This window comes from Pteronotus mesoamericanus, unplaced genomic scaffold, assembly GCF_021234165.1.
Source record: "Pteronotus mesoamericanus isolate MK-2021 breed Mesoamerican mustached bat unplaced genomic scaffold, CSHL_Meso_final contig_116, whole genome shotgun sequence".
Classification (NCBI taxonomy): domain Eukaryota; kingdom Metazoa; phylum Chordata; class Mammalia; order Chiroptera; family Mormoopidae; genus Pteronotus; species Pteronotus mesoamericanus.
Genome location: NW_026555027.1, coordinates 10247653 through 10388332, shown reverse-complemented (window position 1 = coordinate 10388332; position 140680 = coordinate 10247653). Strand labels below are relative to the sequence as shown.

At 55.3% G+C, this 140680-nt stretch overlaps 2 protein-coding genes across 6 annotated transcripts; one reads left to right on the top strand and one right to left on the bottom strand.

The window, feature by feature from the left end:
- The first annotated feature begins 4546 nt into the window (after window positions 1-4546).
- SLC19A1 (solute carrier family 19 member 1) lies at window positions 4547-20782 on the top strand. Its single transcript, XM_054576458.1, has 6 exons — window positions 4547-4617; window positions 9900-10161; window positions 12707-13478; window positions 13561-13753; window positions 15863-16004; window positions 19862-20782. The coding sequence occupies exons 2-6, from the start codon at window positions 9949-9951 to the stop codon at window positions 20135-20137; spliced, it is 1596 nt and encodes a 531-aa protein (XP_054432433.1). The 5' UTR covers window positions 4547-4617; window positions 9900-9948; the 3' UTR covers window positions 20138-20782.
- Window positions 20783-23351: 2569 nt separating this feature from the next.
- On the bottom strand, window positions 23352-102301 carry COL18A1 (collagen type XVIII alpha 1 chain). Of its 5 annotated transcripts, none has more exons than XM_054579188.1 (42): window positions 102260-102301; window positions 102039-102136; window positions 60241-60785; window positions 54377-54466; window positions 53383-53442; window positions 51565-51694; window positions 48295-48371; window positions 47822-47941; window positions 47415-47441; window positions 46074-46136; window positions 45882-45968; window positions 45468-45521; window positions 45169-45327; window positions 44370-44432; window positions 43358-43384; window positions 41153-41293; window positions 40454-40552; window positions 39471-39497; window positions 38923-38958; window positions 38323-38394; window positions 37947-37982; window positions 37577-37666; window positions 36991-37020; window positions 36849-36875; window positions 36516-36578; window positions 36093-36167; window positions 35150-35176; window positions 34886-34939; window positions 34454-34525; window positions 33442-33519; window positions 32844-32886; window positions 32538-32600; window positions 29652-29695; window positions 29331-29453; window positions 28500-28653; window positions 28345-28418; window positions 27624-27755; window positions 27078-27110; window positions 25585-25830; window positions 24940-25137; window positions 24512-24627; window positions 23352-23759 (listed from the first exon to the last, which is right to left on the bottom strand). In XM_054579188.1, the coding sequence occupies exons 1-42, from the start codon at window positions 102268-102270 to the stop codon at window positions 23549-23551; spliced, it is 3975 nt and encodes a 1324-aa protein (XP_054435163.1). In that variant the 5' UTR covers window positions 102271-102301; the 3' UTR covers window positions 23352-23548. The 5 variants fall into 5 exon arrangements, with proteins under 5 accessions (XP_054435163.1, XP_054435178.1, XP_054435149.1 ...); XM_054579203.1 differs by having other exon boundaries at window positions 27624-27752; XM_054579174.1 differs by lacking the exons at window positions 102039-102136; window positions 102260-102301 and adding an exon at window positions 70529-71957 and having other exon boundaries at window positions 27624-27752.
- Between the last annotated feature and the right edge of the window lie 38379 nt (window positions 102302-140680).

Below are 140680 nucleotides of genomic sequence, written 5' to 3'. Positions count from 1 at the left end.
CAGAGGCCAGAATGCACTTCATGGTGAAGGGTGAATGAAGACACAGGTGCAGAACGACCGTCAGGCCCCCTCCACCCTGAGGACCAGTGCCAAGGTGAGAGCTGGCGGCCAGACCATCTTCTTGGAGAAGGCTGTTCCGTGGCCAGAAGCCATGAGGATGGTCCTTGGGTACCCTTGGGGGAAACCTTTTCGAGGTGCTTTTGGGGTGCCCGCAGCGTGTGTGTGTGTGTGTGTGTGTGTGTGTGTGTGTGTGTGTGTGTGTGAGCATTTGGTCTCAGCCCTGCTTCTATAGCTGACATATGACAACAGAATCCGAGGCAGTGGGAAAGGCACGGGCTATCCCACCCACTTTCCAGGCCAGAAGCCACTTGGCTGTGCAACAGACAAGGTATGTTAAGTCAGTGCATGACCTTCTGTCCCTGCAGCGCTGAGCACCGGCCCGCATGTCCTATCCCTCCGCCTCCTTCTGTTTCTCCCTCTCTTTTTGTGTCTCTCCCTCTTCCTGTCTCTCTCCCTCCTTCTTCTCTCCACCCCCTGCCCTGACCCCCAGCTTCTGAGTTCGGTCTTATTCAGCAGAAGGCAGAGGTCAGCCTGACTCCTATCCTCAGCAGTTCCACACTGGGCATCTTGTAAAAGAGGACAGTCTGTTCCTCAGCTTCCTGAGATAATCACGTTCTTCCCTGTTCTCTCCTAAGTGCAGCTCAAGGCCATTCTCCCAAACCCCATCCCCTGGTCCCTCCTTTTGGGAGCTGGGGAGTGGGCCGTCTCCCTAGGTTAGAGGCCAGCACTCCTGGCAGCGCCTGAGGGGCCTGGGCAGCAGCTGGCTGCCGGGAGGGGGAGTCCACCTCTGGCTGTGCTGGAGCCTGGGAGAGGTGGGGGCTGGGTGACCTGCAGGAGACTTCCGTTGAGGCTGGGGAGCAAGGACAGCTGTGTTCAAATCGGGCGCAGGTTGTACCTTTCAAGAAGGGGTGAGCCACGTCACCTCTCATGTTTCAGGCTTTGAGAGGTGGGACAGGCTGAGGACAGGCAGGTCCTGTGCCCTCAGATGTCTATGGCTCACCCCCAGAATGCTTGTTTCAAACTGTGCTCAGGCGACTCTGTGCACACCTGGTTGGGGCTGGGCCAGATGCTCCTGCTCTTGCTGCCCCACAGCCAAGCCCCTAACTCCAGTGCCCACTGATACCCAAGGTCAAGGTCCTCTTGAAATCTTGCTGGGAGGAGGGCCTGAGAGAGCCCAGACTGGAGGGTTGACCCCTCGCTGTCTTGACCTGGACTGTCGGTTGTCAGTCACTTCCTCATGTTGGGGAAGGTGAGGGTGTTGGGGGCATGGGGGACATTCTGGGAGGAGTTCCAGGAGGTGGTGAGTTGGGGGCGCCTCTTCAGGGTCGGGGGAAGCAGTGTTGGGTGGTTCAGGGTCGGCTGGGCTGGGCGCTGCTTCACAGTACGACTCAAGAGGCCATCTGAGCTCCTTTGGAGGAAATGGGGTCTCCGTGGGCCTGAAGACAGACCCTACGTACCCTGTGAGCAGTGTGACTGGAGCCCATGGATGAGGAGGCTGGGGGTGGGTAATGCCAGGCCATCCCGACTGTGGATCCACCCAGGGACCAGCTCTTGCTCCCTCTGTGCCCCTTGCAGAAGCTATCCCCACCCTGAAGCCAGTCCTTACATGCCTGGGGAATAGATTATTAAGCACAGAGAAACACTTAAAGCTACAGTGACTAAAACACAGGGTCCATTCTCCAAAGTGACGTTCGCCTCAAAACATTGGTTTCTGTGCATCTCTGTTTGGTGGTTACACTTTCTACCAGCTGCCCCTATGGAGCCTCTTGAGGCCAATGCCCTGGCTCCTGTGGCTGCTTCTGACAGCAGACATCACATCAAAAATTCTGGAAGCTCTTTGTCCCCCCAGGACCATCCACTCTTCCCTTGGAGAGCTGCTTCCAGGGTCTAACTCCCGTGGGGCGCTGTCACTGAGGCTTTGCCATGCCCAGTAGCCCTGGCTGGCTCTTCTGGGAGCAGCGGCAGTCAAGGCCCCTCCACCCGTGGTCCCCCAGGCACACAGCTCCCGTAGGAACCCTGGGCCTTGTGTGGCCAGGAAACTTCTAGAAGCCCTGGCTGGCATGGCAGCTAGTCAGCCGGGGGATTGGAGAAAAGCCTGCTGAAGTCAGCATTTTATTTGGCTCCACATATGCCACAGAAATACCACCAGGGGAGAGACCAGAGGGAGGAAGCCACGGGTCCCCAGGTCCTCATTGCTAGGGGGGTAGGGGGAAGCACGGAAAGACTGTTCTGTGGGCATCTGTGCATGCTTGTGTCTGCTGTGGGCGCCGCCCCTCCAGTCCCCAGGCCAGACTGTCGAGCCCATCACCCTGCTCCTAGGGGCAGGGTTCTTCTCGCCGAGCCCTCATGAGAGTCAGTGACACATGCTGTCCCTTGTGCCAGTTGTCTTGCTTTCCACTCCTCTCTTTCTAGTAGCAGCTCCACCCTGCTCTCGGAAGGGCTGCCCTGCTGGCCTGGCCCATACCCCAGCTGGTCCCCGTGTCAATAGGCAGGGTCCCTCAGGTGGGACCTACACACAGGCATGGAGAGGGAGGGACAGATGCCCCTTTGCTTTGTCTCTTCAGTTTGCTGAGTGGGGCCTGTGGGTGACTGGACTGCACACACCCATGGAGGAGGCCTGTGTGGAAGAGCCAGCATGGACTGAGGGGAACATGGACGGGGGTCTGCCAGGGAGTGTGCACCCTCTTCAGTTCTCCTTACCGCTCAAGAGCCATGTCAGACCCCACTTAGAAGCCCTTTTGAAGGCCTCTCATCAATCCAAGGCTGAAGCAGCCGGTGACCACCCGTTCATGTATATGCAGGGGTGTCACATCTCTTGGTGTCTCTGGGCCACACTGGAAGAATTGTCCAACCTCTTGGCGTCTTGGGCCACACATTAAATACACTGCAACACATAATCACCAAAAAAAAAAAAAAAAAAAAAAAAAAAAAATCTCATAATGTTTTAAGTAAATTTATGATTTTGTGTTGGGCTGCATTCATAGCCATCCCGGGCTGCACGCAGCCCATGGGCCCCAGGTTGGTCACCCCTGAATAGGGTCCATGGCCAAGTTCTTGGGGGTCTTGGACAGGCACCCACACACTAGGAGACCCAGCAGTCTTCACACAGCCCTGGTGGGTCTGGTGAGCAGATGCTCCTACTGTCCTCTGGCCAGAAGATGACCCCAGTTCCTTGTTGTGGCCAGATCGTGGGCAGAAATGACTCTCTGGTACTGGGCACCTGGTGGCCAAATCCCCTTGTGCCTGCGTTTTGGGTAGCATGTGGCCACAGTGGATGCTCCTGAGTTGTGAGACCAGGCTCCTGATCCCTCCCCTCCCAGCAGAGAAAAGGGGAAAGCAGTGGGGGCACTTGAGGGCTCCCCACGATTCCTCAAGCCTGAGCATCACAGCCTGGGTAACTCCCAACCTCCCCATGCCCCAACCTGCAGGCAGCCTAGAGGGCGGAGCTTATTGTCCAGTGACCCAGAGGCCAGTGCCCATCATGTGTTATGGACCTCACTGCACCGCAGACGGGGGCCCAGTCCAGAGGGGTGAGCTGGCTGTGGGAGTAGGAGGGGGCAAGCGGTGAAATCTGCTGTTTCCTTCTGGGGTGGGTGGTGGGGGAATTTTACAGGGGGGCCAACCCAGGTAATATGGCTCCCTTTTGCCTTTGTATCCCTACCCCCATTTGTTTCTGTTCCTCCCCATGGGTGAGGCCTCGGTCCTGTGCAAATTGGCCAGGGTAGAGTGACTACAGTGACCACTTCCTGTGTGCTGTGCAAGGCACTGGAGTTTTGACCTCTAGTGCCTCTTAGAATGGCTGGCGGCCAGCAGGCCTTTCCCGCTATCTTCCTCCCTGCATGTGTCCTGCTGCAGCCCGCTACCTGCTGGGTAGTACAGCCTGGGACCTGCAACTGCTTCTCTCCCACTTAACTCTCCTTGGTGAGGGGGTTGCTGCTGAATAGCCCTGGACCACCCTCACCCCTCCCCTCCCCGCCCTCAACTTCCTGCGGCTCTGCACAGAACCTGACTGGTTCATTCAGTCCTGAGGGGCAGTTGGGGAACTCAGGGGAAGTACCAGCTGGGCCCAGGCACTGGGCATATGCCAAGTGTGTGTGTGTGTGTGTGTGTGTGTGTGTGTGTGGTGGGGGTGGGGGGCGGGGGGGGGGCTGCTGTTTGTCCCCCCAAGATCAGGTGTCCGTGCCTGGTTGTAGTCCGGAGGCAGCCACCAGCCCAAATGTGGGTCAGGGTGAACTGCACAGGCTGCGCTGGGGGAAGGGAGAACTCCGTCAAACCCCAACAGTCCTGTCCTGCCTGGCACAGTGACCAGTGTCTCTGGCTGGAGCTTGTGGGCAAGCCTGGATTGGAACGTTTTTAAAATAAGCCTAAAAGAAAAAGCACATGAACTTCTTGCTCAGGGTGGCAGGCGAGGCAGGGCGGGGCTGCGGGCAGGGGCCAGGGGGCCGGCACTCCTCCAAGGGGCGGTCACAGCTGGGGTAGTGGGGAGAGAGCTCACCTTCAGATCGGTCCGAGACGGCTTCTGGGACGTCCCCAAGCTGTGACCAGGGCGCCGTGTGGGTAGGCTCGAGGGGGCTCCGGAGGGGACTCTGGGAGGGCTGCGCCCCCCGGGGGCGAGGTGGGAGATGGTGGTTCAATGGAGGCTGCGGCCCGGGGAGGGGTTTCCGAGGGGGCCTGTATTAAGGGTTGTCCAGTGGGCGCTCAGGTGCTCTGGGAGGGGTGGCCCTGTGGGGACTACAGCCGGGGGGCGCGGGGCGGGGGCGGGGGCGGGTGACCCAGCGGACGCCGGGATGGGTCTCTGGGAGGGATGGGCCAGTGGGGTCTGTGGCTGGGGGCTGGGGTGTTCCAGTGAGGGGCTCAAGGGCTCTGTAAGGGGAAACCCGGGGGGGACTTAGGGAGGAGGCTCCGGGAGGGTGGTCCAGTGGGGGCTGCAGCCGGGGTCCGAAGGACATACGGGGGTGGGCCGTGCCCAACATTCGGCGCCCAGGCATGCTCCACGAGGGAGCCGCGTGACCTGGGGAGGTGACGGAGGCCGGTCAGGGAACTGTGATCCGAGATGCAAAATGCACGCATGTATGGTCTCGCGAGGTGACAGCTCCGCTCGCAGGCGCGCTCAAGGTGTGCGCAGGGTGCATGAGACCACAGTTCGCGAACTGGATCTCCAGTCGTGAAGGGGTGTGGCTAGCTGTAGGGGCGCCCCCTTATTTCCCGGCAGCGCCCGCGGCCGCGGGTCACTTTGGGCCCTGTAGTTCGCGCTCAGCTTGTGTGGTCAGAATTGGTTAGCCGGCACCACTGTGCACCGCCCAGGTAATATTGCCTTGCGGGGCTCGAGATGTAGGGACGCGGGCGGGAGACTGGCCGGGGCCACGGATTCTGGGTCTCAGAGGTGAATGCAAGGGCCCCAGTTCTGGGCCCTAGGGGTGAATGTAGAAGGATGTGGGCTTGGGGCGCGGGGTAAAGTTGAAGACATGGGTTCCGGTTCTCAGGGGCGAAAGCACAGGGAAGCAGGCTGGGGACGCCACGCTCCTGGTGAGGCGCGGGCCAGGGGCTGGGGGTGATGGGGGACCCTGAAGTAAGTGCGGCGGAGGGTGCGGGCCGGAGTCTCAGAGATGAATGCAGGAGGCGCAGGCTGGGGTCTGCGTGTGGGGCAGCCTAAGCGCACGGTGTCACAAACCCATTCCTGTCCGCTGTGGCCATGTTCCCCACGCGCAGCCCCACCTCTGCCACGGCCCGCGTGTGGACCCCATGCTAGCCCGCCCGACGCATTTCTGCCACTACAGCATTTCTGACAAGTGGTCACGGCGCGCACGCTCTGAACCACCGCGGCGCGGCGGGCTCACCTCCGGTCATCTCCCCAGCGGTCCCGCTGGTTGGTGCTGTAAGCGCCACCCCGACCCTCCTCTGGTCCCGCGGACCCGGGTGCCTTCCCTGGACTGCTGGAACCGCCCTGGCACTGCGCGCGCGCCGCTTTGGCGGGAAAACGCAAGAGGCCGGGGAGCATCGGCTGCCCCTCCCACCAGGAGCGTGGTCCTGGCCCCGAGCTCTGACATCCGGTGCCCGCCCATTCATCGCCTCCTAAGTTGATTAGGAGGCTGTCAGCTCAGTGCTTAGCACTGAGTGCGCTGGAAGTTGTCTCAGAGCCTGGGCAGTGTGTCCGCAGCCCTTTCCTGAGTGGATCTGTCCAACCCGTGAACTAGAGAAGAACTATTCTCAGGGTCGTGGCTACTTCCCCGTCTGAAACGATTGTCCTGGAGAAGCCAGTGAAGTGGTCCAGGTGCAAACTGTGTGGTCAGATCACAGGGTGTCTGCTAGTCTCGGGATGCAGATTAAAATCTGGGCGGGCTCAGCAATCCAGAAGGCATCCGGGTGCCCAACCTGGGGCCGGCCAGCCGCATGCATCTCAGGATGGCTATGAATGCAAGCTAACACAAAATCATAAATTTACTTAAAACGTTATTTTTTGTGTATGATTACGTGTTGCAGTGTATTTAATGTGTGGCCCAAGACAACTCTTCTTCCAGTGTGGCCCAGGGACACCAAAATGTTGGGGTCTTACCTGGGACACTGCCTGCCTGCCACTGTTGGTCATTACTCTCACATGAACTGAGGAAATCGACATAATAAGACGTGAAGCAGGCAAACCCTACCCTGGATGGCGGGGCCCAGCCTCCGTAGCTGAGGGCCCTGGCTTCTGAGCCAGCTCCTTTCTTTGAACCTCAGTCCCCAGTGGCCTTTCCTCCTGAAGATACTGAATAATGGCCAAGCGACCCGCTGTGTCTTGGACCGAGAATCTGCTTTGTAAACATGCTCTGGCCCTGTGGTGCTCCACATTTTTTCCATAGTTAAAATCGGATTTCAGATAAGACCCTGGATTTTTGGCCTCTGCTCCTCCTTATGACCCTGTCCTGCTGAGCTCTCTTTGAAGTTACCCAGTCACACAGCCCTCATTTTTTTCATAAGTTTCTGAAAGTTTGTGTACAACAGTGCAGAGCATAGTGTGGGAAATGCACAGGGAGAGGCACATTCCATAGGTGACACTAGCCTCAGGCCCAGGGCAGGCCTTTAGTTGAAAGAAATGTAATCACTAACTGCCCTAAGCCTGGAGTCCCCAGGGCATCTCTTTAGTTGGTCTTGCCTCAGCCTAAGTGCTGGCACCTGGTACCTAAGTCAGGAGCAGGGTAAAGGGCTGTAGTAGTTATGAGGCCTGGCAGGTTGAGCCTTGCACTGGGCAGTGTCTCCAGATTGCAGGGGTGGAGCCAGAGGGGAGGACTGTGGGGTCGGGTGCTTGGTGGGTCACCCCTGAGGCAGAGCTTGTAAGACACTGAGGAGGCAGCCTCATGTGCCACCAGGAGAGGCCCATGTGAACCCCGTCTCTCCTGCCCTGGACCCTGGGTATCTGCAGACCCTCCCCCACTCTCTGACCCCCATCCATGCTGGGGGCTCCCTGGCCATCACCTGGGTGTCTCCTTGCACGTCCTTTCTGGGGAGTGCAGCTGGTTCACCTGTGTTATGACCCTGGAGAACTGGGTGGTGGAGGATGGGGTTGCCCTGAAGCCTGGATACGTGATGTCCAGGGGGTGAGCTTCTCCAGACCATCCAGGAGTCCTGGCGCAGTGTCTCATGGGCTTGCTCACCCGGTCACCTGTGGGCATTCCCGTGGCACATGCTAAGGTGCAGAGTCCTGGGCCAGGCCCAGACTTTAAGATGGCCCCATGGTGCAGGACCCAGAGCTCATTTTATGATGAGCTCTTCTGTAGTTTAAGAAGCACTGCCTTGGGGTTTCTGAAGCTGTAGGCGTGCAGGATATAGAAACAAAACCACGAGTGCTTGGCGCTGGTATCTGAGACCCCCGTCATTGCCCCAGCATTTGGGTACACCAGCTAGGAAAGTTGCCATTGCTTCTGGAGATGGCAGGAGAGCCAAGTACAGGGCTCCGGGGGACCCTGGGCTTAGTTAAGTTTCTAGCTGTTTGCCCCAATGCCTGCTGCTTAAGTAGGTGACTGTGGTTGCTCTGGTTTCCGGGGAGCAGAGCACTAGGAATGAGAAAGTGAGCTGAGCGGTGTCCTGGAGCCAGAATGGGGCCCCTGGTAGTGTGTGCACCCCAGGTGGGTGGCTCTGCCTGTGGTACACCTCCTGGTCTGGGGCTGCCCCCTCTGCTGAAGGGGCCAAGGCCCTCCCAGCTGTTTGTGTGCAAGCTCCAGAGAGATTGGGAAAGCAGCCTCAGGCCTGTATGACCTGTGTGCTGAGGGAGAGGTGGCCAGCTTCGCGCTCCCTTGCCTGGCTGATTGTTTCGTTTGGCCCCTTGAAATGGTGGGGGGCCGTCCCAGGACCCTGTAACTCTGGGGCCACTGTTAACCCCCATCACCTCTTCCCTTTGAAATTCTCTGGAATTCCTGAAGCTGCCTCTTGCCTCTGCTCTGCCTTTCCTTGTGGCCCCACAAACAAACCCGCCAGACCTGGTTTCTTAAGACATTTCACTACCGTCCCCCCACCTCATTTTTCCTGAGTCACAGAAATATGGGAGCTGAGAAGGTGAAGGAATCTCACTCATCCAACCACAGTTCTCTTTGCTGAGGCCCTAGGTCTGTGCAGCATCATCAGAGGTCTGGCATGAGTCTCTCTCTGCCCTTGGTAACCCCTGGGGGTCTGTGAGCTCACCTGGTTTTCCTGAGCCTCATCCAGGGAGGAACGTGGGAACGTTCCCTTCTTGGATGGTTTCTGAGCAGCACGCTGGATCGAGTGCCCAGAACCTGGTGGCTTTTCCCGAGCACCAGCTCCCACATCTTGGGAATTTTTAGTGTCCACTGCTTGGGAATTGGAGGGAATGTCTCCCCAAATCCAGACCCTCTACAGTCACCCTCCCAGGACAGGCCGTGCAGTAAGGCACACAGAGCTGTCCCAACATCTCTCAGCCTGTCCATCTCTACACCCAGTGTGTCCCCACTCCTTCTGAGCCATGGGGAAGGTGGACCCTTCCTCATTCTCACCGTGCCTGCTTAGCATGGGCAGCCTTCTTCGCCTGACCCAGTTTTCATGGCAGTTTGATTTTTGACCCTCTCACTTAAAAGTGAACTTTGTATCAGTGCCTTAATGGAAAACCAATATCATGTAGCATATACAGAAGTAGTAATAAAAACAGACAGCAGTTAACTTTGTATTTGGTTCACTAGACATGATTACCTGCCCGTCTGTTAGAAAGGGTAATTTGTGGGCGTAGAAATGGTGCCGTCACGCCTGCACCACATGGAGGCGCCTCCCAAAGTGCCCCTGGCTGAGGCCACCCTCCCTCAGCTCAGGTCTGGAGCTCCGTTTGTCCCCTTTACCCGACCACACTACTCTCTGGCTCCTGCGCCTCCCTTTGTCTCCCCTCCTGCTCTGGGTTCTACCTACAAACCCCGTCTGCCCATCCCCCAGTTTTGTGCATGGAGTCCCTCAGGAGGTCAATGGGACAGCAAGAGCAGGCTGTCCCTGAGACTGCTCCTGGGGAAGGATGTGCGCCCAGCCCACCTGTTATGAGCACGCAAAATAAAGTGCTTGGGAAACTGCACTTTAAATTGCATTTAGTTTTAGTTAACACTGAAGCATCCCCACAAGGCTGGTGGTTACCATACGGGACCAGGAAACCCTGGAGACTCCTTGGAGGTGGTTACAGCCCAGTCTGGGTGGACATGGCATCCGGATTGTCACTGACTCCAGGCTGAGAGCATGGGGCTTGGGTCTGTGGGCTCCTCTCCCCAACTCCATGTGGGTGTGGAATGCTGAGTGAGAAAGGGTTCAGCCAGGGAGGAGGGGCGGTGTCTGAGAGCTGCTGATCCGCCCTGACTCTCTGCTCTTCCCTCCAGGGCCAGCGTCACCTTCAGTCTCTCCAGGGCTGCGTGGGACCTGGGCAGCATGGCACCCTCCAGCCAGTCAGTGGAGAAGCCGGTGGCCCTGGAGCCCCAGCCGGAGCCCGGACCAGAGGCCGGGCCAGGCCACGAGCTTCAGTCCTGGCAGTGCCTGGTGTTCTTTCTCTGCTTCTACGGCTTCATGGCCCAGATGCGGCCCGGAGAGAGCTTCATCACCCCCTACCTCCTGGGCCCTGACAAGAACTTCACACGGAAGCAGGCACGTGGGCTCGGGGCGGGTAGGACGGGCCTGTGAACAAGGGGTATGGTGGGCAGGAGCACCCCCCGGGCGGGGAAGCAGCTAGGGCTGTGGAGGTTAGGCGGTCATGTGGTATCCTGGGTCCTGTCCCCAGTCCCGCATGTGGCACTGAGGGGCCTGGCTCTCACTCATTAACCAGGCCAGTTAAAGAGTGACACTGGCCACAGTGGAGGTCCGAGGTGGCTGCCGGTCTCTGAGGGAGGAATGCCAGGGGGTGAGAGTGTGCCCACCTGCCTGGCACCTGCTTCCAGCAGAGACTCAGCAGCCCTTTACCTAAAGACATTACTGAAGGGATTTTTCTTTGCTCAGCAAGGAGGACAAAGGCTCTTATTGAAACCTGACTAGTAAGGTTATACCAGAGGTGAATTGTGGTGGTAGGAGGACCAGGCAGGGCAGGCTCTAGCCCTAGCGCTTTCTTTCAACTTTTGCTATTTCCTTCTCCATAAAATAAAACAGAAACTCAGGCTGTCGTTGATGAAGCGCACAGTCAGGGCCCCTGTCCAAGCTCTGGTCATCACCCTGCTCGCCCACCTGAGGACCCCCAGCACTGCCCCAGAGCTGGTCCCTGTCAGAGCTGGTCCTGGGCTGCTCACCCCCCTCCCCTCAGCCTTCTCTGCCCTTCCAGTGTGGCCACCGGCCTCCCCACCCCCGTCACTGTTGCTGGACTCTCCTGGGTCCCAGTGTGGCCCTCATTTCTTCAGGAAGCTCCTGCTTCTCCCTGGCCTGGAGCTTGGCCCCTACCCCTTGCAGACCATCAAATACTTTGAAGTCAAATAAGGTGGCTGTGCAAATGCAGCCTGTCTTTTCCAAGTAGCCATCTTGGAAAGATAGAAATGGCCACATACTGGCCCACACGAACTCGGAGCCCTGCTTGTCTGTCACTGTGTCTGATCCCATGGCCAGTGCTGGCTGCTGGAGCCAGTCACTTCCCAGGTGAGGCTGGGTCTGGGGCCTGCGGGGTTGTCTCCTGTGCCCCCCATACCCTCTGGGGGCTCCTCTCAGTAACCAGTCCTTCATGTCCCTGGCTCGTTGGTCAGCCGGAGGGCTCTCCTTCCTCAGAATACTAATCTGATCTTCACGAGTTGGGGGAGCGTTGTCTGCTGTGGTGGTTACAGAAATCATGTAAAGCTCTATTAAGATAACAGGAAAAATGTCTATAGCAAAAAAGTTGTAAGTCCCATTCACCTGCCCTCCCAGGTGGCATGTGAACTGATTATATGGTAGATCCTAGAAATGAAGCCATTCCACCAAGCTCGAGTATCATGAGATGGACTAGGCTTCTGTCTGGGAGAGCACATGAGCTGGTGCTGCCAGGACCATGTGGGTCAAAGACTGTCTTACCTAAGTTGCACCCTAGGGGATTAAACCACAGAGTTACCCGGTACCTCTGGTCTCAGTTTGTCACCCTTGAGGGATGATGCTACAGTGTCCTGGACACTGACACCTGCTCCTTCTGCCTGTGGCTGCAGCTTTCAGTTTCCCTCTTGCCCCTCTTGCCCTGTTGACCTTCTGCCCATCTGATAGCTGCTGTTTCCTCGGTTTCTGCCACGGCATGTTTCTTGGCTGTCCCTGTACTACGCCTCCCTCCCTTTCCTTTGGGAATGCCTCTGGGAGACTTGGCTCGGGCCAGTAGTAGGCTGACCTCTTGCCGGTGCTGGGTCTCTTAACAGACACCATCTGCTCCAGGGACTTTGTGGGCTCCCAGACCTGTGGCCCCTTGGTGGGCACTGTCCTCTGCAGGAGGTGGGGAATGGGAGAGGAAACAGGAAAGACCAGCAGGTCCTCTTCTCTGACCCCGCCCCGCCCCTCAGGCTCTAACAGCAGGCTGTTCCCCAGCCTGAGCAAGTCATCTGCCAGTAGGTCTTATCAAGGAGGGACTGTTTGATGTTCCCAGAATTTTTAATGAACAGTTCGGCCTGGGTAGCTGTAACTGAGCCATGGCTGTCAATGACCAAACACAGGTTATTCATCTTCCCCAGGGGACTGACTTGCACCAGGAATATCCCAGGGGAACTTCATTGCTTGGTGTTTTGGGGACCATAGTCCTGAGGGTCAGCCTTGGCTTCCCATGGGCATGTGGGTTCAGGAGGCTGCCAGACAGAAAGCTTCAGTCAGGGTGTCCTGTCAGCCACCCTCTGAGCCCCTAGAGGCTTGTCAGCATGCGTGTCCATTCTGGGGTCCTGAGGACAGACTTGGGTGTGCTGCTCCAGCAGGCTCAGCAGCACATCCAGGTGGACAGATCCAGGGCTGTAGAAACCATGGGTAAACCAGCTGGAGTGAATGGGTCCAACCAGCTTCCAGGTGGGCCACACATGCTGACCGGGGCTCTCCCCTGGCCCTTGGTTTCCATCTGTAAAGTTGACCCTTGGAGCCTGCTGGCCTCCTGTACTGGTGTTAGCAGACAGTCACACTCACTGTGTGGCTCTGGTGGGCGGGGCCTACCAAAGGGCCTCATCGGTGGCTGTAGTGCCAAGCTGCGTGGGGTCACGAGCCTGCCATCCCGCAGGTCACCAACGAGATCACGCCGGTGCTATCCTACTCCTACCTGGCAGTGCTGGTGCCCATGTTCCTGCTGACGGACTACCTGCGCTACAAGCCAGTGCTGCTCCTGCAGAGCCTGAGCTACATTTCTGTGTGGCTGCTGCTGCTCTTCGGCCACTCTGTGCTGCACATGCAGTTCATGGAGTTCTTCTTCAGCCTTACCATGGCTGCCCGCATCGCCTATTCCTCCTACATCTTCTCTCTCGTGCAGCCTGCCCACTATCAGCGTATGGCTGGCTACTCGAGGGCTGCAGTGCTGCTGGGCGTCTTCACCAGCTCCGTGCTGGGCCAGCTGCTCGTCACTGTGGGGAGAGTCTCTTTCACCATGCTCAACTACATCTCACTGGCCTTCCTCACCTTCACCCTCATCCTCACGATTTTCCTGAAGCGCCCCAAGCGCAGCCTCTTTTTCAACAACAGTGAGTCTGTACACAGCGGGGCCTCGCCCTCCGAGCTGGCCCAGATGCACCCAGGACCTGGCTGGCCCGCAGGAAGAAAGCTTGGCCGGACACTGCTGGCAGCCTGGTGGGACTGTACCCTTGTGCGCATGCTTCGGGAGCTGGGGAACAGCCTGCGGCTGCCACAGCTACGTCTCTGGTCCCTCTGGTGGGTCTTTAACTCGGCTGGCTACTACCTAATCGTCTACTATGTGCACATCCTGTGGAATGTTGTTGAGCCCACCACAGACAGCACCAAGGTCTACAATGGTGGGGTGGACGCCGCCTCTACTCTGCTAGGTACGCACAGCTGGCTCCTACCACCTGCCCTACCTGCCCCATCCACCCTGGGAGGATGACAATGACTGTCCTGTCTCCCCAGGTGCCATCACCGCCTTTGCGGCAGGCTTTGTGAAGATCCGCTGGGCCCTGTGGGCAAAGCTAGTCATTGGAGTCTTGACAGCATTCCAGGCTGGGCTGGTCTTCCTCATGCACCGCACGACCAGCATCAGCCTGTGCTACGTGGCCTTTGTGCTCTTCCGCGGCACCTACCAGTTCATGGTACCCATCGCCATGTGAGTTGGGCTGTGTGCGGTGGACAAGCGGCCATTGGCCCAGGCAGCCACTAAAAGGCCAGGGCCCGGGACCTGGTAGACAGAGGGCTGCTGGAGGGCCACATACCATCTGACTTAAGGGCGGGGACTGATGGGCTATCTGTGTGCATTAACAGGCCTCCCTTCTTGAATGTTCTCTGGGGAGTAGAAGGAGTATATGCCCAGCAGTATGAAGCAAGTTTGATGGTGGGAGGAGCAGTGAATCCTGGACAGCTTTAGCCAGGGGCCCAATTGTCCCCTTGTCCGCAGCACATTGGTTCCAGCTGCCTGCCATGACCCTGAGGCTCAGCAAGGAGCCCTCCTATATGACATATTCTCTGCTCCTCCCACTGAGGCCACTTGGTGTCCACAGGGACTGGTCCTCACGAAGGTTTTCCTCCTAGCCTTCCTGCCCTGGTTCCCATGGTGTAGTGGCCTGACTCCTCTGTGCCAGCACCCACACTTCCAGCCTGCACCTGCCCTGGGACCTGAGAGCCTGGACCAAACCCAGTGTCCTTCCCGCCCTTCTCCTCAGGGCCAGGTGCTGGCAGACCCTGACCATACTCCTGCTAGAAGACAACCTTCTCGTTTAGCTGTCCAAAATGCAGGTGTATTTGGTCCTCTTTGTGACAAGTGATATGTCACATGGCTAATAGCCAACTGATGGGGATGCCATCTTAAGCATTTTGCTATGACAGGCAACACTGAGATCCAGTATCCTCTCAACCTGCATTTTTCTTTCCAAATTCTGATAATAGCCTCAGATGTTCCTAGAAAGGGACTGCCTAGGTCAAAAGGCATGTGCTTTAGCAAGGGGGTGTTGGTCAATACTGCAGATGCCTGCCGGGCAGGCCCCGACCCCTGTGACTTGAGGGCCAGCTGGCCTTTTCTTCGTGCAGCAGGGCTGGCTCCTCCCTGGTGTTAGTGGCCACTTCATAGCTGTGGACTCTCTCTGCTGGGATTTCTTTTTTCCTTATTTACCCATAGCACACATATATCTTCCATGTGATAGGAGCCTTTAATCACGTGTGTTATGCTTTGCCTTTAAGCCTGCTTACGGAATTTACAGTGTGAAACTCTTGGTGGATGGTGCGGCATTTGCTGTGCTGGTGGGGCTGGACCCAACTCCGGTTTGCCAGGGATTAATCTGTCCTCTCAGACCTTTGATTGATGAGGTCTCCTCTCAGTTTGTGTGCAGTCTTTGTCATGTGATTGCTCATTCTGGTGTTTCATGTGTTTCTTGCTGCCCAGACCCCAATACAGCAGGAGGCCCTTGGCTTCAGTCATTCCCTTTAAGGACTTCTTGGGTATTTTTGTTTGTTTATTCTTCTGAACTTTAGAATATTTCTTGTTTAGTCATCATTATTATCACCCAAGGACTTTTTTTTTTTTTTCCTTTTAAGAGAAAGATGGCAGGAGAGAGAGAGAGAGAGACATTCATGTGAGAAAGAAACATCGATAGGCTGCCTTCTCATACGTGCCCCCGCTGGGGATCAAACAGCCCTTTTGGTTTATGGGACCACACTGCAACCAAATGAGCCACACCGGCCAGGGCTGGTCGTTATTTTTAAAGGCACTTTTGGGATTTTAATTGGAAGTACATTCAAATATTAATTTCTTTTCAGAGTACCAGGAACTCTGAGCATATTAATCCCTTCTGATTTCCTTATTTATTTACCTGTTCCTTCTCTGATTTATTGAATCATTTAATGACTTTAAGATCATTAAAGACTTTAATTCCAGAATTTTCCTCATGATGCTCTGCCCATTCTCCTGAGGGTGATTTTCTGAGAATGCTGTAGGGAATGTGATTCACTCTGTGTCAGCGTTACTAGGAGACTTCCTAAATGGTTTCCCAAGGTTGCATTTGGCACTGTGTTGTGCTCATTTTGAGTCATTGAAGGAGGATGCGGAGGGTGGCCTGGGTTCTGGGCTGGTCTTGCTGGTCTCCAGTGGCCTTAGTGGGCATGGCCAGTCATCAGACCACATGACTGTTTCTGGCAGCCAATGGCAGCCCAGGGTTCCTCTTTGTATTGCGGGCACTTCTCGATCCTCCCAGATGAGCTGATCTCTGCCTGCTTTCCTATTAAGTTTTCAGATCGCGTCTTCTCTTTCTAAGGAGCTCTGTGCCCTGGTCTTCGGAGTCAACACATTCCTCGCCACCATTCTCAAGACCATCATCACCCTCATCGTTTCTGACAAGCGGGGCCTTGGCCTTCCCGTCCGCTCTCAGGTGAGCCCCCGTTTGGGCATGCTTCCTCAGGGGATGGGGACACTGGGGCAGTGTCTGAGCCAGGGCCTCCTGGCACCCACCCAACCCCCTCCTTAGGACCCATCCCACAGATCCACCGAGGGCAGGGAGCACGCACGGTGTGGGCTGGGCATTCCCAGCTTGATACATTGGGCTTACTGAGTCGGATCAGGGACATGAAGTGAGAGGCCCAGAGCAGGGAGAGAGGGGTCGGAGGACCAGAGCCAGGGAGCCATGATCTGGCAACCGCTGTGCCGGTATGCACTGCTCCCTCCTGGGCCCAGGTTGGGGCTGTAACACTACCCGTGTCTGGGCAGGGCGCGGCCAACTCCAGCTGGAATTGTGGGGCCTGAGTTGGGCCTGGATGCAGGTCCTCTTTGGAGGTTTTCTGGGCCCTGGGCATCCCCTACAATGGCTGATGTCCTGGGAAGGACGAGGGTGTGCTGTGGGCCATTTTCCTGTGCTGTCACAGGTTACCACCCTCATTTAAGGTCTTTGCCTATGATGTCAAGGCCCGTGAGACCCAGTCCCTCATTCACATGACAGCAGTTTGTCTTCTTTACTGAGGACAGATGAAAGTAGAGCCAGTGGGGTCACATTGGTGTCTGCTGGCCCTTCTTCAGTCTCTCTTCGTCTACCCCAGGCCAGGTCTGGGTGCTTCTGGGAAGAACTTGAGAATGCCTGTCCTTTGTGAGGTGGGGGATACTGACATGTGTGACTCTTACGTCTGCTGTGAGGTGGAGAACACTCACATGTGACTCTTGGTTTCCTCAGCCAAGGCAGGACCTCTCTGAGTGAACTGGGCCAGAGGATGGGCCAGCAGGAGGATTAAAACTGAGGTCTTGGGTAGCCGGCCTGCGGGGGCGCAGCCTCCACCTGTTTGGAGCCAGGGCCTCACTGGGTGGGAGGGCTTTCGGGCTTGGTGGGTGCCATGAGATGCCTTGACCCTCTGTCTGAGGGTGCTGGGTCAGCATTGCCTCACTGACCCCGTAGCTGTTTAGGAAAGAGATGCAGGTGAGAAAGACCCTCCTGAGGAAGAGGGCTTTTTGAGTGGCATTTGGAAATGCCCTTTAGGCGAAGAACATCAGAATGTCTCATGCTTCACGTCCACACAGGCAGCTGGGTCTCGGGCCTGCTTCTGCAGGGCCCTCCAGGCACACTGCCCACCTCCCAGTTCCCCCGGGCTGAACATTGCACACTGTCCACCCTGAGCAGGGTTGGCAAAGTGCCGCGTGGCCCAACAGGACTCTGGTCCACAGGTGCGTGTGCCGCTGTGAGTGTTGGGAGGGGCTGTCTGGAGGGCATGAGCCCTGTGCTCAGGGAGGGGTGGGTCGAGAGCCTCCTTCACTGACGCAGTTCCTCACCATCTAGGGGAAGCCTCCCCCCGCAGGGGCAGCGCCCTTGGCCCCAGGCCTTCCCAGGGAGCCTTGCCTGGCAGCTGTCCCGCTGGCCCGGGAGGAGCCCGAGCACCTGGAGGAGCCCCTTGCCCTCCTCGGAGCCCTCAGTTGTCCCTGCTCAGTAGTAGGGCCTCTGAGGGTCCCATGACTGGGTAGGAAGGGCCTGGAGAGTGTTCCCAAAGGCTGGGCCTTCCTCAGTTGTCCTTGTCTCAGCCCCCCACACTTGATGGCTCTCTGTGGAGTCAAATCAAGAGTAATACATCAATTTAACTCAATTCCGGGTTAAAAAGTAACTCTAGAAGTGGGGCAGTTTGTTCAGTTAGAAATGCTGATGGGGTCCAGGAGGTACAGTTCCTTCCAGCTGACCCTCTCTCCTTTTCTGTTCACCGCTCTGTCCCTTTCACTTCATCCTGAGCCATGACAATGGGCAGATGTTCGTGTTCAGAGAAGGCACAGCATGCAGGCCCATGGCCCGGAGCTGGCCTGGGTGTGCTTGTTTTTCCTAAAGTGGACTTCCAGTTTTTGGATAACTGTTCATTCACACGCAGCGTAAGAGGTAATGCAGGGATCCACATACCTCCGTTTCAGTTTCCCCACTGGTCACATCCTGCGGTTCTGAAGAAACAGAAGGTTCCCTTCCCTCGGGATCCCTCGGGGTCCCTCAGGATCCCTCAGGCTGCACTTTCACGGCCCCGCCACCTGACTGCCACCCCTCTCCTCCCCAGCCCCTGGCAACCAAGATCTGTACCCATGATTTTGCTCACTGTGTTCTTTCTTCTTCCTGCTGAATCAAGGTTCTGTCTTCTCCATTCCCTTCCAGTTAAGAAAACCACCTTTAGCCATTGTTTTAGGGTAGGTCTACTTGTGACAAATTCTTTGCTTAGTTTTTTTTTTTTTTTAAATCTGAGAATGTCTTGATTTCCTGAAGAAAGGTATTCCTGAAGATAGAGTCTTCTGGGCTGACAGCTTTTTTTTTTTTACCATGTGAAAAATGCTGAAAAAAGTAGCACATGCCACTTCCTTGTGGTCTTCATAGTTTGTGATGCAAAATTCTGTCATTCTAATTGTTTTTTTCCCTAAGGTGTCATTTTGTTTTTTAAATGGCTACATTCAAGATTTTCTTCTTTGTCTTTAGCTTTCAGAAGGTTGAATACGGGGTGTGGTGTTCTTGCTACTCCTGGCTAGCAGTGAAAGTCCTGAGTCCACATGGGTGAGGCGGGGGCCGTTACCACCCGGTGCGAGTAAAGGTCCACACTTCCTGTTTGGCTTCTGTGGGGTGAACATTGCAGCTCCCCACTGGGCCCCGAGCAGTACCACCCCACGTGGCCGGGGCCTCTTTACAGCCTGGGTAATGAGGGTGGGTCTGCCTGGAGCAGGGCTGTTTGGTCTGTCACTTCCTGTCTTGCTGGGCTATCCCTGTCCTGGTCGCCTGGCAGAGAGAGCAGCTTTGTGGGGTTTTTTTTCTATCTATGTTGCCATTTCTGGGTTGCAGTCTTCTTTGGTTTCAAAACACCTGCAGCAAAAAGGAAACAAAGCCCAGGACCTATTGTATGTCGCCATGCTGTGCCTCAGGCTCTGGGGTCCGTGGCTGGGCTGTCCCTCGTCTTCAGAGTCATTTTCTTATGTGTCTGCTGTGTAGTGTCCAGGGTTGCAGTCATACCGGGGAAAAATATGGGAAACATGAGGCTCCGTCTCCCTGGGAGCAAAGTCTTCCACAGTTCCCTTTCTGGTTTACTTTTGAAATAAGCAGATTTCTTAGAAGCGCTAGGGGTGCTTTTGCCATGAGGGGCTCAGGGAGGGACTTGAGCCTGGTCTGGCCCACAGACACCTCGAGATCACCTGGACCTCCTGTCTCCCTGGTGGTTGTGAGGACCAGGAAGGGCATTTTTGTAGGCTGGGTGTGCATACCTTTGTGTCACTACTGTGCAGCTTTGCCTATCACCAGGGCGGCCACTGGCTCGCTGTGTAGGGGCTGCCCGGGGTTCAGGCTGCCTGTCCTTGACTAGGCTCCACCACATGCACGATGGCCACAAGCCCTCAGCAGTGTGGGAGCTCCGTCCACGCAGCCAAGTGCACTGTGTGTCCCATAAAATGAGCAGAGTGCCTGGGTATAGATCACAGAGGCAGCAAAAGTGCTGCGGTTCTGCGAGAAAGTGGTGGGAGCCGTCCCCCACCCCCCACAGTGCTGTGTGTGCTGTGGTTAGGGGAATTTTCGCATTGGGGAACCTGCTCCTGGGCTGGCCTCTGATCCTTGGGTGCCCATCCCACCATAGCTGTGTCCCCGTGGCCTCTGAGCAGGAGGAGGGAGAGGGAAAAATACACTGGTACATCCACATGTCCCGCCCCCAACTGCCCCCTCCCAGTCTCCCACTACCCGTCCCCCTTCCAAAGCCCCCTCACCTCCCAGGCTGCTCCTCACCCCGCTGCACCTCTCTGTTCCAGTTCCTCGTCTACTTTGTGTACTTCGTGGTGCTGTCCGTTATCTACTTCTTGGGGGCTGCGCTGGAGATCCTGTGGCACTCCCACCAGGACCGCCACCAGCCCCTGCCCCTGGCCCAGGAGCTGAGTAGCCCCTTGAAGGAGAAGGCTGTCCCGGCGTTGGACCAGGAGGATGGGGTCCTCAGCAACGTGCAGCCTGAAGCCACTGCCCTGGCCCCGGAGGACAGTGCGTGGACTGAAGGGCCAGTCTCGAGGGAGCTGCCTGAGGCCAAGGCCTGAGCTGGCCTGCTTTGTCTGCCCAACCCAGTGGGTGGCCAGATTCCTGACATCAGAAGCCACCTGCTCTGCATCCTCCAACATTCTCACTGAGCCTGGAGCCTTGACATCTGAAAGCTGTCACGTCGTGAGCAGGTTGCCCCTCCTCTCTCTTGGAATCAAGAAGATGGGTTTCTGGCGTTGTTTGAATTCCATTGTTCAGATTACGCAACCAATGACCAATGGGGCCCCTGTGTGGTCTACCCTTGTGACACACACCCTGAGGGCCACCTGCCTCAGCCAGAGGAGCCTTTGCTTACCCTGCAGTGTCCCCGGGCCCTGAGCCTCTCAGGCTTCACATTCTGACTGTGCTCCGTAGCCTGCTGGGGACACTGGCAGCTGCAAGACCACTGAGGGTTGGGTTGTGTCTCCTGCCTGCACATGGCTGGTGGTACAGTTCCATGTGCCCACCAGGCTGGCCCACCTTCATCCCCCTTGGGAGGCAGATCCCACTTGTTCCTAGGTACCGGTCAAGTGACCCCCGATGCCAGCCCAGGGGACACCAGCCCCGTGTAGGATGCCATGGGCCTTGTAGGGAGGGGTGGTATCCCAGATTCCCAGGGCCCATGGCTAAGTGACATTTCTAGACGTCCAGGTACCAGAATGTTAAACAACGCTGTGTTTTTGTTTTTTTTAACATAAATGAGAAACCTCATTGGACTTCTGTTTCTGTGGATGAAACTGGGCGGGACAGGCAGACATTTATTTCCTTATTAGGCAGAAGCGTGAGTGCTGGGGTCTTTGGGAGCTGGCTCCTTTGCCCCTAGCCCTTCAACATCTCCCTTCCTGAGGTGGGTTAACACTGGCCTGCTTCATGGGTGACAGAGGGCCACTTGGGCTGCTCACAGACCAGCCTGGCGGACCTGCCACCTGGGGCTCTGGGAACCAGTGGTGCTGCAGGAGATGGGAGACGTGAAACACATTCAACAAACCACGTGACTTGAGTGTGAGGGGTTCCCGATTCCAAGCTGGCCTGGAGGGTTGTGGCACTGGGGTCCACCTGGAGAGCAAGAAAGGGACCCAGCCCCTGCCACCAGACAGGAAGGGATCTAACGAGGTCCCACTGTGTCCTTGATGCTGCCCTTCCCATGACTCTGCCCTCATGTAGGGCGAGGCAGCCGAGCAGTTCCCGAACCATCAGGATCTGGAGGAAAGGCCGCTCCTTGGTGCCAGCTTGGCTCAAAGAGTCAGGAACACGCTCCTGGCTGAAGGGATCACCTCGGATGCCCTGAGAGTGGAGGAGGAGGGTATACATGGGTTGGCCCAAGTTACGGCTGACTGGGTCAGGCTGGTGGGTTGGCCCCCAGGTGTGCCCACACAGGCCGCCCCCGTCCCCGACACTGCTGGGAAGGGGCAGCACTGAGCCCAGGTCCCAGCACCGTTTTGCTTTTATGTTTGGAGGGCAAGCAGGACTTTATGGGTTGGTTGCAGGGTGTGAGGTCTCACCTCTCATCCATGACCCCATGATTCAGGGCTCTGTGCCCTTGCCCTGGGATGCAGGCCCTTCCCCCACAAGAACATCCCCAGCAGCTGGCCCATTGGCTCCCTCTGCAGCCTCTCCACGTGCACTGCAAGGCCTGCAGCTCAGACCCTGCTTCCAGGCTCCCAGAACCACCCTTGCTGGTCCCAAGCCCCATGGCCACGAGAGCAGGGGTGGCATTTGTTCCTGGGGTACAAGGGAGGGCCTGCTCTGTGCAGTGTGCACAGCCCCTCGGCGTCAGACGTGTGGAGCTTGGCCAGCTGCAGCAGCTGTGAGAGAGCACGGTGCTGGGTGTGGGAGCCCAGGGCAGGCCCCCTGACAGGCCTGGGAAGGCTGCTGCCCCAGCAAGACTGGAGAGTGGTCATGTGTACTCGGCACCTCTGTACACTCGGGCTTCCATGCATACCCATGTATAGCTGTGTGTGTCTGCACACCGCACACCTGGGCTCCCTCGGGGTCTGCCTGCTGGCTGTATGGGGACTTAGGCCCCCAAGGACTGGTCTCAGGACAGAGAAGGCTGCTTGCAAACCAGTGTCTGCATACATGGTCATTTGGAGGCTCTTTGGAACTATGTCAATCACCAGCGCCAGCTCCTGTTTTATGGCTGCAGTACATGGACAGCAGACCTCAAGGCAAAGGAGTTGGGCTCTTGCCTGCCACCCCTTCCAGCATGGCCACCAGAGGGACACCCACCAGTTCCCCAATAAAGACCCATGTGCACTCCAAAATATCCCTGAAGTCCTTCCACAAGGACCGACATGAATTCTGAGATGCATTGTTGCGGACAGTGGTGAGCAGGGCAAAACATGCGGCCCACCCCCACGGCTTGTGTGTGGGAAACAATCCAGACCTGTCCTGTCCTGTCCTGCCTCAGCTGTGATCCCTCCAGTCTCCATCCAGTGCTCAGCAGGAGGCATTCGGGCCAGGGAGAGGCAGAGCTGAGCCTGTGTGGGTGTCGGAAGTCTCACTCTGGAAAAGGGGTGCTGGGTGTGGGGTTAGGGTTGGAGCAGGGGATGCTATCATGCCCTAGTTTGTGGGCCCCTCAAAACACCCAGCACAGCCATGGTTGTGTTAAGCTCTGCACTCTTTGTGACCTCACAGGTCACCTGGTGAGCCAGCATGGGACAGAGACTGCAAGGTGCAAAGCTGGCTCCAGTAAAAAAGGGATGCACAGACCACCTGCACATACAACATGGGGGTGGGGTGCTAGGTCTTCCCCAGGAACCAATCAGCAAAGGGACACTGAGTTTGGGAACTGCTCCAGTGGAAGTGGGGCATTGCTGCAAGAGGCCAAGGGGAGGAGGTCACCCCTTGCACCCAAGGCCTGCGTTGTCCTGACTGCTGGCCAGCTGGGAGGGAGGGCCATTCTCTACAGCTGGCACAGCCACTGGGCCAGGCAGAGAAGGGCTGAGGGAGGCCACGGCTGGTCTGCAGGCAGATCTGGGTTTTGCACACAAGAAGGGGTTTCAGGCAGGAAACTAAGTCAGCACCTGCCTAGGGTAATTGAAAAACCCACTGGGAACCCAGGGCACACATACCGCCCCAGGGCAGTGAGTGCCGGAGGTGGCAAGAGAACAGAGTGGAGTGCGCCCCCTGGTCTAATCTGAGGACTGCGCCCTGCATAACCAGACCAAGCCAGCTAGGGCGTGGGAGGGGTTAGGGCAGGAGAAAGAGTTTGCACCAGCCTTTCTGTTTTAAACTTTTTTAAAAATACACTCTTTGGCTTTCTTTTATTTCTGGAGGATTATATGAAATGTGAACCACACAGGAAAGTGTCCCAGCCAGGTCCCCTCTCTGGGGTGCCGGCTGCTGCTCCCTGCCTGGCACCGGGGGCTTCTCCATTCCCCCTGCCGTCTGACCAACTGTCCATCCGTCCACGTGAGCTGGCAGAAGCCCTACTTGGAGGAGGTCATGAAGCTGTTCTCGATGCAGAGGACAATGAAGGCGTTGTGGCAGCTTGCGGCTTTCTGCTCTAATAGCCTGCCTGCCAGCAGCGAGGAGGCCTGGCCCGTGGCTGTTGTGGCCTCAGTCCGCCAGGTCTCACAGTAGCTCTCGGTCAGCCGGCGCCCCTTGGGGTCTGAGCCGTGCCACACACTCTTCTGTGGCCTGCAGGACACATGGGCTGTCAATCTCACTGGACCTGCTACTCCCAGGATGGAGGCCACCCCCAGGCAGAAAAGGGCAGAGGTCGTGGCTGGATGTGGAGGTGGCAGGGAGCCATTCTATCCCCAGTCACTGGACCCTTGGACTGAACCCCGTGCTGCCACTGCTTTTGGGGGCACAGCCTGGGGAGCAGACTCTGTGACCCTGAAGACTGGTCCCTCAGGGCTGGGTGCTTTTCAGTGAGGGCAGGGCATGCCCTTGTCGGACACACTAGCCACGATTTAGGAGCATGTGCTGGGGAAGCAGGTGCCCTCACACTGGGCCAGCACAGGGATGATGGGTGTGAGGGCAAACTGACAGTTTTCACCAGTATTTGAAGTGCATACATCCTCTGAGTGGGAAATTCCACTTTGGGGAATTTACAGAACTCACTCGCTGTGGTATGTACGTGACAGACAGTGGGAGCTGGGTAATCCTGGCAGGCCCCTGGGGCGTTGGCCAGTGGCCAGCCTCCCGGAGAGCAGCAGTGGGGGGCCTGCCCAGGGAGCAGGCTGGCAGTCGTGTTTCGTACTGAGGGTGCTTTGTAGCATTAATGCAGTTATGAATCTTGCGCGTTTTAAATAGTGAGCACATGTTAGGTATGGGATCAGACTGGAGACAGAGGTGCAGAGTCAGGGGTCTGCACGCCAGCCTGGACTCTCTAAGATCCAGAGCCCCTCCACCTCCAGCTGCTGCACTCACAAGAGGGCACCTACCAGGCGGGGTGCTGCAGCACATCTCTGCCGTCGAAGGAGAAGATGCGGGCCCCGGGCTTCAGCTGGCCCTGCGAGCCCGAGAACAAGGCCTCCCAGCTGGGAAACAGCTCCTCGTCCTGTGAAGGGATGTGGGGCCGGTTTACCCATCTCTGGTCACACCCCCGGCCAGGTGCCTTGGCAGACCAGGCACCTTCCCCAGCCTGGACCCCAGGTCTGGGGAGAGCCCACCTGTGGTCCTGAAACGTTGGTGTTCCAGAGCAGCCAAAAAGTACGTGGCAATGGCGAAGAGCCGCAAAATAAAGCCACGTGAAGGACGCTGTGGCCCGGGGCCTCGCTGGGTTCTCAGGGCGTGACCGGCCCAGTGAGCCCTGACCCCCAGGTCCCTCATCCCAGCTCTGGAAGCCCCATGCACAGGGGAGTACGCTCACCCTGAGGTTGACAATGGGCACGGTGGCACGGTCAGCACGACGCACGATGCTGTAGAGGTCCTGTAGGCGTGAGGACAGGAAGGCACGGAAGGTGCCTGCCAGCCCCGCAGCACGCGCCTGCTGGAAGCACTGGAGGTCGGCACCGCGGATGCCGCGTAGGCCACCGGACTGTGGCCCATTGAGTGCAATCAGGTGCAGCTGCGGGAGAGCCGTGGTCAGCAGTCTTGGCCGCACCGCCCCTGCCCCCCCGCCGCTGCGTGCCCTCCTCCTGCTCCAACCTGCATAGGCAACAGTAGTTTGAGCACAGGCTGGACCTGGAGGGCTGTGTACAGCCACCAGGACCCTGGAGAGCCAGCCTGGGGTCCCTCAGCGCCAGGCGGCAGAGACGTTTGGTGTGCTGGGGGCAACCCTCCCCATCTACTTCCTAAGCCAGTCCCTGTCCTCAAGCTTCACCAGCCACCTCTGCAGAAGAGGCTCGCTGGGGGCCTCCATCCCCAGTGCTGTCATATGCACCAGCTCAGCCTCTTTAGGACAAAAGCAAGGCCCGGCTTTGAAGGTGGACACCAGATAGGGCAGTCCCAGGCCCGGACGACTCTCCCTGAGAGCTCAGGGGCTAGTGGGCACTCAACCCCTGGGGTCACTCACCACTGGATAGAAGTCCTGGTGGGTGTGGGCGGGAGCACCCGTGGGGCGGGCTGGCCGGGGGTGCACGTAGGAGCCGTGGTGCGGGACTCCAGGGTAGGGCTGGGAGTCCAGCAGGCGTGGGGGCCTGGCCAGGATGTCATCTGCCCGCCAGGGCCGTGCAGTGGCGGGGGGCAGTTCCCACCGGGGGTGCGGGTTACCCTCATGCAGCTGCACTAGGGGTGGCTGCAAGGCGGCCACTTCGTTGTCCTGCGGACCGAGGGGTGGTCAGTTCGTGGGGTGTGGCTCCCATACCTGTCAGCCCACGGCAAGGCCCTGCAGTGCCCCTCAGGCACTGCTCTCCTGCCTGGGCCCAGGTTCCCAGCTGCCATGCCAGAGCACCCCTGGCAGTCTGCACCCCAGCTTGTGCCCTTGGTTGGGAGGGTGCTGGGCTGGAGTGGGAGCTAGGGCACCCACAGTGTTGGGCAGAAGCCAGGGTTGGGGAGCCAGGCCACCCTGTTTCTGCCCAAATCAGGTTGATGGCCCTCTGCACACTCATGCACCATTAGGCTCCATTATACTCAAGCCACCTGCTTACTGTGGCCTGGGGGCCCCTGGGATGACCACATCCCCTGACCTTGAGGCCGCCCCCTCGCTGCAGCTCAGACACTGGGCGTGACACCAATAGGCCCCTGCTCGCAGCTCTTCAGGCCTTTGCCCCATTCCCACGAGAGAGATGGGGCACCTTCCACATTAAAACCCCAACCTCTGCGCCCCCGCCCGATTCTCAATTCTTTTTCCCCACAGCACCATTTATTACTGTTACCTATACACCTATTACTAGGTACTTATTACCTGTTAGTAATTTATAATTAGAGTTCATCATTAATTTATATATATATTTACATAATATATTTGTGTTTATATAGTTATACGTTTGCTTCATATAATACAATGTACTGACAAACCTATTATCTTTACTGCCCGTCTCCCTCACATAGTGTCCGCTGCAGGGGGCAGGGCTTTGCCTGTTTCACTCCCAGCCATACATCATGCCTACAACAGCGCCTAGCACATGGGAGGGAGCCACGACTATGTCTTGCCAGTTGAGAGGCCATGATTTTTCTAAGAAGCCTTTAGCAGTGGGACTAAACTCAAGTATTTCAGCCCATGCATCCACCCATCTCACTCTTGTTTCCCCTCCATCTACCCTCTGTCCACCCAAAAAGGGTCTGTCCTTGTGCCCTGCACTTTGGATAAGGGATGATAAAGACTCAAATGAACAGTGGCATTCGGTCCCCGGAGCCTGGGGAGGACAACGGGTGTGGACTGAAGGGAGGCCCTCTTGGTATGCGCACCCCATCTCCCCAGCAGAGGTGGCCTCAGACTCCTGAAGCACCAAGTGTTGTTTCAGAAATGGGAGGTAGTGCCCAGGCAACATGTCCTGGCCGTCCATCCATCAGGTTTGAAGAATTGCACCCCTAAACTTATAGCTGGGAAAGAACAGCGTTCCTTACCGTCCCACGGGGGAGTGGCATCCGGGCCTCCAGCTGGAAGAAAACACAGGGGTCACCCTAGTGACCTTACTAAGGAGCATCCACAGCTGGCAACCCTCCTGGGTCCACATGCCCGGCCCAGGCCTCCTTCCCCATGGAGGCTGGCACGGCTGCTTCTGGTGCTTGCCCGGTGCCAGGCACAATACATATTTAATACCTCCATGTATTTTAAAAAATGTGAGGGCCACTTCTCTGTAAAACTCCTCAAAAAAAATTCTACTAATTAAGAAAAAGTGGAGTGAAGCACGCTGGCTGTGACTTGTCTCTGTGGGGTGCCGCCCTGAGGGTGGTCCCGAGGGTCCCGGCCGTGGCCTGGAGAAGGGCTTGTGTGGGTGTCGGCTGCGGCCTGGTCCCTGCGCCCCCTGCCCAGGGCCCTGGGGCTTTCCTCCTCTGTGCAGTGCTCCCCACCTTGCATCTTCTCCTGTGTCCTAACCACCATGAGCGAGGGCAGGAGGTCGCCACCCCTTCTATGTACCATGCAGGGGCAAGGCCATCCAGAGAACTCACCAGGACCTTCCGGAACCCGTTTCGGACGCGGACATACAGCTCCTCCCTCTCAGCCACGAACATGAGCCAGCCCTCTGGCACCTCGGGCACCTTGTCCAGCATGGTCTGGTATGTGGGCCAGATCCGTACCTGCTGGATGCCGACCCAGTGGGGCCCCGCTGAACACAGAGGTGGCATTGGGCTCACAGGGCGAGGGGTGGGGACAGGGACGGCAAGACAGTCCTGATTGGTGGGGCATTTGGCAGACCGCATTTGGACATCTCAGGGTGCTGGGGTGGGGACATGGATGTTCCTGACAAGGCACAGTCCTTAACAGGGAGCCTTCTCTTCAGGCTGGCCCCTGAGAACACCCTGTGAAGGCGGGGTGGCAGCGGCTGCCCTCGGGCAGGAGGGAAAAGGGGGCTTGGCATGAAGGCCCCCAGCTATCCATGATCACTGCGAGTCCCTGGACCCCGAGAGCCTTTCTCTGCGCTGCAGACCTGCCCACTGGGACCTACCCCATGGCTGTCCCCTTCCCATCTCAGTCCTGGCCTCCAGGTGCCCCTTCTGCTTCAGAGACCACACTCAGGGCTTCTGTGTCTGCCCCAGGGTGGAGCCAGCCTCAGCACCAGGTCCCTGTGGGGTCTACCCAGGAGCCCCCTGAGGCAGCCCCACCCCAGGCCTCCAGAGGGAAAAGGTGTTCGGCAGACAACTGGGCAGTGAGGGGCAGAGGGATGCTTACGCCTGAGGAGGTGCCCATAGCTCCGGGGGGGCCTGGGGGCCCAGGCGGGCCTGGGGGTCCAGGAACACTGATAGCTACAAGAGAGAAACCAGAGGTGGAATGTGCCAGCCCTAGCTGAGCGAGGCTGGGGCCAGACCCACTCCCGCCCGACTTACGCTGTCTGTAAGGGCCTGGGAAGGAGGGGGGCCCTGGAGGCCCTGGGGGGCCAGGGGGCCCAGGAGGCCCCTGGCGCCCTTCGTAGCCAATGCCAGGGGGCCCCTGAGGTCCAGGTGGGCCAGGCTGGCCCCTGATGCTCTCTCCTTTGGGACCCTAGGGCAGACAAGACAACATGCAACATTGTCAAGTAGGTCCCTGTGCCAAGGACACTCAAGTTTGAGAGGCCAGGCTGCATCTGCCAAGGGCCATTGCAGGGAGGCCGGCCTCTGATCCGTGTCCCCTCCCTACCCATGCCCTAGGACCTGGGAGAACCCTACCCCCCACCCCGGGTGTCCCTTTTGCTGGGGTTTGATCCCAGCATGTGGACCAGAGTAGCCCCTGAACCAAGATGTGGCCCCCGAGGGCCCTTAACACCCTCTAGCCCCCAGGCAGAAGCTGGGCCCACTACTCCCCGTAATCTTTTAGGACAGATCATCTCCCTGAGGGGGTCCTGAGTGGGAGGAACAGTGCCAGGAGGAGAGCAGGCACGAGGGCAGGGTGAGAGCCCCACCCTGTCCCTCTTCCCTGGCTGGAGTCACCCCTAGATCAGTGTGCCCACCCTGGAGAGGCTGCGACTGTGCACCCACCGGGCCCCCATGAGGGCAGAGTCAGGATGGAAGTGCTCGGGGCTAAGCTTGTGGGGTGCAGCCTGTGGCCCTCAGCAGGACTTCGTGGCCAGGCTGGCCCAGCCCTTGGCCCCTGGCTGCAGGGGCCTCTGGGCAACACAGGCTCTGGAACAGGCCGGAGTCTGGGTGTGGGTGCCTACGAAGTTGCGTGGGGCCCACACTTACCGGAGGCCCAGGGAAGCCTGGCGGGCCGGGGGGTCCAGGCACACTGGAGCCGAAGAACCTGCCACCGCCGGGCTCGCCTTTTTCTCCTTTGTGCCCAGTGTCCCCTCGGTCACCCTTTTCCCCCTGTGGATAGAAATGCTTGTTTGAGACAGGCCAGCTCTCCTTGGTAGCGTCAGGAGGGACGGGTGTTGACCCCCACAAGCCTGGCAGGCTTTTCATGGCACCCGAGTGAGCCCCCGCAAAACCAAGCCAGGGCAGGGGGAAGCGCTGGGCAGGGCAGTGGTCCAGGGAGGCTCCGCGAAGGGATGTGGGGTCACCCACCTTCACTTCAGCCTCCAGCTGGAGGAGGTCGAACGGGAACTGCCCTACAGGAAAGATTGTGGATGGGGCCTCAGAGAGACGTCTGCACAGCATCTTTCATCTACACCCTCCCCACATCTATCTACATCTTATTTCTTTCTGTAAAACTTCTGTATTTCCGTGTAGAGATCCTCTGTCTATTTTGTTACACTTATTCCCAGTTACTTGATTTGGGGGATGTTTTTGTTCATGGCACCATTTTTTTCCTTTCCGTTTTATTGATATAACCAACACACAGCACTGCGTACGTCTAAGGTGTCCAACAGAATGACTTGACTTTCATATACTGTGAACTGATTACCACAGTAAGTTTACCGAACAGCCGTCATCTCATATGGACCCAAAAAAGAAAGGAAAGTGTTTGCCCCCTGTGATGAGAATTTTTGGGATCTAGTCTCTTAGCAACTTTCACACATACCATAGAGCAGTGTTAACCAGTCACCACACTGTACACGACACCCCCAGCCCTTACTTATCTTTGAACTGGAAGTTTGTACATTTTGACCCCCCTTCATCCAATTCTCCCTCCACCCACCCCCTCCTCTGCAATGGCCAAGCTGGCACCTTTCTAAATGGTACCTTTTCAAAATTTCACTTTGTTCAAGACTGGTCATTGCTTTTTTAAACGACCCTCACAACCATGGTACCTTTTACTCATTCATTCTAACAGTTTATCTGCAGCTCCTTTTGGGTTGTGGACGATCAAAAATGTGTTGTTTGGGAAAACGGCAGGTTTATTTCTTCCATTCCAAAAACGTACGCCCAATGCACCCTCCCTGCCTCTCCGCCGGCCAGGCCCTGCACCCACAGCGATGGCCACAGACGTCCTGCCTGGGCTCCGGCTCCGGGGCCCCGCCACCCCACTGAGGATGGCAATGTCGGGTCCCGTGGACACTCCAGCGGCTGGCAGAGTCGCCCCTTTCCCAACATCGTGCTGCACCCCTCTCCTCTGCCATTCGCATGGGGGAGGGTGTTAGCATTATTAATCTTTTCAAAGAACTAACTCGCTGTTTTCACTTTCTTGATACTTCCTGATATACATACATTTTTTTCCATTCACTTCTGATGTTTTACAATTTTTCCCCCATTTATTTGCTTCAAGTTAAATTTGCTATTTTTTTCTAACTTCTTGAGCTGGAAGCTTAGAAATGTGTACAACTTAAACCTGCGATTTTGTAAATAGTTAACAAAACCCCGTCCCCTTCCAGGTGGGGAAGTAGCCTTGGGCTAACCTCCCCCCATGACCTTTCCCTTGGAAACCTGATAAAGCTGGAAGGTAGGATCACTGGGGAGACAGGAGCCCTGTTGTGCACACGACACTGATGCCTGGAAGGGCCGGGGTGACACTCCTGCCTGGTGGGGGTCCCGGCTCCGGGCTCTGCCCAAGGTGGCCCAGCTCACACACTGCCACCACCAGGATTCCTGCCCTGGGTCCTTCTCATCGAGCGGGGGTCCCGCTGATCCAGGGCCATGGCAGGGGGAGAGTGGGGTCTGCAAGTGGGCCTCAGGGCCCCCACCCCCTTCAGTGCCGGCGTCATTATCTGTCAGCTCTGGGGGTTGTGTAGCTTCTGTTTGTGGTTTCTCTGGCCCTGGGTACTTTTCCAGCTACAACTTTGGTGTAAATCACCTGCTTGCTTCCACTGTCATTAGAGGACAGACTGCATGATGTCACCTCCCCCCCCCACCCGCCCCGCCAACCTGCAGGCATGCTCTTGTCTGGCATGGTTCCCTGTGGCGGACAGGCTGTTTTCTGTGTTGGTGCCAGGACCTGGGGTCCAGGTCATCCTCTGCTCAGATTCTGCATCTCCTGACTGACCTGTCCTTCCTCTGCTGGTCTCATCACTTACTGAGAGCCGGGTTAACATTTCCTGTGAAGACCGGTTTTCATGTCTTTCTTTTTAGTTCTGCCGATTTTTGCTTTTTATATCTTGAAGCTATGTTGTTAGGTATAGACAGATTTGGACTTGCTGTATTTTCCTTTTGTCTGGTAGGTTCTCTTTAATTATTATGAATGTTTCTGGCAATGTTTCTGCCTTGAGACACGCTGGTCTGATTTCTCATGTGTGCACACACATGTGCTTTCATGTCTTTACATTCAGGGAGTGTCTCTTGTTACAGCGAAGTTTTGTTTTTATCCCACTTAGAATTCTGTGTTTTTATAGGAGTATTTAGCCTATTCACATTCAATGCTCTTAATGACAGAGTTGGGTTTGGATGAACTCTTTTGCTCCCTACTCTATTTGTTCTATCTGTTCTGTGCTCCTTTTCCTCTCCTTTCCTGCCATCTTTTAGATTAAGTTTTCTTTGTTGTTTTTCATTTCTGTTGGTTATAGCTGCACGTTCCTTTTCCACTCTTGGCTCATCCCTTAGGGATGGTCCACCCTTGGCACTTGGAGTCTTATGTGCATGAGGCCTTCACTGCTTCCTGGGCAGGGCTGGGCCTCAGAGCCTTGGACTCTGTTGCACTGTCATTGAATAGAGCCATGTGGTTCCACTGCCCTTCATCCCATGTCTCGGCAGCATCACTTCCTTCTCCCCTCAAGGCCCCTCACCACCTCCACTGGAGGTACCAGGTCTTCTCCAGGAGGCACACTGGGGCCCAGCCCTGCTCCTCAGCAGGCGGGATGACAGGACACCCTGCCTGGCCACTGCCTCGGCCCCGCTGTCCTTGCTGCCTCCAGGGCCCTAGCGGGGCCATGGGGCCCACCAGATGTCCCCAGCCCAGACCCAGCGTCGCAGGTCCTGTCAGGGCCCTGTGAGCCAGGAAGGGGCTTCCTTCCTCCTGGAGGGTGGAGCGAGTAGCCACAAGTCCAGCCCCTTAACCCGGGCCACCCAGGGCATTCTCACCTGGTGATCCGGGTGGGCCCACTTCTCCTTTGTCACCCTTTGGCCCAGAAGGCCCCTGGTGCCCTGGAGGGACAGAGACCCCAGTGCCCATTATCAAACGTGTGAGAAGAACATGTCCCCTAGAGCTGAATCTATACTGTGGACAACAAGTAGGCATCCACTGTGTCCACTCCCATCCACAGCTAGGTCCCCAGAAAATTCATGCCGCCTCAGAGCCAGGTGAGCAGGGAGCCCAAGTCCTGGAGCACCCAGCACCTCTGTGAAGCACTGCCCCTCCCCAGCTCTCCTGGCCCCAGGAGCCCTCACCTGGCAATCCCCGAGGTCCAACAGGGCCAGACTCCATGAACGCCTGCAGAGAATGGGCCAAAGTTGGCTTTTGAGGGAGATGCGCTGAAAACCAAAGCCACCACCCATCCAAGGGTCTCTGAGTCTAGAAGTCCCAGCACCCATTTTGAGGCTACATGGGCACGCTCCACCCCTCAGACACCCCTGAGACAGGGGTGCAGGGGGAGGACACAGGGTGTGGAATCGGGAGCTCTGGTCACGACATGAGGAATCCCTCGATGAGTTCATGTCACGCCTCTGGGCCTTGTGAAACAAGGGTGTCCACCCTCCAGGGACCGTGAGGCTCGGTGCACAGTGCCCAGCTCCAGAGAGCTCTCCCTGCCCCCACCTGCACTTCCCTGGCAGCTTGTGTCCTAATCGACTGTGGCCCCCAACGCAGGCGGCCCAGGTCCCCTTACCTAGCTCCTCTGAGAAGTGCCCCATCCCCGCTACACAGAGGCCATGGCTTGGGCTGCCCCTCCCTGGGATCGGAGGTGGAGGGTCAGTGACGGGAAGCGGGCAGCAACCAAGGACTCCGTCTAAGGACTGGGGTGGGGAGAGTGGGTGCTGGGCAACTTACGTTGCTGTCATAGACAGAGGTCCTGGGAAGGCCTGGGGGCCCCGGGGGCCCTGGAGGCCCGGGGGGGCCAGGCGGACACTGTGTGGGGGAAACAGAAAGCTCTGGTCAGTCATGTTCACACAAGGCCATCAACCCCGGCAGCATTTCGGCAAATCACAGCAGCCACGCCCCAAGTCTGAGTGTGGCCAAGGAGGGCGGCATTGGGGGCAGAACCAGAGGTGGGACGCACCCAACCAGGGGCATCTGCACAGCCCTTCCACGTCTGCCTTTAAAACTCAACAGTGTGAAAAGGATTCAAGAGCCTCTCTTGCTTATTGATAAATGCGACCTATTGTTCCATCTCTGCATCAGAACCCTGCAAAACGTTGCCTTGTGTTCCTGATTTTTCACAATAGCCCAGTTTTAGTCCACAAAAGGGAAGGAAGCCTCCATGAAGAACCAGCAGCGAAGTATCAGAAGAGCAGACTGCTTGAAACACTGAGCACAGGACCACTGCCCCCGCCAGGCTGGGCTGCTCACAGGGGTTTGGGGCGGGGACCAGGCAGGGGTGGCAGGGCCCTGGGCTGAGGTTCAGGGTGGGGAGAGGCCATCCATGACTGGGGCTGGGCCTCTAGGAGAGAACGCAGGAGAGGGGCAGGCGGGGCACTGGGTGCTGGGTGTGTTAGAAGCATGCCCGAATCTCAGGTAGAAATGGCTACAAATGCCTTAACAGGCTGACAATACTGAAATAAAACCCTTGTCTCAAAAGATGACAGAGTTACTGCAAGTTATAACATGACATTGAGTGAAGAGAACCCCGCGGCTCAGAACCCACGCCAACCTGGATACCCTTCCAAAAGAAGTTGTCTCTTCCTGGTGGGCTGGGGCTGTGTGTGTGAGCACATGTGTGCAGTCCATGTATGTGTAGGTGCATGAGGTCTGCGCATCAGAGGACCAGCACAGAGCAGGGACCAAGGCTGTCCTGGCCAGGCCATCCCAGCTGTGCCCGGTCCGCCCCTTCCAGGACACTCACCCTTGTACCAATTCCAATGGCGTCTCCCGGCTCCCCTTTCTCCCCTTTGAATCCATTCATCCCAGGACGACCCTAGGGAGAGTGGAAGGGGGAACTGCTGGGGGTGTTGACCAAGGCCGCGGCCTCAGCCACCATCTCAGTCCCCACCAGGGCAGACCCAGGCCACCTCCAGCCTCACACCACCCCAGCCCTCAGGGCCTGGGGGGCTGGGGCCCAGCAGCTCCCATCCCCACCCAGGACCTCCTTGGGGTGCGAGCAGGGCCAGGACTCCCCGCCAGTGTCCCTAAGAAAGCTGTGTTCAGGCAGGGGCCACCCTGTGGGGAGGACAGTGGGAAGGATGGCAGTCCACTCTCCTTGAGGCCCACAGCCCCCGGGGGCCTGCGGCGCTCCCTGCCTGCTCCCATCACACAGCAAGGGAGCCTCAATCCTTACCGGTCGTCCAGGGAAGCCAATCTCTCCCTTGTGCCCGGGCCGCCCATACGGACCCTGTGAAGCGGGGGGGTGGGGGGAGCCACGTTTCAGGTGAGAAGAGACTGACCCTGCTGCGGCCTCCCGCCAACACTGGTCCTGAGCTTTGAACGTGAAGCTGGGGTATAAACTCTGGCCACTCATGCTGCTCAGTAGCCAGGTGGTGACAAGTGCTTTTCAGAGGGCAGCACATGCATGTGTATGTCGGGGAAGCGTGGGCCTACTCACCGGGGGTCCTCGGACGCCGGGCTCCCCCTGAACAGAAACCAGAAGCACTGTCAGGTGGCTGCGGGCAATCTCCCCCCACCCCAGGTACCCTTCAGGGGGTCCCTGTGCCCATCTGGATGCCCTCCGGGCAGCCCTGAAGCACTAACAACCAGAGGAAGGAAGGAAACAGCAACAGAGTGAAGGTGCTGAAGTGGAATCTTGATCCCAGGGTTCATGGATGGGGTGCACCCTGGGGGCCCTGAAGCCTGAGGGGCCGCCCTGCAGTGTCCTGGTTAGAGTCACCACGGCCCTGACCTCAGGTATGATGCCAGGTGAGGCTAGTAGAGTTTTCTCTGGGCCTGGGCTCCAAGATCCTGTGGCCCATCCCCAACAACCCTGGGGGCTTCCGGGCTCCTCCCCAGGACCCACCCAAGAGCCTGTGTAGAGGGTCACCTGCTGGGGTCAGGGGTCCCAGGACACAGGCTCCTCCAGGAGCACACTCCTGACCCCAGCCATGCTCTGCCCCCTCCTGAGGAAGGAGGGCCAGGGCCTCCGCCCCAGCCACAGGGGCAGCCAGACGGCAGGATGGGACAGCTCCCACTGGGCAATGCTGGGGGCTGTTTCCTGCAGGAGAGCCCAGAGTCATGGCCCTGAATGCCCCGAGCCCCTGTGTAGGGCTGGCTCAGGCAACAGGGACAGCATATGACCAAGGGCCAGCTGGGCTGCAGCCCATCTGAGCATGCAGGCTTGGGGGCCTTGAGGACCCTCCCAACGTGATTGTGAAAGAGGAAGAGACAGGGAAGGGCAAGGGGGCCCGGGCTGCGGAATGTTCTGGAACCCTGCTCAGGACTCTTGTGCATGGCCAGGTGCCGGACAACCCCCCACCCATGCTGGCTCCACGGGCCTGGGAAACCATGGTCCCAAAGCTCGTACAAGAGGCGAAAAGGATGGCCCCTTGTCTCACCTTGGCTCCTTTCTGGGCCAGGGCCAGAGCTCTGCCGTCAGGGCTGAAGACTGTGCCCGGCTCCCCCTTCTCGCCCTAGAACACCAAGCAGCGCAGTCAGGGAGGCCAACTCCAGGAGACAGGGCCCCGCGCACCCACCGCAGCAAAGACGCGACCTGGCGTCCACGCCAGCACCCCAGAACAGGCGCATGTGTGCAGGCCTGCCCTTCTGGGGGCTGTGTGGTTGGGCATCTTGGTGGGTCCTCCATGGGTCCCAGTGAAGTGGCTGAGAGGAGAGTCCATGTCAGAATCTGTCACAGGCTTTGGGTGGGCCGAGGGGGCTCCCAGATCCCCTCGCAGAGAGTGATCGCCAGAGTGAACTGGGACTGCCCCTCAGGGTCACAAAGAGGGTCATCCCTGAGCAGATGGCACCAAGCCCCTCACCTTGGCTCCCGGGGGGCCCTGCTGGCCTCTGGAGCCCACGTCTCCCTTCGGCCCGGCTGGTCCCTGCAGGAAGATGGAGGAATGAGGGGTTGTTCTAGTGACCCAGTCCCCGCGATGGCTGCCCAGGATGCGCCTACCCTGTGGTCCTGACCAGTGACAGGCAGAGAAAGGCTTGTTCCACCCTGCCTGAGATCCCCGTGCCGGACCCTGGGGGCTTCCGTTAAGGGGTCAGAAGGTTCCTCAGCCTCGCAGGCGCCCACCCAGCACTGGGCTCCCTCACAATGTGGAAACCTTGCTCCCCGCTAGGGCAGGGATGAGGCTGAGGCTACTTACAGGGAGGCCCGCGTACCCCGGCTGGCCCTGTGGGAGAGAGCAACAGGTCACTTGGGGGAGGTGGCGGTGGCGGCGGGTGGGGGGGGGGGGCACTGACTGGTACCGCGCAGCCAGACCACAGTCCAGACAGAATGGCACGTACCTTGACTCCATGGGCCACGGCCACTGCTCTCTGTCACCAAGGCGGCAGAAAGACAAAAACCACAAAAAGAAAAGGAAACTGTGTTTACAATTATAATTCTACTCTCATTTTATCACCATCACCAAGACCAACAGAACAACACCAGAAAATAAACATAGGACAAAATTTTGCTTTCATTAGTCCTTCCGGCTTGTGCCTCAAAGTCCCTCAGGTGAGAAGTGAAGTCGCTCCTGGGAGGCTGCCTACTGAACTGTAGGGCCATCTGTGGCCCTGGGCCAGGGGACCAGTGCCCCTACCTCCCCTTGCTGTGCTCCGGGGACCAGAGGAGACACCTCAGCATCTGGAAGAGTTGCCACTTGGACAAATGGGATCTGCTGCCAACAGGTGTCCCATTTGACGCTGTGTGCTTTGCTTTGACAGTGAGAAACCCCGCAGAACCAACAGGCTGGAAACCTCTATGTCTTTGGGGGTTACCCACATTGGATTCAGAGCATAGCCCCTGGCAATTGGGAGTCAACCCTGCACTGGCTATAATCAGCACCAGGGGTCCAGGCAGAACATGTGCCCACCCATGCAATGTCCTTACGTCCTGCTCCGACATATAGATGACAGGCCCCGGGGGTCCGGGGGGCCCTGGGGGGCCTGGCTGCCCCACTCCATCCTTCCCGGAGTCACCCTGGAAGAAGAAGCCCATGTCCATTGTTTGGGTTGCTTGTAGGGGAAGAATCGTTACAGAAGCTCTGATTGGGACTTACCAAGGACTTGGGAGGGGTTACCAGGGCCCACAGGATATGAGGAGGTGCCCCAAGAGCCCTCCATCCCAGCCCAAGAGCCCACAGACTTGAGGGTCTTCATCCCAAGTCTCTGAGACCACGTGAGGAGGAGAGCAGCCCACCAAGGCAGCACGCACTCACCCACCCACCTGTGCACCCAAGTTCCTGCCTCTCCCCACTTACTTTCTCTCCTTGGGTCCCTTTTTCTCCTTTTGGTCCCTGCAGAGGCCGGACAAAAACATTTCATCATCAACAGAGCACAAGATCCTCCCCGTTCTCAGGACACCCCGGGCTGCTGAGACACGCTTTGAACGGAAACATGTAGAGTTCTCCGTTCACTGACCACACAGACTGGGGGTGGGGTTACGAGCCAGGCAGCCATAGGAAATCCCTGGAGCAGCCTGGACTCGAGTCGATCCATGGAGTGGGGCCTCCGGGCCATTTAGTGTCCAGAGAATTAAGTCAGGGGACCTCCTGAAAGACACACTAGGGTGCCAGCTCTCACCTTCAGGGTGTCATCCTACCTCCCCCAACCCGGTAGCCCTGGGAAGTCACCTACCTGGGCTCCGTCCATGCCATCTCTGCCGGGGAGGCCAGGAAACCCGGGGGGGCCATCTGCACCAACATCTCCCTGCAAAGGGCATGAGGAGAGGGCTGTACATCAGACACAGCCCAGCGAGCCCGTGTTGGGGAGGTGGCAGGCTGGGGCTCAAACCCAAGAACGAGTCAGCCTTCTCAAAGCCTTTAGGGGGCAAGGAGGGAAGGAGGGGGCTGGAGGCCAGGGGCTGGGGGAGGGTCAGAGGACTTGTGTGACTCCCATGATTTCTGGGGCAGAGCCAGGAGGAAGCTGAGCCAGGAAGACGCAGAAAAACCTGGGGAGATGGGGTGGGGAATGCCCGCAGGGTGAGCACCCTTGGGACAAGTAGGTCTTAAATTCAAAGGAATAAAGTCAGGGCTGAGATGGTCCAAGGACAAAGCAGGGGAGAGTGGAGCAATGACGCTTTGCTGGGGTGGCCCCATGTAGGCTCACCCCTGTTGCTGATGCTCCCCCGGGACTGGGCAATGGGCCAATGGGGCACAGCCAAGACGAGGCTTCTGGCCTCAGCCTGAGGACCCCTCCCTGCTCGCTGATTTCCTGGACCCGAGAAAAGGTTCTTACCTTGGTCCCTGGTGACCCAGGTTTGCCAGGATCTCCCTGAAGTGAATGAAGGGGCTCAGTGAGTGCAGTGTGGGGCTGGTGCAAACCCGCAGCGGTGGCCACCGTCCCCAGAGAAAAGCAGGGAAGAGCTCCTCAGGTGGCCTTCCACACTGATCCCACACTGGGCCCCCTGTGCCCTAGAACTCATGTAGGGAAAGCAGGGGCACAGAGTGGCCCGAGGCGAGGATCCCTGCTGGAGGTTCCTCCTGCCCTCACTCCCCATGGAGATGGCAGGGTGGGTAGCCCAAGATTAGACCCCAGGGTCCCTGGGGTACCATCTGCTGTCCCAGAGACTGTAGGGGTTCCTTCCGGAAGCCCCTCTTTTCCCTCAAGTCAGCATACACTTCAGATACCATGGATCTCAGGTCACTTGGCTTTAGAAAGATGAGCCAGACCCTCCCGCCCAATGTTGTCCGCACATTTCACGTGATGGACGGGGGTGTGAGCAGTAACTCACTCTTGGCTGGGGGGAGTCGGGCAGAGCACCCGCTGACTATACGTGCACTGACCTTGACTCCAGGCTTGCCGGGCTGTCCCTGTGGGGGTGGAGGGGGAAGAGGCCCTTAGAGCCTGGCCCTGCTGGGAGAGCTTCTCTCTCCCACAGGAAAACATAAGCCCCTCCCAGAGCAGCGACGCCTGGAGCCCCAGACAGGACACACACCGGCTGCAGTGGTTGTGCCCATCCCCAAGCCTGCCCCGCCTGGGTGGTCAGCTGCGATCACCCCAACACAGATACACTTGTCTTTCCTTTAACTAAACACAGATGCATTTGAACAGATGGAATGAGGTCACCTGGCTCGTTTAGGCTTGCTGTGACCTCCAAGGGTCTCCATCACCTTACCTCTGAGGCCTGAAATAGTCCCACCAACCCCTCCAGAGGGCAAGGGGCATCAAAGTTGTGTATTTGGGCGTGGAACCCTGAAAGAGGGGACCTGCGCCCCCAGATCTCGCTGTTTATGGCCACAGGATCCTCGCCACCTTTGTGTCACAGCCAACAGTTTTTGTCACCTCTTGGCTCACACCTCACCTGAGGCTAGGGCAGCTAACTGCTACTGACAAGAGCTGAGGTGCCTAACACATGAAGGAAAGGTGCTGAGCTGAGATGGTATGGGCATCCTAGCGGACTACGGACTTAGTTTGGTCCAAGTGGAAATTCTTGTTGATGCTGCTTAGAATGGAAACCTCGTCCGGGCACTTCCTCTAGCAAGCTGAGACTTTCAAGGCACCAAAGAGAACTCAGGGGCTGAGGTTTCCCAGAAGGATGAAGCTTTTGGGGCTCACTCCACCCCCACATTCATTCATTTCGGCCACCAGGGGCATTTTCCATGTCGGGGAGCCTCCAGGGTGGATGGCGCCCTGGACTCACGTGGCCCCACTGGCTCTGCAGCACTGCCCCCGGTCCCTGCTTAGGGCCTGTCCCAGGGACTCCCCTGCCCCAGGCGCCTCCACCCGCCCCGCTCCAGGGCTGACCAAACCCACTTGCAGGCAGTACCTGCAGCCCTTCAGCGCCTCGGCCTGTCAGCCAGAAGGGTCCGCCAGAGCCTTCCGTGTCATCCTGGATTCTGGGTCCCCCAGAGCCTTCCATGTCATCCTGCAGAGCACATGACCTGGGGCTGCATCTCTTCTTATAGAAAGAAACCCTCCCCGAGGCCAGCAATTGGCCCAAGGCAGAGATCTGGTCACGGCTGAGAAGGGCAGGCTCTAAGGGCTCAGTCACCAGGCACCGGCCAGCCTTGACCCTCAAATAAGAAGTGTCAGTCTAGGGGGAGGGACCTGCTGGGTGGGCACCCTCAGCCTCTCAAGTTAAGGTCATTTACTCTTGTTCTGAGCATGTGCTGGGGGCCTGGCTGTGGGATGGTGTTCATTTCTACTGTTGTCTCTCTGGACCAGCGCTTTGGCATCACTCACAGGACACAGTCCCCGAGCAGTGACCGCTGGTGGACGTGTGCACCTGTTCCTTCCCACTGCCCATGGCTCTGCCATAAGGCACTGTCCAGGCAGTGATGTGACTCAGGAGACGCCCCCACACTCACTGTGTGCCAAGGCCAACCAGCACATCCTGCTGAGCCCACCCAGCCACACATGTCTCCCACGTGGGGACTCCACCACGGGGCAGTCAGTGTGGGATCTCAAGATGAGCTGTGGGGCTCAGACCCGGCTTTTGGGGGGACCAGGAGCAGCTCATACTCACAAACCCTGCAGGAAGTCCTGGTCCTGGGGGCCCAGGGGGCCCAGGAGGCCCAGGGGGCCCTGGTGGTCCTACTGGTCCAGGGGGTCCAGCCAAGCCATTCTGCCCAGGAGCACCAATGGGACCAGGGTCTCCCTTGCTTCCCTGCACAGGTGGAGAGAGAATGCCATCACTCTTGGCCATCAGGGTGGGTGTCAGCTGAACCCTGAGGCAGCCACTGTGTCCCCAACACACCTACATTTCCTTACATAGCTTTTTACAAATCTGCAAACCACAGGGAAAAGTTAACACTCCAGCAAAGCAAGCAAACCTGATCGCACCCCTTCTTCTGAATTTACTAGAGGATTTTTATCAACTTAAAAATGTAACAACTGAGCAAGAACCAGACACACACGCCTGAGACGTTTGTTCCCAGGGAGCAAGATGGTCATGGTTTGGGGTGCGCCATGCACAGAGCACGCTGCGCTTGCGGGGCTGGTGTGGATGGGGAAGGAGAACCAGGAGGCATTGTGGCCAGTGAGTGGGGAGGATGCTGCTGGAAGGAGCCAGGAGGAGGCAGGGGGGCGTAGAGTGAGTCGGGGAGGCTTGGGAGCCCCTCGCCACTGCAGAGATTGGGGTCAGGGGGACACAAGGCATAGCCACAGGGAGCAAGACTCAGGAGTCAGGTAAAATGTGGGGTTCCAGTCTCAGATGGAGACCTGCTGCTTGGAGCTTGAGGATCCCAAGAGCCAGGCAGAAGCCCGGCGCAGGGAAGCAGGGACACTGGGACCCAGACAGGGAGGCCCTCATGCTGAGTCCGTGCCTGGGCACAGCCCCACCCCCTATAACCACCTAACCCGAGCCTCAGTTTCCTCATCTGTAAATGGAGATGACCAGATTTTGAACAGATCATGAAAGACACCAAGCCCACTGGCCCACAGCAAGGGCACGAGTGTGACCACTGCCCCGTGAGGGCAGCATGTCCACCTTTCTACAGCCTGGGCAAGCTGGCCACAGCCTCTCTTCCCAGGGGCCGCCTGAAAGCCCTGTGCTTCAACCTGAGCCAGTTCCGCTCCCTCCAGAGGCCCCTCCACCCCTCCAGTGAGCGGGGGTTCCCTCGCCGCTTGCTCTGCAGGTACCCCAGGGGCCAGGGCCAGACCCCAGCCCTCACCTGCTGCTCTGCCACCCAGCCCTCACCCATGTTTCATCACCAACTCCTGGGGGGGGTGGGGCCCTGTCCTGTTACATCTTAGCTTTGCTCACTGATTTTAACAGGTATGTACCATTTTTTATTTTTTACCACCCACTTTATCCAAGAGCTAATTTTATTAGAACCTTCCATTTTAGTTTCTTGATTTTAATCTTAGTGCTTTTCATTTTTTTATATTTAAAAATCTCATCTTATCTTTGAAATCTTTATCTGGTTTCATCTTCCCCGCCCCTACCCGCCCCCCCCCCCGCCACCAGTTTCCTACGTGGATTTTAATTACATTGTAGAGATCTAGAATTCTCATTCATATTACCTGAGATTTTTTAAAAAGTCTGAGTTCTTATCTGAATATCTGACTGTGGTGTTCAGTCACTTCCACGCGCTGGAATCTGGGTGCATGCTCGAATTGTATCTTACTTTTGTCCCAGCGATAATCCCATGACACAGTTTCCTCACTCACCCCTGGGCCTGTACTCATGTGTGGACACATGTTTATACACATTTGTCTACTCTGAGCTCATCTCTTCCTTAGGCTCCTCCCAACTGGTTCCAATGCCGCTGTCACCCTCCTCCTCACGTCCCCTACAGGTTTCCTAGTGGACCCCATGCCTGGAGCTTTGCCACCTCCAGGCGGTTTCTTTGGGTATCGCTCCTTGGATGTGCTGGGGAAGTTTCCAATTAGGCCCACCCTGTCCAGCCCGAAGATGGACTGGATCCTCGTGGAGACCCAGTGACCAGCTGTGGGTGGGGGGATGTAACAGCGAGGCCCCGCGTCCAGGTGGCCTCCCCTTGTGTGAGAGCATCCGAGCCCCACTCTGGATCTCAAAGGGCAAACGTGATGCCCGCTGCCTGGGCAATTCCTGGCAGGGTGGACACAGCCTCGCTCATTGGCCAGACCCCATAATCAGCACCAAGGACAGCTCACTTGCTCCCAGCCTGCCTGCCCACCCCTGTGCCCTCGCTGGGGCAGGGACTACTTCCTCCCAGCAGTCAATCCAGATCCAGAAGTGTGTCTGTACCTTAGGTCCTGGGGTGCCCGCTTTGCCCTGCAGGAAAGAGAATGATTACTATAAAAACAAACGAATGGGCAGCCAGCAAGAGAAAAGCACGCAGGGTTTCTTCACTCATTTATTCGGCCCAGAAGGTCACTGTTTTCCCATTTAGGCTGACTTATCGTTTCTGATTTTGCTCTCTCCTGGACCTGGGATCTGGGATCCCTGAGTGCTGCTCCCAGAAAACGTGTGTCTAAGACTCTAAGTGCCCCTCTGGGCTCTGGCATACTTTTGGCTGTTCCTGCCATTGCCCCAGTTTCAGGAAGGGGACAGAGCCTCCAGGGGACACTCAGTCTTGGGGGCCCAGAACTGCCCCTGCTGTTGAGAGCACGCCCCCACCACACTGTGTGCCGACTGGCGAACGCCCCACGACGATCCTTCTAGTTCATTTGGCCAAAGCAATGAGCTCTGAGAGGGGTTCCCTTAAAATGCATCCCCTTGACTGAGCCAAAATCAGCCCAGTGCTCACGGAAGGTGCCAAATGGAAATGTCTCCAAATGGCTGCAGGTTGGCACCCCTGCCATTCATTCACTGAAAACCGGGAGGAAAACATGGCCCCCGTTAGAGGTTAGTGCAGCCTCAAAAAAAGTGTCCATTATCGATGCAACCAAAATTGAAACTTGAAATGAAAACATCCAAATCAAATAAAGCATCAATATTCTTCAAAAAACATGAGCCCAGCTGTCATAAAGAAACAGTGATAATGAGTCCTGAATTTCCACACGAGCCCCAGCTGGCGGTGGCTCTAAGCGACCTGTGGGAAGCCCGAGGCCCCGGCTGTGGCACCGTGATGGCGGTGGTGACGATGGCTGCCTGCTGGGGTAAAGCCCCCCACAACCTCGGGTGCTGCCACCCTTGTGGCATTTCTCCTCCATGAGGCCATCAGAGACAAACCCCACATCCCAGGTTTGGTCGCCCCGTGGCCACGCTCTGTGGCTCTAGGTCACGTCCACCCTGGGCACCTGGAGAAGTGACTTACGAGGCTGCCTTTCTGGCCAGACTCCCCGGGTCGCCCATCTTTCCCTGGAGTACCTGGAGGTCCCTGCGGGAGAGGAAGCAGAGTGTGGGGCCAGAGGGAACTCGAGCTGAGAAAGTGGTGAGTTGGCACATGATCTGGGTGTCCACAGGCTCCTTGAGAATCAAGGCCACGCCAGAATCCTAGGGCTCCCAGGAGACCCTCCCCACCCCGCCCACAGCAACACAGGTCAGATAGCTCCTGCGGCTCTGCTCGGTTTTTAAACTTTTTTTTTTTTTCAGTTGCTGACCAAACTGAGGAACAGCAAACCCGTGATGAGGGGGCTGCCTCACCCACGATGCTGGGGCTAACACTCACTCAGGTGGGACAGTGTGTCATCAATAGGATGTCTTCACATCTTGGTCAATTACATGTCCAGAGCACATTATCAAGTGGAAACCAGGCTATGTGCACCTGGTTCCTGTGACCTGATTGCAATAGTGACATCTGTGGGCAACACCGGGCCACTGCGTCCCGAGTGCAGGGAGCAGGGGAGTCGCCGGGCTCTGAGTTGGCCAAACATGGGCTCCTCTCAGCACTCGGTCTTGGGCAGAGGGGCTCACGCTGATCCCAGGAGAGTCACTCCCGGAGACGGCCACTGTGAGGTCAGCTGACCACTGAAGGACCAAGAGGTGAATGGCATCGCATGCGGTCACCCACTGGGCCAGTGTCCAGACAGGACAAGGCCCGCACGCTTGGTGTCTTCCCCATTCCCAGACAACCCTGATGGGGATAAGAGCAGTGGAGGGCAGGCAGGTCTTACCGGGGGACCGGGGAGCCCGGGGTGTCCATCCTGCCCAGGCACACCAGGAAGGCCGGCGGGTCCTGGGATGACCGAGCTGTTCACCCCGAAGCGGCCTGGCTCTCCGGGCAGGCCTGGGACACCAGGGGGCCCTGGGGGGCCAGGGAGACCTCTCGGGCCCTGGACACAGAAAAACACAGAACTATAATGCACAGCACACCTGCCAAGAGGCAGACCCTCCCCTACCTGATCTGCCCCCGCACCCCGACGGTTCACTGGTGCATGAAGATAGTGGGGCAGCAGCCACCCGGCTCACTCACTCGAAGGCTCTCCAGGTCACCGCTGAACCCGGACCCTTCCATGTCAATGAAGGTCTGAGAGAAAAAAACCCAGGCACCCATCACCTGGAGCCCAGTGCCATCCACCCAGCCCCGGCCCTGCCTGCAGTCAGCAGGCAGGCCTGCCCGGCCCTGAATTATGCTGTCCCCTAAGCACTGCCCCATGCCACCACCAAGTCAGGACATGCACAATGAAGCAAAGAGGGAGTGAACAGGGGATCCCCACCGAATGAAAGAAGCCTGAAGGGAAGGCTGCCTGAGGCCCAGAACCGCCCAGAGGGCTCCTGCTCTACCCACAGCACGGCCCTGGCCTCGCAGGCAGGAGCTGCCTCCCCTGGGCCAGGTAGGAAAAGTGGGCGGAGCCCCATAGCGGAAGAGGCTGCAGGTGGGACTCACCAGCTTGTCGTGTCTGAAGGAAGGTCCTGGTGGCCCTGGAGGCCCTCGGGGTCCTGGGGGTCCTCTTAGCCCAACCCCAGGATCCCCCTGGGAACAGAAGATGCTACATCATACCAGAGAGCACAGTCCCACTGTGCATCAGAGGTCCAGATGGCAATGCAGCCTGCGCAGTCTCAGCCAGGTTAGACTCACCTTCTCACCCTTGGGGCCCATGTCTCCTGGGGTTCCCGGGAAGCCCTGTGGCCCAATGTCACCCTGAAAGACAGGCAGGCAGCTCAGTCAGGGAGAAGCTCTCTCTGTCCCATCACCATCTGAGCCACCAGATATGCAGCTATGTGGCTGTGTGCCCTGAATGTCCGCTCCCCTGCAGAGCAGAGGAGCAGCAGAGAGAGCTGACCCTGAGTTGGGACCGGAGGTGGATACCTTGGACTCCCGAGGCGCTGTGCATGACCCCATCTTACAGTTAGTGCTTGGGAGAAACTGCACAGAGCTGACTGTAACATCCCGTGGACATCCTTGCTAGAGAGCAGCGCAGGTGCATGCTCTATGCATGCTCCCCAGGTAAGAGAACAAGAGGTCCTCATGGCCTAAACCATCCTCAAGGAGTCTGAATGTCCACGTGTGCTTGGAAGACCGTGCAGGGTTAGTCAGACTAGAAACTATGCGATGCTGATGCACTCTGTTAGAGCGAGCTTGTTAACTGAATCCTGAATCACGCACAAACGCGCGTGCTCGCATGCACACACCTCCCCCCCCCCCCCCCCCGCAAAGGACGAATAGGAATGGTCCCTGCTCTGCGGAAGCACCCACTGCCACGGGTTAGTTACTTTCCTCACACCCCTTATCAGTCTTGTGGCAAAGTTTTGTCGTCAGTTGTGAAATGAAAAGGTTAATTAGGGATCATTCAGGCATCAACATGAAATACCCGCTCTTGTTTGGAACATTAACTTGAATGTTTTGTGTCCAGGGTTTGTTGTATGGCCCTCCCTCTTGCCTATTACTGTTCGCTGGTCTGTTGCTTCCCAAAGCTTTATTTGTGACCTTGTTGTATCATTTTATCACATTTCTTGGAGGCAGTATATGTTGATTTTTAAAAGTCCAAACTAAGCGTTTTAAAACGAAAACTCTAGCATCTGTTGAGACCACAGACGAGTCTGCACTAACGCGTGCAAATGCGTCTTCTGCTCTGCGTCTTGTGCTGCCTCCCAACCAAGGGCAGCCTTCTGCTTCTCTGCGATGCATTTTTTTTCCTTGAAGAATTGGAAGCTGTACTTTCCCCCCTCCCCCCAACCCCAGCAGTTAGCCAAACGTCTTAATACACATGCATAACTTTATATTTTTCAACCAACAGTTAGACTTGTCTTTTTTTAGATTTATATTTTCTTAACAAAGTTAAGTTGCATTTTCCAAATGGCTCCATTTTAAAATCTCTTCACTATGTTGAGCTTAAAGAGTGTCACAGAATAGAAAGCCCTGAGGGTCTTACACAAACATCAAAGATAATATCTGGCCCTGAAAGAAAAGCAAACTTACGGGTTTTCCATCTTCCCCAGGGTCGCCCTGGAACATGCAGAAGAAATGGTTAGTGTTGGACTCATGGGTTCCTGGCCGCATCCCGTCTGACATGGAATTGGCCCCAGACCCCATGCCCTCCAGAGACCTGACCCCCGCGGGAAGGTGGCCTGTGTGGAGGTGAAGAACCTTCCAGCCAACACCTGACTGCCGTTGTCCGTGGTGGCCTGGCCTCAGCTGACTGCCCACAGGCTCCCCGACGCCCTCCAGCTCTCCCACAGGGAGGGGGCAGCCAACGCAGTGCATACCATCCTGGGGTCCCCAGGGTTCCCACAGTCCAGCTGCTCTGCCACATCAGCTGCACCCTTTCCTTTCCCCCTCCTGTCCGAACCCCTACTGGGCTGGACCAAGGGGAAATGTGTACTCACCGGCTCCCCATCCCTTCCAGGGGCACCATCCTTCCCTGGTGGCCCTGGGGTTCCAGGGGGTCCCTGCGGCCCAGGAATAGCCCGTGCACTGGGGCTCTGCACTGCTGAGCCCGAGAGACCCTGGGGAGAGAAGGCACAGGCTGGGGGGCCCACACACCCCCTTACCTGCCCACCCACCACCACACTCCTATGCCCTGGGCTGGGCTCTGTACACACAGGGGACACGAGTGGACATGCCCAGGGCTCAGCCTGGTGACACTGACATGAACAGAGGTCTGTCCAGTTGTCCCCCATCACTGCCCACATGTTCCCCATGCTCAGGCCAGAGCCCCCAGCCATGCCCACCTCATACCAGGCACAGGGACACAGAGGAACGGGGTGGGCCCAGGGCTTGGCCGGGTCACCAGTGAGCGAACCAGAGGCACTGACTGCTCTGGAGCCTCCATGGTTCTGAGTCAGGGACGGGGCCTCACCTCCTCCAGGACGTCCTCAAGGCTCTGGACACCCTCGTTCCAAGTGGTGACTGTATTTGAGCCAGGACGGGTATGAGCTGCGGAGTGGAGGTGGGGGACAGAGGTCAGACCCCTGAATAGCAGCCCAGCCTCTGCTCTCGGCCCACGCTCCCCTCCAGGGCTGCCCACCCACTAAGCACACACTCCAGCTCTCTCTCACACATACGTTCACACACACACACACACACACACACACTCCACTTCTCTGTCTGAGTCACTGGCGGGTCCCCTGCATTACCATGACCCTTGCCACTTTGCATGCCACGTCTCCCAAGAACGAATACATTTTCTGACAACCTGGAAGTCACATTTGGAAAACCCAGCCTTGTCACATGCAGACCTGACACACAGCCCGATTCAGGTCCCCCCCCCGACCCCCTGCCCATGCATGTCCTATGTGGCTTCCTTTCGGGGAATGGTGACAATGGGGGAGCCAGGGCCCCATAAGGGATCCTGCCTAGGGGCCAGCTCTGGTCAAACCAGTCCCCCGCCGTGAGCCACGCATGTCCCCAGAGCGGCGCAAGCACCACCACACAGAGAAGGGCAGGGCCCATGCCACTACAGTGCTTGTGTGTGGCCCTGTCCTCCATCGCCCCCGCTCTCTGCTTTTCCCATCTGTCAATTTCCTCATTGGGTGCAGGGTGGGCACCTCCCTCTCTGTGCTTGACACATAATTTGTGGGTCAACTTTGAGGCTGTTCCCCAAAATCTTTCAATCACTCCAGCATCACTGAGTCAATTAGAAGACACAGGACTCATGCTATGTGAGATGTCACGTGCACTGGGTGACTTGCAGAGACCCTGTCCTCTGAGGGAAGTTCAGAGGCATGCCTGACCCTGGCTGGGGTTTGACTGGTGCTCTGGGGACAACACAGCAGCAGAACTTGGGGACTGGAAGGGATTTGAGCCCCTTCAGCCCAGTGTGGATCAGATGACTCCCAAAGGAGCTCGCACTGTCCAGTGTCACCTGTGTACACAGCTCTGGGGGACTCCTGTACTGTTTCCAGCAGAAAGTGAAGCTGTGTCCGTGTGTGGGCATCTGTGATCACCCCAAAGGGGGGGCCAACCACCCCCCACCCTTTGCTTTGCTCAGAGCCCTGCCTTTTGCAGCAGCCCAGGTAGATGATGCCCAAGCAGCCCTGAGCCTCCCCTCTGCTTCCCCCCTCAACCCTGCCACAGGGCCCACTGAGAGTCACAAGTCAGCCACAGGAGGGCAGCCCAGCCTCTCCTCTGATGGTGTGGGGCAGAACCTCAAAGGACGTATTCTAAGAATCAGCATGATTTAAGGCAAAGGTAAAACCCCTGCCTCTGCAAACATTAAAACAGAAAAGACAACACTAAGAGAAGAAGAGAAAGTGAAGCGCTCGTGCAGAGAGACGGCTTATGGCTCTGGGTCAGGAGACTCAGTCCTCTTGGGAATTCCAAGCCCCTCCTCCAACAATGATTGACCGATTCACTGGGGTTTCAACAAAAACCCCAGCAGGTTTGCAGAAATTGACAAACTGAGTCTAAAATTCATAAGAAAATGCAAAGGACACAGAACAGCAAAGCAGGTCTGTCAAAGATGGGCAGATCTGGAGGATGCAGAGATCTGACCTCCAGCCTCAGCATGAGGCCACAGAAACAATGGGCAGTGTGTCTCATCACAACAGACAGATCCACGGGCCTGAGCAGAGGCAGGGACAGACCAACACAGACAGACGGCTGGTTTTCAACAAAGCAACTCCAAGGAAACTCAGTGGGAGGAAAGACAGGCTTTTTGATGAATGGAGCTGGAAAAACTGGACACACGTAAGCAAAAAACTAAAGAACTCAGATCCACACTTTATGCCTAGACAGCCCCTGGCCTGCGAGCCCAGGCCACACAGCACTGCGAGGCGGCGGCTGGGCTGCTTTGAGGTCCAGGTGAGCGTGTGTCCCTCGCTCAGAGCTCTGAGGGGCCAGACACGTCGCCCACCTTGTCCGTCCTGGCTGGGCCCTTGGGAGGCACGTCCCTGACAAATGCCACGGCACCACGTCCTTAGCCCACCGAGGGGAGACCGTGAACAGCAGGACCCCGGAGGACCGGCAGTCAGCTCTCGCTCCTTCGTTCTTTTCTAATTTGGCTGCGCTGAATGCGTATTATTATGTCAGTAACTTAAAAAGCAGTCAATTTTTTTCTAAATAAAACATGTCTATATAATTTTCTAAAACCATGACATAAGAGTAAAGAGAGAACTAACTCCACAGACATCCCCTGGAGGCCCCTGCCCCCCGACAACTCTTCCAGGCACTGCTGCGAAGGGACTTGGCAGATGTAATGGGCAGGTTACCAACTAGCTGACTTTAACAAAGGGAGGTTATTCTGGTAATTCCGGGTACAACCCGATCATCACCCAAGGCCCCAAAACAGAAGAGGAAGACAGGGAGAGGGTCCCGAGGAGGAGCGGAGGAATGTGGGCGACCTCTGGAACCCAAGAGCAGCCCCTGGCCCACAACAGTGAGGAACGTGGACCCTTAATCCTACAGCTGCAGTGAACCGACCCTCTCCTGGGCCTCCGGCAGGGAAGTGGCCCTGCCCGCCCTGCCTTCCGCTCCCAGCTCTGAGTAGGGCTCCTACCTGCAGAGCCGAGAGGCGAGACAGAGGGAGGCTGTAAGCAGCTAAATTTGCGGCAGTTTGTTCCAAGGCGGCAGCGGACTAAGGCTCGCTTCATTTCCCCTGCATCCCAGATGCCCCGGCCCTGCCTCAGCAGGTCCATGTCTGTGCACTCTCTAGGCCAGTGCACCTCCAGGGCCACCAGGGGAAGTCCCCAACCCCAAATGCTGACAACAGGGTGGGCCCATTTCACAAATGTTCGGGGCAGAGGTGCCTCTGCCCTCCCAACCTTCTCTCATGTCCTCCCAGCGAGCCACCGGCCCCCAGGCTGAGCAGGGGCACGTCGCTCTGGTAGCACACTCACGATGGTCCCAAAAATTCCCCCAGAAATAAGGAAACAAGAAACAAACCCTGGGAAAGAGACGTATGTGGCCTAAGCACTGCTCTGTTCTGACTTCCCACAGTCGATCCCAAATATAACAGGGTAGTGAGGGGGCTGGGCAGGTGCCCCCCAGGTCCCATTGTGGGGCTTGTGTCTGTGAAGGACAGGAGCCCCTCCCTCACCTGGTGTCTCTCTCTCTCTCTCTCTCTCTCTCTCTCTCTCTCACACACACACACACACACACACACACACACACCCACCCACAAGAGCTTTACCTTCTAATAAAGGCACAGTGGTTCGTTCCTCAGTTTCTTCTGTTCTGGAATCTTTTGAGAGGTTGCCTCCGGCCAAGGGAGGAGAAGTGACCGGCGGAGCCTCAGGGAGGCTGGGTTTTAGGGACACGCCCTGGCAAGGCAAGGGTGGGAAAAAGGGGCTGTCATTCAGCAAACTCGGGCACCCTGAGAATGCTCATGTTGGCAAACATCAGGTTCAGATTTATTTGGTTTGTAAAATAAGATCTTTCTAGACTTTAAGAAAGATGAGAAGAAGCCACTGGGACTTCATCTCAGGCAGGAAGACGTTCAGGGCCCTCCAGGGCTGTTTTCTTCTGAACAGCCTGTGGGGTGGGGTCCCCTCGAGTGGCAGCCCCACCTGGACAGCCAATAAGCCACCAAACTCCTCACGCCCACCAGCCTCCCCCATGTGAGGGAAGGAGGAGAGCCCACTCCCCGGGCCCAGGGCCCAGGGTGGCCCCTTGGTGACCCTCTGGAGCCCTGGCTCTTTCCTGTGGTCCCAACAGAGAAGGGCAAGTAGTCAACACCGTCACAGATGCCTCAGGCAGAGGGAGCTCTGGTGGTTCACTGCACACACTGGGTATGGCAGTAACATGTCCTTGGCGAAGGCCCTGACCAGGCACTCCACGGCTAGGTGACAGCCACCGCCCCCACCCGGAGGGTATGAGGCCGCTCTTCTCTGAAAACCGGTCTTCCCTGTTCCCAAGGCACCATGGAGCTGAGGACATGGGCGCAAGTGGATGTCCAAATATGCAGGCGAAATACTTTCTGCAGCTGGCCACCCCGCATTTGGCACATGCTCCCTGGGGGCACTGTGTGTGGGAGCCACAGTTATTCTGTGAGTCTTGTCTAAGGGCTGCCCCCACCGCCAGGTGGGCGAGCAGCAGCCAGAGCCGGACACCAGGCCTTCCCCTGCAGCTGGGAGACCCCCCACCAGGATCAGGCTCGTCCGCCCCATAGAGGCTTCCACCCAATTCCTCTGACAGTCAGAAGCCAAGCTCATCAGTGGCCTGCTAGCACGTTCCTGACCTGGGGGCCTGGCCAGGGACAGGATACAGGCTCAGGGTGAAACTGTCTAAATAGGGACCCCATCTGTTTGTCTTTGACCCTCCAGGCTACTAAGGGAGGCTGCCAAGATGTGGCATTCTGCCAAGACGTGGCATTTCAAGCCTTGGTTCTGGCACAGCTCAGACACTACGGCTTTGTGGGGTCTCTGCATCCCCAATGGCTGGTGGGCATCCCGGGCACCCCAGGTAGAGACAGGAGCCTGGTGGGTGAAAATGCACATTTTCAAATGCCCCATGTCTGTGAGGGGGAGGTTTAGAGCTCAAGGAACACACAAGCCGCCTGACTCCTGAGGGTCCCCATGCCCCACGGGGGAGAGGTGCCAACTGTCCACTCAGGCAGCTCAGCACTCGGCCCGTCACTCTGTGGGCGACTGCCCAAGCCCTGGGAGAAGACACCGTAAGAGAGACAGTGGAGAGGCGGGGCCCAGCCCCTCTGATGTCCCTGAGACACGTTCTCTCCCGCAGGCGCAGGTGGTGTGAGCTGGGAAACTCATTGAGTTGACCTCGGGCTGCCCTGCCTGGCTTTCCCTTCCTCCAACCCACAGACCCTCCAGTCCCTAAGTGCCCTACCAGCTAATGGGGGGAGGCACAATCAGAATGTCAAGGTCACCTCAGGGACCCAAGGAATGTGCAGAATTAGAAAAATGGTGTCAGGCATCCCCGAGAGACGAGAGGGAGAAGAGCCCAGGCCAGGATGAGCGGGGCCCTGGGCAGAGACTCGGCTGCTACTCACCTCTTCCTTCCGGAGAAGCTCCCGGCTCTCCTCCAGCCCACTTCCGAAGTCTCCTGACGCCTGAAGGGTTCACAGGAAACGAGGAAGAAGCTGGTGACTGAAGCTCCAGCACCGGCAGTGCCTTGGGAGCAAACCAGGGCAGGTCCCGCCTGGCCCGCACCCATCCCAGGCCAGGGCAGGAGGGAGAAGGCAGAAAGAATGGGGAGCGCTTTTCGCGGCCGCCAAGATGGAACCGGCCCTCCTGGGAGCACTGTCAGCGGGTCCTCAGCGAGGCACGTCTGGTCGGAACAATTAGAACGACCCCCTGGGAATCAATTTGACTCCTGGCCATACAGAGAACCGTAAAGAAACATGTTCCTTTCTCTCCACTTGTCATCCTATTCCTGGGTTGCTGTTCTGGGAAAAGGCCCAGGGGACAAAAGCCCTGCAGAGGCTTATCAGCATACAGGCCACACAGTGGACACAGCGCAGAACAGAAAGCAGCTCAGGGGACATGACTAGACGACCTCCCTCTGTTCACAGCCGTGTCTGCCGGGGCCAGGTTTTGTGATCAGGAGCCTCCCTCAGGACATGGCTGTCCTCCTGTGTGTCCACACCCAAGAACAGGGGGGATTTGCCTCTTCAGGTCCCATGTGATTGTGTGCACACACTCACTCTCACTTACACACACACACAAAAATGCGCGCGCGCGCGCGCGCACACACACACTTTTGCCCTGCTGACTGCGATCCACTGTGTCACCCACTGGCGGTCCTGCAGACAGCTTGCACCCAGCATTCACTTTATATTCTGTGTGTTCTGAATGGAGAATTCCAGGGAAGGGGAGGCTCTTTTTTATGCTATATGGCAACTGAAAACGTTACCAGGTTCCTGGTACCCAAAATGGCATCTTTCAGAGAGACCTTTTAAGTCTCATCATTTTGGGGTTCCCGGGGGAAGGCCAGGCCCCACTGACTTGAGCTCTTCTTCCTCAGGGTGGGGGAGGGAGACTCACCCCATCGTCATCGTCATCACCGTCGTCCTCCAAGCAGTGCGTGGGGCTCACCTGGGGGTCCCTGCGCACCCTCAGCTCCGCAATCCTCCCCTAAACGCAAGCGGAGAGAAATGTCACTGGCAGTTCTGAGGCAGGTGGCAGAGGCACAGAGAGACCCTGACTCACGGAGCCTGGCGCTGGCCAAGGTCAGGATTTCAGCGGGTGACATAAGCCCATGATGAAAGGGGCCCCTGCCCTGGGCCAGGCCAGGGCTGCTCCTGGTCAAACTCTAGACGTAGCAGGAAACAGCGTTGGATTAACTGGATGAAATCTCGGTCTGACTCTCTTTGCCATGTCATCTTTTTATAAATCAAGTGAGAAGCCAAGGGCAACAGCCCACAGTGCGCGGAGTGTGCTGGGGTTCTCTGTGCACAGGGGCTGCTCAGCGCAGAGTCAACTTCATCCATTCAGTCACTCACCCTCCCCAGCCCTCTCCACACATGCGCACCCACGTGCTCAGTCCTGCACTGGGCACCAAGACACAGCACTGGACAGGGGCCTGCCAGCTCGGGTCTTAGCGTGGAAAAGAGGGACAGGACAGCAAGTCAAAGATGAGGAGTGTCACTGAAAGTGGTACCCCCAAGGGACAGGAGGCAGATGGCACTGCAAGTGGGGGCAATGTCCTGGACTGTGAGGGCAGAGGGTCCACTCTGTGGAGAGGACAGGACACCCACCCCAACAAGAGGCCCTAAACCTGAGGCAGGGAGCAGGGGACAGTTGCCAGCTTTAGCACAGCACATGATTACAAGGACCTCAACCATGGCTGCAATGGGGCCTTCTCTGCAAGGCCCCATGACCCCCGAAGGGTAAGGATGCGGGGGTGGTGCAGGATCTGAATCTCTGCTGACTTCTCTAAGCCAAGCACACAAAGCTGGGGAACCAGGGCCTCCCAATGCCCACGGGGCGGCTCCCAATGCCCACGGGGCACCCGCAAGCCCAGGAGGACCCTGAGCCTTTAACATGTGATGTCTCCGGGACACAGAACAAGCAAGCTCTGCTATACACTGTGATTTATGACTTTGATGCCACTTTCTAAAGGTTCCTCACCAGGAAATTATGAGTGTTCTCTTCTCGTATTTTCTGTTTTCTACTTAACATCTTAATCCACTGGGATTAACTTCAGTGTATTGTTTTCCTAAAGAAAGACAATGTTTCATCAATTCTAAGGTGCACATTTTAACTACTCATCAATAGAAAGATGTAGGTCAGAGGTCAAAGAACACTTTCTGAAAAGGGCCAATTGATCAGTATGTCCAGGCCTTTGTAGAAAGGGCTAGGTTGTACCAGGGAATTGAGCAGGACGATATCTAAAAGATGGAGTGTGGCTGTCCAGCCAACCTTTAGGGACACTGACATTTTTTATTTCATAAAATTTTCACATGTCACAAATACTCTTCTGTTTTACTAACCATGTAAGCATGGGGAGCCTTGCTAGTCTACAGGCTGTATGAGAACAGCTGGCGGGGGGGCGTGTCCGAGGGCCATGTGCTAACTCTGGCCTAGGTCATTCTGTTTATTCCTCCAAATGCCCTTTGGACTCCCTTTATCAGCTGACCCTTGATCTCAGGACCTTCTTATTCCACCAACAAGGAACATGTGACCACGAGTCACCAAACACCCAGTGGAGCCTTTGTCTAGAACTCATCTTTCAAGGCTCAGTCCAGGCCTCCTCCTCTAGGAAGCACCCCTGGACTCCCTTCCCAGAAGGGTTAGCCTCTCTAGAGGCCAGTTCTACCTGACTCCATGCTTCCCTCTCCACCGCTCACTGCTGACGGTGAGGCCTGTGGGGCAGTGTCCCATCTCCCTGTGTGTGTGCATGGGTGGACTTGTGTACATGCCTGTGTGCAGACATGTGCGGTGCGGGTATGTTCATGGCTTTGCGTGCATGCATGTGCATGTGGGCACAGGTGTAGGGGAGACACACACACAGGTGTTCTCCACCATCCAGGCTCCAGGGGGCCATCACCCAGAGAAAGCACAGGTCATTCTGGACTTAAAAATGCAAGGGTCAGCCTCTGGGGTCAGGTCAGGGGTCAGCAACAGCACCATGTTCGAAGTGCAAACTCTTGGCACTACAGCCCTGCTTGAAAGAGGAATAGGGAGACCCCAGGTGACAGTCACCAGGATTGAGAACTCCCAGGGATGGCAGGAGGGGCCAGATGTTAAAATTCTGCAGTGCCCCTTGGCGGCTCTTTGTGTGTGGGGGTTGGGCAACGGCGCTTCTGGCAGGTAGGGGGTCAGGGTGCTGGTTCCCCCTATGACCATCCACACGCTGACCCTGCCTGCGAGGCTCTGAGCTTCCAATAGACCAGCCGCGCCGCAGGCCTGAATAGAGAAGGCAGACAAGCTCAGATCCTGGCCGTCTGCCTGGGGCTGGCACTTTCCCAAGGACACAGTTACTTGCGGAAGAAAGACATCACTAGTGCAAAAGGCACGAGACCCACTGCAAATACTGAACAGATTTAGAGCTAGAAGTTATGAAATCCAGGCATTTCATTAATAAAGCCCATGTGAAATATGTCCTGCCACTGCTATGTCACAGGCTGCATGTCTTAAAGTTGTGTGTAGGTGATCAGGGTCCTACACTGTGAAAGCATGTCACCGAAGTCGCTGGTGTTGGGGCTGCCTCCCTAGGACCCCCGGATTCTCTGGGCGTGACCCCTAACCCACCCCTGCCTGGAAGGGCATGTCCTAGCCAGGCAGTGGGGCTGGATAAGCCTATACGAGGGGGACACAGCACTCCCAGGCCTGCTTCATCCCCACTCCTGGCCCCGCCTCCCTACTTTGGCCTGGTCCCTTGTCACCTATTTCAACTGGAGCTGTGACTGGGCCATGCCCCACCAACCCATTTTCTTGTACCTCAGACCATCTTGCTGGCATCCCGCCAGGCTCCTCGACTGGCTGTGTGACAGCATCTGGCTGCCTTGAGGTTGCAGCCCGTGGGGTCACGCTGGGCATGTTCCTCCATTACAAATACTTTCCCCCTCCTTCATCCCCCTGGAGTCAGGGCATTGCCTGGCAGCTGCAGTGCTGTGTCTGGGTTATATCTGTGTATATCACCTGCCATGCGTGACGGGGTTCCACGCATCTGTCTCGAAGAGGGGTGCCAGGTGGAGAAGGGTTAGTTAGCATGACCTCAGAGGCCCCAGCGCCCCCTTGGTCAGGAGTGGCGGATCTGGTGCCACTGGGCTTGGGGGCCACGGCAGGAGGAGGACTGTGGGGGTCGGGCATGCTCACACTTTCTCTGCCTGCTCTGCACCATCCTCAGCATCAAGCCTGTGGCCCCAGCCCGGATGGCCAGTGGGCCAGCTCTTGGCTTCAGTGGGTCAAACACTCATTTATGTAATGCAGCCAACAAAATCATATGGGAGGAACAGTGAGGTGACAATGTCCGCATTCCTCACTGAACAAAAGGAGAGAACGTGGGATGTGCCAGGAACAGGACAGGCCTGGCTCTACATGCCTGCAGGCTATGGACAAAGGTCCAAGGGACTTGTGGAGGGTTCGTCTGACAAACCGGACACTGAGACCGAGAGAGAACCGCAAACAGAAACCCCGGGCTAAGAGAAAGGTGGCTTCACAAAGATAGAAGCAAACAGGGAATGAAGGAAATGGGGACACTTTCCACAAAGAGGAAGGACATCAAGAAAAGGTGACCACAGAGCATTTGAAATGATAAAGAAAGGAGAGGTACAATAAACACTGAACAAGAGTCGGCAGTAAATGTTAATAAGCAAAACACTGTAATATATGTCATTGGAATAAATAACTTCCCAGGGATATTTATAACCAAATTCGACAAGAAAAATAAACTGGAAAAGACCAATGAGGTTCCAGAATTTTCTGACAGGAGGAAACAATAAAGGTTCTGTAAGGACCCACAGGGACTGGTCTGGGGGGATGCCCAGTTTTCTCCCAGCACCCTGAGCTCTAGTTCCTGTCAAACCGTATAAATCACATGACTTGAGTGAGCCTTTCTGAAGAATCTCAATTCAGAAAGCCTGAAAAACTTTGTACTAAACCAGTCTGCACCAGAGAGCAGGCCACTCCTTTCACCTAGCTGGAATCTGACCAGACACCCACACAGAAAACTCCTGACACTTCTAGTCTGCGGGGAGTGGGAGCCAGACCACATTAGATTCAGCTGGATGTAACACAGGGAGGTCAGCTGGAAGAGGAGTCACAGCCCAGATCCAAACAGCAGCCTTGAGCAGCCCCACTTCTGCCTTTCTAACCCTCAAAGATTTTGTTGGGATGGTCCATGCCATGGGCGTCTTCTCCAGGACAGATTTAACCACATAAACGCTTCAAATAACCCAATGGTTTAAAAAAAATGCAAGGTAAGAAAGGCAAATGACAAACTTGGAAATAAAATTTGCAGCACACAAAATGAAGGATTGGTTTCTTTCATATGTAAAGAATTTGTAAAAATCAACAGGAAATGTTTGAACTCATCAAAACAAAAATGCAAAGAACACAGGTTAGTCACAAAAGAAATACAAATAGCCTATAAACACGTGAAAAAAATTTAACGTCTGTCTTCACTAGCAACCAAGAAATGCAAATTACAACATGCACATGCAGTGTGCCTCGGTATCCAACTGGCAGCTGTGTTTTGCAACAATCACATGTGGCCCTCGCAAGGTCTGGCAGAGGAAGCCTCTGGTGTCCTCACTGCAGGATGATGTCCTCCCTTAGCACCCTGAGCTCTGGGCAGCCCCTTTCCCCATCAGCACACGGGCAGCTTTTCTGTTAAACTGTCAAAGACATATGGAACAATGGCATACTTTTCCATCTAGAAATGCCGGAGAGGTCACACAACAAACTGCCAGTAAACACAGCCTCTCCCTGGATGTGAGGGCTCTCTGTGACTCCTTCCAGTTAATCATGTTTGAGGATCAAAATGAAAACACAAAGAGGCCCAGTTTGGTATCAAAGTCCTGCTGGCTCCCAGACCCCATGGGTGAAAGTTTCTGCCAAAGGTGAAAGGCCAGCTTTCAGAACCCGAATTACCAGGACTTAGAACAACTTTAATCAAGCAGTTTTTGTCTGGGCAATAATTAACTTTCTGTCCCCCGAAGACATATCCCCTGTTAGCACACACAGGGACCCCTGTCTGGGGTGTGCCAGCTGCAGACTGGCTGTAATGTTAGAATTGAATCGGGACCGCCAAGAGTCCCCATGCAGTGTTTCCAGGAGGCAGGGTTCCACCTAAAGGTTCCAAGTAGAGGGGATGAGGGCCCAGGAGAAAGACCCCCAACCCAGGCTCTACAGTCTGCCTCCCCTGCAATGAAGGCCGAGGTTAGGCCCAGAGGGAGGGGGCTTCCCTGGTGGGGGACACAGTGGAGACAGCCACCTGCCCAGTGCTGCTGGGGATGTCTCGCCCACATTGCTCTGAGTGGGCAGCTAAGCAGTTTGGTAAAGTAGTAACAGCATAAGTGATGGTGGCACTGGATGTGGAGCCCTGGCCTAACCCAGAGGGTATGCAGCCTTCACGGGGTGCAGCCCACCTCACAAAGGGCCTGCGCCCACTTCCACCCTCCGCTGTTGCCATCTTGAAATTCTTAATTATGAATCAAGGGGCCCATTGCTTGCACTGTGCACAGGTGGTAGCAGAAGCTGGCATCCAGTCAGAAAGGTGGTCCCTAGGCTGCAAGGGGGCCAGAGCACCAGGGAGTAAAAGACACGCAGGGTCCAAGCAGACCAAGGAACTCCGGGGCCTGAAGTCAGGTGGGGGCTACTGGCCATCGCCCCTTGTCTGAGTGGCCAGGCCCACACCCCTGAGCAGCGCGGGTCCAGCCCACAAGCAGTAGCCATAGAGTTACCTGGAACTTGTCGGGGTCTGCTCCTCCGCCCTGAGCCACGAAGAGGCCGGAGCCAGGCTCCAGCTCCAGGCCTCGCGGAGATCGCACCAAAGGCACTGACTGGACCTCCTTGCAGTCCACAAAGAGTGTCACGGTGTCACCATCCACACTAAGTGCAAAGCGTGTCCACTGGCCAACAAAGGCAGGCAGGCGAAAGCTGGCGGCCATGTGCGTCTGGGCCTCCCCAGGCTCCGTGTACAGGAACTGGATGTGCTGGTGGCCGTCGCTCACTCCCGACAGCTTCACGCCCACTGAGATCACTGCCTGGGCCGCATTCGTGATGGCAAACAGCACCCCTGCGCCCTTGGTGGCTGGCCGCACGTGGAAAAGCAGCGAGAAGTCACGGAAGAATGGGCTGGGGAAGTGGTACTGGGCAACCTGGCCACTATTGGCATCTGAGCCGAAGATGTAGGCCGGTCCCACGTCGGGGTCGTCAATTTGGGTGATCTGTGGGGGCGGGGGCTCCCCGAGCAGCTGGAGGAGCCCCACCTCTGTGTTCACTTTCTCTGTGAAGAGGAGAAAGACACCTTGTGAGGCTGCGTGAAGAGCACAAAGGGGAAACCAAGTCACGCGCAGGGCACCAACCCTGCTCCTCTGGATTGCGGAATGCGGACGGACACCCCATCTTATCCAGACACGTGTCAGGCCAGGACATGGTGGCCACAAGCCACTGCACCATCCCCTCAACCAGCTTACAGGCTCAAGGGGGATGGGGCAGCGCAGGAAGCATCCCAAACCAGCATGGCAGGAGGGAAGCAAGGGCACAGCGGGCAGGGGGCGGGATGAGGGGCTGCCAAGGAGTCTGCTGCAGGGGCTGGGCTTTCTCTGCTCACCCGCAGCCCTGCTCTGCACCCTGCGCGCACCCACATCACCAACCCCCAACCTCAGACCCTACCCCCACTCATCATCCCCACCGCGCGCTGGGGCCCACAGGGACAATGCAGAGCATGGGCAATCGCATCACTCACTCCCTTATAAACAAGGAAAAGAGAGCTGCACGGCAGGGTGTCCCCGGCAGCTTTATTCTCATCAGGAACCATCCTGAAAACAAACTCCTAGGAAGGCAGAAAATGAGAGCCGGCTGTGTCTCCTAGAGGACCTGGCTTAGCTTGATCGGGTCCTGAGGTTTCCATGTCTCTGTTGACACTCAATACAGCAAATCGTGCCCAGCCCCCAGTCGGTCGGGGTTTACGAGGTGTGACGGCCTGGCTGAGGCTGTTGTACGGGGCCTCTGGGAGGTGGGGACTTTCCTCCTCTTCCCCTATGTCCACACTGGGGTGTCCTGGAGAGCAGCCACGTGGCAGGGCAGTGGGGTGGGGGGCACCAGCAGGAGGTCGGCTCTCTCAACCCACCGGCGTTCACGCTGCCGTGGCCCCACCGGCCTCGCCTCCCTCTGGAACACCCGGGCGAGGCTCCTCTACCCTTTTCCTTCCCTCCGCTCAGGAGCCCACGATCAGAACAGCTCACGTGTGTCTTCCTCCTTAGGCCATCAGTGTCACGGAGCAGGAGTCCTAACCGATACCCCGCCATTAGAAGACCCCTCAGCTGCATGAGCCCAGGTTGGGGACACAGCCGCGGTGCCAGGTTCTCTCCCCTCATTTTTTGGCCATCCAGAAGGGACCAGAGGCCCTGCTGTCCACAATGCTGGCCCTTGGTCTGAGTGGGGCAGGACCTGACCGTGTGCCTGGAGCTGCGCAAGCCCTCGGGTGCCGTATGGAGGAGGCTGCTTCCTGGGAGCATGGGGGCCACTAGTAGCTGGGACTGATGCGCTAGGGGCCAGGAGTGCTGAGCGCTGGAGCGAGGAGCGCAGGGCTACCCTCCATGCAGGAAGGGTGGTCCCTGCCGGACACAGGAGAGGGGCAGACACCAACTCAAGGAAAGACCGATGCATCCGTAACTTCCCATAGATCCAATTTGCCAGGGGAGCCTGGACTCCATGGGGAAGTTGTCCAAAAGCCCTGACCCAAGGCCTTTCCTCTCAAGACCACCCCACCAACGGTCTGGGTGGGGTCTACCTCCAAAGTGTCAGTCATAGAGAGGCGGCGCGCTTCTGGGAGGGGGCTGTGCTGTGTGGGTGTCCTGAGCAAGGCTGTAGTGAGCAAGCGCGGGTGCGTGTGAGTGTCTGAGTGTGGCAGGGAGTCTGCGAGTGTGTGTGTTTCTGTGTGAGGGGCACCGGGGGGTCCAGCTCACCAGCAGGGCCAGGCTGGCCTGGGGCTTCCTGGAATAGAGAGGGAAGAAATGTTGAACCTTAATTTTCTAAGGCAAGTTGGCTTTCAAGAGTCCCTGAGAACAAATATGGAGACAGGAGAGCGAGCCGTCACAGGGGGACGAGCACTGCGGGTACCTGCCAGGGCTGCTTCCCCGGGGTCAGCCGTGTGGCTCTGCGTGGTCTTGACTTCCTGCCATGAGGGCAGCACTGCCAGCCGTCCGGGGCTCCCCTTGGCCTCACCCACATGTCCCCGGCAGGTAAGACCCCCGATGCAGACAGAAAGTGGGGGACAGCCAGGCACAACACAGACAGCAGCCTCAGTGGCCTGGCCTCTGTGCCTGCTGAGGGCAAAGGGCCCCCAAAGAGAGTAGGGGACCTTATAGGAAGACCCTGCCCTGCGGGAGGTGAGTGGCCTCTCCCTGCTCAAAGACAGACTGCTGTCCACCAGGACAACAATTGCTGTGATGGTCCCTTTGTATCAGAAGTACCCGGGGCCTGAATGTCTACTCAGGGAGATGTTTAAGATTGGGAAACAGGACTCCGACCAGCTTGGGTGCCAGAGGTCATGGTGCCCTGTCCTAGCTGACCCCAAAGTTAAGCACGGGTATGCTCTACCACCACCCTGCCTCACATGGAGCTAGGAAATTTCCAAAGTAATTAAGAATGTAAGATGCAGCAGCTGTCGACTTTCTGGGCTGCCAGACAGCAGCATATTACACGGGTAGCCCTAGGGACCCCAGAGATGCATGAGCAGCTCCTTCCCCAAATTCTTCCATTTCCTTTCTGTGAAATTCCTCAGGTTCCCATTGGGGCAAGACTTGAATGCCATGACCCTAAGATCACTGGCCGGTTGTCCGGTTCCAGGCCCTGTGAACATGAAGGGAGGATGGGGCCACCTCCGTGCAGAGCTTTTAGCAGCTGCTGAGCTGAAGGCGTGGCCCAAGGCACTGACTCTGCTATCTTGAGCAGGAAACCAACATCTCTCCAAAAAACGAAAATCCATTCCACGCTGCACTCTGAAAGCTCAGAGGAATGCCTTCCCAGAATGCAGTGTCCTGGAATGTGGTAAGTGACACCTTTGGCAAGCTGGGACCCGTCTGGTGGCCCACCCCACACTCCCCTCAGATCAAGAAATCAGAGAACTTGCCTAGTTGCAGACAGTTTTCCGGTGAGCAAACAGGTCAGCCACAACCAAGTTTATCCCAGGTATGCAAGGCTAGTTCAACATTTGAAATCAATTAACATAATCCACCACATCAAGGCTAATGAAAAAAAATCACAAGGTCATATTGAAATTGCAGAAAAACCATTTGACAAAATCTAATGCACATTCTTAATAAAAACTGTAAGCGAACTAGGAATAGAGCAGTATTTCCTCCACTTGATACAGAATATCTATCTATAAAAACCCTACAGCTAACATCACACTTAATGGTGAGAAACTAGAATCTTTCCCGCTAAGATCAGGTACTAATCAAGAATGTCCCCTCTCTCTACTTCTTTTCAACATCATACTGTAAGCCCTAGCTAATGAAATAATACTAGCAAAGGACATAAAACTACACAGGCTGGGAAGAAAGAAATAACAATGTCTGTTTGCAGATGATATAATTGTCTATGTAGAAAATTCAAAAGAATTAACACCAACAGCAACAAACCCACCTCCTGGAGATAATAAGTGATATAGCAAGGTTGCACGATACAAGATGAATATACAAAGGTTAAGCACTTTTCCATATACCAGCAGTGAACAAGTGGAACTTAAAATTAAAAACAGAATACTATTTACAGAATACCAAAAGTAAATGCTTAGATATAAGTCAAACAAAATATGTACAAGATCTACGACGAAAACTAAAACTCTGATGGAAGAAATCAAAGAACTAAATAAACGTAGAGACAGTCCATGTTCATGGTTCAGAAGATTCAATATTGTCAAGATGTAAGTTCTTCCCAACCAACTGGATCTATAGATTCAGTGTAATCTCAATCAAAATCCCAGCTAGTTATTTTGTGACTATCAACAAACTGATTCTAGTGTATACATGCAGAGGAAAAGACCCAGAATAACCAACACGATATTGATGGAGAACAAAGTTGGGGGACTGACACTATCTAACTCCGAGACTTACTCTGAGCCTGCAGGAGTCAAGGCAGTGTGGTATTCTTGAAACAACAAGTGATCAATGGAGCAGAACAGAGAACTCAGGAACAGATCCACATAAATAGAGTCAACTGATCTTTGACAAAGGAGTAGAGGCAATACAATGAAGTAAAGATCTTTTTGACAACGATGCTGAAACTGCTGAACCTCAATGTGCAAAAAATTAAATCTAGACAGAACTCATACGTACTGCAGAAGTTAATCAAAGTGGATAACGGATCTAAATGTAAAATACAAAACTATAAAAACGCCCAGAAGGTAACACGGAAAAAACTCTTAATGACCTCGCGTAAGGCAATGACCTTTCAGATACAATACCAAAGGCTCAATTTGAGAAAAAGTATTATTGATAAGGTGGACTTCATTTAATTTGAGATTAGAAACTTATGTTATGCGAAAGGCACATTAAGAAAAAGAGAATACAAGCCACAGACTGGAAGAAAATATTTTTAAAACACGTATCTGATGAAAGAAGTTACATTCAAAATATACAAGAATACTCAAAACTCAACAATAAGAAAACAAACAATCCAAACAACTCAATTAAAAAAATGGGTCTATGATCTTCACCCCAAAGATGTAAATATGGCAAATAAGCATATGAAAAGACGCTCCACATCACACTCCCCAGGGAAATGCAAATTAAATCAATGGAGGTACCACCTCACACCTATTAGAATGGCCAAAATCTGGACCACTGACAGCCCAGTGCCAGCGTCCATGTGGCGCCACAGGAACACTCAGTGACTGCTGATAGGAATACAACATGGTGCAGCCACACTGGTTTCTTACAAAACTAAACACATCCTTACCCTACAATCCAGCAATCACACTCTTTCGTATTTACCCAAAGGACTTGAAACCTTATTTCCACGCAAAAACCTGCACACAAATGTTTATAGAAGCTTTATTCAACATTGTCCAAGCTTGGAAGCAACCAAGGTGTCTTTCAATAGGTGAATGAATAAACTGTGGAGCATGTAGACAATGGAATATTAATCAATGATAAAAATAAATGAGATATGAAGCCATAAAACAACATAGAGGAAACGTTAATGGATATTAAGTGAAAAAAACAGTTTTAAAAGCTACATAATATATTATTCCAACTCTATGACATTCTGGAAAAGGTAAAACTGGGAGACAGTAAAAAGTTCAGTGTTTGGCAATGAAGGATTTTTAGGACAGTGAGACTACTCTGTAAAATACTGTAAAGATGAACACATGTCATTATACATTTGTCCAAACCCATAGAACATACAACATGGAGAGTTAATCCTAATGTAAACTATGGACCTGGATGAGGGTCATTGATTTTAACAAACGTGCCATCTGTCTGGTGGGGATGTGGGGAAGGGGCAGAGGCCTAAGGGAAATCTCTGTAGCTTCCCCTCAATTTTGCTATGAACCTAAATCGGCTCTAAAAATAAATTATTTTAAAAATATCAGGCAAATGATATCAGAAAGCAAGCAAATATTGCAACATCAATATCAGATAAAACAGAATTTAAGTTGAAAGCCTTTAAGTGGGGCAAGGGGATGATGATACTTTTCATGCACCAGTGACACATGATGGGCCTGATACCACCCACATGCACAGGGAGACGGTGTCCCCTATACACACAGTGAATGGCTGTCGGGGCAGGGGGAGAGGAGTTCGCGCTGAGAATGCGGACCCAGAGAGAGCTGCTTGCCCCACTCTCCTGTTAGCATAGAGCACAGCCTCCTAAAGAGGCTCTGAACCCCAGAGTGAAGAGCACTCCACACCTGTCGCTTTATTACCTTCAGTAGCAATTACAGAGTCAAGTGTCTGGGGCGGGTGAAGAGCCTGGCCTCAAGGTCGAGGACAACAATCATCTCAGGGGACATCTAAGATGGTAACACTTGACTGAAACACTAATAAGCGTGACAAGCAAATGGAGGCAACCCCTGTCCCTGAATGGGGACACCATGGACATGGTGATACGATCATAATGTCCAAATATGACTTCAACGCCACCCACAAAGGCCTCAGTGGATGATTTCTCATGATCTAAAAGCGAAAAAAAATGCCCACGGAGGTCCGATAAGTCTTTGAAGAAAGTTGTGAACTCCTAGAACACGGGGCCCAACATGCTGTCACGCACCGCCCACGTCAGGGCCCACAGGGAGTGCTTGGCCAGGGTGCAAGTTATAAAGACGTAAATGGACATGAAGCCAACAGACTGGGAGGATGAGCAGGGCCATTGTCGCATCGTCGGGTAGGGAGAGAAGCCGGAGGCAGCTACCAGCCTGCCACTGAGGAGGGGCATGGAGAAAACACCAGAACCACCCAGAACAGGGGCGTCTCCCTCTACTGACACAGGGGGATGTCGCAGACACGTTAAGGAAAAGAGAAAACTCCAGGTACACAGAACACGATCCCGTGTATGCCAATGAGAATCAAGAGCACATACACATGTGCATGCATGTGAGCACGTGTGTGAGCATGCACATGCCAGGGCAGGCTGGGTGACCCCAGAGATTTCCTCACTGCAACATCTGGAACCTGTGACTGCTTCTTCACACAGCAAATGAGACTTTGCCAATGTGGTGATGGTGATGGTCCTTGAAATGGGGAGGTATTCCTACATCTAACCACGTACACCCTTAAAGCAGAGAACCTCCCCGGCAGGGACAGAGTGAGTCGTGATGAGGCACAAAGAGAGCCAGAGATGGCAGCATGAGACGGACCTGGCTGACCTTGCTGGCTTTGAAGGCAGAGGCGGGGCCGTGGGCCAAGGTATACGGGTGGCCTCCTGAGGCTGGGCCGGGTGGGAACAGAATCCCCTGCAGCCTGGGGAGGATCCCACCTGAGACACTTTTCATTGGAGCCCAGTGGGAAGATCTCTAACTTCCAACCCCTGGGAGTTAAGGTAACACAACTGCATGGTTGTCAGCTGCTAAGTTTGTGTGATCATTTGTCACAGCAGCCCCAGGAAACTCCTGCACATGCATCGAGGCCAATATTCGGAGAGGACAAAGGATGCCCCATTCTGGCCATGAGGGGGCATGGGTTGTGTTCAGCCCTCTCTTGTGTAGCTTGGATCTTGATGACAGTGTGTCCACAGCTGGTTCTGGGACAAAGATCTGACACGGGAGAGCAGCAGTGAGGGCAAGATGAGGGGAGAGTGGCCCTGGGGGGGTGAGAGCAGGGGATGAGGCCGCCCCGCCCCCCAGGACCAGGGGCTGCTGCTCTGCACACTCCCTCCCCCTCAGGACCAAAGACGCAGTTCTGCTGAACTTGCCCACAGCCTCCTGCTCCCCATGCCCCCCCCCCCCGTCTCTCTGGCCTGAGCTCCCTCCTTGCTCAAGGGGGCAATCCTGGTACTGGCCCGCCCAGGGTGGACAGAGTATGGACGTAGGACCTACTCCTGTCTTCCCCAGGGTAGGAGCCTCACTTGCTTTTCTCTGTGGCCCAAGGGACAAGCTCACAGACGGCAAGACCCCATACCAGGTGAGCGGACCGACGGCCAGCTCCAGCACCAGCCCGGGGCTCCCAGGGAGGCCTTCTCCCTCCTGACCACCTCCCCAAGCCCCAGCCCCTGGCTTGACTGTCCCCCAGCCCCTCTCCCACCCGCCCTCCCTGAGGGGGCAGAGAGGAAGCAAAAACAGGGGAGGCCCTTCAGATGGTTGGCAGAGCTACAGCCTCAGGCTGGCATGTGTGGGACCAGGTGACCCATCCAGGCCCCCCTGGCCCACCAAGAGGGGAGTGGGGGCCGTCTGCGCCTGGATCCCTGCAGGGAACACTCAAGAGGAGAGATGGGGAAGGTGGTGTGGTGGCCACACCACGGGCAGTTCTGGACAGATCCTGGGAAGGAAGCAGCTGCCTGGCTTGGGTCTCCCCGTCCCCCACGGCCCAAGGACCTCACTAGGCCAGCGACGGCTGTTACATCCCAGTGCTCCCCACTCACCAGGATCCCTCACAGAGGGAAATATTCACCAACACAGGAGAGGGGCTGGGGCCTTCCTGGTCCTTTCTCTCCCCAGCAGGTGGTGGATGGTCCCTACTAAAAGGCCTAAGAGGGCCCTGACTGGCCTGGCGCAGTGGGCTGGGCGTTGTCTGGCAGTCAGGGCCCACACCTGTGTTTCAGGCCCGGTCCCCAGGTGGGGGCATGCGGGAGGCAGCTGATCCATGTTTCTCTCTCACACTGATGTTTCTTTCCCTCTTTCTCCCTCCGTTCCCCTTTCTCTAAAAATAAATAATAAAAAAAGGGAGAAAACGCCCGTGGGACCCTCCCCAGCCAGGCCACCCCCAAGAGGGCCCCTGGTGAGATGAACACCGGAAGCCTGCGGGGGTGTGAGTGAGCAGTGAGCGCTGATGGGAGGATCCGCAGACCCTGCTCGGGACACGGCCTCCCTCCCAGGCTGGGGGCCCTGCCAGCAGTGCAGATGTCCAGTCAGAAGTCCCCATTTGGCTACTCGGCTGACCAAACCAGCTGCAGTTAGAGAGTCCACACCCCACACCCCCGTGTGGCTGACCCCTCCCCTGGCAAAGGAGGCCCAGCAGCAGGTCTGGTGTATTCAGGCCCAGCGCCAGCCCCGAGGAGGAGGAGGGGGCTGTGGGGAGCTGCCAGGTTCCTCTACAGGGAACCAGGGCAGGACACCCCCTGCGGAGCGACCCCTGGGGGCCCAATGTTCGGATGTTCCAGGCACTGCGTGTGGGTGGGACGTGGGAACATGCAGCTCACTGTGGCCCCTGAACCCCCCCGACCTCAAGACCCACCAACACAGAGGGGCGGCCACAGGGCCTTCAGCTCTGCACACACCACGCACCGGGCCTCCCAGAGCAGGCCCTGAATGGGCTGTCCCTCTGTCGGACATCCTTCTGGCCACTCCCGCTCGGGGCAGGGCTCGGCCTCCCTGTCAGCAGCCGCCGTCCTCCCTCGGGCCAGCCCCTGGTGTGCCCCTTCCTTGGGGTTGGGCACCACCCGTCATCAGCGCTCATTCCTGCCTGGTCGGGGCCTGGGCGCTAACAGCCCCCCTTGCTTCACCCCCGGCTTGGCACAGTGCTGCCAGGGAGTCACCCACACATTCCTCAAGGGCTCAGCAAGGGGACACCCTCCTCGAGGTCCAGTGCAGCCACCCCACCCCCATTGGCAGTGACTGCAGGGATGGATGAGTGGTCAAGGCTGCTCCCCACAGGGAGGGAAGGGGTGGGGACAGGCACAGCCCAGCCCGACCTGGGTGGGGCCAAGGCTGGTAAGGACAGCCAGGGAGGGGCCAAGCCCCACCGGGGGCACAAAGGGAGCTGGGGGCCTGGAAGGCTGCAGCTGCCTTCCCCGCTCCCAGGCCAGAGGGGCAGAGAGACTGCTCTGGCGCTCACGGACCCAGGCATGGGTGGCTTCGCATGAGCTCCGCAGGCTCACTGACCGCTGGCACGGCTGCAGCCTCTCAGACTTCAGAGAAGCACGTCCTCCCTCCCTGTGGCATCCACCCCTGCAGCCCCCGCTGCCCTGTCAGCCTGGGGCTATGGAAAGGACGTCAGACACCAGAAGCAGGTGGGAATCCTGGCTCCCTCGGCATATCCTGTGGCCGCTCTGTGCCTCAGTTTCCCCTCCGTGGCGAGGGGTGTCTCAGAGGACTAAATAAACTACAACGCTTGGGCAGGGGCTGCTCCCCATGCCCCTGCCATTACGGTGCACGGGACCTAAGGTTGGATGCAGACCTCTCCAGACCTCAGTCTGTCCCCTGCAAAGGAGGCATGGCACTCCCCCGCCTCCGGACAGGCACCTGACCATAAAAGCCAACACCAGGGGGCATGGGGTAAAGGTGCCGGGCCAGGTTCACACCAGCCCTGGCCGGGGTCGCAGGAAAGGGCAGAAAGGAAACGGAGAGGTCGGCGGGCCGGCCGTTACCTGCAGCCGGCCCAATGAACACACAGTACCCGTCTTCCTGGGCTGGGAGCGAGGCACAGGTGACCGGCAGCCTGCCCCCATCCAAGTGGCTCCAGCACGCATCCTCCAGGACCTCGCAGAACTGGCGGCAGGGTGGCAGGGCAGGCAGGGGGCCAGTGTCACAGGGTGGGGCCATCAGCAGGCAGAAGAACCAGGCGAGGAAGTGGTGGCAGTGCGACCGGAGGAGGCCCTCCCAGGCCTGAGCGGCCACCAGCACCTCCTCTCCGCTCGAGTGGTGGAGGTGGTTGGGCAGCCAGGAGCGCCTGATGCCCAGGCTGCCGCACACCGGCAGGGAGGGCGGCAGGGGCAGGCAGCGGCTGGCGGCGTGGCGGGCAGGCTGCACTGCAGGGGTCAGCTGGTGGGACCCGAGCAATGCGAAGACATTAGGAAGACCAGGCCCCACGGAATTAGCCACGTGAGAAACCCAAGCACCGCTGTCCCCAGTTAAAGCTGAGGGTAAGATCTGAGACAGATTGGCAGAGGGGTCAGGGAAGAGAGCCGAGGGGGCCGTGTGTGTGCCCAAGGAACCCGTCACCAGGGGAAGCAGAAGTGGCGTGCGCTTGAGGATGTCAGGGTGTTGGTGCTGCTGGTCAGGACGGGCTGCCACGGGCAAGAGTCCTTTGCCATCCAGGTCCGGGGGCCAACCTGGGGAGTGCAGGCTTCCCCAGGGAAGGGCCCTGCCCGGCATGGAGGAGAGAGGTCTACCTGAGGACTTCGGTGGCACCGAGGGCTTGCTGAGCAGCGCCCAGGGCCTGTCCAGGGAGGGTGGTGGCTGGGTGGGCGTTGGCAGGCTGCCGGCCTCAGTCTTCTTGGTGTCCGGAGAGTTCAGAGCCCCACTGGTCAGCCAGAGTGCGGTCCCATTCTCCTGGGGGGCGCTGGAGGGCCCGGGGAGGGTGAGGGGGTCTGTGGGGGTCACAGGTGCTGGCATCTCCATCTCGGAAGCACTCTCAGTGGGGGTGCTATGATCCCATAGCTGGACGAAGCTCCGGATGCCCATGGCCACATTCAGGATCTTGGCACCGACGCCAGCGATGTTCTCCTCCTTCGTGTCTGGGCTCGCCGTGGAGGCAGTAGAGGCAGTAGAGGCAGGAGGGGAAGTGGAGGCTTTGCCCTGGCCACTTTCCAGCCCCTCCAGCGGCGGCTCAGGGCTGGCGGAAGCTGTCCCCTGCTCAGCGGGACCGTCCTGAGGGGCCGTGTGTGTGGTGATGCCCTCTGTGGGCTGCACGGGTGGGCTGCCCGGGGGCACGGAGACGGACGACGTTGTGGACTCATTCGTCTTAGTGGGCAACCACAGCCAGTTCAGCAGATCAGCCCAGGCGGCAGCGAAGCAGCAGGTGAGCAGCAGCAGCTGCAGCGGCCGGCCGAGGCGGCCGCTGGGGTCGGGAGCCATCAGGGCTGTGTGCACCACGGAGAGGAGGGCGGGCGGGCGTCTGCCGTCCGGGAGGTGGGGCCAGCCCGGCTCCCGCCCAGCCCGCCCACGGCTCGCAGCCAGCTACCCCATTCATGTCTGCAAGCCGTTCTTTCTTCTACCCTTTCACTCTCACAGAAGAGAAAAGGACAGAACCCCTAAATCAAGGTGACAGGCACTCTAAAGACCTTCTCATGCCTCCTTAAAGCAGCCTCAGACTCCAAGAGGCCAAGGGGACTTTAAGCACATTCAGTGGAATTCTCAGCTTCCTGGGCTGTGAGCTGGAGAGGCCTCGCCGCCCCTCGCCAGACTGCTGCCGATTTCTGCGCTGGCCAGTGTGAGAATGGGGCTCCGGGCCAGCGCCCTGATCCCCAGGGCAGCTTCTGGAAGGACCCTCTGCCTGGCCCTGTAGCCTGGGCTCCCTCCACGGAGCCCAGCTCCAAAGAAGACGCCTGGCACAGCCCCGTCGGGGTGCCTGCTCTGGGCAGGGCTGGGAACCACAGGACACCGAGGTGGCGGCCCCCGTCCCTGCTTGCCCACCACCCTCTGCACGCAGAGCCACTGCAGCCCCCAGCCCCGCTAGACCACCACTCTCAGAGCTGCCACAGCTGAGAGTAGCCAGGGAAGCCTGGCCTGGGGCCACTGCCCTGCTGTAATACCGAAACTTGTTGCAAGGGCAACTCTTCTGTTGGAACTGTTGCTTCTGAGACATTCCACATCCAAGGAGGACCCGGGAGGGACTTGGGCTCCCGCCTGCTTAGAGATGCTGCTCCTCAGCCTGCCGCCCTCCCACCCCCTGCAGACACCGACCTGTCCTTGCCCCATCCCACCAGAGACTGCGCCCTGGGCTGAAGCACTGGTGACACATGGCCCTTTGTAACACTCCAGGCTCCTTTCTCCATTGGTTAGAAAGGCTATCCCAGGGGCTGATCCTGCTTATACCGCTTTCATCAGCCCTTTTCAGAGTCCTGCAGGGGTTTCTAAGTTAATTCTCGAGAACTACTCGAGAGGGACCAAACACAGCAGCAGTGAGTGTCGACACTGAGGGAAAGGAAGCCTGGGCAGCCTGAATGGAGAATGATGTTGCCACCGGCAGCAGTTCCACACAGAAGTCCTCTCCTGCCACCTCCATCGCCCAGATCTCAGTCTGTTTGGTGGAGCGGGACCTGCGAGGTCACCCAAGGCCATGGGACGGGGCTGGTGAGGGAGCCCTGCCCACAGCCTGGATGCCAGCCCAGTGTGGGGCTCAGTCCTGCCTTCTCTCAGTTCTGTCCTCACCAGGCACCTCTCCCAGCCCCTGTCTCGGGCAGGGACGGGACCTGGGCCTTGACTGCTACTGCTCTGGAGGGGCGTGAGCCCAGCCACGTGCAGCTGAACAGTTCCCATTGTGTCCCGACTCCTTCCTCTGATAAAACCTCAGATAACATTTTCTTTGGCCAAGACACTAAAAGCATGCTGGCATGAGGCTGTAAGTCCCACCAGTGCCTGCTTTGGGGCCTCTTCGAACTTATTGCATGTGCTGGTGTCTGACTTTGATTACAACTGACACCCTCCCGATGCCGCCAGGCTGACCCCGATGCCCAGCACCTTCCCTCTGCGCTGCCTGGGCCTGGGCAGCAGCAGGAGTGCAGACGCTGCCCTGGGGATCGGGGTGCTGGCTCGGAGCCCCGTTCCCACACGCGCCAGCACAGGGGTCAGCGGCAGCCCGGTGAGGGGCGGCGAGGCCTCCTCTCCCAACTCACAGCCCAACTCACAGCCCAAGGACCCCTGGTCGGACGAAAACCACTCCAAGCTCTTTCCCAACAGGGCTGTCCGTCAAGCAGACATGCCGCAGCCCACCAGGTATGGCGCCAAGTGCTCCGCCTCCAGTCTGTGAGCCTGTGCCTGGTGTGGCCTGCAAATAAAGAAACTGAGGCATGGAGACCAGAGCCCTGGGTACAGAACCCAAAAGAGGAGAGCTGGAGTGGGATTACACACACACATTCACACATGCAGTTGCCACCTCCACAGTCCACACTAGGTCCCGCGCGTGCTCTGCACACCAGCTGTCCGCCCCTCTGCCTGAGTCCCTCCATTAATCACCCTGTCTTCTCCAGGTTGTGCTGAGGGTCTCAGCCCACCCCCCCACCCCACCCTGCAGGCTGTGTTCAGCTGCGAGAACAGCTCTGTTGAAACAGCCCTGAAGTCGCATCCCCAGCTGTCCCTAGCTCAAAACACTGAGGATTCGATCAATGAGTGCTAGCCAAAGGTCAGGGCTCAGTTGCCTGGAATCAGCACTCACGTTTCAGGACAGCTGAGCACCATGTTCCCCTCTTGACAGGAGGGGGCATCCCATATGCAAACATCGTGTCTTGATGAGGGCTTGTAACCAACATTAATCCCCACAGTGCTCAGAATTCTTAGAAATGCCCAGAGAATAGCGTCCTTGAAAAGTCACGGCCATTAATGTGATTTTATGCCTTAAGCGTCTTTGGAAAATCTCAGGACAGAAATTCCAGCGGCCCTTCCCCTTCTCCTGTGTGGATGGAAGAGGGAGCTCTGAGCTCATCTGTGGCAGAGCCTGACACCCCATTGGCAGGGGCAGGGGAGCTGCCCCCTTGTCAGTCCAATGGCCCTGGGCACTCAGTTACTCCCTGGGGTCTCTGGCTCAACTCCCCGTATCCAGGCAGGGCTGGAAATGAGGAGCTGAGGAGATGCGCTGCAGAGGGGGGACAGGAGCTGCCGCCCGGGTGGGGGACGGGCTATCTAGGAGGGCAACCACAGCCCCACCACCCTGAGCCAACCCTGCGACCCAGCAGGGCACCTCTCTGTGCTAATACTCCAGACCACGCCCCTCCTGCCCTCCTCTGGAGCCACTGCCACTTGCAAGTGTTTGCAGAGCATCACAAGCCTGCAGAGCTATCTGGTGACTGTCACAAGCAGCTGGAGGAAGGCACCCCACATCTGCCTGAGGGCTCTGGGATCTTATCAAACAGGGAGGGAGATTTGAATTAGAGACTGGTAAACCGCACTGTGAGTCATGGGGTGGCTGCCGATTTCATGGGGTTCTGCGAGCATCCTTGGAACAAAGCAACCAAACATTCGCTGTGTCTATTGGGGGGGGGTTGCTGACCCCCAGCAAAGCGCCTTTCTTCCCCGCACACAGAGACCTCCTGTCCTGCCCGAAAGGCCCTCTTCTCCACAGCTCGCGGCCCTAGCCCACCGACACTGCCCACCTTCTATCCACGCCATGGTTCTCCATGCATATGCATCTGTGTGCATCTGTGTGAAGATGTGAGCCTCTATGTGCACATGTGTGCATGCCCACATCTGTGTGTGTCCCTTTATGTGCATGTTTATCTGTGAGCACATGTGTGGTGTGTTTTCTGTGTGCATATACATGCGTATTGTCTGTGTCTGCACACTTCCACACACTTCCATGCAGAAGGCTTTCTTGGGATTTCCAGGTGCCTGGGAGGTCCCAGGTCCAACATGGGAAGTTGTGCCAGGCTGGGTCTGAGGGTCACCCCTGCGCCTTCCCAGCTGTACTGCATGTGCTCTGGGGAGGGGCATGAGGACTTTGTACATGGAAGGTGAGCACACATCTCCATCTGCAGGGCTCCTACATTGAATGACCCCCAAATCCACAACCTCCTAAGTGCTTCTGAGCCCTCTCAGCTCCCACAGGCTGGGTGTGCTGACCCGTTTTTCACGTGCCCACCTTGGTCCTGTGTCCAGGGTATGGGGGCACCACCCTCACTTCACCAGCAAGAGTGTTAGGTGTGGGCTTTTATCAAGTTGGGAAAGTTCCCTTCTATTCCTATTTTGCTGAATTATTTTTTTAATCGTGAAAAGATACTGAATTTTGTCAAATCCCTTTTCTGTGCCTACTGAAATGATCATGCGGTTTTTCTGTTTTATTCTATCGGTATGATATATCACATCAATTTCCAGATGTTAAACCAGCCTTGCATTCCTGGGACCATAATGCATAACTACTCTTCTATGTTGCTGGATTTGGTTTGCTAGTATTTAAAGATTTTTGTGTCCACATTCACAAGAGATATTGGTCTTTAGTTTTAAATCAATCTCTTCACTTGTTATGATCTATTCAAATGGTCTATTTCTTACTGAGTTTCAATAGTTCATATCTTTCTATGAATTTGCCAATTAAAGGTACCTAATTTGTTAACACATCTATACAATTGTTCATAGTAATGGGTTAGAACATTGTTTGGGTTTAGAATAAAGGTGAAGGACTCACACTTTCCAATATTAAAACTTACTATAAAGCTAAATAACCAAGACAGTGTGGTTCTGGCACAAGTACAGACATACAGATCAGTGGGATAGAGTGGAGAGTTCTGAAAGAAACTCATACTTCTGTGGTCAAAGGATTTTTGACATAAGTGCCAAAATAATTCAGTGGGGAAGTAATAGTCTTTCAACAAGCGTGCTGGGACAATAAGATTGCCACAGGCAAAACAATGAAGTTAGACCCTTATCTCACACTGTACACAAAAATTAAATTAAAATAGATCAAAGACCCAGATGTAAGAGCTAAAACTATAAAATGCTTAGAAGAAAACATAGGAATAAATCTTCATGATCTTGGATTTGGCAAAGAATTTTTACATTTGACACAAAGTGCCTAAGCAACAAAGAAAAAAAGATAAATTAGACTTCATAAAAATTTAAGTTTTGTGCTTCAAAGGAACACATCAGGAAAGTGAAAAGATAGCCCACAGCTGGGAGAATACAAGTATGTTTGGAAATCATATATCTGATAAAGGACTTGGATCTAGAATATATGAAGAACTCCTACAATTAATTAACAATAAAAAGACAAACAATGCAATTAAAAAGCCGGCAAAAAAAATCTGAACAGACATTTCTCCAAGAAAGACACACAAAGAGCCAAAAAGCGCATGAAAAAATGCTTAGCATCGCTAGTCATTAGGGAAATGCAAGTGAAAACCACAAGGTGATGCACCTCACACCCACTAGGACAGGCCAGAATCAAAAAGCCAGATAATAACAAGTGTTGGTGAGGTTGTGAGATGTCAGAACTCTCACACCCTGCGGGTGACAATGCAAAATGGACAGCCCCTTAGGAAAATAGTCTGGCTGTTCCTCCAACTGTTTTATGTCCCAGAAATTCCACTCTGGGTATATACCTAAGAGATGAAAACATGCCCACACACACAAAATACCGTACACGAATGTTTATAGCAGTACTGTTCACATTAACCAAAAGGTGGAAACAATGCAAATGTCCTTCAGCTGTTGAGTGGGTAAATAAACTGTGGCCTCCCGGTACCATGGAGTTATTATTCAGCCATAAAAAGGAGCGAAGCACTGACCACACGACAACGTCGATGAACCTTGAAAGCGTTATGCTCAGTGAAGTACGCCAGACACTAAAGGCCACATACGGTATGATGTCATTTACGTGAAATGTGCAGAACAGAGAAATCCATAGGAAGTAGGTTAGTGGTTGTTCAGGGCTGGGATGGCAACTAAAGGGTTTCTTCTGGAAGTGGTGATGATTTTCTAGAATGGTCTGTGATGGTGGTTGCACATCTTTTTGATTATACAAGAGCCACCGAACTGTCAACTCTGAGTCAGTGTGAACTGTACGGTATGCAAACTGTATCGCAATAGAGCTGTTTGGAAAAAGAACCAAGGGAGAATTTGTCAGTTCTTAAGCCATGCAATCTTAAATACTGCTTAATTTGCATTTATTTGGCTGGTAGTGCGACTGATTTTTAAAATATCTTTGAGGCAAGCATGTCTTTCCTTTATAAATTCCTGTTCACCATTATTCATTTTCTAAAGGAGCACTGCCATGTTTTACAGAATAGGGGTTTGGACCCCGCTCATCTTTGCTGTTAGTGAAGATTTTCAAGCTCATCACTGGCCTCATTCAGGACACACAGGGCGTCCTTCCTGGCTCACAGTCTGCACATCAGAGCTGCTGTGTGTGCTCCTCTGTCCTCCAGGCTGACTCTTACTGGGCGCTTACTGTGTGCACAGCACGTCGGAACCATGCTCCTTGGCCTAAAGGACATAAACCTCCCAACCTGCCATTGTTGTGTGCACTTCAGTCAGGGGGGCGGGAGTTCAGGGTGGCAGGCAGTCAGCCCCCCAGCAGTTACGGGGCAGTGAGGACCCCTGGCTCTGGGCACCACACCAAACCTGTCCCTGTGCATTAATTCTTTTCCTTGCAGGAACATGCTTTCCTTAGTTCATTCAACAAATTTGTATTGAACTCCTACTGTGTGCCCAGCCCTGCACTGAACTACATCAGCTACAGTGCAGGAAACACTCCCACAAAATGGACTTGAAGGTGGTAAACCAGGCAGGAGAGGACAGAGGACAGAGGACAGAGGACTGCCCCAGACCGGGATGTGGGACCAAGGAGATGAGCCTCTTGGAAGATGATGGAAAGTGGCAGCAACATCTCCTCCCATCCCCCCAGGAAGTAGGTTCCCCACCAAGAGACACCAAATTCCTATGTGATGATGTTACTTTCCCTTGGAAGGGCCAGACACCCCGCTCACTCGGCCACCCAGGAGGGGCACAGACATCCCTGCCAGCCAGCAGAAAAGATGGTCCCTTTTCTAGGACCAGTGTCCCTCCAGTGTCACCACGAGACCTGCTTAGCAGATTCTCTACCAGGTGCAGAGTCCAAGTGTCCTGTCCATGAACAAGGCCACACGACGGGGCACACAGGGGACGGCGTTTCTTTCAAATAAAGGTTCTTGACCCAGGAAGTTAATATTTGACCAGTATTTTCACCAGAGCCTCCTGCCACCTGCCACCACAGAGCATCACTTTGTTGCTTCATCCTCCATAGAAAAAGTGAACGCCACAGGTGGATTTATCCCCAGGATCCCCAAATACAGGCACAGCCCAGCCCCACTCCCGTGGCCTTCTAGAACCCACAAGAGCATTTGGGAGGATGACAGGCCTTGGCCAAGGCAGGCAGGTGGGTCCTGGTACCACACAGGACCCCCTCAACCGCCCAAAACTCAGCTCCACTGCTGAGCTAGGTTCCTGAGGGCGGGGGCTGCAGAGCAACAAGCAGTGGAGAGGAGAGGAGGGCCGGCCGAGACACTGGGTAGTGAACGGTCCGGTTAGGTTTTAAGAGTTTGGCAGGTTGCTCATTAACTGGATTTTACTGAAGGCTGGAGGGCCAGCTGCCGCGCCGGGTTCCCACGGGGAGGGGGTGGGGAGCAGCTGACCCGCTCAGCTCCCACCTGCGACAACTTCGCTACAGTCTGGTTGGGGTTATAAGTCAGGCACCCTCCATGTGCCGACACCCCAAATCCACTAACACCCCTGGGTCCCATGCTATGACCCTGGACTTGGCCAGGGCTACATGGCTGACAAGGGCAGGCTGGACTGGGGTGCTGTTGGGCAACCCCAAACCCCATTCTTGGGCAGCGCCCAGGCCTGCTCCTCGCCTCATTTCCAGCCATGCAGCCAGTGTAGAGAAATAGCTGCCAACAGCGGATACTGAAAAGGTGGCGGTCACCCAGCACAGGGTGGATGTCTCACTCATAGACACAGAGGGAGGGGACCCACAGCGCTTGTCCACCAAGCCCTGACAGCTACTGGCACCTGGCCCAGGTAGACGGAGGCCCCTGCTGCCTCCATGGATCCCAGGGCAGCGCCACTTGCAGGTGCCACACTTGGGGGCTGACACCGCCCCCCACTGGAGAAAAATAAAACTGTATTTGTTCCACAGAATAAATCAGGAGGGTGGTAAGGAAGAAAATGTGTCCAAGAGACACAGAGGCAGAGGGGCATTCAATTTTCCCTGCCCACCCCCAACCCCAGAAAATGGCAAAGCTCCATTCTGATGTAGATGGGACAAGAGTCCCAGAGGTCTGGGCAGATTCTGCCAAGAATGGCACTGGGGTGGGGGGACTCCGTCGAGGGCGGTCCAGGCAACCCCCAGAGCCTGGCCTGAAGGAGGATGGCAGGAGGTGCCAGTGTCCATCCTGGGGGCGCAGTGAGGCTGCCCACTTCAGTCCTGGGTAACAGCCGTATCTCGTCCAAACGCGCGTGTCCTCATTTGACCCACACACATGAATTTGGGGGAAGCTATGTCCTCAGTGGCTCCAGCCCTGTTCCCACCTTCCAGCTGCCTGAGGGTTTAGAAGCCGCTCCAGCCCGAGCCTGGCTGGAGGACCCAGTGTGCTGGGCATGCGGTGTGGTTCGACTGTAGCATTTCAATAAGCTCCTGGTTGACTCCTACAGGCAGGTGGGCACAAAACAAATCATGCAGACCCAGGCACATGGGGCAGACACCGGGGCCCCTCTGGCCGGCCCTGGTCCCAAGCTTTGGAGCCACCCACCCATGCGCGGCCACACATAGGTCTGAAGCGCCCACTCTCCTCTGAGCAAGGGGCCCTGTCCAAGGCCACCCACTTGGGGGCCATCTCTGTGAGCCAAAAAGTCAGGGGGAAATTATAGCCTCCGGACCCTTCCATAGCCTCCCCCACCCCAAGGAATGGCACACGCATGGAAAAGACAGTCAACTCCTCCCAGAGTCCAGGGAATGCAATCAGACGGTAAGCTGGTGCCAGAACAGACAGCTGTGGTTCGGGCCCTGCCTCCCACACACCCAGAAAACCGGGCGCAGCCATCCGCCAGCACCACGCCAAGCACATCCCTGCTCCCTGCCCTTCCACAGCCGCTGGCAGCACAGAAGGGGTGGAAGGAACAAGGCAACAGAGCTACCGGCTGGCCTGGGCCTTCTCAGTTTGCTTTCACAGGAAGTCACCCAGACACACTTCAGTCTGTCCTCCTCCGATTTTCACTTCTGGCTGAACACACAACTGGAGGCCGTGATTCAGCCTGGGGTATTCATGTAAGGGAGGGTCCTTCAAACGCCAGGCTCTGTGCTGTCCTTTCAAATCTCAAGCCACACTCACTTCATGTGTCCACAAGTGTCCAAAGTGGCGGCAACTTGAGGAAGACCATGCTGAGTGTGACCACATTTGCAAATGCTGATGCCTTCTATACTGAGGGTGGAAGGCACGCGGGGAACCCCTGAGCGCGACAGCTGTTATGCTGGCATCTGACCAGCAGGGGGAGCCATGCACCTGGGATTTCTCATCCAGGATCTACTCCGGTGGGAGACCAGAACACAAAGTTCACTTTTGTTCTTCACTTGGTCAGATTTTTCTTAAATATAAAAGAAATGTACATGTTGCAATACATAAAGGCATAGTAAGTAAGGTTAATAACCCCCGAGTTCCAAAGCCCGGTGACCTTTACCTACTCCAAGCCTCTGTCACTCAAGACTCCCCAGGCCAAGGGAGGGCTGCGCCAGGCGAGGCACGCGGAACCTAGCTCTTCCCTGTGCCAGTGGCCCTGGCTAAGCAGGTGCATTTCCTCCCCGGATTTCGTTTGGCTGGGTCGCTCTAAGTGATGCTGAGCTGACGTCCCGACAGGTGGGCACAGGCTCCCAGAGTCACCTGGTCAATGAGATGGATGAAAATTCCAGACTATAACAGAGAGGGTGGAGTCCCCCTCCAGCAAAGAGCCTTGATCACATGTCCCAGTGCACGAAAGCAGCCTCTCGGCACTGGTAACCGGTGGTAGGGAGCTGCACTCTACATTTCTTCTGTGTGGAAGTTGGCAGGGGATGGGTGCTGCATGCAAGAGAGACATGAATCTTTGGGACCAGAGGGCGGAATAATGCCCTCCCCCAGGCCTACATCCCGCTACTGCTACCCTGGGGCCTGCGAGTAGGTCCTGTTACCTGACAAGGGAGAATGAACGTGCAGGTGGTGGAAGGCTGCCACTAACCAGCGGACCTTAAATAAAGAGATTATTCTGGATTACCCAGATGGGCCCACTGTACTGACAAGGGTCCCAGAAAGGGGAAGAGGGAGGCAGAAAAGCCAGAACCAAGGCTGAGCTGGTCCCTGCTGGCTGTGAAGATGGAGGGGGGGGGGGGCGCACAGCAAGGAACATGGGGGCTTCTAGAGGCTGGAAAAGGTCAGGGAACAGATTCTTTCCTCCAGAACCTCCAGGGAAAACCAGCCTGGCCACTGCCTAGATTTCAGCCTGAGGAGACCCCTTCAGACTTCTGACCCCTAGACTCTAAGAAGATAAATCTGCTGTTTTAAGGCACTAACTTTGCAGTCCTTTGTTTCGGCAGCCTCAGGACACGCACCCACCCTGCACTTCCTGCCTTTCCTCAGGTGGAGCCTTCACCTATGGTTGCCAGCACCTGCATCTCTCATTCGAGGAACCCCTTCTCGGTCCTCGCCCCAATATTCCAGGGTCTTCTCTGGTGGCTCATGTCCAGGCGCCCTGTTTTCAGAGCACACGCTTCCTTCTGGTCTGTCCTCGTTTTTCTGCTGCACTTATATTTTCATTCTGCAGTAAATCCCTGTCCTGCCCCCTCAAAGCCAAGGGATGATCCCCTAAACATCAGCCTAATGTGTTCAGCATCCTTTGAACATCTGGGCCTTCAGGCCACTACCTCTCAAACTGTGACCAGGACTGGTTTAGCCCCCCATCCGTCGTGGCCAACACTTTCGTGAAACACAATAAAACTGTCACAGCGATGCTAAATGTCTGTAAACATCTCTAAACAGGTACTGCCGCTCTGTGCGCCCACCTCAGCACAGAAAGGAGCAACGCTCACGGACACCGTGGCCCCCAACCGCTCTCGGGAGCCCTGGGCCCAGTCTGGAGCTCACTTTTTATGTCCTGTCACAGAGGGGTGTCTAATCCGTGTTCTGCCAGCAGCAGAGACAACCCTGTGAGCTCCAGTGAACAAGGAAACTGCCTTTCACAAGAATCATAACACTCTGGCATCCCAGGTGACGCACATAACCCTGTAGCAGGTGGGCCAGGCGCACACCGTCCTCAGTGGCCAGTAACCAAAGGGCCATCGGAGAGCCCAGTGCGAACGTGGCCTCGGGCAGGCTCAAAACCTGAGAGCCCCCTCCCTTTCCTGGGGAAAAGCTGCCCTGCAAACCAGCCCCACCTGCCCCGCAGACAGGCCCAAGCCCTGGACAAGGCAGAGGGCTGCCTGGCAAGGCTGGCAGGAGAGGAAGGAGGCGTTGGCACGGGAGCTTGGAAAGGAGGAGGCCGGAAAAGGTGCGCCCTTGCCTACTCACCCGGAGCCAGTGAGCGCGCGGGGAGCCCCACCTGGGTATGTATGTGTGAGCTCAAGTTAGGGTGAGTGTGACAGCGGGTGACACACCCCATCTCCGGAACTCTGGCACTTGAACCGGCTCAAACCTCAGCAGGGACAGTGACACCCACGGGCGGGAGCCACGGGGGCTGAGCACTCCAGGGACAGTCCATTCATCCTCACGGCCCCTCCCGGTCTGCGGCCTGGGCAGCTCTGTCCTCGGCCTCAGCCCAGCCGGCATCCAACAAAGTCGACCTTTCCGCCTAATTAAAAGACCATCGTGTTCCAGATAAAAGCTGGAAATGGATATTCCATGAAGTTTTAAAATCACAAGAAATGGGGTCTGCAGGAAGTTATAAATATGAGCATCGATTCACCCGAAGACAGGCTGGTTTTACGGTGGCGCCAGGCACAGCCCCTCTTCACACCCGCCTGGCCCCCGAGGGCCGTTCCCCCCTCAGCACAGCTGGACGGGGCCAGCTGGACGGGTCCGAGGCGGAGGCAGCTGCGGCACGGCTCGCACGTTCCCGCGTCTCCCAGAGGGCCGGCGCAGCTTCTCAGATGAGGTCCCCACCTCACGGCCCAAGGGAGTGACTGTTAAAAGTCAGTGTCACCCATGCAGATGTTTCACTGAAGAGATGGAGAGAGAGGGCTCCGAAGCAGGATTTTAGATTGGAACTGCTCTTTCTCAGGGAGGACGTTGCCCCAAACCACCCCGTTCTCTTTCACCCCGTAGGAACCTCTTCAGTGGCCCCAGCCCCTCTCCGTGGGCTCCCATGTGCAAGCTCACACTCGCCAGGAGCCTGAGGCGGGGCCCCCACCGCCCCCCAGCTGCCGGCCTGCGCCCTCGTGCTCACCCAAAGCCGCCTGGCAGGAGGCCCAAGCTGCACCTCCAGCCTCTCACTCCCTCTGGGCTTCTCCTCCATGCTGATTGTACATGTGGTTGGAACCGCCCTGCTTGCAGATGCCACAGAATCTAGAGCTGCTGCGAGTCACTGGCAGACCCAGGAAAGTCCCCTGTCTGCAGGGCAGGCTGAGCAGAAGGAACACACTCCGTCAGGCCATATCCACCACAGCCAGGCTTCTGAGTCGAGAGCAGCTGCTTCAGGGCCCCCACATCTGTCCTCGCCGGAGTCACCCTGCCGCCCTGCTCATGGGCTGATGTCAAAGGGCAGAGGTGCTGCTGCCCCCCGACCCCCACCCCCATCCTCCTGCAAAGGTGCCACTGTCACCCCCACCCTGTTCCCTGAAGCCACTCCCTCTAGGTTTCCAGGGAGCTTGTTTGTGGGCCTGGGGTCCCCTAAGAAGCTCACCAACATCGCTTGGCACCTGCCCAACTAAATGCTTCTCAGCACCATTGCGACATCCTCCCAGTGCCTTCTGTAGCTGGATCTCTTGGGAGCCCAATCGCAGGCAAGAAAAACTGAGGGGCGGCAAAGACACAGGACCCACTAGAATGACACAGCTGGCCATAGGCACTGGCAGTCAGGGTAAAGGAAGCAGTTGTCACGGCACACGGGGAGCCAGGTCTCAGAAATGCATCCTGCTCAGGTCCATACAGGGTCCCGAACTCGTTCTTGCAGATGGCGCTTTGGTAAGGACAAGCCCGACAAAGCCCAGGAGGGCATCGGTGGAAGGGGTCTGCTGGGGTCCCGCCCGCACACTCCCCGGGCCTCCAGAGCCTCCAGCACCACCCAGGGCAGCGCCAAGCCCAGCTCAGATCCTTCATCTCCCAAACGGGACTGGGATGGGCCTCGCCACACAGGTGGCAGGGAGCAAGGACCTCGTATTTGAAAGAATGTACCCATTAAAAATAAAGATTTTTTTTGTCTTTAATTTTAAAAGCTTGAACGAAACGTTCCAGCCTATCATCCAAACTTCCTCTTGACATCTGAACAAACGACAGTGTCTCCTTATTCTTCTATAATACTTATAGGTCAAAAGAAATTAAACATTAAAGAGAGTCTGTGACCCCTTTCAAAATGAAACCATTGTGATTATTTTCTTTGGCTAAACTATTAAGTCGTCTCAAAGAGGATTAACAGCTGTGCAGTCACTGTGTTTCTCTGGAACCTGTTTGGAGTTTTCGGTCATTACAGGAAAGGGGACGGCGAGGATGATCCGGAGGGGCATTTCTCAGGGTCAACATAACGGCCCGCTGGGCCTAGTTCCGGAAGTCTGGTGGGCGCGCAAGGGGGTTGTTCTGACACGTGAAGCAGTGAGTGAGCTTCAGGCAGGAGGGGACTCAGTGGCCTCCTTCCCAGCAGGCACCTTGAGTGGGTCCCAAGATCCAAGTCCCATCTTCACAGTGAGGAGCCCCCGGAGGCATGAGAGGTGTCACGGTGTGACCTGCTCCAGAGCCTCGAGACTAATGTAGCAGAGCAGAGATATCCCAAGAAGGGCCTCAAGGGGTTGCTGGGGGAGTCCAGCAAAGGCCTTTGGGGGTGCTCCTCCCCAGGGTCCCAGCCTGAGGTGATCTGCCACCCCCGGGGGCCCTGCCAGCCCAAGGCCATGGCCCTCAGTGCACAGAAGGTCCAAGGAGGCACCTGGCCCATGGTGAGTCTTTGCTCCCTTTACACCTGGCCACAGCTGATGGGACCCAGTTGCCAGGAGACCTGAAGGCTAGGGTCCCTGAGACCGTCTGTAAATGCCTCCCCCCATGGACCGCTGGGCACGGCTCAGGATGCTCTCATGCCTCCCCTTCTCCACAGCCCACTCTGGCCCCAGCCGGTGTGGTCCACACCTGCCCCGGTCCTCGCTCGTCCCCTGCACTAGGCCTGGGCTTGTGTCTGAAATTGCCTCATGTACACACGTTGAAAGCCCCAGAGAGCAGCTGGGGGTCTGCCGGGGGCCTGGGGAGAATTCTATAGGGTTTGGAAATGTACCCAAACCCAGCTCAAGGACTGGGACTTGCCAATGTCACCATCTTCTGGGGACATCAAGAACCTCCATTGGAATGAGTCCCCCGCCCCCACGCCATCAGGGTCTGGCCTCCCCCACACCCTATGGCTATGGTTGTGCCGGGCAGGTCCGACCCACCTAACCCTGGGCTGTGAGCAATGGGAGGTGGCTGGACGCAGGGCTCCGGCACTGCCCCTGCACACAGAAGGGGCTTCAGGGAGGTCTCTGCAAACGCCCACCCGCTGCCCTTAGACCCCATTGAAAGGAACAGGGAGAAACGAGCTAGAGCTCTGTTCTGCTTCAGGCCCCCTCCAGGCCAGCCTGACAGCCCAGATAAGCTGTTATGATTGGAATGTGACCTCCTGGGATGTCAGCCCCCAGCCCTGCAAATAAATCACCTGCAAGACAAATGACCAGGCGCCTGCTGGACAGCAGACTGCGCGGGCGTGCCTGCGCCCCACATGATCCTGCTGATTCCCTCAGATCTCCCCACCACGCCTCAGTCCCCGTGCCACCCGCAGAGCTGCCATGTGTGCACAGTGACCGTGGGGTGACCATGCTGGTGGGGCCTCATGACCCCAGCTTCCTGGGCTGGCCTGTCCCTGCTAAGGGCCTGCTGATGAGAGGGCTGGGGCAGGGGGCTTCTACCAGCAGGCTGCCCAGTTACAAAAGGCCTCTCGGTGTGGTCTTTGCCTAAAAATGAAAGCGAACTCCCCCGAGAAACCATGAGACCTGAGGCCATGACCAGCCCTCTCCACATTCTTGGGTTTTCTGCTGCTTAGGCAGCCACCCACATTACCTACCCACCTTTGTAACCAGATCCGGGGTCACCAGGAGTGACCCTGAGCCTGCCCTGGGTGGGCTCAGCCCCTCCTCTGGGCAGAGGCCAAGGCGCCCCACCTGGAACCCCCTCACCAGCCACCAGACAGGTGGCTGAGGGCCTCGGGGTGGTGGGGAGGCCCTCCTTCCTTCCACACTAATCCTTTCAAGCAGCCTGCCCTGCTGGAGGGCAAAGGGACCCACCACAGAGAGTCACAGCACATGCAGGGACACCACCAAGACCCCCAAGGCCCCAACCCCCACTTCACGGACACACACTCCAGCCCCCGCACCAGTACAGGAAGACAGCCAGGCGGCCAGGCGTGGCCGGCCTGGAGACCTGCTGCTGAGGGTCACATAGCAGTTATGACCAGCTCGCAGAGGACGCTGAAGCAGCAGCTGAGATGGGTAACCGGATACAGCGGGAATGTGTCTGTACAGATCTACCAATTAAGACGGCCACTGGCAGTAACCGTACAAGAACGACCTGCCGCCCAAGGTGTGCCTGCTTCCTGCTCCACCTGCCCGGTGTCCTGGGTCACCCACCCGAACTCCACAGCCCCGGGCTCGAGATGCTTCCATTACATAAAAGATGTTTTAAAAGTTTAAGAATGTACAGCGGAGCATTACTCAGCCAGGAAAAGGGGTGAAGGACTGGCACAGGCTACAACGTGGATGGACCCAGGACACACGATGCTCAGTGACAGAAACCAGACCCTGAAGGACACACAGTGTAGAATCCCATTATGTGGAATGTCCAGCGAGGGCAAATCCACAGGGACAGAGCAGGTCAGTGGCTGCCAGGCGCTGGGGGAGGGGAGGGAGGGGCCAACCGATAACAGGTGGTGTTTTGGAGCTCAGAAAGTTCTGGAACCAGAGATAGGGGTGGTTGGACAACACTGTGAGTGTTCTAAAGGTCACTGAATTGTTTTGCTTTAGAACGGTCCATGTTTTGCTGTGTGAATTTTACCGCAACGAAAAGGAACCCAATTGTGCCCCACCCAGGGAGAGGAAGTGTAGAATGCTCCCCTCAGGTCCTGGAGTCTCCTGACTCCAGTTCCCCACCCCTGGCCATGCCCATCCAGCCACCACCTGCACCTGGTGGGCTGAGGGTGGTCGCCCACCACTCAGCATATTCAAGGAATAGCCTCCCTCACCCACTCACTTCTCAAGCTCTGAGGACACCTGGGCCCTGGCTCCATGGAGCTTGACAAGAGGTGCTTATAGAGGGACAGGCAGGGGCAATCAGGAGGATTTCAAGGGGGAGGTGACCTGAGCACATCCACCCGCCTAGGCTCTAACCAGGACCTGGTGTCCCAGCTCCTTGGAAGATCCAGAGAAGCAGCCAGGAAGCAGCTGGGAACCAGCCCTCGCTCTGGAGGAGCCGGAGCCACACAGGAGGCCCCCAGGCTGTTGAGTCATAGCTCCTCCATCCCCCCGCCCCCGGCTCCCCCTTAGTCAGAGCAGTTAGTCAGACCTGAGCTCATGGCCCAGGTGCCAACCTGAATTCTTGAGTCCAATCCTCAAGGCCTCGCCTCCCTATCCCGTCAGCCCTGAGCAGCAGCAGCAGGCCCGGCGCTCCCCGAGCTGACTGCCAAGAAGTCAGAGCCAACTGTCTTCTAAGCACAAAACTCAGAACCCAGAGGCTGGCAGGATTCCGGACAGTTACCGGCGCTGGATGCTCAGGGCTGGCCCATTGTCCAGCAGAGGGGCTGGTGCACCAAACCACAGGTCCAGGGGACGAAAGCCGCTACCCACATGCCCATAACTGCGCCCAACACAGCACAGAGACCCTGCAGCCCAGGTGGCCTCCCTGAGCCTCCCTCCCAGCTGAGGAGGGCGCTGTCCCGACACGCAGGCGGTGAGGTCAGGGCCGATAGGCCAGGGGCAGGAGGGAGCCTGCCTGGGAGGAGGCGGCGGCCAGCCCACAGGCTCAGCACCGTCGCCCAGCAGCGTCCCAGACAGTGCCTGGGGGTGGGGGTGGGAGATGGGATGCTTCTTGGGTCTGCCAGTGAGTGGAGGGGGCCGGGCACCTGCCTCCTGGGGTCTGCACCCAGAGCGATCGGGGTGATGGCAGGGAGGGAGCCCAGGACATGCGTCCTCTCTGGGGATGTTGTGCTCACATGGGAAGCAGGGGCAGTGGGAAGGGAAGAGAGTGATGCACAAGCTCTGGGATGAGACAGGGAGGAAACACCCAAACATATGGAGCAGCTTGGCCGTCCCCAGCTCAGGCCACCCCACCGTCACACCAGTCCAGCTGCTACAGTTGACCTGGCCCCGTATACATGCTCCAAAGGAGGCCCAGGGGAACACACACCACACACATCCCCCCCACACACACCCACCACACGCATGCATCCACATGCACACACAGTCTTTGCAAGGAGGGCTGTTCTGTTCTCTCAGGATCCTTGGTAGCAGGGCTGAGCCACCCATGTGCTCAGAGAAGACCTGGTTTAGAGCGGCCGCCTCCACACCTCTGCTCAGCCCTCTGCTGCTCACAGCCACTCCAAGCTCCTTCCACACCAGGACCCTGAGTGAGTCTCAGCAGTTTTTGGGGTCTGAGGTCCTAACACGCTCCCAGCAGCCAGCAGCCCTGGGACCCCCTGACACTGTGGGGAGGCTGTTGACAATCATTGGGATGGAAACTAAGTCATCTTTCCAGAAAGTGGGAGGGCGGGGGTTGATCCGGCTAATGTTCGGCCAAGCCTGAGCGAACTGACTCAGCATGAACCTGGCTGACTCACAGCCAAGTGCCCTGCAGGTGGGACAGGGAGAAGGCGCTGACCTGGGCTGACTGCACAGAGACAAGGGCTCAGAAAATGAGGCTGACCCACTGTCCTGAAGGAAGTCAAATGACCAAACTCACCCTAGCAGAGTCTGTTGCCCAGGCTGGCCTGTGTACTTGCGCTTGACCCCCTACGGTCCCATCCCTACCGAGGAAACTCCCAGCAGGTGGCTGCTTCCGCATCTTTCTCTCTTCAAGTCAACTGGCCACATTCTGAGAGGAAAAGGGGAGGTGACAGAAACTCTCCAAAGCAACCACGCTAGCAAGCGTGACTAATAAAGCTTCCAGGACCTGGGGGACACCCAAACATAAGCCATCATTCTCACCGCCCTGAGCTCAGCGATGTGATTTCCATACTAAAGCTCCCCTACAGATAAGGGAAAGGCAACATGACAGCTGGTCACAAGTAAGGACACCAAAGTCTCCTGAACCTTCTCAGAACTGCCCCCCAGGCTGCAGGGGGCTTCCCCACAGACAGCCGTCTCCCGGGGAGGACAATGCTGGCTCTTGCTTGGCCCGCGAGCATTCACTGTGCATAGGGACGGCCATATCAGCCCTTCCTGCTCCCGCCTGGCCTCCAGCCTCACGACTGTCACAACCAGCTGATGTCCAGCGTCCACCTGGCAGCTGTCGAGGGGACCAGGCCAGGCGGTGAAGGAGGTCTGTCTGCTCCGCTTCCCACACCCGCTTGAATTCCTGCAGCTCCATACCAACCTCCTTCAAAACCTGCCCGGGAAGACCCTGATGAGCTGCAGGTGCAGGAATGCCCCCTGACTACCTGCCACTAAAGCTGGGGGCCTGAACCCCTCAGACTGTTGCTTGGAGCAGGGGGCCGATGATGCCTCTGGCCTAATTCATGAGCCTTTCAAAAACCCTCATTCAAAAGGCCGTCCATCCCTCCACTGGGAAGCACTCATCGAGCGTCTGCGGTGTGCCTGGCGCACTTGGTACCAGGAGGTTGCGGCCCTGCCTGGGCAGATGGCCCGGCCTTGGTGGAAGGACGAAGCCAGGGCGCCAGGCAGCCAGGGAAAGGCCAGCAGCTGGAACAGAGGGTGCAAGTGCTAGGTCCAGGGGGTGGAGGAGTTTGCCAGGCAGGGTAGAGATTCAAGGAGCAAGTACAACCTCAGATCGGAGAATCAAAGAGTAGGGGTCCCCTAGGGATGGGCCCGCAGAGCGTCCCTTGGACCACCACCCACTGTCTCTTTCCCAGGCCACAGAGAAACCGCCGACAGGGAGTTCGGGGAAGAGGCCAGGAGGGACCTGGGGCCTCTTCCCGCTGGGCTGGACCAGTGACCAGCAAAGGAACCCCTGCCTAGGCTCCCTAGAGGGGTCTGGAGCTTGGGACCCTATCTGCAACGCACCTCCAAGGACAGGCAGGGGAGGTCTGGGGCCGCAGGGGAGGAAGGGGCAGTCCCGGGTGAGGAGCACCTTGGGGGCTGAAGGGCACGGGAAGAGGATGAGTTCAGGAGGGAGGGGAATGTGCAGCGGGGTGGGCAGGCACAGAGTGCCCTCTGAGCCAGTTCCTGGGTGCAGTTTCCTCTCCAGTTAAACCTCAAGGCGGGCTCATGTGAGCAAGTACCTCTGTGTGTGAGGGCATGTGTATCTGTGTCGGTGTGCGTGTGCATGTCTGTGTCTGTGTATGTGTGAGCCTGCTGGGATGAGGGCAGGGGGCACTATCAACAAACTGTGGGAACAAAGGAAGCAGAGGTCCCAAGTTGGATGTCGGGGGCTCCGCAGTCCATGCCTGCACTTGTAGTAGGTACACGCACTTGGAGACCCCAAAGGCGCGGCAACCCCTGGGAGCACCTGCGGGACACACTTCCTTAGGCAGCACACTTGCTGTCTCCTGTAAAGCTGGTCCCTGGGCCTTGCTGCCAGGGTCTAAAAGTTCCCCCAGCTCTACCACTGTCCCCAACTCCTGGGAACTGGCAGCAGGGAGGGTCTCCCTGTAAGGAAGGCAAGAGTACGGGGACGACCTTGAAATAACCTGAACTTCGTTACCTGCTGACCCCCTACGTCTTGTGCAGGCCGGAAGCAGAAGGGCCTGCGGGAGCGCAGGGAGGCGGCTGCTTCTCCGATTACGCGAAGAGCAGGACAAGCAAGGAGGGAAGAGCCCAGCTCCTCCTTCTGCGCAGTTTTCACAGTGCTCGCTGCCAGTGACTCCACCCCCAGGGCGAGGGGTCTGAAGGCAGGCCCCACTGCAGCCCAGACCCCGCAGGCAGAGGGGCACCGCCCCTCACTTTCAGGAGGCAGCAGGAAGCCGTGTGCTCAGCTACATTCTGCACCCCTACCTGCCCAGGGCTGCGTGAAGGGGGCACAAGTGACACAGCCAGGACACGGGGGAGTGTGAGGGGAACCTGATGATGCCCCCCAAAACAGTCGTCAGAGGGAGGGGGCCCTGTGGAACCCCTGGAGCTGTCTGCCAGGCTAGAAAGAAGTGGGGGCACTTGTTACCGATCAGCCCCCGGCTTCCACTCACTGGGGCCTCCTTCCCCCCCTCCAATTGCTACAACCCCTGTGACCACCCCTCCGCCTGCTCCACCCTGCTGGATGGCAGCTTGGCCTTTGTGGGGACATTAAGTGCTTGGCACAGGAGTTAACATTTCAGCAAGACCTGCAAACGCTTTCTGGGACACAGTCTGATTTTGCCCAGAGCCCATCTGTCTGTCTTTCTGTCTGTCCTCTAGGAGTCCAGAGGGTGCCGAGTGGGACACCTACAGGCAGCTACTTCCCTAACAGCAGAAGCCAGTGTACATGCCACTGGGGAAGATGTGGGGAGCCCATCTGGAGCTGCAGGGAGGGGCGTCTTCCAGCTTGGAGGGCACACGGGTGGGTAAGGAGCTCAGATGGGACGTTAGCCAAGTGTCCCTCTTGCCCTTCCCGGTAAAAGGCAGGAATGTGTGGCAGGGCTGATAGAAGTGGGCTGGGGGGCAGGGCCTGCACTCAGCACACACAGCTTCCAACAGAGGCTGGGGCTCCCCCCTGCCCCTGGCACTGCACCCCCCACCCCAGTCCAGGGTCCTAGGAGCTCCTCTGCTTGAGCGCTGCACCCCGATCTCTCAGTGACCAGCCTGAGGGTAGCTGGCTTTCTCCGTGCAGCCTCCCTGCCCACACCCCGCTGCCGGCCCCTGAGGATTCCAGAGAGCAGGAGGAGTGGGGCCCCTACCCTCGCGGGGCCTGGGGAATGCCAGCCCCCCGTCAGCCATAATCCCGTTGCCAGGATACAGGCCCAGGAAGAAACGAAATCGTGCTGGATTAGTGTCTAGACAGCATGACCTTTCCCCTCCTTCTCTAGATATAATTGGGACCCAAATCATCAGGCATCATGAGCTGATAGCACGAATAAAGGAGGAGGTTGTTTGCGGTGCCTCGTGGGGACATTCCTGCAGAGAGAAGGCCATCCACTACCTGCTTGGGGGGTGCCGCCTGAGCCGAGCCCAGGACTTCGAGCTGCGCCCAGGCCGGGCACAAAGGGGCTTTCATCCCAGGGGACCTCCCATCTTCAATTGGCGATGAAAGAACTCCCCGATCCTGGCTTCCCAGTGCCCCTCGCACCCGCAGGGAGGCGCCCGTTAACTCTGTGCTGCCCAAGCTCCCTGCACAAAAGGTACCCCCCGCCACAAAAAACAGGTTTAAAATGTCCAGTCTATGGAGGCAAAGGACAGTTATAGCTGAAACTCTCGAGAGCAGTCTCCCGCATGTGGCCAGCTTGGCCATTTTCATAAGTAAGCCCAGTCTGGTACCCAGTTCCCACGCGCCATCCCCGATAAGGCCCATCATGGCACTGGGTGACCCAGGGCTCGCACGCATGCGCCGTCTCCCCAGCAAGCATTGCGTGCTCCACGCACCTGGTCAGCTTTACTTTATAATCTCTTCCTACAATACGCCAGGGCAGTTTGGCACTTTATGGGAACCTGCTTTTGTACCATGCGCCTCATTCTCCAAAAATAGAACAGGACAGGTCCCTGTCTGACCTTGTGGGAGATAACAGCCGCCTGCCGCCCAATGAAGGCCCGCAAGCCCCGAGTCCCAGGATGGCCCCCCACTCCGAGGGCCTGATTAACAGTCAGCACTGCGCCCGCAGGGCCCCGCCCAGTCCTTCTCACGCGTGTCACCTGTACTGGCAGGGCACCCACTCCTCTGCTCTCATCTGACCGCCTCCCTCCTTGGTTCAAGCCGCACCCACCCCTCCAAGCTCACTGTGGTCCCAGGAGGCCCTTTGGTCTGCTGTTCCCAAGGTTATACTGGGGCCTGAGGACAGGAGGTCCCACTGAGCTCTGAAAGGTCCCGAGGCCGGGACCCCATCTTTAACTTCTCTTAGCCCGCAGCCTGGGGTGCTTGTGTGCAGAACAGAGAGGAGCTCTGTTCAGGCCTCAGGGGTCAGGAAGGATATCCCAGGGGTCCTGCCCAGGTGGGGGGGCTTCAGAACATATCAGAGATTCCTATGGACCTGAGGCGGCACTGCACAAATGAGAGGCTTTGCAGTTATCCTCATTCTCCCCCTCCAAGCGGCCTCATGATATGCCGTCTAGTATTAGTGGTTTCAAACAAGAAAAGTTTGCTCTCCCTCAGGTTTGGAGCCAGAAGTCTAAAATCAAGGAGTCAGCAAGGCCGCATTCCCTCCAAGAAGCTCCAGGCTCTGGAAGCCGCCTGCACCCTGGGCTCGTGGCCCCACCTGCATCTGCTTTGAAGCCAGTGCTGTTCCATCTTCCAGTCTCTCCCTCTGACCTCGGCCGTTACCCCCTTCCTGACTCTGACCCTCCTGCCCCCACCTTCTCCCCACACAATAGGACCCTGGGAGGACAAGCAGGGCCCTCCTGGCTCCTTCGTTGCAGGATGGTCTCCCCAGCTCAGGAGCCTTAATCACGTGTGCACAGCGCTTCTGGCAGCCCGGAAGGTGGTGAGGACACGACCCGTCATGATGTCCTCAGAGCCCGGTGCGGGCTGCAAGACACACCCCAGGAAACCGTATCCCAGGAAGCCAACCTGCGATGCGGGCTCCCTGCTGCTATGCCCACGAAAACTACCATCCTCCCCACTTGAAGTTCAGAAACAGAGACACAGACAGGGTGAGGAACCTGCCCAAGGTCAGGGGCAGAGCTGGGACGAACACGTGTCCCATCCACGAACGCAAAGTGAATGGCCAGGTGCCTGCCAGCTGTAACCGTCCACAATTCGGCAACTCCGTTGCTGTTGCTTGCAAGGACCAGCTCCACGCCACACCCACAAAGACTGAGTGAAGGTGGCAGCTAACATGTAGCCCGTGCCCCCCACAGGCATTGCTAAGCAACCTGGCACACCTTCGCTCGCGGGACCCTCACTACCCCGCACCATCCAAGCAATATGGAAACCTCAGCAGGGTTCCCGACGCCGTATTCATCACCTGTGACCCTCCTCTAAAGGAACAGGACATAAAAATGAGAGAAAAAACACCCCATGCTTTAAGACCTGCGCCCAACCTGCAGCCTGCGGGCCACATGAGGCCCAGGATGGCTAGGAATGCGGCCCAACACAAAATAGTAAATTTACTTAAAACATGAGATTCTTTTTGTTTCTGTTAGTGTTCATGTATGTATTTAATGTGTGGCCCAAGACAACTCTTCTTCCGGTGTGGCCCAGAGATGCCAAAAGGTTGGACACCCTGCTTTAAGAAATACCACATCCCCCCGTTGAAGGCTGACCGCAGACTAGAAAAATATGCAAAATCTGCCACTGCGGAGACGGCCCCCATGAGCAGACAGAAATCCACAGGATGGACAGCACACCGAGAGTTGACATCAGGACCAGCTACCACATTAGAACACCACCACCGCTAGGGAGTGAAAACTCACAAAATAAAATACTTTAAACAGTGTTTTTTGTTCATCGAATTAGCAAGATGTGCCACGTGACAGCGCCCAGACCACCAGGGAAAGCTGAGTGTAAATTACCGATGCCCAGTCGGAGGGATGTCCCCTAGAGCTCCCGGCCACAGCCACCCGCCCCCCACCCCCAGCCCCAACGCTGGCCAACGGGGCTCCCGAGGCTGGGAACACGAAGGCTCGTGGGGCTCGGTGAACCCAGGCCCCACTCCGCCCACCCGGGAGGTAACAACCTACAACGCCTTCCTCATCCTCCACTCATCACAGGCCCCTATGGGAGACATGCTGGTGGTCCCCTCCCTGTCCTCTGGGCACACAGAAGGTGTGCTCATGCACACAGGCAACAGTAGCCAGATGGACGAAGAGGCCCTCTGGCCGGACGCACCTTGTAGGACCAGCGGGGAAACTGGCCAGGCCTCACCCATCATGTCCCACCCCTGGACCAGCCAGGGACAAAAGCAAGGCCTTCAGTGATGCCAGCCCCAGCGCCGGGCCGCCGCAGCCCTAGCTTGGAAGGGGCCCCTGACCTGGCCTCCACGGAGTCAACAAGACAAAGGGACCTCAGAGGAAGGTAAGGCCACCTCGGACAATCTCCTTCCTCCCCCAAGTCCACCCTGCATCAGGCCCACTGGCTGAGGGGGGGTCTCTGCCGTCTGGCTGGGTGGCTGGCTGGCCTGCCGGGGGTCCCAGGGCGTCACCCCCGCCCCTCCCATGTGGCCGCCCTCCACAACAGCGCAGGGTGGGACCACTCTTGCCCTCAGTGTGAAAGCAGCAGCATACACGTGAACACATGAGCACGATTCCTCCCAACGCGCAGGCCCTTGGTGTCTAAATGTGAGTGTGGAGAAAAGCTGTCCCTTCAGCCTGGAGGCCAAGGAGCATCTGACTTCGGGTCCTTGCAAAGGCCACCAGGCCTCCAACCACTGAGCGGCTGAACCAGCTGCTCTTCTCGAGCCCTCATCCCAGAAGCTATGGCGGCGCCATGACGCGGTTAAGGGATGCGGACATGCGCCCTCCCAGCACTGCTTTCACACCAGTTCTGGCCACCTCCACACAGGGGGCGCCTCTCCCCTTCACTGGAACAGCCCCTGCTGGCAGGCTCTCTGCAGACAGGGGACTCGGCCGCCAAGGCCCGCTGCTGCCCCCAAGGTTTCTAACCAGGGATTCCGAACAAAGGAGGCCTCGCCGCGGCTAATTCTGAATCTCCTGGAAGGAACAGAGCAAAATGTAAAAATGAGTTCTCGGGCCAAAGCTGAATGAAAGACTGAATGAGTAGAAAAATAAATAAATAGCACGTGATACCTGCAGATCGTCAGTCCAGGCTCCACCAAAAGCAGTCAACCAACCCATCAAAAGTGCACGGTGTCTGCAGCGCAGACCCAGGCCCTGCCACCACACCACGGAGCTTGCTCACAGTCCCCACCCCATTAGCTTCCCAGCCTCGTCCCCAGCCTTTGGCTCTGCTCTGATGTCCCTTCCCAGGAAATAGCCTGTCAGGGTCAACCCTGACCCGTGTCCAGTGCCTGGGCCCACTGGACCCAGCATTGACTCGTGCCCCCTGGAGCCTCCGGGTCTTCCAGAAACCAGGGGTGGCCAGAGCCCCACCAGTCACCCCAGCCCAAGGCTGGGTGGCCCTGCTCTATCCTGCCTCCTCACAGATCAGCCCAGCAGTGACCCTGTCTGCGAGCGTGGAATTCCAGAAAGATGAACGAACGGGCCTGCAAACAGGTTCTCCTTCCTGGGGCTCTCGCTGAGGACGGCCAGAAAGGCCGTGCTCGGGCCTGCCTGTGCCGGAGGAGCCGGGCAGGACGCGCTCCTGCAGGCGCAGCGGGTGGAGCAGACACTCTGCCCCGCAGTCTCGAAGCTGCATCTGACTCAGCGCATCCATGATCAAATGCTCCTCCTGACGGCCATTCTGCAGCGGCCCAGACTGCCAACCTGACGCATTACACCACCCGCCAGCCAGCATCCCTCTTCCACGCCTTCCGGGCACTGGGCCGCGCTGGGAAGCAAAACAGAAAAGCACCCTGCCCGCTGGGGGCTTCTTGTCTCCGTGAGACCCACCGTATGGTGTGTGGAGACACAATGTGTGGTACAAAGACACCTAGTGTGATGTCAACATAACGATGTGTGGATATAAGGCACCTTATTATATACACAGTGTGGCTCTACAAAGGGACCGTCTGCTAACAGCGTGAGGAGGGGCAAGGAGGAGTCCCCGGTTAGGGGCGGGAACCCAGGCTGCCTCCGGAGGATCCAGACCTGGGCTGAAATGCTGGCTCCTTCCGGAACCGAAGGAGGGCAGAAAGGGGTTCAGGGGCCCCTGGTCCCAGGGTACCTGGCAGAGGGCTTGTGCCAGACCTACACCGTCAAGGATGACAGGCCTAGGGTCCAGAGGAGCCATGTGCCCTGGCCAGGCGGGCAGCTCTGGAGGCCAGAGCACACGGTATCCCTCACATCCATTCTCACTGTCTTTCTGGGCCACTGTTGTCAAAATGTATCAAAGTTAATAATGTTATAAGCAAACCAAACACATTTTAATTTCCTCAATATTCTATCTTTGCCCGCACCAACTGCATCAAGTTTCAGGGAGCTTTACGTGGCAGGTCCTGTGATATCCGCCTTCAACCAGGCTGGTGCTTGAAACATCGAACAGCTGGCTGCTTAGCCAGCTGTACACTAGTGGGGGGGGGTGCGTGTCATCTGGGGCAGTTTCTGGTTCTCACAGGTGACAGCTAACCCAGAGCCTCCACAGAGAGGAGAGTGGCATCTCTGATGGAGCCGCAAAGACACCTGGGCGGCCACAACTCCACCAGCGCTGTAGGCAGGCCTCGCGGGAGGGGCCCACTGCAGACAGAACCTGGCTTGGGGGCTCATCAGTCCAGATGGCTGCAGTGACGCCAGCTTGCTCCAAGCCACGTCCTCGCCTGATCCCTGAGCCCCCAGCCCCGAGGCCGCCCCTTCAGCTGACTGGCCCTTCCCAGCAGCCTTCACACTGTGCGGGATGAGGGGGCTCGCTGAACGCTAAATCAGAACACTGGGCTTGCCCCATTTCTGTCACCACCTCACCAGGAAAGTGCCAGGGACTAGGGTCTCACACAGAGGCTTCCGTGACAGGCCCCACAGGGACTCTGTGTGCCTTGACCTCGGCAGCACAGAGAGCCTGCGTGAGCCCCCCTTTGGGGCTGGGTGGGAGCACCTTCCTGAGAAGCACCTTTATGGGGTGTCCAGCCCTGAATGGACAGCTGGGCAGTGGGGCATCATCCCCCTGGGCTGCACATGGGCTGCAGCCTCAGAGATGTTCTGGGGCAGTGCCACTGCCCACCCCAGAGGGGGGCTGACATCCCAGAGGGGTCCCGATACCCCATAGGGGGCCCCCCCAACTCTCCCCAGGGACCCAGACAACCAAACCTGTCAACAGTCTGGATGAAGAGAGAACCAGGCACTTTGGTGGAGGGAGAGTAAGTATGTGTGCGCAGGTGTGCACACACAAGTGTACATGTATGATTGCCTGTGCACACACATGCACGCACATTTGTGTGCATGCATGTGCGCATGTGCGCTTTTTAAGGTGAAGCGAGGGTGGGTGGGTCAGGGCTCTCCCGGAGCCCCGCATGCACTCTGGAGTCAGTTTCTGGATGGAGTCAGCTTTGCTCCTTCTAGGTTTTCTGGCCCAGGACTTTCCCCCCTTCTCCTTCTTTTAAATGAAAACAGGAGTACCCTGAAAAACAAGTTTTGCTGAAATTCAAAACTATCTTAGAGGTCCCACACCTGAACCCTGAGGACTCCCCAGCGGGTGAGCTCTGGTGACAGTTTTACAATACCTAGAAACAGGCCGGCCTGGGACAAGACCTTTCCCATCAGCCTAGGTCCGCGAGGAGACACCACCCACGCGGGGCTAGAGGGTCTTGGCTGTGTCTTGCAAACCCAACCCTGCAGCTCCCCCAAGAAATGAGGGATGGGGACAGGGGCCTGTGCTTTGCCATGGTGGCCCAGAGACCAAGGGCCCGGGGGCAGGGGAAGCTGACAGAGCCTGATGGATGCCGAGGTCACGTGGAGGAGAGGCCAGAGGCAAGATGCCTTGGAGACCAGGCTGGACGCTGTCCTTCTGCCTCGGCCCCAGCTCTGACTCACAAACACCTCCCAGGGTCAAAGGCCGGTGAGTCCACACACTTCCTCCAGGAACAGGGCTGCAGGCAGCACTGAGCCTCCCTGGTCAGCAGCACTGTTCAGCCCCTGCCTCTGCCAGGCTTCCAGGCATGCGGGAAACACGCAAAATGCCACTCAAGGGCATCGGAATCACAGAGACCAATCCCTGCGCAAAACAGCAAGACTTTTTTTTTTAGGTCAAGTGCAGCACAGAGACATGAAAAATGCATCATTTTTGATCAGAAAAAAAAAGTTTGGATATCAGCTAACGGATTTCAAGCCTTTGGTTCCCTCGGGTGATTTTTAAGGGTTTCTAGAACAAATTGAGCCCATTAAGGGGGGATTTCACACAGGTTCGTTTTTCTCTGGTTACACCTATAGCGAGCAATTACCATCCCATTTCAAGGGACAGGGCCCCAGCAGGGTATGGAACCTCTGTCCTCCTGGCAAGGACTGCCCAGGGGTCAGGGGTTGGGGGGTGGGGGGGGTGAGGTGGGGGATGGGCAGCACACAGCGCGCCTGAGCCCGCTTCCTGCTTTAACCTCCAGGTCCAGAAGGAGCCACATCCCACAGGCCACGCCATGTCAGAAGAGGCATTCTCTCCTTCTCCAACAAACCCCCACTGCAGCCCCCCGCCCCGTGGTAGGATGGAAGGTAAAGCACACCCCTTTTTTCCAACCGTCACTCCCCCATTCCAAATTCTGCCCTTAACACTCAGGATTTCATCCCACCAAAGGTCACTGGCATGACAATGTTATAATACTTCCCGCTGAGGCTCCAAGTCCTCAGCCTCGATTTCAGGGGCTGGGGCTGGATGCTCCAGTGGCTTCACTTTTCTCCCCATTACTTGATTATAAATGAGGGTTTTAGGCTTACAAATTTTTGCCCCATCATTGGGAGGCTGGGCCTGTGTCCATCCTTCTCCTCAGTAAGCTGAGGGGACAGCCCCTGACACCATGATCAGCCACCCCAAGTGGCCCTGGGTGGTCAGGAAGAACTCAGGGCCCCAACGCGAAAAGACAAACAAGTCTTCCAAATCCCCCCCTGGAGTGAATGAAAACTTATCTGCTACCCACAAGCAGGTGGTTTCAGCAGATGTTTACAAGGTACTTCTTTCTAATAAGGCCTGTGCTACTATTTAACCTGGTAACTAAACCGTTGGGAAACAACGAAGCAAAGTATTACTTCTCTGGCCACTGAACGACTCCCCTCCAGTCAGGGCCTTCCTCGCTCACCAGCTGTGGCAAGCAGGTGTGTTGCTTCTGTGGTGACCAGTTAGCCTCCTGCTTTCACTGGAACCACAAAGACAGAGCTGACAAATGTCCAGGCACAGCATCCTAGTTCTACCAGTGACAACACAGGGAGCTCTTGGGCGGGGACTCCCCTGGGGTCCGGCACCCCCTCCCCTCATGCAGCCCCCCATCCCCTCCTCCTCCCGGGCCATTGTTGGGCGTGTCGGGAAGAGGACCCGGCAGCCGCGTGGTCAGGAAGAGCGTCCCAGAAGCTGGTGGTGGAAAGAGTTTTAGCGCAGCTGGAACGGCGCCCGCGGCAAAGTTTGCGGAGCACGTGGGAAAAGCAGCGGGTGCGGCCAAACAACGGACTTCTGCGCATTGTTCTCCGGAGGCTCGGCAGCATCAAAGGGGACCGCGCGCAACCCGACACCTCGACGACCGCGGGGACAGAGGCCTGGCGGCCCCAGCGGCGCACAAAGGCTGGCCCTGGGGAACCCGAGCAGTTTTGCCTCAACAGGTTGAAAACTAAGTGGCTTTGCTCCTAACTGCACCATCTTTCCCAGAGACCCGCCAGCCTCCGCGCACGGTCACTGCCGGGTTTCGGAGGCGCAACTCATTGAGGCCGATCTGGAGCCGGGACAGTTGAGACCAGTGAGGCGACAAATTCCCAGCGGGCGGATGATGGATGCTTTGGCGTCTCCGGAGCCACCGCGAGTGGAAAAATCGCCAGCACAACCACAGCCCTGGGCCCTCGCTGGCCCACACCCGGCAGAGGGGACCGCCGAACGAACCAACTAACCAGCGGAGTCGCCGAAGTTTGGTTACGACGCGAGGGGCTCACGGCGCGGGCATCCCGCACCACCCCCAGCCCAGCCTACTCGCTGGATCCTGTGGTGCGCAGGGGTGGCGCGAACCCCCATAGCCGAAAAATGAATGGGCGTCGAGGGACACTCAGAACACAGGGCCCCGGCCCCACTTGGTCCTTCCTCCGCCTGACGCCCGCAGGCCATGAGTGTGCGTGGGCAGAACCAGGTCCGCTTCTTGGGACCGAAGCCGAGATGGGCTGGAGATAGAGAGGCCATCGCCACGGGACCTCTGGAGATCCGCACAAAGCGCCCGAGTGCGGGCGGCCTGGCGCGCGTATTTTCGCGTCCCGGCGGTTCTTACCTGGCTCCGCCGAAGCCGCGCGAACCCCGAAGAGCAACAGCACCAGGAGCGCGAGCACGTCCAGGAGGCGCCACCGCAGCGGCCGCAGCCAGAGCCACCTGCGGGCGACATGCCACAGGTTGGTTTGCCGCGCACGCCCCCCGCCCGCTCGTGGGACCCCCGCCCGTGCGTGCGAGAGACCCCTGTGCCCCTGCCCGCCTCTCGGCCCCCGCGGCCCGCACCTCGGCTCCATGCTCAGCTGGCTGGACCGTCTGCGCCGCGGATGCTGCACCCTCCGCGGCGGTGCGCCCGCTCGGCCCCCGCGCTGCGGCCGCCGCTGGACGGGCTGGGGGCGGGGTGGGGACGGGGCGCTGGGCGGGGCGGACCGCGGGGGACGGGCCGGGGGCTGGGCCTAAGACACCGACCGAGAGGGGCGGAGCGCAGTGGGGCCGGGAGGCGAGGCCTTGGCGTCAGGCTGGACCTGGAGGTGCGCGGCTGGGCTGAGCTGGGCTGAGCTGGGCCCTGCCGGAGCTGGGGTGCAGTGGGACGAACCCGCGCGCAGAGAGGTGACGGGCCGCTCCCTTGGGTCCGAGCACCCCCTCGCGGCTGTGTGGGGTGTTTCCTCCCCAGCCCCCAACCTCACCGCGCCCCGACCCCTGGAGAGAGCTTCTCCGCAGCTGCTCTAGGCCGCACGTGGGGTCCAGGCTCCAAGCCCTGGGCAAGGTCCAGGCAGACGCAACGTGTCCGGCCCTGAGTTTAATCCGGAAGATGTCTTCCGCGGCCCCCAGGAGAGTCGTCCTCAGACCTGAGTCCGGTGAAAGCAGCAAGAATGCGGGAGATTGGAACAAAGACGTTTTATAGCTGGGGGACAATGGACGGAGGGAAGGGAAGCTGGGCTCCTCCTGCCCAGTCTCGTGGGCGTATTAACCGCTTGGTGATGGCGCATCCAGCCTCGTGGCCGCGGCAGGCTCAGGCCCAGGACGATAGTGTGCCCCATGCCGCACCCACTGCCACCTCCAGCGCCTGCTGGGGAGGGATGGCCCTGTGCCCCCATGAAGCCTCAGGTGACCGCCTGTCGTGCCCCCATGAAGCCTCAGGGGGGCGTCCCCACTAGTCCACGCCTGCCAGCACCCCCTGGGGGATCCTGTCCCCCTTTAGAAAAGGTTGGAGTGCTCCCCGAGGGGTGCTGAGAAGGCCCGCCCCGCCAGACCCACCCCTGCCCCCAGGACCTGGCAGGCTCTCTCCCTCCTGGAGGTCCAGCTGCCCCCGTTACCCAGCCTCCTGCCCCTGGCTATGTCCACTCCCTTTGCATTGCCTCAGGCCAGTGTTCCTGACCCGGGTCTCGGCTCCTTCCTCATGGCAGCTGTGCATGAGGTCCTCTCCTCAAACCCGCCCAACAGGCCTCTCCATGCAGAGAGCCCCCCCTTACCTAACCTCGTACAGTAACTCGCATTTGCCTGGATCGCATCCCCAGGCCCTTGCAGGAACAGGCCCCAGCTCCATGGCCTCTGGCTTCTAACTGTCTGTGAAACCCACTGGGTCACTACTAACGTCCCTCCTCAGTCCCTACTGCCCTCTCTGGACCAGTCATCTCCTGCCTGGACCTCTAAGCAAAACACTTGCTTGCCCCTCCCCCTCTAAGCCTCTCTGCTTTCTTGCATCGCTACCCCCAGCACATCCAGCTGGACACTTCTGACTTCACTCCTCAACCAGCCTAGAGACCTTGTTCTTGGCCAGGCCTGGCCACATACCTGCCACGCTGGAAGCAGCCTTACCCATGTGCCCCTCCACCGCGCCTTTCGCGGCACACCCAGCCTGACAGACGCCCACAGCACCGCTTCCTGCCCCTGCTCTCCACGCTGCGGCAGAGACTCCTGCCCGGCTTCTCCTCCCGCCCGTCGTCACCCCCACTCCCACCGCCGCTGCCCTGCCCTGGACCCCAAGCCCTGTCTGTGCGCCATCCCCACCCTCCACTGTCAGCTGCCCTGAGGCCCTTCTCTGGGTTGTATGACAAGGACACCCATGGTACACAGTGGGGAAAGAAATGAACTTACGAGGTTATGACCATGTTTTTTAAAAGTGAAGAGAATATCATGGAGCAGAGAATTAGCATACATACACTCTTTGGCAAAACTTTTGTTTCTTGTGTGGAGGGAGGGGTAGGTGGGGGCCCTGTGGTGAGTGTCTGTCCCACGGGTATTTGTGCAGTGGGGTGGGTGAGTCTGTGGGTACTGTTTGTGCAGGTGTTTGGTGTTTCTGTGACTCCGCATGGTGTATGCACATGCATGTGTGTGGAATTCATGTGTGTGGTTAGCATGTCCTGGCTGCTGACAGCACCTCTTAGTGTGGCTCCAGCCCATCCGCCTGCCCACCAATCCATCCCTCTGCTAAGCCGGGCTCCGGCAGAGGAATCTGAAGGGCAGGGACCCTGCCCTCAGGCCCATCCGGCTCCCGCCCGGCCCGCCCATCTGTCACTCCCCAGTCAGTGGACCTGCCACTGGGAGGGGGAGGGCAGGGTTTGTGGGGCAGGGGCTCCCCGCCTCCCTCCGCCCTCCCCCTGGGGCTAGTCACCGCCTTCCGGTCCCCTCCCAGTCACCACCTTGGGGTCATCAGCTCGCCTCTCCCAGCCTCTCGCAGCCAGAGGCCCCGGGGCAGGGTGAGCCCACCTTTGGGGGCTCTGCAGGGGAGGGCTAGCTGGAAAGGGCCTTTGTGTCCTGATTAGCGCTATCAGCAAGTACTGAAATAAGGCTTTCTTATGATAGCTCAGCGCACGGCTGTAAAAAGTAAATTGTCGGTGTTCTCCCTTCGTATCTCACCAGAGTCGTCGCTGTTTGTCTCCACAGTTCCCACGGCATTTGCATCTTTTCCCTATTAGAGTCTTATTTTTCTTTTATTTACTGTAGGTGTTCAGAACTAGTCACCCCAAGGTATGCCTGGGTGGTATGAGGATTATTTTGAGCTAAAGGCAACCCAGACACTTTGGGCTCAAGAGAAAACTTCCACACCCTCCCTCTGCTACCTAGAAGAATTTAAATTAGGGACCTTGACCATAATAAGAGTTATCACCAGAAATAACTTTTTGGTTTTTTGGTGGGGTTTTTTTTTTTTTTACCTATCTGTAGGGCGGGGCAAACTTCTGCCGACTGGACAGCTGCTCTTCCTGCCGTCCCGCCGTGGCCCTCCTCCCCTCGGCAGCCCCAGGTGCTTTGCCTCGTCCTTAGCTCAGAATGTCACACAGTCCCCGTTTCCCCCATCTGTCTCTGACCCTCTCGTGTGTGTGGAGTTACCATAAGCACATATTTATGCATCAGATTTGGTCGTTTTCTCTCGTTACTCTGTCTCACATTCATTTAACTATTAGACCGGCCGGAAGAACTGGGATAGGAAAGTTTCCTCCTCCCCAGTGATACACCAGGAACACACAATAATGGTAGAAAAAGTAGAAAATACAAATGTGCACATAGGAAAAGACCTCAAATCTCCCTCAGCGGACGCTGCTCTGCCTCCTTCTGCCCTTGTCCACAGAGACCCCCACTTGCCTTGGGAGGGGCGGGCAGCATCAACTCATCCTAAGGACTCAGAAGCCCCAGTGGTGCCAAGTGCTTGGGGTGAGGGCCCACAGCAAGTCTGGGACAACAGAGGGCCTGGGGCCACGGGGCTCCTCAACCGGGCTGAAGAGGCTGGAGGAGACGCCACAGGTGGGGCGTCCGGAGCAAAGGCCCAGAGAGGGGGCCAGTCCCCGTGTGTGTAGACACTGGGTGCATCGTGGGTGAGTGGGCAGGGGCAGTCCTGGGGTAGAAGGGTCTGAACCCCAGTTCCAGCCACATTCTTGTCTGTCCCTCATGTTGATTATCCTGTTTTCCCTTGATGCTGTGTACCTCACCTGTCCTTATGCAGGAGAAAGGACACAAATAGCTGAGATGCTATGCTTGTCCTCAGCTTGGCCTGTGAAACGGACACGGGTCCAGCAGTGACCCTCCAGCGCTGCCCATAAGGTTCGACTGACGGTCCCCCCCCCACCCCCATGGTTGGAAATAGAGGCTCCCTGTCCCCTCATACCCAATGCTGGGTGTGTTTTTGTTATTGTTTCTAAATTGCTTTTTGTTTTAAATTGACAGGGCTTTCCAAAACTACAGCGGATTCCCTCCTGTCTGGGGCCTGTGCCTTGGACATTTGTCCCGCTCTTTGGGCAGTGGGTCTGGGGGCGGGGACTGTAGGTTTGTGCAGGGAGAAAGGTAGGAGGGGACAGGCAAGGAAGGTGTCTTGGGGCCAGCCAAGCATGGCCAAGGACATGGAAGGGGCAGGACATCTGACATCTGCCCAGGTTGTCCCCTCTCCCTGTGTCCAGAGAGGCACCAGGGAGCTTGCCAAGTGCAACGAAAGTAATTTTTATCAGGAGAGGAAGAAGTAATGCGCAGGCAGAAGCAGCTGTGGAAAGCACAATATATCCAAAAAGTGTATGTGGCTCCACGCCAGGTCACACACTCCAGTTCTCAGGCCCTGGTCCCACGGTCCACCCCAGTCTGAGATGCATCTGGGGCCCCTCACGTCCTGGCCACATTTTCAAAGGTTCATAATAAACATTTTTATTAATATCAGAGGCATTTCTTCATTTCACTGCTACAGGGAAATGCCTGAACTCACACAGTGAGTCACAGAGTTGTGGTGGGGGCGGGGGTCCCCTGAATTCTCAAGGTCATCATGTAATGACCTGGACCTGGACGGTCCCATTTCTCAGGATGGCCGGACCCCTACACAGACCACACCGAAGTACATCAATCCCAAGGGAAACACCAGCCTTGTACAATATGCTGCACAGTGCTGCCAGCTCACAAAGGCGGGAGCAAAAGGCCCAGGTGATTCCTTCCTGCCAGCCTGGCAGCTTTCTACAAACAGCGCAGCCTGGCCCCTTTCCTTCCTGATAGGCGGCCGCGTCACAGCCTCCCCCGGACGAGTGAATCAGTGTGGCTCAGTCCACTCCTGCTCCCCCGTCAGAGGTTGGATGACTTCCCAACTATGCCTACCCCCCAACGCCGCACACTCACACACACACAACCTGGGTCTGTTCACACTCGAGGGCGGTATTAAAACGATTCCAACCCTACTCCATTCCCGCCCCCACTCCACGAGGAGTGTAGGCTTTGGTCTTCATTCCTAGCACCACCCTCTCTGCCTGCAGCCCCCGGGGCCCCCTGACCTCACTCCCACTGCCCCACTCTCACCAGGAGCCCAGCACTTGCCACCTCACATGCTAGTTGACTTTTTTGTAGAGCTCTTGCTGCTGCCCAATATCCGTGTTCCTTTATTTGTTCATTTGCTCATTTATTTGCTTATGGACTTTCCATTTCTCTCCACTGACAGACAGCTTCTTTGCTTTGTTTATCAATGAACAGAAGGAAGGGAGGAAGGAAGGAAGGAAGGAAGGAAGGAAGGAAGGAAGGAAGGAAGGAAGGAAGGAAGGAAGGAAGGAAGGAAGAAAGGGAGGGAGAGAGACAGGCACCACAGCTGAGCCAGGCATTTGCATCTCAAAGTACCCCCTCTTAGGATAGCACCAGGGTGGAAGGTTTGTAGCTACCACAACCTCCAGCCTCCTTAACCTGGCACCTTCTATTTGAGCGGCCTGTGCACCCCTCTCCCTCATCCCGTCAAAGCCAGAGCCATTTAGAGATGCAGAACTGACGTGATTATAACTCATTGCAAAATCTCCAAATGTTAGTCATAAAACTAAATTCCCACTTGACCTGCCTCCGCATCTCAGTCTCCTGCCAAGTATAGTCCCCGTTATTCTTCTTCTTCTGGTTTTTATAAAATGCATTTTATAGGTGTGTGTTACTCCAGAAATGTAGATGGTTGTTTTGTGAAGTTTTAAAAGCATGCATGAGATGAGGCCCAGGGTTCTAAAGCTTGCTTTATTAACGTGGTACCTGCTCTGCTTTATTAACGTGGTACCTGCTCTCGCCCCTTCCGTGTCACTGTATATCCATGTATTCAAATGACCGCACATCTATTTCATGCTGTGGAAACAGCATACTTAGTGATCCCCCATAATGAGCCTTGGGTTGTCTTCAGTTTTTTGCTTAAAGTAACGGACTGCCTTGAAAAGAGATGGAAACTGTGAGAAAGAATGAAGTGGAAATGCTGAAGATGAAAACGTGCAATGAAAGGGATGAAAAGGGATGAAGGACGGTTCTGTCAGGCTCGTCAGCAAACTCGACTCAGCCAAAGAAACACCCAGTGAGTTTGAACATAGTGCTACAGAAATTATCCAAATTAAAACAGAAAGAAAAAAAAAAGAACAGAAGAGGAAAAAACCAGAGGCGTGCATCCGAGAGCCACAGGACGACATCTAACAGCCTGATGTGCACAGAAGGAAAAAGAGAGGGTGGGGGGAGAAAATATTTGAAGAAAAATGGCTGAAACTTTTCAAGACTTAATGGCGGACACCAAACCACGGATCAAAGAAGCACAAAGAACATACAGCAGGATAAGGCCCCCAAAAGGTTGTGGGCAAAAGAAAGGGAGGGGGCCACACACTAAACCTGACAAGCTCGGGGGACGCCTGCCTGGCGGGCCCTGCAGGCTCCGCTGATGGTCTAAAGTGAAAACTTCCCCTGAGGAGTGAGTCCTGTCCTAGGCTGGTGTTTTCCCTTAACAAAGGTCAGTCTTGAGCTTAAGGGAGACCGTCTGCGGTCCTTTTTGCATCTACTGATAACATGCCTGATAGCAGACCTTTGGAATATCACAACCCCCCAGGCTGGATCAGAGACCGCAAATCCCCTCATTGTTATTATTATCATGTTAATTGTTAACTGTTAACTATCTTGCACCCAGCTTTGTAAAAGAAGTATTTGCCCAATCTTTTTACCTTTTATCCAGCCCCAGAGCCCCCCCCCCCCCCGCCCCCTCATTTGCTTTCTCCTACCAATTTATCACCAATGGATTTCATGCCAGGTCCCCTTTGTCTCCCCCTTTGATTCTCATGTATAAAATGAGGTGCAAAACTGCCATCTTGGGAGCGTTTTCTCAGTCCGTTGAGATTTTGCTACCTGGCAGTTGTCAGTTGGGCTCAAATAAACTCAGAAAATTCTCTACAGGTCTGAACATTTCCTACACTGACGAGGCAAAATAAACAGGCGAACAAAACCAAACCAAAAAGCCCTTATGTGTAACATATTTAAACTGGAGGAAAGAGAGAGAAAAATCTGTAAGGCAAGCAGAGTAAAAACACAGACAGATTACATGCAGAGAAACAAAGAGAAGAATTAGAGCAGAATCCTCTTCAGAAACGATGCGTGCTAGATGACAGTGAAGGAGTATCCTTATAGCTCTGAAAGAAAAAAAGGATTGATTCAGAATTCTATACCAGTGAGAATGTCTTAAAATTTAGGATTTAAAGAAAGACTATCTCAGAGAAACGAGAACTATGGGAATTTATTGCTGGAATACCTACTCCTTAAGGAGTATTAAACGGCATCCAACAATCAGGAAGAAAATTCACAAGCAAATGAAGAGTCATAGAAATGGAAGAAACGAAGATAAGATAAATTCTTTCTCCCTTATTTTTAATGGCTACAAATGATAGCTTCTTTCTAAAAGAAAAATAGTAGCATTGTATTGTGTTGAGCACATACATAAAAGTAAAATATATGCAAACAGAAAGGATGGCAGGTTGGAATTGGAAAAATATTCTTGTACGGTTCTTATACTACATGTGAAGTGGTCTGATACTATCTGAATATAAATTCTGATAACGATTTATATTTTAAATCCTAGGGCAACCATTAAAATTTTATTTGAAGAGGTATAAGTGATAAGTCAAGAGGACATACAATAGAGTTATAAAAATTGCTCAACCAAGAGAAAGCAGAAAAGAGTAAAACAAAAACAAAACACAGATGAAACAAAGGACATTTAGCAAAACTATCATTTAAATCTAATCTTATCAATAATTATATTAACTGTGAATGGTCTAAACACACCTATTAAAAGGTAGAGATGGTCAGATTGAATGAAAAACTCAACTAAGTTATGTCTACAAGAAATTCCTGTTAAATATAAAGACTTACATAGATTTAAAGCATATGGGTGAAAAAAAGATACGACATTCAATCACTAGCCAAAAGAAAGCCAGAGTAGCTATATTGATATCACAGACTTCATAAAAAAGAAGTATCACAGATAATGATGGAGTCAGTTCTCAAAAAAGACATAACAATTTTAAATAAGCATGTTTGTTTCTAAAAAAGAGACTTCAAAATATATGAAGCAAAAACTGATTGGACAAGAAGGATAGATAAACAGATTCCCAATGATAGCTTAAGTTGTCAACACTCTCAGCAATTACTAGAATAAGTGGACAGAAAAATCAATAAGGGTATAGAAGGTGTGAACAATGCTATCAACTACCTAGACCTCATTGATATTTATAGGATCCTCTAGCCAACAATACTTGTTGAGAAGAAAAACATATTCGTTGCAAGTGCACATTGACATTCACCAAGATAGGCCATATTCTGGCCAATAAAATACACCTTAATAAATTTTAAACGACATAAATCACATAAAGTATGCTTCAAAGGCATAACAAAACAAGAGGTCAGAATTCAGTCTCTAAAAAGTTCGGTCTCTAAAATTTTTGGAAATTTTAAACATTTCTACAAAAGCCATAGGTCAGAATGGACTCTCAGGGAAATAAAAAGCTATTTTGAATGAATTGAAAATGAAAATACAATATATCAAAATTTGGGGGAGGAAGCTAAAACATTGCTTAGTGGCAATTTAATCGCACTGAATAGTCACATTGGAAAAGAAGACAGACCTCAAAATGACCTCAGCTTCCATCTTACAAAGCTAGGATAAAAGAGCCAGTTGAACACAAAGAAAGTAGAAGAAAGGAAGTAATATGGATCAGGACAGAAGCCAATGGAATAGAATACAGACAAACAAGAGAGAAAGTTATTGAAACCAAGAGCTGGCTGTTTTTTTTTCTTAGAAAGAGTTCTGGCATAAATTGCCAGTATCAAGAACGGAAGAGTAGACATCATTACAGACCCTGCAGCTTTTCAAAAGCTAATACAGGAATGTTAGAACCCATTTTATTCTATGCTAATACTATGCATTTATAGCTCAGATGAAGTACGCAAATTCCTTGAGAGACAGATTATCCATACTGCTATAAAAAGAAATTTTAAAAATCCAAATAGCTCTGTATCTGTTGAAGAAATTGAGACATAATGAAAAACCTTCTTAGAAAGAAACCCCCCCCAACCAAAAAGTTTCGCGCTAAACGTTATAAAATATTTATTGAAAAAATAATTGCAAACCTATACAAGCTCTTTCAGAAAATAAGAGTGAATACTTCCCCATTCACTCCATGAGGCCTGTATATTCCTGGTATCTCACAGACACTACAAGAAAACTAGAAACCAATATCCTTCATAAATATATATGCAAAAATCATTAACAAAATGTTAACAAATAAAACCCAATTATATGTAAAAAGGACAGTACATCCCAACCATGTAACATTTATTCCAAGAATGCAAGTTTAGCTTAACATTCAAAAACCAAAGTAATTTACTATATAATATATTATTCAGTGAATTATAATAATATTATTACTATTATAGATAACATCAACCTTCATGTTGGAAAAAAAGAATGTTTTCTCCCTAAGACAAAAAACAGAACAAAAATGCTACTCTTATAATTTCCATCCATTATTATTCCAGAGATCTTAGATAGAAAAAGTCTTTAGTCAAAAAAATGAAAAAGGGAAAGAAAGAAAGAATGAAACAGATTGGATGGAAGAAAATAAAAGTGCTTATTCACACATGAGAAGGATCACCTGTAGAAAATCCTAAGGAATCTACATATTAGCTTAGTAGAATTAATAAGTGAGTTTAGCAAGGTTGCAGGATAGAAAGGTAATTAAAAAATTGATTGCCTTTCTATGCACCAGCAATAAACAATTGGAAATTGAAATTGAAAATAATATATACAATAACAAAAAACATGCACTATCTAGGGATGACTTTAATAAAATATATATGAGATTTTTACACTAAAAACTATAAAACATCACTGAGAGATATTGATGAAGTTCTAGATAAAACGATAACTATACCATGTTTTTGGATCAAAAGGCTCAATACTGTTAAAATGTCAGTCTCCCCAAATGTATCTGTAAATGTTATATAATACCAAGATAAAGCCAACAGTTGTTTCTGTAATACTTATAATCTAATTATAAAATTTATACAAAAATACTAAGAACCAAGAATAATCAAAATGTTGAAAAAAGAAAAGTTGAAAAATATAGCTGACTTCAACAATTTATTGGAAAGCTACAGCAGTGAAGACAGTTCAGTATTGGAGGAAAGACTGAATAGAGGTTCGAGAAACATATCCATGTGCATATGGTCAATTCATTTTCAGCAAAAGTGCTTAACATCCTCCTATGTTCCCCTCTCCCACCAGGTGACAGCTCAGATGTGACAGAGCAAGACCCACGTGAATGAGTAAAGCCATCTGGCTTGAAAGCCTTATGTCTCAAATACAGTTCAGGAGGATTGGCACAACTTTCCATCAAGAAATATGCCTGGTGACAGGTCACCCTCTGAAAGGGCTTTAAATGAATGGCAAACCCACCAGGTATCCCTAGCCCATGCCCAGGTGAAATGTGTCAGTTGGGGGTCATTTCTATCATCAACATTGCTCTGGTAATATTTCACTTTTATCAGATTTCTGGAGGAATAGAGCTAGAAAGTTGAACCACTATCGAACCTGCCATGGAGATGATAAAGATTATGCTAATCCTTTACTCACTCACCAGAATTGGCTAAATAGACAAGTTTCAGAGAGGATATAAAGTCTGTATTACCTTCCTTACTCCACTGTATCCCTCCCAGCTCTATTGATTCTGTCTCCTGGCCTTCTTCTGAGAGCACCACATCTACCATTATCACTCTAGTCTAAACTAGGATACTCACAAAGTCACTCCATGCTCTCTTCCCTAATCTAATCCATCCTCCCCACTACTGAGTGAAAGATAACATCAGTGCTGCTGAACGTCTGATGGTGGCTGTCACTCTTACAGCTTGGTGCCATGGCCTGCAGACCATGGCTGCTGGCCTTGCCCGTTCTTCGGCTTCATCATGAACCTTCTTCCATCCATATCCCACCTGCTTCTCGTTCTGCCCAGTCTCCCTCATTCTCTGAGGCTTTGCTCATGCTGTTCTCTGTGCCAGAATGCCCATCCACCCCGCTTCACAAGGTTACTATGCTGGCTCTTCGGATCTCCTCCCAGGAGTCCTCTCTGTCTCCCTCGTGACACCATAATACCATCCTAACTGGAACACGGCCTTCCATGTTCCCAGCACCTGCATGCGCTGGCCTCCTTGGCTTCCGTCTGGCTGGAGGTCATTCTTGCCTTCTCTCTGCAGCTTCTTCAGACACCTTTCCATTGCCTGAATTTTATTCCTGAGTTGTAGTCTAGAAAACCTCATGCATGGTTGTGTTCCCAAAGTTCTTTCACATTTGACAACTTATGCCAGTTGTCTTAATGTCTGAGTGACAGCCTGGCTTGGTGGTGGGTATGGGTTGAGAGCAGTGTGTTCATAATCTGGCTTTGCTGGTCTGTTTGCTCATTAGGGAATGTATTCCAACATGCCAGTGTCCAGAGGCTCCTGGAGAGTTCCAGAAGCACAGCCTCTCGTTGAGTTTCATTGCAGAGATGGGCACCACCACGTTTCTGTGTGCCTACTTGCACCATTTCTCTTTAGATGGTGCAAACGGTTCACAGCTTGACACTCTCACTGGGGCTTTCCATCCTCTTCCAGGAGCACCCTCTGCTTGGCAGCATGCTGGTTCAGAGGCACCCACACCCATGCATGCTAAATCACATCTGGGCTCAGAAGCAGCGTGTGGGGGGAGGAAGGCACCGCCTGGGTTCATGAGACATGGGTGCTGACTCACCCTGGACTGAAGGCCTAGCCATCTGGCTGACAGCTTTGTGTAGCAATGACCGAGGAGTGAGTGCATGAAAGGAGGCAACATGAGCAAGGAACAGGGGCCCCCGTTCTTCCAACTTAATCTTGTGTCTGAACACCTTGTGCACTGGACAGCATGGGCTCCTGGCCTCAAGAATGTAACTAGAAGTGAGCACAGCTCCTCATTCCTGTTGACAGAACTGAGCAAAGCCCTGACAGGTGGGCGAGCAGCAGGACGTCCTGTGCAACTGGGGTGAATGCTCCTACCACCCTCCTTGGCACCCCCTCAGTTGTAGAGATCTCTGCCTGGACGCAGGGGCACTGGCCCCTCAGGGACAGCTCAGATGTCACAGCCAATGTGGACACCTCTATCCAGAGAGGGTGGATGGGGAACAGCTTCTGGGAAAACCTCGTAGGTCCTTGTGAAGTTGCTGTTAAGGCCACAAACGCATCCCAGCCAGCACAGGTGGCCTGATGCTCACCGGCTGAGCTTTGGTCTTAGAGGACCTCTGGCTCCAGCACTCACTAGGTCTGTGACTTGGGAGAGTTTCTTAACTTCTTTGTACCTGACTTTCTTTGTGCCAGGACTCTGGAGGAGTGACATCATGGGGTGAATGGTCGCATGTGCCGACACAGAGAAAGTGGCTGTGCCGTCTGAGGCTGAGAACATGCTCCACATCACTAGTCATTAGGGAGAAACAACTAAGGCCCCAATGAGATACTCGACATACCTATGAGAATGGCCAAAATTAAAAGACCGACCATGCCAAGTGTTAATGGGGGTATGGAGGAACCGGAACTCTCACCACTAATCATGCAATAGAAAGTGCAACAACCACTTTGGAAAACAGTTTAATGTTTCTTAAAAAGGTAAACGTACACCTACTCCTGTCTCTGGAGCACATGCAGGCTGGTAGCCCATCCTGCCGTGTGACCACAGAATGCCCAGGTCTGTCTAAGGCTTGGCCCTGCATGGTAACAAAGACAAGTCAGCTCAGGTGAGACACAGCCATCCCAGGTTTGTGAGTGTCCTGTGGCTTAAACAACAAAAATCTACTGTCTCATAGTCTGGAGGCCACGTGTATGAGGTCAAGGTATGAGCAGGGCTGGGCCTTTCCGAGGCTGTGAGGGGAATCCACACCAGGCCTCCCCCAGCTTCCAGTGGCTGCTGGCAGTCCCTGGTGTCCACTGGCTTCTACCAGCCTTACCCCAATCTCTGCCTCCATCTGTGTCTCCTCCTCTTTCTTATAAGGGCACCAGTCATATCAGACTGAAGACCCACCCTACTCCAGTTGACCTCATTGTAACTTAGCTAATTATATCTGCAGTAACCCTTTTTCCGAATAAGGCCACATACTGAGATTCTGGAAAGGACATGGATTTTGTGGGCACATTATTCAACTCAACACAGCAAGCACTGGAGCGGCACACTGACAGCAGGGCACGTGAAAAGACTCCAGTTTCCTAGAAGGCCACCCTGAGATAGGACAGATGACATGTTTGATTTGCATCTACAAGTGAAAGAAGTAAGAGCTCATCGCAGCAAACAACAGCCTTGAACAAGTATATTTTTCTCATAGTTCTAGGGAGGCCTTTTTAAAATCCTGTTCCTCGCAGGTGCCACTCAACACCCAGACCTTCAGCACAGGCCACTTCAGTTCAGTGCCAGCATCTGTAGTTCCTGGCCTGAAGCACTCTGTAGCCAGAAACAGGCTGGAAGTACAGAGTGTCAGCATAATATTCCTGAAAAGGTATTAAAAGGACAAAGTTTATCCTAGGGAACCAGGCGGATGCAGCCTCCAGTGGAAACTGAAAGTGTGCTTGGCTGAGACAAAGGAGAGGCCATGATTTATAGAGAAAGTCCCCATCCAGGTTCCCGTGCAGATCCATTTATGCAAATGGAGGACTTCAAGTCTGATCAGTTCTGATTGGCTGCTATAGATGTAAATGAGAGGTGACATTTGTGCAGTTCTGATTGGTCAGGGCTGGTCACAGTCTATTGGTTAAGTGATATGGGATTTTCCTGCATTGTTGACTCAGACAGTGCAGACAGTCAGGGCACAGTGCAAGAGGCTGAAGTTCAGGCTGTGGTTCTTCCCACACGGGAAGGACACGGGAGAGTCCTCTGTCAGTGAATGCTGCTAGACTCTAGCTTGGAATTTAGGCCCAGTTAACCACTCCTGGTCCTTCTTGGGAATTCATACCACCCTCATCCCAACCTACAAGCAACTCTCAAGCCATTGAATACACATATACAGCAGATGTCTTTTCCCTGGACCTTCATTGACGACAGACATACCATGTTCATGAATAGGAAGATCAAATCTCTGTAAAGATATCCTGTGTTTCTACACTGATGTGCAGACTCAGTGCAACTCAAATAACGCAGCTTCACAAATTGAATCTGAGATTTCCGTGAACGAACAAAAGCCGAAGAGTTGTTAAGACATTCTAAAAGAAGAACCAGGCAGGGATTTGCCCTGCTGGGGATTAGGATGTCTTAAAAGACACAGTCATCAGGACAGTGTAGTTAGCAGAGGGGTAGACAGATTAACCAAACAAGGTAGAAAGCCCCAAAACACTGCTTCACGGATGTGGAAACAAACCAGGCACTTAGGGCTCAGCGGGCAATGATGAACCTTACCAGTGGCACAGGATTGTGAGTATCCATGCGGCGTAGAAGGAGACTGAATCTTTCTCGGATTGTGGCTCAAAAACAGTAATGAATTCTAAATAGATTAAAGAAAAGTAGATGGAAAGGGAACAATATTTAAAGTGAATATATAGAAGAGTATTTTATGATCACAAGGGGAAGGATTTCTTAAACAAAATGTACAACATTCATCTATTGATGACAAGATTGATACATTCAACTACATTAAAATAAAGAACTGTTCAAAAGAGAAAAAGAGACACAAAAAATGGAAGTGAAAAGACCAGCCACAAACCGAGAATAGATTTTTGCCACAACGGATTAATATCCTGATTCTATAAAGAACATCTACAAATTAAACAGAAATAAAAGCCACACAAAAGGAGGATGGGTTTAGGAAAAAAATATCATGGAAAAGATGTAGGAATGGCTCCTAAAGAAGTGAACAGTTGCTCTCCCTCTCTAGGAAACAATGCAAATCAAAAGAAGCTCCCCCGAGGAGCTTCCCCTGTGCACACCCCTGTGTCGGTGAGGATGGGGAGCAACTGGAACACATCTGCATTGCTGACAGGTACGTGGAGTAGCACTGCCTTGAAAACTTGACATTTCCTAGTGAGATGAAGGCCATGCCTGCCTGATGCTGCTGCAATGCTGTTTTTAACTATGCGCCTGGAGCAGTGTTTTTCAAACTGCAGACCCATCAGTGAATGATGAAATCAACTTAGCAAGACACAAGCCGTGGTGATGATGATGGTGAGGATGATGGTGGTGGCGGTGGCGATGGTGATTATCATGCTGGGCATGGCGATGATGATGGTGATGGTGGTGATTTGATGAGAGGAATAACAACAGCAACAACAATAACAAAAATAGAACAGCAAATGTCAGCAAGCACTGTGCACAAAGGCAAATATTGCTCCATAGCCATTGGTTTCAGTTGTGTGTGCGCAGTGCATCGCCATGAAAATATGGCGGCCAGAAAGTTTGAAAACACCGCCTTAGAGAAATGCTTGTACACGTGTGTACCAGGTGACATGCGCAAAAGGGCTTATAAGAGAGAAAAACTGGAATCAGCCAAACGTCGTTCAGGCACGGAATACTACACAGATATCAACATAAACTACAGACATGTTCCTGCTGGTGCTCACCTCCATTCCCCACCCTCCCCTCGCTGCGCTCTGCCCTGTGCCCGAAGCCACATTTCCTATGCTTTCTTGTCAACTGGCTGTCATCAAAGTTGCAGCCAATGGGAAGCGTAAGAGACCGAAAGGTGGAGGGAGGAGCCAGGGCATTTCTCCTTTCCGACCTACTTCAGGGTGTGTGTCAGTCAACGGTGCCTCCCTTCCACGGTCCCGACTCCCACCCAGGGGTCTGCCTTGGTTCCCAGCAGGTGGCCGGCTCCTGGCTCCAGTAACACCACCCCCTCAATTGCTCCCTCCAGCTTCGGGACAGTAGTGGTCCTGTGGTTGCTAACCTCTGCCCGCCTCACTATGCCGACGTCATACTTCAGCCCTCTCCACATCTTTGTGTCCAGCTCCCCCATTACACTCCCTGTGTTGAACTATTCGATATGGATGGTCTTCCTGACATTTAGCAGCCTGAGTGATACAAGGAACATGCACCAATATGAATGCGCCTCAGAAATATAACCTTGGTGGGGGGTAGTAGAAGAAGACATGCAGCACAATTCTTTATAAAGCTCAAAAACCAACACTGAATGATTTAGAAGTATCCCTGCTCACGGGGTAAAACTGTAATGGAAAGTCTTGGGAAGGGGCCCCTGGGGAACTGGGATGCTCTAGTCAGGTCGCGTGAGTGGTGCGGGCGACACCTTCGCGGTCCCACCAGAACTCCCAGGGCCTCAGCAGTACAGGGCACCCCTCGCTGAGCGCACCACCAGCACCTGCTATTGCCTGAGGCTTCCTGGGATGCACACAGCCAGGGAGGTGCCTACTCCGTCTCCCGCCCGGTGGGCTAAGGGAGCCACATGGTCCACCAGGTGTCAGCTGATTTGATTCCATGCCCATTGGTGGCTGACTCCCTTTCATCTCCCTGCCCCACCCCTCACCTGGGTCTCCCAGGATCACCTCCTTCCCTGGAAACCTTTGTGTCAGAGTTGGCTCCTGGAACAACCTGAAGATACAGTGGTGTGTTGGGGGGTGATTTTTATGTTTTTTTTAAAAATTTTAAACATGTTTATTGATCTCAGAGAGAGAGGAAAGGAGAGAAAGAAAGAGGGAAACATCGGTGTGACCGAGAAACATCAATTAGCTGCTTCCTACATGCACCCTGACTGGGTGTCGAACCTTCTACCTCGGTATGTGCCCTGAATAGGAATCAAACTTCCAACCCTTTGATGCACGGGATGGAGCTCCAACCAACTGAGCCACACTGGCCAGGGCTATGTTGTTATTCTTTAAACTCCACAAATGCATTATGAACAAACTTCCTGATGTATGGTATCTCTTACAATAAGGTAAGTAAAAACAGTAAGGCCAGAATTGCAAGTGTGAATAGATATTTATGGCAGATGTGAACTCTCCAGGAAGGTGCTTGGTTGAAGAGAGGCCATTGAGACCAGATTCTCCTCCTGTGCCTCCCGAGCCATGAAGGGGACAAGTGAGTGCTCCTGGCCCTGAATCCTGGGAGGAAGGGGGGGGGCGGGGGAGGGGGGCGGTGCTGGCAGGGGCCGCAGAGAATACCCAGGGGCTGTGAAATCCAGGAGCGGGGAGGGGTTGGTGAGGACCGAGCCCAGGAGCGGGGCCCAGATGCCCTTGCCGACTACCCCCGCTTCCCTTCCCCTCACCCCCGCCATTGTCCCCCTTTCCTCTGAGCTCAGGCAGCCCTTCCCATCTGCTTCCCCTTTTCCTGTTTTCCTTCTGCCTTCCTTTGCCTCAGCCTCCCTCCAGGGGCTTGTCTATGAAGGAAAAGGAAAGGGCAGGCCCAGGGCCTGGGGCGGTGGGGAGACTGCTGGCCAGCAGGACGCCTGGGCTTGGCACTTCCTTTCAGCCGACTTTGCTTGGGACCCGCTGGGATGCCGGGGTGCTGGTGTGCTGTCTGCACAGAATAGAGGTCCTAGAAGAGTTCTTAGTGCAAGGTGACCCTCTCGTTCCGCCCTGAGGCTCTTCCAGCCGCAGAGCCTTTTCTCTGTGCAGCCAGCAAGTCAAGTCGGTGCCTTTAGGGATGCCTTTAGCTTGTCTTAATTTTATTTATGGCAAAAGAAAAAGGGAACCAGCCTGGGAAGCCAGCCAGCTCCAAGTCACAGGCTTTGAGCTATAGAAATAGGTGACAGGGAGCCAGGCGCAGTGGCGCTTTCCCCTACCTGCCCCTGCCGCCCTGCCTGTCCCCAGCTGACTGGGTTTGGAAGGTCTGAGCTCTGAGCCTGCCTTCCAGGTTGTTCCAGTGTTTGGGTGCCACTCCGCATGCTGGTGATACTATTTACATGTATGAGAAACTTAAATGATCATCTGTTGAAAATTACTTGGGTAAGTTGGGGTATAGCCACAAATGGAATATTATACAGTGTTGAAAATAATGACAATAAAGCCTGTAAGAATGTTTGGAGCATGTCTTTTGCATTAAATAGAAAAGCAAAAAGGCAAACACATGGTATGGCTGATACTATAGGAAAGTGCAGATTCAGAAAACTAGAGGAGGGCAAAGAAAAGCATACAAACGACTGAACTATGGCCCTGACCCAGGCCAAGCTCCCGTGCCCTCCCTCCCTGCTTCCTGTCTCAGCCCCTCCCCTCTTGCTGCATTCCCCTCCCTGCCCCTCCCCTCCCTTCCCCTCTCCCCTCCTCTCTACTCTCCTCACAGGGAGTGGAGGTCCGTTTTAAGGAATTATATCATGCATTTTAGCCATTCTTCAACAGGTATTACTGATTCTCAGGACATTTATACCACCATGGTAAATACCACCAGGAGTAAAACAGTAGAAAATGAACCTCCGTCTCCAGGAATTTATATCCTGTCCGGAAAGAATATACACAATTTCAATACAGAATGACAGGTGTGATGATGAACATAGGTAGGGTGACCACATCATTACTGTCTAAGCTGAGACACCTGTGAGAGTAAGGGGTCACTATTAAAACTATACCAGGAAAAAATATGCATGACTGTCCCTGAAAAAGGACATGGGCACTGCAGTGTTTACACTGCAGACGCACGGAGGGCCAGCACCTAACCCAAGGGAGGACGTCCATAAGCCCATAGACAGGGAGGCCCCCGCCCCAGCCTTAGGGCCCTACAGCAGCATCTGAGAGGAGGGCAGTGGAGTGAGTGAGCTGAGCCACCTGGGGACTGAGTCCCTTCCCTACGTTCCCCAGGGAGCCAGCCTAGATTCCTCTCCAGCTCTCCAGAAATCTCACAGCCGGGGGTGGATGGGGGGCACTTCAACCATCAGCCCAATGCAGCAAATTCTCATTAGTGCAGTCTGGGTGGGAGGATCACCCAGAGCCAACCACAGGTGGTATCATCACAGGTGGTCCCATGGGTGATCCCATGAGTCGTCTCACAAGTGGGATGATCCCACAAGATGATCCCCAGCAGGGGCCCGATCCTCACGGTCAGAATCACCTGTGAGTGCTGTTTTTAGAAATACATACTCCAGGGCTCTATCCAAGACCCTGCTGGGTCAAGATCTACAGAGACAAGGCCCAGCTGGGGCTCCCCTGTGATTCTGAGGGTGGGTCAATCTGGACAACTGCCTAAGGGCAGGGCAGGTAGGTGTGGGACTCTGAGTGCCCAGCCTCCACGCAGAGGGTGTAAGGCAGGAGGGAGGTGTAGACGCCACATACCCTGGGGATCGTGCCTCCAGCTGGGCCACTGCGCTCTGGCTGCAGGAAGGGACATTAGAGCCTCCACCACACCCTACTCTTTGGGCAGATGGGGAACTCTTGAGCCAGACAGAAAGGCATGCCACCCTGATCCTTCTAGTTTCTGGATTTTGGACTTTGAAAACCACCACCAGCAGGCCCCTGGGGAAAGGACGTAAACTGGTACCTCGAAATACAGGAGTCGGAAGACACTTTGGTGTTGTCTAGACCTGCCTTACCATGTGCACCAGCCTTCTTCCTGATTCCCAAGCTACATGGTCCCAAGGTCAGTCCCTGCAGAAGAGCACAGTGGAGGGACGCAGGCCTCCCTCCTGGAGCTGCCGTCCTTGCTAGGAAGCCCTCTCTTGCATGAATTTGAAACTCGCCACCCTGTAACTCCACCCTATCTAATGGTCCGCGTGATACCATCCAGGACAGAAAGGGAGTAACTGAAGCTGTTATTTTCAGTTGCTAGGATTGTTTACATTAAAACCCAGACGAGTCCGCAAATATATTGTAATAGGTAATAGGAGAGCTTAGTGAAGTCACTAGATATAAGATTAATATACAAAAGCTGGGTTTCTGTGCACCAGTAGCAAACAAGGCATGGGCAAGTCGCACTGGGGAGCAGGGAGGTCCTTTGCCTGAACCCAGAGGGAGCTCTGGGCAGTGGCCCTTCAGGAGCTATGGCCTTTGATAGGGGACTTACTGATCCTTGGTGACCCAGTGGGGGACCTGGGGAGTCTGTCCCTGATTTTGTTCTGCTCCCAGTCTCTGTTCCTGTTGCCTCCATGAAGCAGAGTTGATTAGGAGCCAAAGGGCAGGGGCCTGAGTGCAAGCCATTCTCAGGCCTCTGGCAGGGAGCAGGTACAGGGGGAAGTGAGAGCTGAAGAGGGAGCTGAACCTCACACGTATACCTGGAAAGGGAAGTTCAACATGCTCGGCTGTGTTACAGTGGAGAGCTTTGTTGGTCAGAGGAAACGGAAACGCTAAAGAAAGTTAAAAGACAAGTTGTAATGGGGTTATGTTTACAATGCACATGACATAAAGTGGGTGGCCTTGTGGCTGCAGAGAGAATGTCCATGGATTGACAGTGAGATCACAGGCGTCCAATGAGGAAGTGGGAGGTACAGATCACAGGCGTCCAATGAGGAAGTGGGAAATGTAGGTCACAGGCGTCCAATGAGGAAGTGGGAAATGTAGGTCACAGGCGTCCAATGAGGAAGTGGGAGGTACAGGTCACAGGCGTCCAATGAGGAAGTGGGAGGTGCAGACAGGCGTCCAATGTGGAAGTGGGAGGTGCAGATCACAGGCGTCCAATGTGGAAGTGGGAGGTGCAGATCACAGGCGTCCAATGTGGAAGTGGGAGGTGCAGATCACAGGCGTCCAATGTGGAAGTGGGAGGTGCAGATCACAGGCGTCCAATGTGGAAGTGGGAGGTGCAGATCACAGGCGTCCAATAAGGCACTAGGAAATTCACATAGAGCCCAGAGCAGGAAACTCGGGCAGGGATCCTGAGACACTCAGCAGTGTGAGTGTACCAGCTGCCATGATACACCCAGTTGTTTAGAGAAAAATCTCATCATCCCAAGAGCTAGAGAGAATAAAAATCCTCGCTGTCTCATCCCTGATGCTGGTGGCAGTGGGTGGTTTAGATCAGTGTAGCCACTCTGGGGAGTATTTCCACACTGTCCCCCGAGTCTGAGCCCATGGCTCCTCACTTCCACTCTGAGGAGTAACAGGTGTGTGAAAGTGTGTGCGTAGCAGCGAAGCCTGAGAACAACCGGGTGAGAAGCCCTGGCGGTGTCCACCCAGGGAACAGCTACCAGAACAAGTATGCACAGAGGCACCAACCACACCGTGCATCTCAGCTACACACACAGCGAGAATGGGAAGCTCAGCGGTGTCAGAGTACAACCTGGTACTCTTTCTATATGGTTAGAAGCTACCAAAACAGGAAAAGCTTTTAAAAAACACACATGATACAATGCAACCAAGCAAGAGGGAAGACAAAGGAGTGGGGCCTGTGACACAAAGGTCTCCCTCCTCGGTGGTGGCATGAAATGGAGGGGACCTAGGGGTGGGAGGGAGTCCCTGCAAGGTCCCTACTGTGGCCTTGGGTGGACAACTTGTCTGTTGCTTAAGGTAACAAAGCAACACAGATGTCCAGCGGCAGCCCTGTGGACCAGTGGGGAGGGAGTGCCCCGGACTAAGGACCACGAAGAGCCCAGCTCTGTGCTCTGCGGCCTGACAGAAAGGGCAGGCAGGGGCGCCCTCATGCTTTCCACGCTCCGGTGCCCACTCCTTGCGTACAGAGTGGGACTTACAGGGCACTCCAATGTGCTAGAACAATCCCGCTTGTTTCAGCCAGTCGCCCTGGGAAGCATCCAGAATTCCTCAGAGGCACAGAGCCGCGACCTTTGGGGACAGGACGGAAGTTCCTAGGACCTGGACTCCTGCCTCCAGCTTCAGCTTGGGATTCCTAAGACAAGGCCATTCCTAAGAGAATTCCTAAGAGAAGCTCCTTTTAAGGGCAGCGCTGCCGGGCGCCGGTGGAGCCCTTTTTGGAGGAAGGATGCACTTGGAGGACACAAGGCTGGCTGGCTGGTCCGCAAGCGGAAGGCTGGGACTGGCACATATGGGATGGGCAGAAGTGGGCGGAGCGGTCAGTCGCCAGCCTCTGGCACTGCTCACAGCCGGCCTCTCTCACCATCCTCAAGCAGTCTATGGGGCTCGGAGGCCCCTTGGTTTTCAGGAAACACCCCAGATTCCCAAGAGTCATATTGAACATGTAAACTCTTTCTTTGGGCCCAGAAGCAGGGGTAACATTCATGTCTTCCCTTTCCCTTTGTGCTCAGTTTGATTTGGTGAGCACAGCATGATCTTTGCTCTGGAATCTTCCAGCACAGGCAGGAGCCCACTTGTGCTTAGAGGAGCCTGTGGCTGGGTGTTTGTGCCCCGGAAGGAACACCCCACGCACTCGCTCGCGCACCCACATTTACACGTACGCACTCTCACGCACGGCACCTGCCCCCTTGCGCTGAATGTCCCTGTTGTCCATCCACCCAACCGTCGCTGGGCTGTCCCTGCAGAAGGCCGGGCCCCGCAGCCCAGTGTGGAGGGTCCCAGCCTGGCCTCAGGCTTCGGGCTACCACGGCATTGAAGGTGACATAGAACGGCCTTGACTGGTGTGGCTCAGTGGGTTGGGCGTCGTCTTGCAAACCGAAAAGTTGCCAGTTAGATTCCCAGTTGGGGCACATGCCTGAGTGGCAGGCATGCAAGTGGCAACCGATCGATGCTTCACTCTCACATCAATGTTTCTCTCCCTCTCTTTGTATCTCCCTTCCCCTCTCTCTAAAAATAAATAAATAAAACCTTTAAAAAAGCAAACTAGAACAACACAGAGTAGAATCTGATGGGGACTGAAATCTATGGGGGTCACAGACATTCCTGGCACAGCCCATTCCATTATTCCGTGGGGATCACTTCCTGTAAAGTCGTCTCAAAGGCTGAATTAGCGAGCACTGGACTGTCACCCCTGGGGAAATACAGGGTGAGCCTCTGGTCACATTGTTACCGTCCACCAAGAGATAACCTGCTTAGAGTGTATTTCTGCTTAAAGACACGTTAATTTCATTAATACACATGATACTGAACTCATGGAGATGGCATGTCACTCAGTATGAAGGAGGCCTGTCTGCCTTTCTTCGGGGAAGCACAGCCGCTGCCTCCCTGCACTTTAGATACCAGACGGCACTTGGATACTTGCCTGGGTCCATGGAAAAAGATAAAGCCACCAATGAGAAAAAAAAACATGGCAGTCAGCAGACCATGAGAGGACATGTTCACAGTCTGAGGGCTGAAGCAAGAGGGCTGAGTGTCGCCCACGCAACCTCAGACAGTTCATGGCTCGGCACGAATCCACTAAAGGCCACAAAAGCACCACAGTATTGATTGTGCAGTTTCACGTACACATTAATAATTAGGTGAGGCTATGAAAACAGACCTTGTGAATAATGAGGTGGGAGTGAATTTTCCTTGAAGGAAGCTACGTTTTGGAATACATTACAGAAAGGCATCAAACGTTTCTTCTGGATCTTTGCTGCCTGCAAACCCCGGAGCCGGGAGGCTGTGCCCAGCCCAAGGCCGCACATCTCAGCTGCTGGAGGCCCATTTCTGGCACGCTCCTTGCGGTGCTGCTGCCCCCAGGCAGCTTCTCCAGGCCCCAGGCTGTAGTCTCCTGCGCAGGGAGCCCAGCGCGGGTCCTGGCACAGCCCCGGGGGGCAGGCAGGACGGCAGGCTGGGCCACAGCCCTTGCAGGTATCTTCTTCTGGGACAACCTTTTTATGCCAATTGCAAAGAGAGTTGTCCCCCCATCCCGCTCAAAACCTCATTGGTGGCACTGAATTCAAGCCCAGCGGAGCTTCCCCATGGGGCTGTGGGACCCTGGGATGGTGGGTTTGAAACAAGCATAAAAGAGAGATTTGTCACAGATGATTCATTGGCTGCTGTCCCTTGGGACAGCTAATATAAAAATAGTTGGGACTTTTACAAGGTCACAGTGACTCTCGTGGTTTATTTTAGTGCAAAGTTAGATCTGAGAGGGAGAGAGCAGATGGGCCCTCTGCAGGGTGACGCGCAGGCCCGGCTCTCCACCTGGCCGAGGTTGGTACTTAGGTTGGGTCCCTGCCTTTGCTACCTTCAGGACAAATCTTTTATCTGCAGAGCACTCCTTGGAGCTGCCCCAGGGGAAACAAGGTCAGCACCTTGAAGTTCTTCCTGTAAAAGCGCCTGTGAAGGAAGCCCAGGTGTGTGTCCGCCACCAGCACCCACAGGCCTGCCGCAGCCAGCAGCCAGCAGCCCGCAGGTGAGGGCCGGCTCAGGGGGCCGCTCTGGGTCGCCAGCGCCTGCCCGGAAGCCCTGACCTCCTGGCCCAGGAATTCCTAACGTAGGGGATGTGCCTGACCCCGCCGTGCTGTTCCCAGGGACGGCCACGCCGATGCATGTGGGGGCCGCGCAGAACAGAATTCCTCACATAGCTCAGGATCCCCAGGGGGGTGGGAGCCCAGAGCAGGGCCATGCGTGGAATTCGGCTTCCAGAGAACAAATGGCTCCTTGGGGAGCACTTCTGTGCGCTTGAAAATAGCTCCTGTGCCCCAGGTCCTGGGCTCCTCCCCACCTCAGGGGCAGCATCGAGGTACCCGGAGAATGAGATGCAGAGAGCGATCAAATCTGGGGGAGCTAGCTTTTATGTAGGAAACAGTCCCTCAATATTTGTTGTTTGTTTGTTTGTTTGTTTGTTTGTTTGTTTTAAAATAAATTGTCCCTTCCCGTCGATGGAGAAAGCATAGTCCATGCAGACACATCTGCCTGCGTCTGAGTCTGAGTGCGAGGCAGCGAGGCGGCTCTGATGCCCCACAGCGCCCCTCCCCAGCACGGCATGGCCATGGCGGAGCAGCTGTAGACACCTCTGCAGAGAGATGTGGCTCATCATTGGGGGTTCCTCAGGAGCAGGGCCTGAGTGGCTCTGCACCCCAACTAGGTCCTACGGCAGCTACTGGATAGCAGGGCCCATAGACCGCTCCCTCCAATCCCGATGGGCTCCCAACTAGGACACCGGCCTGAAAGCTCACCTCAAACACAGGGAGGCCCCTGCCTTGAGCAGGGCAGAGGCAGGATAGTGCTTCCCCTCCTGTTAGCCCTCCCCAGGGGATGCCCGCAGTGTGCTGGGCGGGGGCTGCTCAGCTGGTTGGATCCGTCTCTGCCTCCCCCCTCCCCCAGTCCCTCTGCTTATTTCTAGCTCCCTCCCCCTCTCTGCTCTTTCACGCATCCCTACCTCTCATCCCACCTCCATCTCTCTCCATCTCCTTCATCTCATCTCTCCTCACCTCTATGTCTTCTCTGACTTCATCTGCACCTCCATCTCTGTCCCTATTTCTAGCTCTATTTTTATAAAGCAACGAGTGGCTTCAGAGGTGGTCACAAACCCTTTGGGACTGGCTGATCCTGGAAATGGTCTGTGTCAGACAACCTAGGCTGCATACAGGGAACTGAGACCCTGTCCCCATAAGTTGTGCACAGTCACCAAAAACCCAAAAGGGGCAGAGCCCGGGCCGGTCCCAGTTCTCCTCATGCTGACTTTTGTGGTGACTTCCTTGACTCGAGGGGTAGAGGGGAAGGGGCAGTGAATTGGTAGGAGATTCCGGTGAAGGCCTTGGTTTGGTGAGGAAGAAATGAATATGGGCCCAGAGTTCCCTGCGGGAGCTGGAAATGTTGATGGCTGGTCAATGGCAGGTGTGTCTGCCGGGCTCTGCCGGTCGGACCCCAGTATAGGGCTCCTCCATTTGTGGGCAGACAAACGGAACACACAAGTTCTTCATAGGGTAACGAGACAGTACCTTACTTCCCCGAACACTCTCACCAGGTGCGCACATACCTGTGCCTGCGTTATTCTGTGGTGACCACACCCCCAAAAGTGAAGTGGGGCCCCTGACCACACTCCCTTCATCACTCAGCATTTCTGGGCTTTCTCGTTTTTACACCACTCACCACATTTCTATTGGCATTGCTCTTAACTGAGTTAGAGAAATCAGACACCCTGCTTCCAGTGGCAGAGATTTCTGACCCCTCTCTGGTTTTCTTGTTTTAGTTCATCTAAAAAATTTGCCTCTTAGGCATAAAGATAGCTGCTTTGATTCTTGGAACGTCCATCATGTGCTGGGTGTGAACTGCTCTTCATTGATCCTCCAGGGAACTCTGAGAAGGGTCAGCCGCCTTCGCAGGTGAAGGAAGGGCACGAGAGGCCGAGACCGCTGTCCAGCCAGGGGCGCTTTGGGCTGTGCTCCCTTTGCCATTGTGTCCCTGCCACGCCAGGATTCTCAGCTGATTGCCGTTGCCAGATTACCTCTCTACTGAAGCCGAGAGCCAGCTTGGCCACGTGCTCAGGCCTGGTGGCACGTGCAAAGTCATTTGAGAGCTGAATCCCTCCCCCTGCCCCCAATGCTGGGCCCCACGCAGAAGGACCCGGGCAGGTCAAATGAGAGAGGCACGGGGCATCAGTGTGCTTAACAAGCTCCTGGTGGTGGCACTGTGCAGCCAGGACCCCGGACCAGAGCATGTGTGCCCAAAGATGACGCAGGGCAAAGCGAGAGCATCTCACCTGAGACTGAGCTGTCCACACCCGGTGTGGGCACAGTGAGGAGCAGGCGAAGGACCGTTGTGAGCTTCAGCGGTACTGCCGCCACCCTCCACAAACTGCTTCAGGGCTCACTGGCCCCTGAGGAGCTGGATGCCCTGCTTCCGTGCCATCAAAGGTGCCATCCAGTGTCCATTTCCACCAAGTGACCAGTGGCCAACCCAGCATTTTGACCAACCCTACTGTGAGGGCCTGGGGGATGTGGGCCCGAGGGGAAGAATGGGGCGGGCCACAGGGGATGGTGTCTGTTGGGGTGGCAGAGCCCCCACAGCTCTGCACCTCACTTTCTACAAAGTGCAGGTCATGCCAGTCCCAGTTCAGCAGGGACAGAACTCCTGCAGCAGCAGATAGGAGTGCATAAGGCTGGCCGGCCAGGGGCCCCTCTCCCGGGAGGGCTGCGATGGAGACGGGAGGATGCATGGTCACCTGACTGCCCCCTGAACAGGCTCTCTGCTCTCAGGGCCAGGTGGTGAGCAGTGCCTTGGCGGAAAATTTCTGCCACAGTCACACAAGTTGGCGGCCCCTCCTCCAGCTCCCTTTCCGAGGAGGCCCTCCACAGGCAGCACCCACTCCACACCCAGCGGCTCTGCAAGACCTCCCTTGTCACACCTCTCCGCTCTTGCTGTGTGAGTGTCCCGGGGCGGCCGGAACAAATCACTACAAACAGCAATTGATTGTGTCACAGATTTGAAGGCTGGAGTCTAAGCTCAAGCTGTGGGCAGTGCTCCCCCGCGAGGCCCTGGGGTTTGGGGGCCCCTTCCTGCCTCTCCCAGCTCCTGGCGCCCCTGGCTGTGGCCAGGTCTTCCCAACTCTCTGCCTCCTTGACACAACCTCTGTGTCAGGTCTCCTTCTGCCCTCCTTATAAGGGCACATGATAGCATTCGGGTCTCCTGGGAAAGCCAAGGGTATTCTCCCCACCTCAAGCACCTTAACTCACTCCCATCAGCAAAGACCCCTTTTCCAAATGAGGTTATGTCCACATGTCTGCAGGGTTGGGCCTTGGTGTCTTAGCGGGGCACTTTTTCTCACCAGGCTCCTTACCCTGAAACAGGACCCCCAGGTTGCAGGGTGCTCTCTGAGGGGCTGGCCACTTCCCTGTCCTCCTCCCGGGAGGGCAGGCACCTGTTCAGATCCGCCTCTTCTCCACTGACTGGCGCCTGCCTTCAGGGGCCTTGTGGTCCACAGCAGTCTGGCTCTGACCGGCGGTGACTCAATAGTCCCTTCCTCAAGGCCAGGGAGGCGGCCAGCCCTGGCCCCACGGGAAATGCGGTTTGGTCAGGAAGTTCGGGGGCGGCTAAGGACCCCTGGCTTTGGGGCTCCTAGTGCCTCCCGGGTTCGTGCATCTCCCAGTGGTGGGACGCTTGGGTTCCTGCATTTGTCACTTCTTCCTGCTCTTTGCTCCTCCTCCAAAAACCAAGAATGTTTCTGTAAAACTTTATTCTTGGTCACAGAGTCCCGGAACTTAAACGATGGCTCTGTGTCTCCGTCAATGACTCGGGCCCCTGTCACTGTTGGTGTACCTCTTACTTGGCGGGAAGCTACTCCGCACACACCTGTGTCTTTATCTTTCAGTTCATTCTTTGGCTACAGTTTTCCAGGAATCTAGTGGCCATAGACCATCCATGTCCCATGTTGGTGACAAAGGAGCAGGGCTCTTTGTTCTATAGGAACGAGGTCAGGGACCTTCCCTGTGTGGGACGCCAGTGTGATAACAACATGCAGAAAGGCTGGCTATTTTTACGGGCCTGGGGCGGGGAGGGGGGTTGGTTATGTTGTCTTCTGGGTCTTCTGACATATCTGAGACCCTGAGGGGCACATTTGGAGATCCTGAGGAAGCTCCAGATTTGGACCAACCCACATGGACTATAGCATTCTGCCAGGAAAGGGGTGGGCTGCCTGGCCGGGGAGCTGCTGGGCACCACGTTGCTTTACTACCTTGAGTTTGGTTCCACACCTCCTGGTTCCACTTCCTGTTTTCTCCATCTCCTTCCCATAGGACTGAGCCCCAGTAAAGCCGCCACGCATAGGCCTCCCCTTGCGTGTGAGAGAGGTGGGTGCAGAGGAGGGACAAGGGCCGGCCCATGTGTCTGATGGAGGAGGAGATGGAGAGAGGAGGACAGGAGCGGGGACATGGAGGAGTTTGGAGCCGGGAGAGCGCTGAGCGGTTCCTGAGACACAGGAAAGAAACTGGCTCGTCCTGGCCACAATCACTCATTTTCCCTCTTCCTGTCAAATACAGTCCCCAGGATGGCAGGAGTCTGTGTTTAGGAGAAAGTGCAGGGAGAGCCCGCTTGCTCCTTGTGTCCCTGCAGAGCAACGGTAGAAAGAGGGAAAGCTACTGTGTGCATGCGTGTGTGGACGGGGGTGGGGAGTGGATGAACGATGGACGGATGGATGACAGGGGACAGGCGTCCGGAGAGGCTGAGGCTGGGGTGGAGGCTGGAGTCTGTGAAGCACAGTGGCGTTTCTGTGCTGGGACAGGCACTGTGGCACTGCTGTCAACTGGCCGGAAGGAGAAACTGAGACAGAATGGAGAACAAAGGGGGCACTTCAGGAAGAACACCCCGCCGCGGTGGACACTGGTGGTGACTGTTGAGGGGCTCTGAGCAAGCGTGCCTGGCCCAGACCCTGGTTCCAAGCCGGCCCGGCTACGGAGCTTCCCGGCCTGTTTTCTCACCGCTCTGGCTGGACATGAGGGGCTGAGGATGGCGTCTGCACCTGTGAGGTCAGAATGCCCAGACGCCGGCTTAGGGCAGAGGCCAGGGTTCAGTCGAGGCCAGGTCTGTTGGCCTGAGGGCTGGGTGGACAGGCTCACAGAACAGACGTGGGGACCTGGGCTCAGAGGTGGGGCCGTGGCTGCAGCTGGGATGGGTGTCCTGGGTGGGGAGGTGCCAGTGACTCTATCAGGCTGCAGAGATGCCGAGTAAACTCTGTGACTGCTGATCCAGGACTAGAATGAACAGGAATCAGGTATTCTCCCCATGCCTCGGAACCCAAATTGTAGGGACTGGTGAGGAGGTCTTGAGAGTGAACGCATGTGGGTCTCCTGTCAAGGACCCGGGAGGACCTGGGAGGAGTCAGTGGGTCAATGGACTTCGTGGCTCGGTTGGAACTCAGACCACAGCCCAGTTATCAGGGAAAGAGAGGGCTCTGAGGGGACAGGCAGCCTTCACCCACTCTCCCTGGGAACTGGGGCAAAACAGCAGAGCCTCTAAACCTGAAACCTCGGTTTCAGCAAAGGCCCAAGAACTTAAACTTGTTTGGGATCCCCCACGAGATTTGTTTATATGTCCGTAAGAGTCCAGCTTCGGGGTTGATGGTTTGTTGGTGAAGCTTCTTTTCCTTTCGGGTCTTCGATGGAGGAGCTGGCGACCCTGGGGCTTGAAGGGGCAGCGAGGCTGCGCTCACAGGGACTGGCTTCTGCAGTCTCTGGGGTTTCTAAAACACTCGTCTGCTTCCTGGAATGTGGCTTTTACTTGTAACAGAGCAAATGTTTTAATGTTTATTTTCCTTTAACAAATAAATATCGGCCCCAACAAATGTCAGAGAGAGGATACAATAATAAACCCAAGGACTGGTGATGAATGGAGGCCCTCCTCCGCCCCTCGCGAAGTAGGTCTCCGGGATGGGATTTTCCAGGGAAGCACATGCCCCAGGACTTCCCTTCTTGCCCAGGCCCTGCAAGACCCAGGCGTGTTTCTGCACTGATGGGTGTGAGCTTTCCTCTGGACCTGGGTGGCCCCGAGAGAGGCCTTTGTTTCCCACCGGCGCTGATGTCACAGCTGTGTCTTAAAAAGTACAATACTGGTTTTTTAACCCCTGACTCCCGGGGCTCTGTGGGACTGGGGCAGCCCTTCTGAGCAGCCCCCGGTGGAGTAGGAGGTTCGGCCTTTAGACTCCATTCCCCCATTGTCCAGTCACTTCCGCCGAGGGTGGGCGGCAACCGCCAACACTCCCACGGTCCTCCCACGAAGGCCTCCTCGGTGGTCTCGGGGCCTGCAGGGCAGGTGTCTAAATACAGTCCTGATGTCATCCTGTAGCTAGTGTGTCCCCTAATCTGAGTCACCGTCACAGGAGAAACTGTCTGAATAAAAGTGAAGGAGTGTGTCCAAGAAGAGCTGACTTCGGGTCTGATCACGCTCACACTCATGCACGCATATTCATGCACACATCACACCCTCTCACTAACACACGCACACACTCACATCACACTTTCACACATAAGCAGGCACATCACACGCTCGCACGCACCCTCGCTCTGGAGCTGTGCCCTGTGTCCGCCAGCTTTCCCCACTCTTGTTCGCTGCTGTCATGAGAATCTGAGGCCGGTGTGGAAACTCAGGGATGTGATAGGGAAAGAATGACACAGACCCCAGACTCATAACCACTTCCACGTGTTCAGGCCTCTACAACAATAAACACAGCAAACAATTCCAGGAGGTCTCTCCTTCCCTCCGTGCCAAGATAATAAAACAGGGGATGGAAAACAGAAACCATGCCGACAGTCCCGGGCCAACAACCACAGACAAAGGACACATGGCTGTGACCACAGCAAACGCAGCCATAGCGTGGGCAGGTCACATGCACACTGATGTCCCCAGGGCAGGGCATCATCGGCAGAGCCCACTCTCTCCTGGAAAGAAACACAGCAGTAAAAATGCCTGTGTTTCATCCTGGCCGGGTGACTCAGTTGGTCAGAGCTTCATCCTGTACACCAAAAGGTTGCAGGTTCGATCCCCAGTCAGGGCACAGACCTAAGCTGCAGGTTCAATCGCTGGTCAGGGTGCATACGAGAGTCAACCGATTGATGTTTCTCTCTCTCTCTCCCCCGCCTCCTTTCTCTCTAAAATCAATAAACATATCCTCAGGTGAGAATTAAAAACAAAAATAAAATAAAATAAATACCTGTGTGTGACCCTGTGTGCCAGCACCGGGGTGCCCGTAGTCTTCCCTGGTTAGATGGAGTCTCCAGGGCCCTCAGAGGCTTTTACTCTTACAGCTGATTCAGGACTTATCCCAGGGCATGTGCTGGGGAGCTGGCAGGAGTGGAGCTGTGAGCTGAGCTCCCTTGGGTGCTCTGTGTCTGGGTCACTATTCTGGCTTCCCTTGGGAAGAGCTCTCTCTGGATGGTGCCCAGCGCCAGGGCATCCTTCTGCTCTGGGCAGTGCCGGTTCCTCGTGGTGGGCCCATGTGTGTTCTCTGGGCTCTACCCCAGGCTGGAGACGGAGGTAACCTTCCCTGAGATTGTGCTACCCTCCTGGATTCCTCAGATTTCCCCAAAGCTGCCCAGCGCCCCCACCCCATCCTACTGAAGGCTGATTTTACTTAATGCACCAAGGAGCTGAGTCCCACCCTGGCTGGACCCTCCACGGGGTCAGGAGCCTGGAGCAGTGTAGGATGGAGTACAGGGAGATTTGGAGCTGACGGATGCCCTTAGTCCATGGGAAGCCACGCCCTAGAACCTGGAACACTGGCCATGGCTTGGCCCAACCTCCTGGATTCCTCAAGCTTCTCTGGTTCCAGTTCATGGGGGCTGCAGCCACTCACTCAGCACATGGCCTGCCAGGCCCCTCCTCAAGTTCCTTACCCATTAGAGGGGCTCCAATGGGGATGTTCCACAGCCAAACCTGGCCTCGAGGGCTCTACCTCAGGAATGGTCCAAGCCAGGTGGGAGACAATGCACTGAAGGGGGATCAAGAGGAGCCTGTCTTTTCTCAGACCTGCTGACCCCAACCTCCATGTCAAGAACACTGCAAGCTGTGGACTCGTGGTCATTGGAGGGGGTGGATCCTTTGGTGGGACCACCCAGAGGTTTTGCATATTATTATCAGTGTCTGGAGTTGAAAAAGGAAGGGGGGAAATAGGGGTGACAGGGATATCACCCTGGACTTGAATGAAGCAAGGTAGCCCTTCTCAATTGGCCAACTTGGGGGAGACCCACACAGAGAGCCGGGTACATGTGCCAGGTGCCCAGAAGACTGGGGTGGCCAAGGGAGCAGCCCTGGTGCGGGGCTCTCCAAACTGGTGTGTGCGATGGGCAAGTGACCAGGTTGCTCTGTGCAATGGGGGATTGTTAACAGCCCTGCCTCACGGAGGCGCTATGAGGCTGAAGTGTGCAGAGCAGCCTCTCACCCCATCGGTCCAAGTGCATGTTTCATTTGCGTGTTCCCTGACACTCCTCCTCAGCCCACGGCAGGCAGTGGGGATGGGCCTTTCGCTGGCTGCGACCAGGTGCATAAATTCAAGTGATGGCCCACATTCATCTGCCCTGGGTTCCCACCTTTTCTGTGTGACTTGGAGTCCCTTGCCCTGTGACTCTCTAGGCAACAGGGTGTCAACAAACATGGTAAGAGCAAAGGCATAAGGAGCACATGTGCAGCTGGGTGTGTTCATATGGTGCCTCTGCCACTGCTGTTAGACCTGCCCAGGCCGGTCTGATAGAGGAGGGGGACTCTTGTGGGGCTGCCTGAGTCCTCAGCCAGCCCCTGCACGTAAGTGAGCCCAGACAAGATCAAGGTAAATAACACACGTACAAAAAAAAATACCCATGCACATCAGCACCAGTCTACTGAAAACTAGCGACAAAGGGGGAATCTTAAAAGGAAGAGAAAAGGCAACTTCTTGCAAAGGAAACCAAGACCATCAGCTAACTTTCCAAAAGAAACAACGGAGGCCAGCAGATGATGGAACAGATCTTCAAAGTGCTAAATAAATAAGTTCCAATCAAAGATTTTACAAGGTTTTAATTAATTTAAGTAACTTTATTTGGAGATGGCTTTAGCTTTATTTGTAGGAAGAGTTACAAGGTCCCTATATTCCCTCCCCGAGTGTCCGGTAATGTTAACATATTATTTAACCTCAATGCAATGATTAAAACTAAGAAATGATCACTGATATAATACTATTAACTAAACAACAGACTGTATCAAGATTTCCCCAGTTCTCACTAGTGTCCTTTTTCTGCTCCAGGATCCCACATAGCATTTATTCTCAGATCTTAGTCTCCTCCAGTCTGGACAGCTTCTCAGCTCTTCCTTGCCTTTCATGACCTTGACATTCTTGAAGTACTGACTAGGCACTTTGTAGAATGGCCCTTGATTTGTGTTTGTCTGATATTTTCTTATGATTGCAATGGGGTTTTGGGTTTCTGGAAAGACCACCACAGAGGAAAGTGCCTTTCCCAACACATCCCATCAGGGAACAGAATATCGAGATGCCTTGTTACTGGTGATGTTAACCTTGATCACTCAAATAAGGTAGAAGATGCAGGTTCCTGCAACACAAAGTTAAGTATTTCCCCTTTGATGTCCTGTTCATTGGATGGGAGTCACTCTATCCAGGTCACACAGGAAGAGAAGACAAGAGAGCGCCCCCTCCTGGAGAGGGCAGAGCAAATAAACTTGTGGGCTCATGCTAGAACCACCACACTATGTAATATTTTGAACTCTGCAAATATCCTTTTTCCTTTAAAGTTTTTTCCTTTAATTTTAGCATTTGTCAGTGGATCTTGGTTACAGCAATTGTTACCATAGTATCATAACAATGATTTTTCTTTTTCCTCATTTTTATATTTACTAATTGTAATTTACTGTAAAAAAAAATAGTAGCCCTTCTTCCACATGTAATTCAATTATTATTTAAATCAATATGGAATCATGGATATTTATTTCATTCTTTGGGTTCTAAGTCAATAATATTTTTATTTATGTTGTTGATCAGCAACCGAGAATGTCATATCCAGCAAAAATATCTTCAAAGATGAAAGCCAAATAAAGGTATTTTCAGACCAACAAAAAAAGAGAGAACAGAGAGCATTTATCTCCAACCACCCAGTACTACAGGGAAATTCCTAGAGGAGCTGTTCTGATAAAAGAGGACGGTCATACCTACATCTGGCACACAGTGGAGGAGAGAAGGAAGGCAGCATGGGGGTGGGATGCAGGGGAAGTCACTAGTGACTGAAGACATCGAGTAAGGACGTCTGCGGGGATTAAATATGTGTGGAGTTGAACATCGTGGCCATAGACAAGGTAGGAGGGGAAGGTGCTAGTTTTCCATTGCTATATAAGAGATTACCACACATCAGTGGCTTAAAACAACATGACTTGATTATCGCGCAGCTCTGTAGGACCCGAGGCCTGAGTGCCTGGACTGGGTGCTCTGCTCGGGGTCTCACATGGCCAGGCAAGGTGTCAGTGGGCCAGCTCTTGCCTGCAGACCCAGGGCAGAATCCACGGCACAGGCGTGTTCCCGTTGTTGGCAAAATCCAGTCCTAGCTCTGGGAGGGCTGACGTCTCCTTTCCTCTGTGGCTCTCGCTGGGGTATCTGCTCCTGAAGCTGCTGCATTCCTTGCCACTGTCCCTTTCATTCCAACCCAGCAGCACACGTCAATCCTTCTGCTGCTCCTAAACTTTCTGACTGAAGCCAGGAAAAGTCTTCTGCTCCCGAGGGCTCCTGTGTTTAGACTGGACCACCGGATAAACTGGGATAATCTTTGTATCTAAAGGTCTGTAACCTAATTCCACCCTAGTCGCTTTTCTTTGTGACATAACATGTTCATTGGTCCTGGGGATTAGTAAATGGACATCTTTAGTGGGTCATTTTATCTACCACAGGGAATAAGAGGAATTCAATGGTTCAAAGGCCTTAGCATTTTCTGGGAAGAGATGAAAGTACAAACTTCTATTAGACTCTTAGAATTCAAAGATGCATATTGTGATCTCTGAAGTAACCACTGGTAGAACAATAAAAAATATGGAATAATTAAAAAGATAATTGATAAAATTTAAAAAGAGGAGAATTAAAGAAAGAAGAAGGAACAGAGAACAAACAGCTGGGTGTGGAGGAAATAAATTTTAAGATGAGGGTTGTAACCCCAAACGTATTGAAAATTACATTGATGGCAAACGAACTAAACTCTTAAACACTGTAAGACTGGATTAAAAAGAAAATGAAACTAATAATATTCTGCTTATAGGGAAAACTTCTAAAAAATAAAACAACCACACAAAACAAATGAAAGTAGGAGAAGCAAAAATATGCCATTCAAATCCTAATCGAAAGGAAGCCGGTGCAGCTACACCAGTAGTGAGGATGGATCGTGAGTGCCTAACACATCATAGAATTAACAAGGGCTTTGTCCATAGAATCATAAAGAACCCTCACAAATCAGGGGCAAAGATGGTCACAACCCACTGGACACAGTCATAGACTTAGTCACCTCGGTGTGGAGGATACCCGGTAAATACATGGAATGTAGCTCAACACCATTACTCATCGAGGCAGTGAGATTCCATCCCACCAGAATGGTTCGAGTGGAAGATCGACAGTTCCAGCTGTGAGCAAGGACAGGAGAAGCTGGAGCCTCACACAGCGCTGGTGGATGGGCAGGTAGTTACAACCACTCTGGGAAGCCGCGGGTCACTATTGAGTGAAGCTTCGTCTTTTCATAGCCCGTGATCTAGCTCTACAGAAGTACCTGCTCACATCCACCCAAAGGCACTCGCGGGGACATTTACAGCAGCAGTACTGTTGCCTCGAATTGGAACAAGTGAAAGTGGGATGGTTTGGCCATATCCATAAAAGGAGATACCATGTGGCCATGAAACCAAGTTCTGCTACAGGCAGCAATGAGGCGTGTCTCACAGATGGACAGATGGACACAAAGAGCTGACGTAAAGAGGTGCCCTGTCAGGTGGTGCAGGGGCAGCGGGGATCTGGCTGGGAGCCCCCTTGAAATGCTGCCCCTCGCTCCCTCTCCCTAGTCCCGCCAGAGCCCTAGCACAGCTCCACTTATGTGATGACTGTCCAGCCTGTTTCCTCGTTGGACTGAGAGCTCCTGGGTGAGGGACTGTATGAGCCGGTCCCATGGTGCCTGACATGAGCAGCGGCCTGACGAGGAGTCACTTAGTGAATTAGAAAAGGAAGACTGGGCCAGATGCACTCAGTGCTGGTGAGTGACTCGGGGATTCCGCTGACTCATTGGTTCCTTTGGGTTTGGATGTTTCTTGACTGTATGTTTTGAACAGATGGAAATTTCTTGGCCTCTGAGCCTGAAACAGTGGATATTTGGTAAATGCATTCAGAGGGAAGTGGCCAGACTATGAGTCACCCAGGCCATCAGAACTCTGATGGGGTAAACAGCCTTCAACAACTTCTGCTCATTTAAGGCCAAAGGAAGTTGGGAGCTGGAGCATGAACAGTGAGGTGGAGGCCGGCCAGATCTGAGCAGCCTGGTCCTAGATTTCCTCCCTGTTATGCGGGAACCCTGACACTGGCAGATCCCAGAGAGATAGGCTGACAAAATCATCCTCTCAGCATTTTCATTAACAATCAATGAGATGCGCCCAAGTTGTCCATTCCCAAGGGAGGAGAGCCAGGCACGAACCTTCTGTAGAGAAAGCCCAGGGGCTCCAGGGAGATGGAAAAGGCTTGGTCACGTAAGGAGGAGCAAGAGGGGTTGGCCCGCGGCACAATCTCCTCCCGACTGATTAGGGTACCTCCTCTCACAGGCCTGGGGCAGAGTAGATGTCAACAGGTATCTTGGAGGTATTAGCAGCACGTTCAGAGAGAGCTCACAAGGTGGAAGGGAGAAGGCAAGTCCTACTCTCCACCCCAGCCTGGGTCCTTGGGGGTACCATTCATCTATGGGCCCCGTGTGGGTGGGGGGAAGTAGAAGGCGGAAGGCGCTGCAGAGAGAGCTGGAGATCAGGGAAGGGAGGCCAGTGCTCTTGGCAGCCCTCCAGCCTCAGAGCAGCTATGGCAGGCGGGTCAGGGGGCCTGGGAATGGGAGCGGCCGAGGAGGTAATCGGGTGAGTCTGGTGGGGGAGGAAGAAGCCCAGGCCCTTTCTGCACTGGGTGGGAGGTGTCGCCCAGATGGCCTCATCATCTTGGCCTTGGAGATGGAGAACCAGCCTGGCTCTCTGCCCACATCCCAGCTCTGTGGGATTCCCAGGCCCACCTGAGACATCTGCTAATCTCCGGTCTGTTCTCACTGCACTTCCGGCCGAGGTCGGCGCCACGGTGCCCTCCTCCCACAGCCGGCTCCTCCCGGACTTCTGGGCCAGCTGCCAAGACACCTGGCCTGGTGGGCATTCTGCCCCAGCCACTCATTCCAGACCACATGCATGGGCATGTGCATCCATGAGTGTGTGCATGTGTGTGAGCATGCACGGGCATGCACGAGTGTGCCTGTGTGGGCACACGTGTGTGAACATGTGTGCAAGCATATGTGTGCAAGCATATGTGTGCATGTGTGAAGCTGGTTACACCGACTGGCTGTTCCTTCTGCCGCTGAGGATCCCCTTCTCCATCTTCCTTTCCGTAAGTCCCTTCATAACCAAGAACCCGAAGAAGTGATGGGGCCCTGGGGTGAGCATTCTTGATGGGGGTCCCTGAGGTGGGAGGGTGCCCGGGCTGTGTGGAGGGGTCGAGTTGGTGGGGCTGAGAAGCAGCCAGCCCACTTTAAGTGGGTCTCCGGCAGGTGACCAGAGTGGCCTGATTGTCCACCTCACAGTGGGAACAGCTAGTCTAAACTATTGATCCACCAGCATGTGGAAAGAGCACTTGGACAGAAAAGCAAATGTTCGTGCCCTTTGTGCCCTGGCCAAATGGTTCAGTTGGTTGGAGTATCGTCTTGTACCCTGAAAGGTTGCTGGTTTGCTCTCCGGTCAGGGCACATGCTTATGTTGTGGGTTCAAACCCTGGTCAGGGGCAAGTACAGGAGGCAACCAATCCATGTTTCTCTGTCAACCCCCCCTCTTCCTTTTTCTCTTAAAAACAATAAAAAAGCATATCCTCAGGTGAGGATTTAAAAAAAAGTTTGGGCCCTTAGTGACAGAAAGGTACAGGGCAGAGTCCTGGTCCCTGGGGTTCCACGGCCTGTCACCTGGGTGTTGCGTGTGAGCCAAGACGGGAGGGGCAGGTCAGTGTGAGGTCCAGCCTTGGAACCCAAGACACTCTGTGTGGCCTTCCATCTGCCAGGGAACCCCGACACCAGGACCACG

What these genes read in the sequence shown, in the direction of transcription:
- SLC19A1 (XM_054576458.1), top strand. Translation starts at nt 9,949, where the DNA reads ATGGCACCCTCCAGCCAGTCAGTGGAGAAGCCGGTGGCCCTGGAGCCC. An exon ending in AGAACTTCACACGGAAGCAG is followed by an intron (nt 10,162 to 12,706) that starts GCACGTGGGCTC and finishes GCCATCCCGCAG; the next exon opens with GTCACCAACGAGATCACGCC. An exon ending in TTCATGGTACCCATCGCCAT is followed by an intron (nt 13,754 to 15,862) that starts GTGAGTTGGGCT and finishes TTTCCTATTAAG; the next exon opens with TTTTCAGATCGCGTCTTCTC.
- COL18A1 (XM_054579174.1), bottom strand. Translation starts at nt 71,957, where the DNA reads ATGGCTCCCGACCCCAGCGGCCGCCTCGGCCGGCCGCTGCAGCTGCTG. An exon ending in GTGATGACGATGACGATGGG is followed by an intron (nt 53,443 to 54,376) that starts GTGAGTCTCCCT and finishes TGAACCCTTCAG; the next exon opens with GCGTCAGGAGACTTCGGAAG. An exon ending in CCGGGCTCCCCGGTCCCCCG is followed by an intron (nt 44,433 to 45,168) that starts GTAAGACCTGCC and finishes CCTCTCCCGCAG; the next exon opens with GGACCTCCAGGTACTCCAGG.